Source organism: Ornithorhynchus anatinus, chromosome 11 (assembly GCF_004115215.2).
Source record: "Ornithorhynchus anatinus isolate Pmale09 chromosome 11, mOrnAna1.pri.v4, whole genome shotgun sequence".
Lineage (NCBI taxonomy): Eukaryota > Metazoa > Chordata > Mammalia > Monotremata > Ornithorhynchidae > Ornithorhynchus > Ornithorhynchus anatinus.
The window spans coordinates 54,025,383-54,164,643 of NC_041738.1; the positions used below are offsets into that span (position 1 = coordinate 54,025,383).

At 55.2% G+C, this 139,261-nt stretch overlaps 6 protein-coding genes across 8 annotated transcripts in view; 1 reads left to right on the forward strand and 5 right to left on the reverse strand.

The window, feature by feature from the left end:
- The window catches only part of ARCN1 (archain 1), a 22,655-nt gene extending 12,884 nt beyond the window's left edge, over positions 1–9,771 (reverse strand). The window contains exon 1 of the mRNA XM_029075438.2: positions 9,687–9,771. Coding sequence (XP_028931271.1) covers positions 9,687–9,689 — 3 coding nt within the window. The 5' untranslated portion in view covers positions 9,690–9,771. The remainder of the gene's footprint in view (positions 1–9,686) is intronic.
- An 8,485-nt stretch (positions 9,772–18,256) lies between these two features.
- Positions 18,257–26,273, forward strand: IFT46 (intraflagellar transport 46). Of its 3 annotated transcripts, none has more exons than XM_029074410.2 (13): positions 18,257–18,431; positions 21,066–21,162; positions 21,435–21,514; positions 22,173–22,298; positions 22,573–22,688; positions 23,096–23,170; positions 23,250–23,343; positions 23,469–23,597; positions 23,785–23,906; positions 24,344–24,410; positions 24,623–24,683; positions 25,488–25,573; positions 25,851–26,273. In XM_029074410.2, the coding sequence occupies exons 1-13, from the start codon at positions 18,402–18,404 to the stop codon at positions 25,941–25,943; spliced, it is 1,176 nt and encodes a 391-aa protein (XP_028930243.1). In that variant the 5' UTR covers positions 18,257–18,401; the 3' UTR covers positions 25,944–26,273. The 3 variants fall into 3 exon arrangements, with proteins under 3 accessions (XP_028930243.1, XP_028930244.1, XP_028930245.1); XM_029074411.2 differs by having other exon boundaries at positions 18,258–18,431; positions 23,788–23,906; XM_029074412.1 differs by lacking the exon at positions 18,257–18,431 and adding an exon at positions 21,253–21,338 and having other exon boundaries at positions 21,070–21,162.
- Positions 26,274–27,656: 1,383 nt separating this feature from the next.
- Positions 27,657–32,079, reverse strand: TMEM25 (transmembrane protein 25). The gene is made up of 9 exons (XM_029074492.2): positions 32,018–32,079; positions 31,652–31,757; positions 30,196–30,507; positions 28,974–29,264; positions 28,548–28,679; positions 28,378–28,408; positions 28,106–28,206; positions 27,942–28,028; positions 27,657–27,811 (listed from the first exon to the last, which is right to left on the reverse strand). The coding sequence occupies exons 2-9, from the start codon at positions 31,719–31,721 to the stop codon at positions 27,738–27,740; spliced, it is 1,098 nt and encodes a 365-aa protein (XP_028930325.1). The 5' UTR covers positions 31,722–31,757; positions 32,018–32,079; the 3' UTR covers positions 27,657–27,737.
- A 1,717-nt stretch (positions 32,080–33,796) lies between these two features.
- On the reverse strand, positions 33,797–38,888 carry TTC36 (tetratricopeptide repeat domain 36). Its single transcript, XM_001516195.5, has 3 exons — positions 38,645–38,888; positions 37,834–38,022; positions 33,797–34,135 (listed from the first exon to the last, which is right to left on the reverse strand). Exons 1-3 carry the CDS (start codon positions 38,763–38,765, stop codon positions 33,870–33,872), a joined length of 576 nt encoding a protein of 191 aa, XP_001516245.1. The 5' UTR covers positions 38,766–38,888; the 3' UTR covers positions 33,797–33,869.
- Positions 38,889–42,763: 3,875 nt separating this feature from the next.
- On the reverse strand, positions 42,764–106,370 carry KMT2A (lysine methyltransferase 2A). The gene is given in 36 exon segments (XM_029074572.2): positions 42,764–43,398; positions 43,729–43,858; positions 44,114–44,197; positions 47,439–47,546; positions 47,673–47,847; positions 48,502–48,576; positions 48,972–49,142; positions 49,836–49,900; positions 51,029–54,381; positions 54,383–55,374; positions 55,589–55,771; positions 56,211–56,371; positions 56,569–56,647; positions 56,765–56,882; positions 57,283–57,441; positions 58,183–58,320; positions 58,793–58,908; positions 59,288–59,484; positions 60,103–60,176; positions 60,401–60,511; positions 61,191–61,364; positions 62,091–62,275; positions 63,092–63,205; positions 63,870–63,990; positions 64,230–64,325; positions 65,734–65,880; positions 66,830–66,943; positions 67,432–67,560; positions 68,190–68,263; positions 68,655–69,098; positions 69,457–69,521; positions 71,423–71,657; positions 72,272–72,449; positions 73,579–76,250; positions 80,460–80,529; positions 105,921–106,370. Coding segments are annotated over 36 exon segments (12,030 nt in total). The 5' UTR covers positions 106,368–106,370; the 3' UTR covers positions 42,764–43,122.
- A 23,458-nt stretch (positions 106,371–129,828) lies between these two features.
- The window catches only part of ATP5MG (ATP synthase membrane subunit g), a 9,996-nt gene continuing 563 nt past the window's right edge, over positions 129,829–139,261 (reverse strand). Inside the window, exons 2-3 of the mRNA XM_001513662.4 lie at positions 131,599–131,759; positions 129,829–130,021 (exon numbers count right to left, since the gene is read on the reverse strand). Of these exons, the coding sequence (XP_001513712.1) occupies positions 129,923–130,021; positions 131,599–131,759 (260 nt within the window). The 3' untranslated portion in view covers positions 129,829–129,922. The remainder of the gene's footprint in view (positions 130,022–131,598; positions 131,760–139,261) is intronic.

A 139,261-nucleotide genomic window follows, 5' to 3' on the forward strand; every position in this document is an offset into this window, starting at 1 on the left:
GGGAGAAAATGGGGGACTGCTATCAGAACCACTGCCTGGGTGAGCCGCCAGACAGGTGCTGGAAAACGCAACAAGGCAGCCCCCGGGAGCCCCAGAGCCCAGCTGGATGGCAAGCTTGGGTCCAGGCTACAGAGCGGGCAACCCAGAGGCAACACAAGCCACAGGGAGGAGAGAGTGTGGCTGACCGACTGATCAATGTGTTTTTCAAACCTAACGACCACTCCGAAGAAAAACAGACAGAGTTTTCTGGCAATCCGCTTCAACTCTCCTGGTGGAGGGGATGGAAAAAGACATTTCTGGAGACTCAGCTATCACCCCTCCGAGTCTGAGCTGGGCCGCCCTCCCCTTCTCCTGGCCAGGATTTTTGGAATCAGAAGGGAAGAGGGTCTGCCAGGGCCCAAATTTCTCTTTCTCTTCTATGAAAAATTGAATTCAGCTTCCAAGGACCTGAAATCCAGGCAGGACAAAGCCTCTCAGACCGTGAGCCTCTTGAGGGATGGGGACGGGATCTAATTCCACATGGGAACTCTCTCCCAGTCTTTAGTTCACTGCTCTGTACGCAGTAAGTGCTTAATCAATACTCTAACTCCTACTAGTACATCAAAGCTGGGCCATCCTCTGCCCGATTCTCAGAGGTACTAACCCACCACTTTCTGTTCCCTCTTGACCAAACCCGTCTCCCTGGAGTTAGTAAAGCCCACCCCAACTAGCCACCCAGGCTCCCTGCCAAACGTGATCTGAAGACCCGACGTCTTTGAAAAGAAGGTTTCTAGGGCCTGGCTTCACTAAAGGTAGCACCCTCCTGGAGAGAAGACCTCAAATGCCATTTGCTGGTGTCCAAGAAATGAGAGCTGTGGGGCTGCCACCCTGCCGTTCCCAAGCAGAAGGAATACAGAGGTGTTTCAGTGGTCACAACGGAGTCACCGGAATATCCACCTCTCCTCAACTCCACCTCGGCATCAGAAGTCAAACGATGCTCCCTCGGTCCACCCCAAGTCTGATGCTGATTACTGGAGAAGGTGGAATCACTCTCTTTTTTCTCTCTAAAAATAGGCAGCGGGCTGTTGTGGAGAGAAGGCTCATCCTTCTAATCAAAGCAGGAGGAGGCTGACAATTTATACACAAGAGGGACCAGCCTCATCTGCTCCCATCCCAAATAATTGGCCTCTGAAGAACCGGGATTTGGGTTTTCACCCACTGATTCGCTTTCACAGCCCTGAGGACAGCCTCTCTAGGGCAAAGCCCCTCCAGGGAAACGTTCACTTGCTACTTCACAGCTCCGTCTAGTACATAGAGGCTCTGTAGGTCAGACACCTGAAGGTTTGAGGAAGCAGGCCAGGGGAATGAAACTCAGGTCCTCGCTCCTCTGTCCGCAGAATTCATTCAGTTGTATTTATTCAGTACTTACTGCGTGCAGTGCACTATACTAAGCACTTGGGAAAGTACAACACAATAATAAACAGTGTCTATCCTTCCTCACAACAAGCTCATAGTCTGGCGGGGGGGGGGGGGGGGGGGGGGGGGGAGGGGGAGACAGAAGTTAATACAAATAAACAGACAATACAAATAAATAAAATTACAGATTCTGGTCCTACTGTATGGCCCCGGCCCTTCCCTCGATACAGAGAGTGGTGTCGAATGTCAGCTTGGTAAAAAAGCAACTGACCCTGTAAATTGGACTGGTAGTCCCCGAGACCTGCTCCTACTTCACACCTGACTTACCACCACATGGGCTTGGACAGAGATGGTGAACTAATCACCATCTTGTAGCCTCCAGGCTACCCTGTTGGGGGCAAGGGTGTGGGGGGTATGTGTGTGTGTGTGTGTCATCATGCATCTCGACTGCATGCTCATTACGGGCAGAGGATGTGTCTGCCAACTCTCCTGTATTGTACTCTCCCAAGTCCTTAGCACAGTGCTCTGCACACAGTAAGCGCTCAAGAAATACTACTGATCGGTGGAATAGGGACCAGCAACCTTTTCAAATGTCTCTGGTGGCAAGCCTTAGCTTGCCGAGAGAAAACGGCATGGGCTCGTTGTCCCCAGCCTGAACTGGGGACCCTTCCGACTGCACTATTCGCTCGGGAGCTCCACCCCTCGGCCTCTGACCGCAGGGGTGGGTCTCCCCGAGCCCGGCCACTGAGACGTAGCCACCACCATGACTGAGGCGGAGGCGGGGCAGACACGGTGAAAGGTTGGGGATATGATGGGTCCCCCCACTCAAAGGGAATTTCCTCCTCTGGGCCGCTAAGGAAGTGAGTCTCGGCGCTGCTGGCAGGGCAAGAAAGAGCATATCCGCAGTTGGTCTCTGCGGTAGACGAGGATTTCTTCGCACGGGGGCATTGTTTGCTGGGTCGGGGGCATTGTTTGCAAGTACCGTCTAAGGGAGCGAAGCCCAACCAAGAGGAAGTGGGATTTGGACTGGCTGCTGGCACAAGTGCCAACGAGGAATGGGGGATGGTGCCGTACGTGGGAAGCTTAGCAGGTAGGGCGGTTCTTCCCACACCGGCCATTGGCTTGGGCTTGAAGAATTCTGGGAGCAGAGACTAATGCTGTGTCATTGCTCCAGCTTAATGAACCCCAGCCATAGAGTCAGAAAACATCTTAACCCAAGAGACGTGGAAGAATAAGTGTACGCGTATATAAGCCCCTTTCCACAGTCATCCTGATCCAGACGGGTGGTTTGACACAGGACAATCTGCTCCCACGTCTACCCACGTATTCCTTCTAGGATGTAACATCACTCCGAAGCAACTAGAGCACGTCTTTGAAGTCTTCTAGCAAAGAACATGGATGACTAACCAAATAGCCTGCTCTGCCCCGGTCCTCACAATCAACCTGGGTCCTCCTCATCCCGGCTCCACCACTTGCCTGCTGTGAGACCTTGGGTAAGTCACTTAACTCCGCTCTGCCTCGGTTACTGATCTGTAAAATGGGGATTAAGACTGTGAGTCGCATGTGGGACAGGGACTGTGGACCATCTGATGATTTTGGGTCTACCCCAGCACTTGACACATAGTAAGTGCTTAAATACCATAAAAAAAAAAAATCAACTTAGCAAAATTCACCAGGCCCCAAAGCCAATACAGTTCAATTATCATTGTATGAACTCATCACAACTCCAACCCATTAAGGGTCCATATTTTGAAATCGTTTTCGGATCCACAACACCTCTTGGGTCATGGACAAAACAAACAGTGACCAAAGGACCCAGAATTACTGTGGCCAACCCTCTGCCTTCAGTCTGGATTCTCTACACCTCAGACAACTGGGTCACTCTTTTTCTTATGTTCTTTGGAAAAAGTGAAATTTCTCGGTCCCCTGCTTTTAAAGCTCACCTAGCTCTCTCCCGCTAAAATCCTGATTGACTTCCTCTTTTTCTGTTGTCAGTGACGAGGTAGCAGACTAATCGCTTCCTCAGACAGTCCTTTACATAGGCAAAAGTCTACTCTAACCTTGCCGGCTAGCAAAAATCCCTATTTCCATTGGTGGACAGAGTAACTTCCCCCCAAGTTACGGCTCAGGCCAACTCCAGTTAGGATCGAACGGAACACCTCCCCAATCCAGAACTGACAACACGTCGCCTGAAGGAAGAACCTGAATTCAGCTGTTCCGTGTTCACAACCGCTTATAGAAAATGAACAAAACACTGGAGTGGAGCAATTCCCAGGAAGACTCCTCAAAGACATTTCCCCGATCCAACCCTGGTCCTGATCAGAGGGCTCAACATCTAGCCAGAGACAGTGAATAAATATACACAATTTTCTAGGGAAACCTATTACCCCTTCCTCCCCAATCTTCCCAGGTTGCTTCCGCTGAGTGACCACACTGGAAGTTCAGCTTTCCCAGTATGAACAGGTCATTTTCCCTTCAATCTTCACAAATAAAGTGCCAGGAATTTTAGACATCTTAAGGCTGGTCCCACATCCCGTAGTAAAGCAGCTTTCCAGTCTCACCTGCGCCAAAGTCCCGCTGGGCCGGCTGAGATTACGGAACAAAATCAGTTTGTCTTTCCTGGGATGGGCTCACTCCTGGTTTCACTAGCCACCCTATTTTTCCACTACCTGATTCAAACTTGTTCTGATTATCAGTTGCTCCGTTTCCCTAAACTGAAAGCTCCCGGTGGGCAGGGAACGTGCCTACCACCTATTTCATATTGTACTTTCTCAAGTGCTTACTACAGTGCTCTACACACAGTAAGCACTCAAATATGAGTATTACTGTTTCCTATTTTCCCTGGTGTTCCCCAGTAGTTCTGGCCAGTGGCAATGGTCTGCTGTGGGAAGTTTCCAGGTGTGCCCCAAGTTTCAGGAGCATGAAGGCCCAGTGAATTAAAAGATGGTGGCTCCTGGTCCCAGTCCCCTTCCAACGCAAACAGGCTGGGAAGACCAGCAGAACCTCCCACATGAAGGGGCTGTTTTCTCTCCCACGCTCCAGTGAACCCGAAAGACGGCAGGAGCAAGTTATAATAATGAATTCCTGAACTCACCCAGAATCTCAACCCGATAAGAACAAACAACCGCAATGGGGGGGGGGGGGGTGGTTTAAGACCTCTCCACTTGCTCTGGGCTCCTGGCTGTGGGTAAACAGGCCAAGCCCAGTATGTCTTGAGGAGGGGATTATCTCCCCAGGCAGACACTTCAAGTCCAAAGAAAGGCAAAGTCAAGCGGGACTCTTGCAACACACTTCCTGTTGGGTGTCAGAGCAGGTGGCAAAGCACAGGGAAAGCAAGAAAACATTTTCAGCACATGTTCAAAATGGCAGAGAGGCATCCAGTTGCAATATCTGCTGGACAAGGCGGGAGAGGGAAAGAAGCAAAACATACACCGGACACTCCTATGTCCCCCGAAGGGGCGGGATATGGCTCTGCTGCTCAGCACTGAGAAGCTAAAATAATAATAACAGTGGTATTTGTTAAGCGCTTAATATGTGCCAGGCATTGTACTAAACACATGGGTGGACACAAGCAAATCGGATTGGACACAGTCTCTGTCCCACATGGGGCTAACAGTCTTAATCCCCATTTTACAGATGAGGTAACAGGCACAGAGAAGTGAAGTGACTTTCCCAAGGCCACACAGCAGAGTCACAGAATTTGAAACCATGACCTTCTGACTCCCAGGCCCTTGTTCTATCCCTTAGGTCAAGTTGCTTGCAGAAAGTGACAACACACAGTTATTATTTGCAAACAAAACCTTTCCCCTCATCCCCAAGATCCAAATTTACATTGTTTTTGCACTAAACTAGGCATTTGCACTAAACCCATTCAAGCCACTAAGGAAGAGCGCATCGATCCTGAGGGATTTCCTTTCTGCTGAGCAGAGGCTCTTTGGAGGGGGAAGGTGGGGTCTGAACACTGCTCAGGCACTCTCAGGTAACCCGAAGATGCGAATGAGGAGCTGATTCCTTGACCATGCATTCATTCTCGTTTATTAACTGGCAGAGGACTAGGGAACTGGAAGAGGAGGAGAGACAATGAAAATATCTCATTTCTTGGGCTTCCAGGGAGGCCTCAGGGGTGGAAAACCTACAGCAACTTCAGAGCCCGTTAATTTCCCCATTAAACCTCTGGAGCCCTTTTTACGTTTTGCCTTATCTCCATTAAGTGAAATCTCAGAGTGCGTTTATTTGGTCCGAGTCTACTTCTGGAAGTCTAGTAAAAAACGTTTTCAAGAAATTCAGCTACAGGCTAAATATTAATGTTTATTCCTTTTTACACACAGAGAACACTGCAGATGCGAGGTCCAAGCCAAATCCCCTCACATCACGACTCACTGCATCCTTTGGGGCTCCTGAAGGGAGCCAGAGCACTGGGCTAAATGGACTATGGGTCAGATCAATAATAATCATGGGAGTCAGAGGGCATGGGTTCTAATCCTGGCTCTGCCACATATCTGCTGGGTGACCTTGGGCAGTAACTTCTCTTCTCTGTGCCTCAGTTACCTCATCTGCAAAATGGGGAAGGGGACTGTGCCCAACCTGATTATCTTATATTTACCCCAGCACTCAGGACAGTGTTAGGCACATAGTAAGGGCTTAACAAATACCACAATTATTATTATTATATTTAAGTGCTTACCATATGCCAAGCACTGTGCTAAACGCTGGGATAGCCATAAGGTAATCAGGTTGGACACAGTCCTGGTTCTGCCCGGGGCTCACAGTCTGAGTGGGAGAGGGGAAAGGTACTGAATTCCCATTGTACAGATAAGGTGACTGAGGCACAGAGAAGTCATTGTGTCACAGCAAGGGAAGCAGGATTAAAACTCAAGTCCTCTGACTCCCAGGACTGTGTTTTTTTCGCTAGGCCATGCTGTTCCTGTTCGTAGAAGCAGCATGGTGTTTTGGATAGAGCCTGGGCCTGGGGGTCAGAAGGTGATGGAATCTAATCCCAGATCCACCATTTATCTGCTGTGTGACCTTGGGCAAGTCACTTCCCTTCTCTGTCTCTCAAATACCTCATCAGTAAAATGGGGTTTGAGACTGTGAGCCCCACATGGGACAGGGACTGTGTCCGACCTGATTTGCTTGTATCCACCCTGGCGCTTAGTACAGTGCCTGGCACATAGTAAGTGCTTAACAAAAAAAAAAAAAAAAGAAAATATTATTCTCCCATCTCCAAACAGTGCTGATTTGCTATTTTCCACTTTCAGCAACACAAAACAGTGGGACATCTTGTTTTACAATGTTTTATAATCATCCACATAATTCAGACATTAAAATAAACTACAGATAGGAAGTAAGAAAGTATAAGGAGATATACATATAAGTGCTACAAGATAACACTAGGCCATTAGAAGATGCAAAGGCACTGTGACTTCGGAATATCTGATGACTAAAACTAGGACTAAAATATTTAACTGGAGGGTAGGGGGAGGTTGAAATCCCAACATTCTTTCACCATTTTTCCTTGGAATCTGAAAATCCAAACTCTTGAAGAAGTTTTAGAAAGTCGACAGAGTGCTGTGAGAACCGATGCTGAAGTAATCTGTCAGCTCTTCAAAACTTGCCAGACCTCCCTTCACCTACATGGTTGTCAGTAAAGCGTCACTTTTTTTTTTTTGACAAGCACTAAACTATGTGCTTAGTACAGTGCTGTGCATCCAGTAAGTACTGAATAAATAAGATTGAATGGATTGAATGAAAATGCTGCCCCTTCCCAGGTGTGTAGGGGAAAAATATATCCCTTAAATCTATCGATGAGGTAGCCGACAAACTACACAGAACACTAAGGAGCCGAGTATTTGAAATGACAAAAGACAGACGCTCCAAACGGAGTTTATCATTACCCACCACCATGATCTGAATGGCTACTTTGCCCAGAGAACTGCCCCGATCTCTCCCCAAAGCGGTTATTAAACTGTGGTTAAAAAGTAAAATTAACACTCCTACAGGGAACTATCTGCTTCATGACTGCATCCCCAAATTTACAAGGAAACAAGAAGACGGCAGTTAGGAATCTGGGGTTCAACTTTCGGAGCACTACTCTTGGGTGATTACAAACATGGCATGGATGCCACAAAGGGGTGGCAATGCCACAAAGAAATTTGGGGTGGAGAAAGGGACTCCACTTATTTACTGGGTGGTAGCAAAGCCTCGGTTAAGAAAATCAGAAATGATAAAGATTTAGGCTTTGTGAGGCTCAAGCCAGTGGGAACTACTGTAGAGAACCAACAAGGTGTAGTGGATAGAGCATGGACCTGGGGGTCATGGGTTCTAATCCCCATTCTGCCACTTGCCTGCTGGGCGACCTTGGGGAAATCACATCACTTCTCTGTGCCGCCGTTACCTCGGCTGTAAAACAGGGACTGAGTCTGTGAACCCCACATGGGACACACACTGTGTCCCACCCCATTTGCTTAGAAACCCCCCAGCGCTTCGTTGAGAAGCAGCGTGGCTTAGTGGAAAGAGCCCAGGCTTGGAAGTCAGAGGTCATGGGTTCAAATCCCGGCTCCGCCACTTGTCAGCCGTGTGACTTTGGGCAAGACACAACTTCTCTGTGCCTCCGTTATCTTATCTGTAAAATGGGGATAAAGACTGTGAGCCCCATGTGGGACAACCTAATAACCTTGTATCTACCCCAGGGCTTAGAATAGTGCTTGACACATAGTAAGCGCTTAATAAATAACACAATTGTTATTATTCAGGAAAGGGCAGGTGGGGGGGGTGTCCAGCCCGGACACCTGGGCCCAGGGGGGGGTCTGCAATTTCCAGATGGTCATCCCCGCCCACCTCCGGCTCCCAAACGCCCCGTGCCTCAGTTTCCCCAGAGGGTGCAGGACACTTCTTATGGAAGGGAGTGAGGTTTCCTGGAGCAATCGGTTCTCAACCCCAGGGACACCACTCCTGCCCAGGGTGGGAGGGGGCACCTCGCCACCTGCCCAAGCCGGGGGGAGGAAAGGGGGGCCTGAGGACCTCCATTCATTCATTCATTCAATCGTACTTATTGAGCGCTTGCTTTGTGCACAGCACTGTACTAACCGCTGGGAAAGTACAATCGAGGGTCAAAGAGAGACCAACCCTGCCCACAACAGGCTCAGGGTCTAGGAGTGGGGAGGACACGGGCATTAAAACAAGTAAAGGAGCATCATCCATCCATTCACTCATTCAATCGTATTTACTGAACGCTTACTGTGTGCACAGCACTGTATTAAGCGCTGGGAAAGAACAATTCAGGGGCAAAGAAACCAACCCTGCCCACAATGGGCTCAAAGTCTAGAAGGGGGGAGGAAACAGGCATCAAAACAAGTAAAGGGGCTTCATTCATTCACTCAATCGTATTTATTGAGCGCTTACAGTGTGCAGAGCACTGTACTAAGCGCTGGGAAAGTTCAACTGAGGGGCAAAGAGAGACCCACCCTGCCCACAACGGGCTCACGGCCTAGAAGGGGGGAGGAGACTGGCATTAAAACAAGTAAAGGGGTATCATTCACTCACTCCTATTTATTGAGCACTTACTGTGTGCCGAGCACTGTACTAAGCGCTGGGAAAGTCCAACTGAGGGGCAAAGAAAGACCCACCCTGCCCACAACGGGCTCAGGGGCTAGAAGGGGGGAGGAGACGGGCATTAAAACAAGTAAAGGGGCATCATTCATTCACTCCTATTTATTGAGCGCTGTGTGCAGAGCACTGTACTAAGCGCTGGGAAAGTTCAATTCAGGGGCAAAGAGAGACCCACCCTGCCCACAACGGGCTCAGGGTCTAGGAGGGAGAAGGAGGCGGGCATCAGAAGTAGTAAAAGGGGGGGGGGGGCATCATCCATTCATGCACTCAATCGTATTTATTGAGCGCTTACTGTGTGCAGAGCACTGGACTAAGCGCTGGGAAAGTCCAACTGAGGGGCAAAGGGGGGACCCACCCTGCCCACAACGGGCTCAGGGTCTAGAAGGGGGGAGGAGACGGGCATTAAAACAAGTAAAGGGGCATCATTCACTCACTCCTATTTATTGAGCGCTTACTGTGTGCAGAACACTGGACTAGGCGTTGGGAAAGTCCAGCTGAGGGGCAAAGGGGGGACCCACTCTGCCCACAACGGGCTCAGGGTCTAGGAGGGGGGAGGAGACGGGCAGAAGAAGAAGTAGAGGGGGGCATCGACGGCGGCAATAGGAATAAGGGGAATGATGGGTTTATTTCTATTATTAATGTAGAAGGATGGAAGAGGGGGCGGGGGCGGGCTGAGGCCTTACCATGGTGAGGCGGCTGGTGGCGGTGGGTGGGGGTCACGTCCCCGGTCACCTGCGGGGCCGGCGGGGCGGGGGTGACCTCGGGGGTGACCTGGGGGTCGGCGGGGCGGGGGTGGGCAGGGAGAGGAGGAGGGGCCGCTCCGGGCCGGCGGGCCGCTCGCCCTCAGCTCCCTGACAGGCCCCAAGGCCGCCGCCGCCGCCGCTTCGCCGCTTCGCCGCTCGCCAAGATGGCGGCCGGAGCCACGTCTCCAACCGGAAGTGGCGCGGGTCAAAGGACAGGGGGCGGGGCCTCCTCTCTTCCCCGCCCCCCCCACGCCTTCTCCTCAGCGAGGGCGGCCCTCGCTCCCCTCGGCTCTCGTCCCCTTTTTCTCCTCAGGGCTATCTGTTAAAGCGCTTGCTATTCCTTCCTTCATTCAATCGTATTGATTGAGCGCCTACTGTGTGCAGAGCACTGGACTAAGCGCTTGGAAATTCCAATTCAGGAGCAAAGAGAGACCATCCCTGCCCCACCATGGGCTCTCTCCTCCTCCTCATCTCTCTTTCCCTGTTTTTCTCCTCAGGGCTATCTGTTAAAGCGCTTGCTATTCATTCCTTTATTCAGTCGTATTGATTGAGCGCCTACTGTGTGCAGAGCACTGGACTAAGCGCTTGGAAACTCCAATTCAGGAGCAAAGAGAGACCATCCCTGTCCCACCATGGGCTCTCTCCTCCTCCTCATCGCTCTTTCCCTTTTTTCTCCTCAGGGCTATCTGTTAAAGCGCTTGCTATTCCTTCCTTCATTCAGTGGTATTGATTGAGCGCCTACTGTGTGCAGAGCACTGGACTAAGCTCTTGAAAACTACAATTCAGGAACAAAGAGAGACCATCCCTGCCCCACAATGGGCTCACTCCTCCTTCTCATCTCTCTTTCCCTTTTTTCTCCTCAGGGCTATCTGTTAAAGCACTTGCTATTCCTTCATTCATTCAGTTGTATTTATTAGCGCCTACTGTGTGCAGAGCACTGGACTAAGCACTTGGAATGGACAACTGGGCAACAGAAAGAGACCATCCCTGCCCTACAATGGGCTCTTTCCTCCTTCTCATCTCTCTTCACCTTTTTCCTTTGAGCTGGTATCTGTTAAATGCTTACTATTCATTCATTCATTTATTCATTCAAACATAAGTATTAATAATGTTGGTATTTGTTAAGCGCTTACTATGTACAGAGCACTGTTCTAAGCGCTGGGGGAGATACAGGGTCATCAGGTGGTCCCACGTGAGGCTCACAGTCTTAATCCCCATTTTACAGAGGAGGTAACTGAGGCACAGAGAAGTGAAGTGACTCGCCCACAGTCACACAGCTGACAAGTGGCAGAGCGGGGATTCGAACCCATGACCTCAGACTCCCAAGCCCACGCTCTTTCCACTGAGCTACGCTGCTTCCCATGTATTGAGCACTTACTGTGTGCACAGCACTGGACTAAGTGCTTAGAATGGACAATTTGGCAAGAGAGAGAGACCATCCCTGCCCAACAATGGACTCTCTACTCCTTCTCATCTCTCTTCCCCTTTCTTTTAACTGGTATCTGTTAAGTGCTTTTTTAATGGTATTAGCTAAGCGCTTACTATTCATTCATTCATGCATTCCATCATATTCATTGAGCGCTTACTATGTGCAGAGCACTGGACTAAATGCTTGGAATGGACAATTGGGCAACAGAGAGAGACAATCCCTGTTCGACATTGGGCTCTCTCCTCCTCATCTCTCTTCCCTCTTTTCTTCTCAGTGGTATCTGTTAAGCACTTACTATTCATTCATTCATCCATTCACTGAATCGTACTTACTGAGCGGCTACTGTGTGCAGAGCACTGGACTGAGTGCTTGGAATGGACAATTGGGCAACAGAGAGAGACCATCCCCGCCCAACAACAGGCTCATAGTCTAAAAGGACCAGGCCAAGCTTGGCTTACTATGTGCCAAGCACTGTTTTAAGACCTGTAGATATGTACACAATAAAACAAACAGGAATCAGTATAAATAAATAGAATTCTAGATATATATACAAGAAAAAAATAAATAGGCATCAATATAAATAAATACAACTATAGCTATATACATATACACATAAGTGCTGTGGAGTGGGGGGGAAGAGCAAAGGGAGCGAGTCAAGGTGACGTGGAAGGGAGGGTTCTTAGTACAAGCATTGTACAAAGCACTGGGATAGATACAAGTTCATCCCACTGTCACACATTGGGCTCATGGTCTTAACCCCCATTTGACAGATGAGGGAATTGAGGCACAGAGAAGTGAAGTAACTTGCCCAAGTTCACGCAGAAGACAAGTGGAGGAGCCAGGATTAGAACCTTAGTCCTTCTGACTCCCAAGCTGTGCTCTAACCACTAGGCTCATCATCATCTATGGTATTTATCGATCACTTACTATGTGCAGAGGACTGCACTAAGCGCTTGGGAGAGTATGTACAACAGAGTTTGCTCCTGTACCGTACCATACCTCCCATCTATAGTATATGCATGCTACACACAACACGTTCACCATTCACAATCCCATAAAATGCTGCAAGCCATGTAATAATAATAATGGTACTTGTTAAGCACTTACTATGTGCCAGGCACTGTACTAAGTGCTGGGGTAGTCACAGGTTAATCAGGTCCCATATGGGGCTCACAGTCTAAGTAGCAAGGAGGACGGGGATTCAATCTCCATTTTGCAGATGAGGGAACTGGGACACGGATAAGTAAAGTGATTTGCCCAAGGTCACAGAGCAGGGATGTGGCAGAGCAGGGATTAGAGTCCAAGTCCTCTGACTCCCAGGCCCAGACTCTTTCCACTAGGCCTCCCTCCTTCTCTTGAGATCCTATCACACCTACAATCAATCGACGGATTGTTATGACCCCTACACATACTCTCGTGCTTCCAACTCCCCTAGATCCTATATCACTCTTCCCTGGAATCCCCCTTATCAGACCTCATCTCAGGACGCAACCAACTCAATCAATTAATCAGTCAATCAATCATCATATTTATTGAGCGCCGACTATGCAGAGAACCGTACTAAGCCCTACTGAGAGCTCACCTCCTCTAAGAGGGCTTCCCAGACTGAGCTACCCCTTTTCCCTCTGCTCCCTCGCTGCTCCCCCTCCGCCCTCTGCTCCCTCCCCCTTCCCCCCTTCACCTCCCCTCAGCTTAGCCCCCTTTCCCTCTGCTCCTCCCCCCTTCCTCCCCCTCCCCTCAGAACTGTGCTCTTTTGTATATATTTTTATTACCCTATTTATTTTGTTAATGAGCTGTACATCCCCTTGATTCTATTTATCATGATTATGTTGTCTTGTTTTTGTCCATCTGTCTCCCCCGATTAGACTGTAAGCCCGTTATTGGGCAGGGACTGTCTCTATCTGTTGCCAAATTGTCCATTCCAAGCGCTCAGTACAGTGCTCTGCACATAGTAAGCGCTCAATAAATACTATTGAATGAATGAATGAATGGAAGAGAACAATATAACGGAGTGGGTGGACACACTCCCTGCCCACAAGTTTCTAGTCTAGACGGGGAGACAGGCATTAATAGAAGTACATGAATTATGGAGATAATAATGTTAATAATGTTGGTATTTGTTAAGCGCTTACTATGTGCCGAGCACTGTTCTAAGCGCTGGGGTAGACATAGGGGAATCAGGTTGTCCCACGTGGGGCTCACAGTCTTAATCCCCATTTTACAGATGAGGGAACTGAGGCACAGAGAAGTTAAGTGACTTGCCCACAGTCACACAGCCGACAAGTGGCAGAGCTGGGATTCGAACTCAGATGTAATTAAGTGCTACGGGGCTGAGGGAGGAGTGAATAAAGGGTGCAAATCTAAGTGTAAGGGTGACGCAGAAGGGAATGGGAGAAGAGGAAATGAGGATTTAGTCAGGAAAGGTCTCTTTGAAGGTGGGATATGAGAGCATTCCTGGCCGGAGGTTGGACGTGGGCAACGGGTCGGTGGCGAGATAGATGAAGGTGAGGTACAGTGAGTAGATTGGCATTAGAGGAGTGAGGTTCGTGGGCTGGGTTGCAGTAGGAAGGCCGCGAGGTAAGGTAGGAGGGGGCGAGGTGATTGAGTGCTTTAAAGCCGATGATAAGGAGTGGATGGGCAGAAGGGGATGGGCAACCGTTGGAGCTCCTTGAGAAGTGGGGAGACGTGGACTGAACATTTCTGTAGAAAAATTATCTGGGCAGCAGAGTGAAGTATGGACTGGAGAGGGGAGAGGCAGGGAAGTCGGCAAGGAGGCTAATATAATTAAGGCGGGATAGGATAAGTGCTTGGATTAACGTGGCAGCAGTTTGGATGGAGGGGAAAGGGCAGATTTGGGTGATATTGTGAACGTGGAACAGAGAGGATTTAGTGACAGATTGAATATGCGGGTTGAATGAGAGAAATGAGTTGAGGAAGGATGGTGCTGCTGTTTACAGTGACAGGAAAGTTGGGGGAGCATAGGATTTGGGTGGGAAGATAAGGAGTTCTGTTTGGATGTTTTAAATTTGAGGTGTTTGCTGACTCTCATGCCCTCTGCCCACACCAGTTGTTCTAGGCATTTAACTCCATCCTCAAACCCCTTTTCCCCGCGCCTCCCCCATCTCTTGACCTTAATGACCTAGCGACTTACTCAGTGGTACTTACCGAGTGCTTACCATGTGCAGAGCGCTGTACTGAGCATTTGGGAAAGTACGATAGGATGGAGTTGGTAGTCATGATCTCTGCCCACAAGGAGCTTTTTGTCTAGAGAGGGAGACAGATATTAAAATAAATTACAGGTAGGGGAAATGGTGGAGTTTAGGGGTACATATGAAAGTTCTGTGAGGTTAAAGTTGGGGTAAATATCAAGTGCTTAAGTTATATGGATCCAAGGGCATAGGTGATGCTGAAGGGAAGGCGAATAGGGCCTGGAATGCCCTCCCTCCTCACATCCGCCAAACTAGTTCTCTCCCCCCCTTCAAAGTCCTACTGACAGCTCACCTCCTCCAGGAGGTCTTCCCAGACTGAGCCCCCCCTTTTCCTCTTCTCCTCCTCCCCTCCCTGTCGGCCCGAATCCCTCCCTCTGCTCTACCCCCTTCCCCACCCCACAGCATTTGTATATATTTGTACATATTTATTATTCTATTTATTTTATTAGTGATGTGCGTATATCTCTAATTCTATTTATCTATTTTGAGGCTATTGATGCCTGTCTACTTGTTTCTTTTTGTTGTCAGTCTCCCCCCTTCTAGACTGGGAGCCCATTGTTGGGTAGGGATTGTCTCTATCTGTTGCCGAATTGTACTTTCCAAGCGCTTAGTATAGTGCTCTGCACCCAGTAAGCACTCAATAAATATGATTGAATGAATTAATGAAATGAGGGCTTAGTCATTAAGAGAAGCAGCCTGACTTAGTGGATGGAACACTGGCCTGGGAATCAGAAGGTCATGGGTTCTAATCCCGGCTCCACCACAAGCCTGCTGTGTGACCTTGGGCAAGTGACTTCACTTCTCTGGGCCTCAGATATCTCATCTGTAAAATGGGGATTAAGAGTGTCAGCCCCATGTGGGACAGGGACTGTGTCCAACCTAACTAGCTTGCAACTACCCCAGTGCTTAGAACGGTGCTTGGCACATAGTAAGCACTTGACAAGTGCCATAATTATTATTATTATTATTGTTATTAGTCAGGAAAGGCTCTTGGAGTCTTTCCCCACCCACCTCCCACCTCCCCACTTCACTCTCCCCACTCTCCTCTCAATCATCCTTCTATTACAACACTCCCCAGAACCATCATTATCATAATAATAATAATGTTGGTATTTAAGCGCTTATGTGCCACGCACTGTGCTAAGCGCTGGGGGAGATACAAGGTAATCAGGTTGTCCCACGTAGGGCTCACAGTCTTCATCCCCATTTTACAGATGAGGTAACTGAGGCACAGAGAAGTTAGGTGACTTGCCCAAGGTCACACAGCTGACCTTTGGGTATTTGGTATTCACCCCACCCTTAGCACCACAGCCCTTACATACGTATCTATAAATTATAAATTACTTGTTTATATTTCTATCCGTCTCCCCTTCTATTTTGTAAGCTCACTGAGGGTAGGGAACATATAAACCAACTCTGTTGTTTTGTACTTTCCTTTAGTACAGTGCCCTGCACACAGTAAGCACTCAATAAATGCCATTAATTGATCAGGGCCATTATCGTCATTATTAAGCATATCAATCATATGTATCGAGCTCTTGCTGTGTGCAGAGCATTGTTCTGAGTGCTTGGGAAGTACAATTCAGCAACAAATAGAGACAATCTCTACCCACAATGGACTCACTTATGATAGGCCAGAATTTGATGCTAAGGGCCGGGGTAGGTATAGAGGAATCAGATCGGTCGCATTCCTTGTCCCACAAAGGGCTCACGAGCTAGAGGGAGAGAGAAATAAGATATTCCCTGCACACAAGAATCTTACCACTCTAGTGAAGGACACAGCCATGAGAAGCAGCGTGGCCTAGTGGAAAAAGCCCGGGCCTGGGAGTCAGAGGACCAAGGTTCTAATCCCAGCTCTACCACTTGCCTGCTATGTTTCCTTGGGCAAGTCACAACTTCTCTGTGCCTCAGTTACCTCATCTGTAAAATGGGGACCAAGGCTGTGAGCCTTATATGGGACAGGGATTGTGTCTAATCTGATTATCTTGTCTTTACCCCAGCACCTCATTCAGTGCCTGGCACATAGTAAGTGCTTAACAAATGCCATTAAAAGAATTATAACTAGAGTGGTCAATGTTTACTTGTACAAGTGTAAAGGGTGGGTAGTCATGTTTGAGTTGGCTGAAGGGCTTGTTTTTTCTCTCAGTCCCTCTTCCTGGGCTTTATTGGGTACTTTCCTCTCTGCGGAGCCAGGAGGATTTCTTCCACAGATTAATTTCAGGAACTGGGTTTCCCTCTCCTTTCCTCCCCTTATCACCTCTTTTACAGCTTCCAAAGGTTGGCAGTTCTACAGGCTCATTTGTGCCTCGGACATTGCATTTTTATTGATTGAGCTAGAGCTGGGGGTGGGGGTTGCCCCATCAATGTGTAAATGAAAATCAACCAAACCCCAAATTATTAATAATAATAATTATTATTGTATTTATTAAGTGCTTACTATGTGCCAGGAACTGTACTAAGCGCTCGGTACTCATTCTTTGTATTGTCTGTATTGTCCCAATATATTAGTACAGTGCTCTGACAAGTAAGTGCTCAATAAATAAGAATGCTTGCTTGATTTATTGATTTCAGAGGTCATGGAAGGGAGTCTGTTTATTGTTGTACTGCACTCTCCCAAGCACTTACTACAAGAGAAGGAGCTTGGCTTAGTGGAAGGAGCCTGGGCTTGAAAGTCAGAGGATGTGGGTTCTAATCCTGCCTCCGCCACTTGTCTGCTGTGTGACCTTGGGCAAGTCACTTGACTTCTCTGTGCCTCAGTTACCTTATCTGTAAAACGGGGATTAAAAGTGTGAACCCCATGTGGGACAACCTGATTACGTTGTATCTACCCCAGCACTTAGGACAGTGCTTGGCACATAGTAAGCGCTTAACAAATACCATCATCATCATTATTATTATTAAAGTGTTCTGCACACAGTGAAAGCTCAATGAGTAGAATTGAATTGAATAAATGAATGAATCCCTTTTCTAGATCTGGGGAGGCAGCCGGTCAGGCCAGGACACACGTCCCTAGATCTCCTAACTCTTTTAAGTTCTTTGCCTTTTTGCCTCAAGAACTCGTTTAGTTCTTGAGAAGCAGAGTGGCTCAGTGGAAAGAACACGGGCTTGGGAATCAGAGGTCATGGGTTCCAATCCCGGCTATGCCGCTTGTCAGCTGGGTGACCTTGGATAAGTCACTTAACTTCTCTCTGCCTCAGTTACCTCATCTATAAAATGGGGATCAAGATTGTGAGCCCCATGTGGGACACACTGATCACCTTGTATCCCCCCCAGCGCTTAGAACAGTGCTTTGCACATAGTAAGCGCTTAACAAATAACATCGTCATTATTATTAGAACACTGCTTGACACATAGTAAGTGCTTAAAGACTGTGAGCCCGTTGCCGAATTGTACGTTCCCAACGCTTAGTACAGTGCTCTGCACATAGTAAGCGCTCAATAAATACTATTGAATGAACGAACACATACCAACATTAGTATTAGGACAACCATGTACCTCTCCAGCGCTTAGAATTAGACTGTAATCCTGTCATTGGACAGGGATTGTCTCTGTTGCCAAATTGTACATTCCAAGCGCTTAGTACAGTGCTCTGCACATAGTAAGCAGTCAATAAATACTATCGAATGAATGAGTGAACAGGGCTTTGCACACAGTAGGCCCTTAACAAATGCCATTAATATTATTATTATTGCCATAGGTAGAAGCGGCCAATCTTGCAATGCCTCTATCGATCGCTAGGTGCCGCTCCACGCGCATGCTCCGAAACCACCGATGCGCCGGAGAAAGAGCGTCCTAGAAGGGACAGCAGATGGGGCCGCTCTAGGCCATTCCCTGTTGTCGCTTATCGGTGGTAAAGGGAAGAGAGATAGAAGTCTCGCGAGAACACAGTCCTGGGGCCCGGATGTCTCGCGAGACCTGGGCGGCCTGGAGACGGTTAACAAGAAGGTTGCTCTTAGTGGAGGCCTGAAGGCCTCGGACTTGAGCGGGGCGGAGCCCAGCGCTCCGGGCTTTTTCCCTATGGAGGAAACGGACTCGGAGGGGCTCCAGGTACCCGTCATCCTTCCCAGGTCTCCGCACCGTGGCGGTGTGGAGGCCGCTCTTTAGGGCTGCTCGGGGAGGCCCTACCTGTTCCCTTGACAACAGGAGGCGTCTCCATAGCAACGAGGGGCATCCTGCCTGGGAAATGAGGGCCTGGGGTGGGGGGCGTTCAGCAGAGGTTGAAGCAGCGTGGCTCAGTGGAAAGTGCAGGGGCTGAGGACTCAGAGGTCTTGGGTTCAAATCCCAGCTCCGCCGCTTGTCAGCTGGGTGACTTTGGGCCAGTCACTTCACTGCTCTGGGCCTCAGTTACCCCATCTGTAAAATGGGGATGAAGACCGTGAGCCCCACGGGGCAACCTGATCACCTTGTATCCTCCCCAGCGCTTAGAACAGTGCTTTGCACTAGTAAGCGCTTAACAAATGCCATCATTTATTTTTATTTGTAAGGGTCGGGACCCCCTTCTCTCTATGAGAAGCAGCGTGGCTCAGTGGAAAGAGTACGGGCTTTGGAGTCAGAGGTCATGGGTTCGAATCCCGGCTCTGCCACTTGTCAGCTGTGTGACTGTGGGCGAGTCACTTCACTGGGCCTCAGTTACCTCATCTGTAAAATGGGGATTAAGACTGTGAGCCCCACGTGGGACAACCTGATTCCCTTGTGTCTACCCCAGCGCTTAGAACAGTGCTCGGCACATAGTAAGCACTTAACAAATACCAACATTATTATTATTATTTGGGACTGCTAATGAGGGCGAGAGGAGCGTGAGGGACCCTCCCCAGAGCAGCGCCCAAGACCTCCACCAGTGATTCATTCATTCGATAGTATTTATTGAGCGCTTACTATGTGCAGAGCATTGAACTAAGCGCTTGGAATGGACAGTTCGGCAACAGAGAGAGACCATTCCTGCCCAATGACGGGCTCACAGTCTAATCGGGGGGAGGCAGACGGACACAAACAAGACAATATAATCACGATAAATAGAATCAAGGGGATGTACACCTCATTAAAATAAATAGGGTAATAAAAATATATACAAATGAGCACAGTGCTGAGGGAAGGGAAGGGGGAGGAGCAGAGGGAAAGGGGGCTTAGCAGAGGAGAGGTGAAGCAGGGACGGGGGTGGGAGCAGAGGGCAGAGAGGGAGCAGAGGGAAAAGGGGTATCTCAGTCTGGGAAGGCCTCTTGGAGGAGATGAGTTCGTTATGGGCAGGACACGGGTGTGCTCTACTCCTTCCCCTCAGCACTGTGCTCTTTTGTATGTATTATTTATGACCCTATTTATTTTGTTAGTGAGGTGTACATCCCCTTGATTTTATTTATCTTGATAATATTGTCTTGTTTTTGTTTCATTCTGTTTTGCTCTGCTGTCTGTCTCCCCAGTTAGACTGTGAGCCCCTCATTGGGCAGAGACTGTCCCTATCTGTTGCCGAATTGTCCATTCCAAGCGCTTAGTACAGTGCGCTGCACATAGTAAGCGCTCAATAAATACTATTGAGTGATTGAATAATTCTCCTGTTTTGTACTCTCCCAAGAGCTGAGTACAGTCCTCTGCACATAGTAAGTGCTCAGTCAATGCCATTGATTGATTATTGTCTCCCCGTCCTCTCCTACCTCACTTATCCTTCTCTCACCAGTGGGGAGTGAAGTTCCATCACCCCTGTGTGGGCTACAGAACAAGGATGATCCCTAGAGCAACAACCAGGGTTCAAGTGCACTTGGGGGCTGGGGGAATGTGGTCATCACCAGCGTTGCCTTGGGTAGGGAAGAGAGCAAGACTGATTTAGAATCTCCTCCTACCCATCCCCTCGCCCCCATTTTCCTGGTATTTGTCAAGAGTTTACTATGTGCTAGTCACTGTACTAAGCGCTGGGGTAGATACAAGATAGTACTTTAAAGCAGTCCATCACTTAACTCACCTCGCTTCTCTGCTACAATCCGGCCCGCACACTTTGCTCCTCTAGTGCTCACCTCACTGTGCCTCCATCTCTCCTGTCTCGCTGCCAACCCCTCGCCCATATCCTGCCTCTGGCCTGGAACGCCCTCCCTCCTCAAATCCACCAGACAATGACTCTCCCCGCCTTCAAAGCTTTATTGAAGGCCCATCTCCTCCAAGAGGCCTCCCCAGACTAAACCCCACTTTTCCTCCTCTCCCACTCCCTTCTGCGTCACCCTGACTTGCTCACTTTTCCCCCTCCCAGCCTCACAGCACTTATGTATATATCTGTAATTTTATTTATTTGTATTGATGTCTGTCTCCCCCACTTTTAGACCATAAGCTTGTGGGCAGGGAATGTAACTGTTTATTGTTGTATTGTACTTTCCCAAATGCTTTGTACAGTGCTCAGCACACAGTAAGCGCTCAAAAAATACGATTGTATGAATGAATGAAAGATAGTGGGGTTGGATACAGTCCCTGCCCCAAATGGGGATCCCAATCTTAATTCCCATTTCAGAGATGAGGTAACCGAGGCACAGAGCAGTGAAGTGACTTACCCAAGGTCACACAGCAGGCAAGTGGCAGAGCTGGGATTAGAACCCAGATCATCTGACTCCCAGGCCTGTGCTTTTTCCACCATATCACACTGCTCCTGTGGGGTGGGCCTTCATGGTGAACTCAAAACTGTAACCACTTGCCCTTTGACTTTAGACCAAGGTTGTTGAAAACCAGCCCTACGACGAGAGCCTAGAGATTAATGACTCTGAAGAGGTGGCGAGTATTTATACTCCAACCCCACGACACCAAGGTAAGACCAGGTCTGATTCCCCCTCGGATGCAGAGAGCTGGATGAGATCTTGGGTGTCATTAAGACCCTGGCCTGTGGCTCTCTTTTTAGAATACTCCCTGCCATGTCAAGCTAAAGTCACATCCTTGGCAGTGTCTCTGATGGAGGGTAAAGGCTGAGCCACTTGCCCTAAAGAGGTTGGGAAAGAAAAAGGTTTACTCATTTAGCATTTGTATTGCTGAAATCTCTGTTGGGAATTCCAGAGAGCCATTAAGAATATACCTTCTCCTCAGCTCTTCCTCGGTCTGCCCGCCTCCCGTCCAGTGCCATGGCTGACAACAGCAGCGATGAATTTGAAGAGGAGATTAACAAGGTACTGGGTTGTCTGGGCCTGGAACTGCCGCTGAGCCCTCACTCTGGGCTTTAGGGGTTTGCCTTGGGTGGCTTTAACCAAAGAGCCCCCGTTGGGGATCCTTAGAATTAGGGAAAATTAGAGGCATTGTGCCCGAGGAATGACCTTTTCAGAGGGAGAAGAGAGAGCAGAGGTGCTGGGAGTTTTGGGGTGAAGAATGCCTTATCTGGACAGAGGGAGGGGAGGTCTCATATTCCCGCTATGTGGAGATGAAGTCACATCCTTAGACTGAGAGCCCCGTTTGGAACATAGGCTGCAACCAACCTGATGATCTTGAAGCTCCCCCAGCTCTTAGTTTCAATCAATCAGTCGTATTTATTGAGCGCTTACTGTATGCAGAGCACGGGGGAAGAAAAGGAAACTCTTGGAGGAGACGTGCCTTCAGTAAGGCTTGGAAGGTCGGAAGAGTAATTGTCGGATATGAGGAGGGAGGGTGTTGCAGGTGCGCCTTCTACCGTGGAGCTGACGGGGCAAAGCCAGACGGGAAGCAAAGGGAAGGGGTTTGTAGCCCGGGACGGGGGGCTTCCGCCTGGAGCAGATGCCCACGCTTCAGCTCCGGGAAGCCCCGGGGACCGCCCACCTGCTCCTCCAAGGGGTTAATTGAGCGATCATTCCTCAGGTGCCCAGGGAGGGGGTCCCCCAGCCCCCAGGCCACAGAGGCAAAGACACAGACCCCATCCCTCCCACCCCCTCCCGAGGACCGCAGAGGGTAGGCTGGTACCTGGGGAGCCAGAAGCTGAGAAAGGTAGGCCGGCTGAACGGGGCATGAGCGGGGTCCAGCCTGGTGCCGAGCGTCAGGCAGGGCCTGGGAGTTGGGGTGGGGGGCGTGCTGCTCGCTGCCCTGGGGCACGAGGGAGGGTCCTGGCAGGAGCTGGGGAAAGCGGAGCCGGGCTCCGTGGGATGGGGTGCCCCCGGTTGGGTTGTGGCAGTGAACGGCTCCCGGGGTGGGGAGAAGAGAGGGAAGGGCGGGTGGGGGGTTGAGGGAGCCAAGGACCCCGACCCCCCTCCCCTGCCCCAAGGAGAAGAAGGTGGTGACTCAGCGAGGATTTAGCGAGGACGACGACGAAGAGGAAGACTCGTCAGAGACGGACTCGGACTCGGACGACGACGATGAACACGGGGCCCCGCTGGAGGGGTGAGCGCAGGCTTCCGCCTCCCTCCCCTCTCTTCCTTCCCTTCCTCTCTAGCTTCCCTTCCCTCCTTCCTTCTTTCCCCTTTTGCTGACAGGCAAATCTGAGCTTTGGTCTACAATCCTGGGTTAAACTCCAATGCCAACATCCACCCCAACACACACTCGCACTCGTTCTCTCTGCCCTGGCACCATCTCTTTGAAATCCCAGCTGTCCCCAGGGCCTGGGGCCTCTGCCGTTGGTCGGGCTTGCCACTTTTCCGGCCCTGGCATTACCTGGAAATATTTCTGGCTCGCCCCCGACCCCAAGAGACACGGAGCGGAGCCGGTCCAGGTTGGCCACTTGGGCCCCGGGTGGTGGCGGTCTGCCCTTGTCTTGCTGGCCTGGATGAGACTCGACCCCCTTTCTGCAGGGCCTATGACCCAGCTGACTACGAGCACTTGCCCGTCTCCACCGAGATGAAGGAGCTCTTCCAGTACATCACCCGGTGAGTCATGGGGGACCCTCCCGCCCCCACCGGGCTGCGGGACCCTCTGCCTCCTCACCTTCCGCTGGACTTCTCCCAGGTACACGCCCCAGCTGGTCGACCTGGACCACAAACTGAAACCCTTCATTCCAGACTTCATCCCGGCCGTCGGGGACATTGACGCCTTCCTGAAGGTACGGCCCGGCCCCCGATCCCGGCCTGGTGGTCCCAGTGGCTCCTAGCAGGGGCGGGGACGGGTGCATCCCTTCTCCTCTGGCTCGTTGGGCGACGCCAGGGGCGCCCGCTCCATGCCCTCCAGGTCCCGCGGCCCGACGGGAAGCCGGACAACCTCGGCCTGCTGGTGTTGGACGAGCCATCTACCAAGCAGTCAGATCCCACCGTGCTGTCCCTCTGGCTGACGGAAAACTCGAAGCAGCACACCACCACGGTGAGCCACCGCGGGGGCCCGCCGGAACATATCCCCCCGGGGCTGGGCTCCCTAGAGGGTTCCTCCCATAGCGGCCGGGGCCGAGGACCCTCCCAGCCCCCTCCTCGGCTTCCCGGGGACGTCCCCCCCCCTCCTTGGCGTCGCCCTCTCTGAGCTCAGGCCTCCAGGTTCCCCTTCCACTCCCCAGCAGCAGGTGAAAGTGAAGAGCTTGGAAGACCCGGAGAAGAACCCCAAAGCCATCGACATGTGGATCGAGAGCATCAGCGAGCTGCACCGTTTCAAACCTCCTGCTACGGTGCATTATACCAGGTGTGGGCATCTCCTCTGCCCTCCCACCCCTCAGCCCGGGCACGGGCTGAGCTCCACCCCGGGGAACTGGTCTGCCCATCTCTGCCTCACCCCATGGCCTTGTCACCTTTGTGGAGGGTTTTTCTGTTGATTTTGTTTTTTTTTTAATGGTATCTCTTAAGCGCTATGTGCCAGGCACTGCGCTAAGCGCTGGGGTCGATAGAAGGTAATCAGGTTGGACAGAATCCCTGTCCCACATGGGGCTCGCAGTCTTCATCCCCATCTTACAGATGAGGTAACTCAGACCCAGAGAAGTTGGAGCCGGAATTAGAACCCAGGTCCTTCTGACTGCCAGGCTCGTGCTCTATCCACTAGGCCACGCTGCCCAGGAGGTGGGGCCAGGGCGGGGAGGGGGCCGCCCCGCAGAGCCGCCCCGAGGTCCGTCTTTGCCCCCGCAGGCCCATGCCCGACATCGACACGCTGATGCAGGAGTGGTGCCCGGAATTTGAGGAGCTCCTAGGCAAGGTGGGTGGGGATGGCAGCCCCCGGGGACTGGAGGAGCTGGTGCCAGGCAGGCCCCTCGGGCTGGGCGAGGCCCCTGGGTGCCAGGCCCCTACAAGACACAGGTGCCGTCTGAGCCTCCGGGTTAGCAGGTGGGCAGGAGATTCCCAGGGTGGCTGGACGGGCTGGATGGGTGGGGACTTGGGTCTCGGCCTTGACCCGGGCCTCACGTTCAGGTGAGCCTCCCCACCGCTGAAATGGACTGCAGCCTGGCGGAATACGTCGACATGATCTGTGGTGAGCCTCCCTGCCCTGCCGCACCTCCTGATCACCCCTTACGAGCTCCAAGCTGGGGAACAGTCGTCCCCTGAGCAAACAGTGCCATCGGTCACCCGGTGACGCGGCTCTGCTGGACTCGTCAGCCCCCAAACGGATTATAATAATAATTGTGCTATTTGTTAAATTCTTACTATGTGCCAAGCACTGGACTGAGCCTAATCAGGCCGGACACAGACTGAGCCCTGGGGCTCACAGACTAAAAGGGAAGGAGAACGGGTTCGGAATCCCCAGTTTACAGATGAGGAACCTGAGACCCAGAGAAGTTAAATACGTTGCCTAAAGTCACACAGTGGAGAAGTGAGAAGCAGAGTGGCCCAGTGGAAAGAGCACAGACCCGAGAGTCAGGTATTGGGTTCCAATCCAGGCTCTGCCACTTGTCTGCTGTGTGACCTTGGGCAAGTCACTTCACTTCTCTGGGTCACAGTTTCCTCATCTGGAAAATGGGGATTAAATCCTACTCTCCCTCCTACCTCAACCGAGCCCCAAGTAGGGCAGAAACTGTGTCTGACCTGATTATCTTCTCTCCGGCGTTTAGTACAACTCTTGGCACATAGAAAGCATTTAACAGATACCATTAAAAAAAATGGTGACACAACAGGGATTAGAACCCAGGTCCTCTGCCCCCCCAGGCCCATGCTCTTTCCACAATCCTCGCTGTTCCCCCTAAGGGAAGGGTCCCAGTGCGAATGCCCATTCCTCCCCATCCCCAACCCCTCCAAGCATTCAGTTCCACCCTGCCCAATGGGGTGACCTCCCTTCCAGCCATCCTGGACATCCCCGTCTACAAGAGTCGGATCCAGTCTCTCCACCTGCTTTTCTCCCTCTACTCCGAGTTCAAGAATTCCCAGGTAGGTCTCCGTGGGCCATATGCGGGTCCCTGCCTGCCCGAGTCCGTGCAGAGCCAGGGCAGGGGGGTCTGGCGAGAGGCCAGGGGGAGACGGGGCCAGGACTGCGGGGGGAGAAGGCTCTCGCCCCTGGGGAAACCGAAAGGCCGGTGCTGGCTGAGTGGCGGGGATGGGAGGGGGAGGGGGACACCTGGGAAGGAGCTGGAGGTGTGGGGGTCTGGGGGCGTTTCTGAGAAAGGGCTCCTGTCAGCTCTGAGCATCCATCCCCTCTTCCCCTCAGCACTTCAAAGCCTTGGCCGAAGGGAAGAAAGCCCCCTCCCCTCCGTCCACCACCCCCTCCCAGGCTGGAGAAGAGATGTCGAGCTTCACCTGAGAGCCCCCCGCGTCTCCGCCTGGGACCCCCAGAGCCAATGCCTCCGGCCCCCGCCTGGGGAAGGACCCGTGCCCTTCCCCCCACCTCGTGCCCCCGGCCTCCACATCGGGGTCGGTCTCGGGCCAGGGAGAGCCCCCCCGTCTTCACCCTCTTCCCTCCCAGCCCGCAGCTCTCCTCCTGCCCCGGACTGGGCTTCCCTGGTGTCCGGTACCGAACCCACAGGTGGCGTGGACATCTGGACTGGTCGCCAGGGGCCGGGGAGTCGGGGCCCAGCGCTTCTGCCCAGGCAGCCGGACGAGAATCTAAATAAAACGTTGCACAGGAAAAGCACCACAGTCGCCTGTCTTGAGCTTGGGACAGAGGCAGGGATGGGGGCTGGGAGGCCAAACGACAAGCGGGCCGACGACGATGCCCAGAAACAGCAGGAGATGGGGTGGGAGGGGCCGAGAGCAAGACTCTCTCCGACCTACTGTCCCCTCACCGGGGTGGGGCAGTGCAACCTCCAGGAAAGAAGGACAGGAAGGGCAGGAGAGAAGGAGGGCAAAGCCCGGATGGGAGAAAGGGAGAGAACACCGTGTGCACCTTCCAGGCAAAGAAGGGTGGAAAGAGCCGGGATGCTTCAGCGTGGGGTGATGCAGGCTGAGGGGACGACGGGAATGGGGTTTGCCAGACCACCGTCCAGGGTTGCCCAAGGTTTAGGCAAGGAGGAGCCGGTCCCCCGGGGGATCTGGTGCCCCTGAATCCTGACCGGGTAGATCTGGGGGCTGTTCCAAAGTCCTGGACCGGCCGCATCCCTGCTCGGGACAGAAGCAGACGGCAGAACCGGAGGAGCAAGACAGGTCTGTTTTATTGCTGCCGCGGGTGGGTCCCACACAGGGAGAGCAGGGGCAAACGACAGACACGGTTTCAGCCCGCACTTAGGGGGGTGAACACCGGTACCTCCCCTCCGCCCCCGCCTGCCGGCCCGGCCGGAGGCAAGGGACCTTTTCAAAGTGCTAAATGTGGCTGGCGAAGGATGCCTAGGGTCGTGCCCCTCCGGGCACCGCGTCCTCCTCGCCCCCTTGTGCTGCTGCTCAACACTGGCACTGCCTGCAGGCAGGTTGGCGTGGAAATCTTGAGGGAGCGGGAAATGGACATCTGAGATTGGATTCTGGGGGGCCAGGAGAAAGCAGGGGCAGAGCAGAGGGCGCATCTATGCTTAGCTGAGGCAGGGGTGGGCGCCTTCCCACCTGCTCTCCCTGGCTCACTTGCAGGCCTGGGCATAAAGTGCCAAAGCAGCAGTAGTGGGTCACTAAAAGAGAAGGAGCCCTGTGCTGGCTGCTGGCTACCGGCCCGGAGACAGAGCCTTAACTGTGATGGGAGCTTGGAAACTTAGTCCCTTAGTTGGCATGGGCAATTGCCCTGAGCCTGGGCACCACTGGCCTCTCCAGGCCTGGACCCAATGCTGCCCGGTGCCGCCCAGCCTGACCTCACCTCCCCCACCCCAAAATGGACCTAAACACAATGTGGCCGTTTCACGCGGCATCTCTCCCAACCCACGGGTACCCCGCGGGCATTCCCGACCCCAGGGAGGTTCCCCCGGACTCCACTGGAGATCCAAACGTGGGCCTTTGGTCCTCCTGCCTCAACAGCTGCAGGATCGGCTGTGGATGGGGCTCGGCCCCAAGCAGCGGTGGCGGGCGTGGGGGGGGGGGTGAGGGGACGCGAGTCGAGGGGGGCCGAGCGGAGGGAGGGATGGGGGGAGAGGCGGGGGCACGAGTGGGGCATCCCCCGCCCCGCCCCAGGCGCGTGCAGTCAGAGCCAAATCTCGTCGCTGCTCCCGCTGGACACCCGGTAGATGTAGCCCAGTGTAGGAAGGTGGATGAAGCCTGTGGGAGAAAGGGCCCGGGTTGCCCAGCCCCCAGCCGGCTCCACCCTCCCGCCCGGGGGTAGAGAGGCCCCGGGGGTAGGGAGGTCAGCCACCGAAGGGGAGGGAGAAGGGGCCCGAGCCCCGGCTACCTTGGCCGCCGAGGAGGGTGCCGTCCTCGGGGTCCAGGACGTCCGGCCGGCTGCCGGGCCGGGGCGCCCGTCGGGTGGCCGGTCTGCCTGTTGGGGGAGAGCAGGGCTCAGGGGCGGGACCCGGGGCCTCCGGAGGCCGAGCGCCCGGCAAGGCGGACACGCACCGGGGCGGTGAGGGGTCAGGTCGTTGAGCTGCAGATTGGAGGGCAGAGACATGTTCTCGCGAGGCAGACGCACGTTGTTGAGTTTCAGGTTGTTGGAGTCGCTGAGGGAGAGGGCGGACCCCGGCGCTGGCGCCGGCCGGGACCAGGCCCCGCCGTCTCGTCCCCGCCGCCCTCCCCTCGTCCCCGCTCCCCGCCCGGCCCCCACCCGCCGGACCCTCTGCCGCTTTCCCTCGGGGCGGTCCCGCTGGCAACCCTGCCATCTGCCGGGTTACCTGGACAGCAGAGATGGGCGCCGGGAGGGGGCTGGAGAGAGAGGAGAGGGCATAAAGGAGAAGGCCCTGCTAAGGTGCCCCCAAGTCTTCAGGCTTCACGGTGCTCGCCTGTGTCCCTCCAACCTCCCCTACACCTGGCGGAGGAGGCCGGTCAGCTGAACGCTTCCTACCTGCCGCCTTCCGGTCTCTCCTGCACACCAGGCGGGCCACCAGGACGCCGAGCCCCGCCAGGGGGCCCAGGGCCAGGGCGCCAGCCGCCACGAGGCCCAGCACCGGCACCTCCACCCGCGTGGCCAGGAGTCCTGGGGGACGACCCGGGTTAGGCCCCAGGTCACCCGTGCCCCCCCTCCCCGCTCCCCTCCGAGGACGGGACTGGGCAAGGAGTCCCAGTCAGCCTCGGAACTGCCGTGGGCACCGCCCTCCCCCGGTCACCCCGGGTAAGGTCCCCCTCAAACGTCCCCCCGCCTGGCCTCGGCCTCCCCGCCCCCCAACCCCAGAGACCCTCCTGGATGTCCCGCTGATCCACCCTGGGCAGCCCGGCCCAGTAGCTGGCCGGACCCGTCCACCCCGGCCTCCCGTGCCCTCGCCCGGCTTGCCTGGGGCCGGGAGGGAGGAGCTGGTGACGCCCACGTCGTTGGCGGCGACGACGGAGAGGTTGTGTGCCAGGCTGTGGAGCCGCAGCTGCACCGAGTGGTTGGTCAGCCAGGGGTAGCTCTTGGCGTCCAGCACCAGGAGGTCCGAGGCGTTGACCATCATCGGCCCGTCCTGGTCGATCCACGTGACGTTGGCGGGGGGGTTGGCGCGGACCAGGGCGAAGAGCACGACGAGGAGCCCCGGGCCCTGGGCCGCCTGGGGTCGGGCGCCAACCTGGGCGATCTCTGGTTTGACTGGGGCAAAGGAGAGACCGGCCCTCTGCTGCCGTAACACCCGCTCCCCCGGCGGCTACCGACCCTCTGCTGCCACGGCCCCCCGCTCCTCTGGCGGCTACCGGCCCTCTGCCGTCAGGGCCCCCGTCCCGGGGGCTACCGGCCCTCTGCCGTCAAGACCCTCACCCCGGTGGACCGGATGGGGGCTGGGACCGAACAAGGAGTCGCCCAGGGGCAGAGGACTTGGTCGCTGGAGAGTCTGACGCCCGGGATGTGCTTCTGGGCCGAGACCCTGGGCAGCGTGGCTGGCCCTAGTGGAAAGAGCCCGGGCCTGGAAGTCAAAAGACCCGGATTCTAATTCTGCCTCTGCCGAGTGCCTGCTCTTGGGCAAGTCACTTCACTTCCCAGTTTCCTCATCTGTAAAATGGGGATTCGACACCTGTCCTCCCTCCCCGAGACTACGAGTCCCACCTGGGACAGGGTCAGTCAGACCTGATCATCCCGTACCTACCCCATCTCGTATCATCTTGAGAAGCAGCGTGGCCTAACGGACAGAGCACGGGCCTGGAGTCGGACGGACCTACGTTCTAAATCCGGCTCTGACCCTTGTCTGCTGCGTGACCTTGGGCAAGTCACTTCATTTCTCTGGGACTCAGTTCCCTCATCTGTAAAATGGGGATTCAGACCGTGAGCCCCACGTGGGACGGGGACTGGGTCCAATCTGATTAGCTTGTCTCTGCCCCAGCGCTTAGAACAGTGCTGGACACACAGCGCTTAACACACATCATCCTTATTATTAGTATTATGTACCCCAGTGGTTGGTACATAGTAAACCCTGAAAAAATACAATTATTATTAGGAGGACCTGGGCAAAGTTGGGGCCAGGGCCAGGGAACAGGGCAAGAGGCACCCCCTGGCGGGTCCCGGGACAGCGGTAGCGGCTGGCACTCACATTGCACGTTGAGGACGACGGAGGCGTTGGCCGCCCGGCCGGTGGTCGGGTCGAGCAGAGAGCAGTTGAGCTCATGCTGTGTCCGCTGGGCAGTGACGACGAAGGTGCTGGTGCCCCGCACCACGGCCCCGCTCCCCGCACTCAGCACCCGCGAGCTGTTGCCTTCCTGCAAACGCCCGTCCAGGTACCAGGCCAGCTGGGGAGCCCCGTGCTCGCCCTCGGCCCGGCAGGTGAAGGCATGGCGCTCGTTCTCCCGCAGGGCCCGTTCCGCCCACATCCGCCCGTCAATTTGGGGTGCCGGCTCGCCCCAGCCTGGAACACAGCGGGGAGAGGGGCACGGGCCACAGCATGGGCGTCTGCTTGGGGGTTTACTTGGGCGGGGGCCCCGGGGAGACCCTGGTGCACGAGACCGGACGGCAGTAGACCTGGCTTCTTTCCCGGCCAGCGGTGGCACTTGGGAAGAAGGGTGGATGTGGGGTGGGGCCCAAGGAGGGAACAGCCTTCAAATAAACGCTGTGGCCCTGGAGGGGTGGGCCTGGGCTCTCTTGGGCGCAGGGGGTGGGCTATGGCATTCCTGGGTGTGGGGAGTGGACGAGGGGCCCACGGGAAGTAGCGTGGCCTAGTGGATAGAGCCCGGGCCTGGGAGTCAGAAGGGCCTGGGTTCTAATCCTGACTCCGCCACCTGTCTGCCGTGTAACCTCGGGCTACTCACTTAACTTCTCTGTGCCTCGGTTCCCCCGTCTGTAAAGTGGGGACTAAGATTATGAGCCCCATGTGGGACAGGGACTTTGTCCAACCCGATCCGCTTCTATCCATCCCAGCGTTTGGAACAGTGCCCCTCCCCCGGTAAGCGCTTAACAAATGCCAGCTTGGCTCAGTGGAAAAGAGCATGGGCTTGGGAGTCAGAAGTCATGGGTTCGAATCCCAGCTCTGCCACTTGTCAGCTGTGTGACTGTGGGGAAGTCACTTAGCTTCTCTGTGCCTCAGTTACCTCATCTGGAAAATGGGGACTAAAACTGTGAGTTCCACGTGGGACAACCTGATCACCCTGTATCTACCCCAGCGCTGAGAACAGTGCTCTGCACATAGTAAGCGCTTAACAAATACCAACATTATTATTATTATTATGAAATGCCACAATTATTATGATCAGAACAGTGCCTGGCACACTGTAAGCACTTTAACAGATAGAAGCGGCACGGCTTGGTGGAAAGAGCACGGGATTGGGAGTGGGGGTCGTGGGTTCTAATCCCGGCTCCGCCGCTCGTCAGCTCTGTGACTTGGGTCAAGTCACTTCGCTGGGCCTCAGTGCCCTCATCTGTAAAATGGGGATGAAGACTGTGAACCCCAGGTGGGACAACCTGCTGACCCTGGGTCTACCCCAGCGCTTAGAACGGTGCTCGGCACACGGTAGGCGCTTAACAAATACCATTATTATTAAAGAGGGAGGATGTACCTGGGCCCAAGAAGGCTTGGAGGAGCAGCAGCACGGGGGGAAGCCGTTCTCGGCCCGGGGGGCGTGCCATGGTGAGCCCCAGGCTGGCCGGCCCAGGGCCCCAGAGCTGGAAAAAGATAACAGGGGCGACCCACGTGAGTGCAAACACCCACCTGCAAACACACGTGCGGCTACACACTTAGACACACACCCAGACTCTCTCCGGGGACCTCGGGGGGCTCCAGTCTGCAGGGGCCGCCCCTTCCCCTGTCCATCCCCTGCACCCTCCAGCTCTGAGGTGGGGAATGGGTGTGTGGTGTGGGGGATGTGGGTGGGGGGCATGGGGTGCCTGCCGCCCCCCCGTCCCCAGGGCCGGGCCTCACTCACTGGGTCTCCCTGGCCCGGCCTCTTGGCAGGGCTTGGCTTTGCACCGCACTGCTCTGCTCCTGCTTTGCTCGACGGCAGCAACTGGTCAGGTCTGCTCAGGCTCCGCAGTGCGGGCCGCCGCCACCGACAGACGCAACCAATCGATGCCCAACCCCGTCCGGGCCCCGAACCGGGTGCTAAGCCCTCCGCCCCACCCTCCGCCCCCCTAACCTCTAGGCTGCAAGCTCCTGGTGGGTGGGCAGGCAAGGGGGATGCTTGCTCTTAACGGGGGGGAAGCAGCAGGGCGCGATGGATAGAGCCCCGGCCTGGGATGATCTTCTAGAATAATGATGATGTCTCTTCTATAATAATAATGAGTCTTTTCTATAATAATGATGATTGATGTTCATAATAATGATAATGGCTCCCCCGATTAGTCTGTGAGCCCGTCACTGGGCAGGGATTGTCTTTATCTGTTGCCAAATTATCCATTCCAAGCGCTTAGTACAGTGTTAATGTTAATGTTGGTATTTATTAAGCGCTTACTATGTGCCGAGCACTGTTCTAAGCGCTGGGGTAGACACAGGGGAATCAGGTTGTCCCACGTGGGGCTCACAGTCGTAATCCCCATTTTACAGATGAGGGAACTGAGGCACCGAGAAGTGAAGTGACTTGCCCAAAGTCACACAGCTGACAAGTGGCAGAGTCGGGATTCGAACCCATGACCTCTGACTCCGAAGCCCGTGCTCTTTCCACTGAGCCACGCTGCTTCTGCACATAGTGCTCTGCACATAGTGCTCAAAAAATACTATCGAATGAATGAATTTGTTAATAATAATAATAATAATGGTATTTCTTAAGCACTTACTATGTGCAAAACAGTGTTCTAAGCGCTGGGGAGGGTACAAGGTGATCAGGTTGTCCCACACGGGGCTCACAGTCTTAATCCCCATTTTACAGATGAGGGAACTGAGGCTCAGAGAAGTGAAGTGACTTGCCCAAAGTCATGCAGCTGACAAGTGGCGGAGCGGGAATTAGAACCCATGACCTCTGACTCCCAAGCCCGGGCTCTTCCCATTGAGCCACGCTGCTTCCCCAAGCACTGGGTGGGAGGGAGCCAAACCAGTGGGGTTGGATACAGTCTCTGGCCCACGTGGGGCTCATGGTCTCCAACCCCATTTTCCGCAAGAGGGAACTGAGGCCTCAGAGAAGTGAAGTGACTTGCCTAAGGCCACACGGCAGACTCGCGGCGGAGCCGGGATTAGAAGTCATGACCTTCTGAGTCCCTCCTGCAGCGCTTAGAATGGCACTCAAGACACAGTAGGTTCTTAAAAAATGCCATCGTTATTGTTATTCAAAGCCCACCTCCACAGCTCATCTGCTGGGTGAACTTGGGCAGGTCATTAAACTTCTCTGTGCCTCGGTTACCCCATCTGTAAAATGGGAATTGAGACTGTGAGCCCCACGTGGGACAGGGACTGGGTCCAATCCGATGTGCTTGGATCCTCCCTAGTGCTTGGTACGGAGCCTGGCACATAGTAAGTGCTTAACAAAGACCGTTATTGTTGCACTGTCCTCTCCCAAGTGCTTAGTACCGTGCTCTGCACGCAGTAAGTGCTCAATAAATACGATCCAGTGAATGAATGAATGAATGAGGCCCGAGCCTCAAGTGCTTCCTGGAACCGTGACCCGTCCCGCGCCCACCCGACCTGCTCACGGGAGAGACTCCCCCCCCTTTCCCCTCCGGGCCCACGGCCCCCAACCGGGCCCCGACCCCGGTGCAGTGAGGACGCAGACCCAGATGGGGCAGAGCATCTTTATTGGGAGGGGACGAAGGAGGCCCAGACCCCCCTCCCCGGCCCTCGGGGGGGGCTCAGCGGCCCTGGCCGGCCCGGCCCCGCAGGTGCCCCATCATGTCGGCCAGCATGCGGTTGCAGAGGGCGGCGTAGGGATTGAGCAGGACCAGCTGGCGGCGGGCGAAGGGGCTGCCCAGCCGGGCCGCGCGCTCGAAGTCCTGGCGGGCGTCGTCCTCGCGGCCGTCCAGCCGGGCCAGGAGCCCCCGCTGCACGTAGCCCTGGCAGGCGGCCCGGCCCCGGCCCCGGCTCAGCGTGATGGCGCGGTCCAGGTCCTGCAGGGCCCCTGGGCCAAGGTGGGGCGGGGGAGAGGAGGTGGAGGGCACACAGTAAACGCTCAATAAGTACGACCGATGGATCGATTAATTAATTGACTGACTGAGTGAGCGGGTGAGGCTGGCGGTGGGAGAGGGGATCGGGTAGGTTCTAATCTTCGAACCTGCAGAGTTCTGGAACCTGTGGGAAGCAGCATGGGCCACTGGATAGAGCGCGGGCCTGGAAGTCAGAAGGACCTGGCTTCTAATCCCGGCTTTACCACATGTCTGCTGTGTGACTTTGGGCAAGTCACTTAACTTCTCTGTGCCTCAGCGACCTCATCTGCAAAATGGGGGGGTTAAGACTGTGAGCCCCATGTGGGACAGGGATTGTGTCCGACCTGATTATCTTGTGTCTACCCCAGCGCTTACAACGGTACCCGGCATATAGTAAGTGCTGAACGTATAGTAACTGTGGTATTTGTTAAGCGCTTTCTATATATGCCAGGCACTGTATTAAGCGCTTATTATTATTCTAATCCTGGCTCTTCCAATTGCTTGCTTTGTGACCTTGGGCAAATCACTTCTCTATGCTTCAGTTTCCTCAACCGCAAAATGGGGAGACCCGTCCTCCTTTCTATTTAGACTGTGAACCCCATGCGGGACAGGGCTGCATCCGGCCTATTTCATTCATTCATTCAATAATATTTATTGAGCGCTTACTATGTGCAGAGCACTGTACTAAGCGCTTGGAGTGTACAATTTGGCAACAGAGACCATCCCTGCCCATTGACGGGCTTGGCTCAGTGGAAAGAGCGCGGGCTTGGGAGTCAGAGGTCACGGGTTCTAATTCCCGCTCCGCTGCTAGTCAGCTGTGTGACCTTGGGCAAGTCACGTAACTTCTCTGTGCCTCAGTTACCTCATCTGTCCAATGGGGATTAAAACTGTGAGCCCCACGTGGGACAAACTGATCACCTTGTATCCCCCAGCGCTTAGAACAGTGCTTTGCACATCGTAAGCGCTTAACAAATACCACAATTTATTTTATTTATTTAATCGGGGGAGACAGACGGACAAAAACAAGACAAGTTCATCACGATAAATAGAATCAGGGGGACGTACACCTCATTAACAAAATAAATAGGGTAGTAAAAATATATACAAATGAGCACTGTGCTGAGGGGAGAGGGAGGGAATAGAGAAGCAGCGTGGCTCAGTGGAAAGAGCACGGGCTCTGGAGTCAGAGGTCATGGGTTCAAATCTCGCTCGGCCATAGCTGTGTGACTTTGGGCAAGTCACTTAACTTCTCGGTGCCTCAGTTCCCTCATCTGTAAAATGGGGATGAAGACTGTGAGCCCCACGTGGGACAACCTGATTCCCCTGTGTCTACCCCAGCGCTTAGCACAGTGCTCGGCACATAGTAAGCGCTTAACAAATACCACCATTATTAACAGGGGGAAAGGGGGGCTTAGCTGAGGGGGGGGAAGGGGAGCCTATTTAAGATGTAGTTTCCCTAGGGCTCAGAACAGTGGTAGACACGTAGTAAGCGCTTAATAAATACCATTTTTTGTAAAAAAAACAAAAAAACAAAACAAAACCCCAAAAAAGTCCCGGATTGTCGCGGCGGAGGCGCTGCGCCCTCATGTGGCCGCTCGGCAGAACTGCCCCTCCTGGCCTCTGCCCGCTCCGCCCTTTCCCGGCCCCAGAAGGGATGGGAGGGAAGTTCGGGAAAATCACCCCCTCCTCCGGCCCTGGCCCAGGACGAACTGCGAGAGGTCTTCTCCTCCCTTAGTGTTCATTCATTCATTCATGCATGCATGCATTCATTCATTCGTATTTATTGAGCGCTTACTATGTGCAGAGCACCCTGCCCCTTGTCAGCTGTGTGACTGTGGGCAAGTCACTTCACTTCTCTGGGCCTCAGTTACCTCAGCTGTAAAAATGGGGATTAAGACTGTGAGCCTCATGTGGGACAACCTGATTCCCCTGTATATCCCAGCGCTTAGAACAGTGCTCTGCACATAGTAAGCGCTTAATAAATAATAATAATAATAATAATGTTGGTATTTGTTAAGCGCTTACTATGTGCCGAGCACTGTTCTAAGCGCTGGGGTAGACACAGGGGAATCAGGTTGTCCCACGTGGGGCTCACAGTCTTAATCCCCATTTTACAGATGAGGGAACTGAGGCACAGAGAAGTGAAGTGACTTGCCCACAGTCACACAGCTGACAAGTGGCAGAGCTGGGATTCGAACTCATGAGCCCTGACTCCAAAGCCCATGCTCTTTCCACTGAACCACGCTGCTTCTCAATAAACACCAACATTATTATTACTAAGCGCTTGGAATGGACAATTCGGCAACAGATAGAAACCATTCCTGCCCAATGACGGGCTCACGGACTAAACGGGGGAGACAGGCGGCAGAGCAAAAAAGAACACAATAAAAACAAGAGCACATTATCACGATAAATAGAATCAAGCGGTTGCACATCATCTCATTAGAACAGATAGGGAAATAAATAATATATACCAATGAGGACGGTGCTGAGGGGAGGGGGAAGGGTGGGGAGCAGAGGGAAAGGGGGCTCAGCTGAGGGGAGGTGAAGGGGGAGGAGCAGAGGGTGGAGGGGGAGCAGAGGAAAGGGGGGCTCGTTCTGGGAAGGCCTCCTGGAGGAGGTGAGCTCTCAGTAGGGCTTTGAGGAGCGGGAGAGAGTTAGTTTGGCGGACGTGAGGAGCGAGGGCATTCCAGGATAGGGGTAGGACGTGGGCCAGCTCTGCACACAGTAAGCGCTCAATAAATCCAATTGAATGAATGCATCCCTCCTCTCACCTCCCAGCCCACGCCAAGGCCAGAATAACAATAATAATAATATAATGTTAGTATTTGTTAAGCGCTTGCCATGCGCCAAGCACTGTTCTGAGCCCTGGGGGAGATACAAGGTCGTCAGGTTGTCCCGGGTGGGGCTCACAGTCTGAATCCCCATTTTCCAGGTGAGGTAACTGAGGCACTGAGAAGTTAAGTGACTTGCCCAAAGTCACACACAGCTGACAAGTGGCGGAGCCGGGAGACTCCTCCGTTAAAAACTCCAAAGGACGGAGCCTCCTTCCTAGGATAACGATGGTATTTGTTAAGTGCTTACTAAGTGCCAAGCACTGTTCTACACGCTGGGGTAGATACAAGGTAACGCTATTTGTTAAGCGCTTACTATGTGCCAAGCACTGTTCTACACCTGGGGTAGATACAAGGTAACGGTATTCGTTAAGCGCTTACGATGTGCCAAGCACTGTTCTACGCGCTGGGGTAGATACAAGGTAATCGGGTTGCCCCACGTGGGGCTGTCTTAATACCCATTTTCCAGATGAGGTCACCGAGGCCCAGAGAAGTGAAGGGACTTGTCCAAAGTCACCCAGCTGACAAGGGGCGGAGGCGGGATCAGAACCCACGGCCTCTGACTCCCCAGCCCGGGCCCTTTCCACTAAGGCACGCTGCTTCCCTAGGATGAGCGCGTAGCACCTCCCTCTGATGGAAAGTTAAGACGCTGTCCGCCCTGAATCCCTCCTGCTGCACCTAAAGGCCCTCTCCCTTTGGCTCTGACCTCCCCGTCCCAGCTTTCTCTCCTCTTAGCCCCTTTCTCGTCAACTCTAGCTGTTCCCTGTCCCCTAGGCCTCTCCCTGCCCCCCCCCCACAACCCGGGGATGCCCCCCAACCTCTCCCTGGCCCGCACTGACCGGTGACGTCTGCCCGGAGTCTCCGGGCCTGGGCGCGGTTGTTGTAGGCCGAGGCCCGCTGGGGCAGGAGGGCGATGGCCTGGCCGAAACGGTCCAGCGCCGTGCTCACGTCTCCGGCCTCGGCCGCCCTCACCCCCTGCATCTCCAGCTCCTTCGTTTGGTCCAGCAGCTCCCGGGGGAAAGCGGCGTCTGGATCCAGAGAGCACGGGTGGGTTAATAATAATAATGTTGGTATTTGTTAAGCGCTTACTATGTACAGAGCACTGTTCCAAGCGCTGGGGTAGATACAGGGTCATCAGGTTGTCCCACTTGAGGCTCACAGTTAATCCCCACTTTACAGATGAGGTAACTGAGGCCCAGTGAAGTGATTTGCCCACAGTCACACAGCTGACAAGTGGCAGAGCCGGGATTCGAAGCCACGACCTCTGACTCCGAAGCCCGGGCTCCGCTGAGCCACGCTGCTTCTCTAAGGGTTGTGGGGGGGGACCTGGCACCTCTTCGGGTCTTTGGGGGCAAGGGCCCGTTTCGGGAGGGCACCTGCCCCCATGGGATGCCTAGGTCTGCCCACCTCCCCATCCCTTCAGCACGTTCCCTCGAAGGGCGGCAGGCCTAGTTGCCCCCACCCCTGCCACCCACCATTCCGCAGAGCAACCCCAGAGGGGCGGGGGGGCGGACACAGGGCACAGGGCTGGAAGGAGGGGGCGGGGGGGTGGGTTTTCTCCCTTTTTCTCTCTCCCCGCCCCCGCCTCCCCCGGCCCAGCCCTTTCCCTCGACCTTCTAGTCCCGCTCTCCGCCCCCCCAGCCCCCTCACCTTCATCCTCCTCGTCCCCCCGGACCTCCTCCGGCCCCAGGTCCAGGTCGGGTACGTCTCCGAACGGGGTGTCCGGGCTGAAGATGGCCCGCAAGACGGCCCGGTCATTGGGCGTCCCCATGGCGGCCGGCGGAGGTCCCAAGGGCCTGGCTTGGAGGCCCGATGACCGGTCAGTCCGGCCGGGAGGAAGGACCGGGAGGGCCCCGGCCCGGCAGGAATTCCAAATATTGACTCGGCCTGGAGAGGGGAGGTCCCGGGAGGGCAGCTGGGGCACAGGGCGAGCCCCCCTTTCCCCCACCCGGCCTGAGCACCGCCTCCTCCCCCGCCCTCCGGGAGAGAGGGAGACCACGCAAGTCTGCAGCAATAAACTGGACATGTTTATTAATTAAACTATCACTTAAATAAAAAAAAGTGCATAGAAAATAAACATGTTTAAAAACTCCTTTGTTTTTACAACTATGTACACTTTTTACTTTTACATTCAGTCTTTCGTAGAGAGCTTTCAGCATTATTGTTGTTTTGAACTAGTAAAGTATTCTCCTTCGTCCCTGGGGCAGGGAGTTAACACTGATGGACTTTAGACACGTTTTCCTGTTTCCTCTTTTTTTTTCCCCCCTCTAAACCAGAAGCTTGGAAGAACACAAGGAAATTAAAAAAAAAAAACAAAACAAACGAACGAGATTTGTTATACATGATAAAATTGTCAGGAAATGTCTTATTTCTAGAACAGATGCTTGTCGCCTGTGAGCTCTTGAAACGATTATTCGACTACCTGTATTTCTAGAGACTGTTTAAGTTCAATAAAAAGAAACACCACAAGTATATTTTCTTGATTGAAAGACGGACCTAAGTACCTCAGGACAGGATACCAGAAAAGCACAGAACACAATTGATTTTTTTTTTTTCCCTAAATGCAGGTGGTGACCCCGACACTCATAACCGAAGATAGAGAAACAAGAAGTACAAGGGACCGACTGGTAACATTGACAGGCAGGTAAATCCTCAGCAGAGACGCTCTGGGGGCGGGGGTCCCGTCCACGCACTCCTCCGGGGGCAGGCGGGACCCCCCGGCTTCGGGCTGGCGTTCTCCCACCCCTGCGAGCGACTGTAACACAATCCTTATCTATAGTGTTAAGAGAATTAAAAGCCATGGACTGATACTGAACTAGGCTCTGTTACATGGTGCATTACTATATTAGTTCCTATATATATATCATATTTATATTTATTTGAAGACCAAAAGAAGAGAGAAAAGTTGCAGGTATTCAGAGTGTGAGACCAGCGAGTCGGCCGGACTCGACTGGCGTTCGTGATTCTGCAAAACCATCCGCTCCGGAACCTCGTATATTGCTTGGAAATGAGATCGAATGAACACACCCAGCCCTTTACGATGACCCGCTTTTCCTCGGAGTAAAACAAGGAGGATCGGTTTCTACAAAGAAAATAAGAAGGAAAATAAAAAGACGCCCATCACGGTTTGGATTCGCAGTACTTCCAGGAGGCTGTGGTGGACTGTCAGTCCGTAGAAAAGATACATTCATTGCTCGGCCAGGGGGCTGTGTGGGGCGGTCTGGGGTGAGGGGTGGGGTGGGGGGGGTTCCTCTCCCCCTTCCCCCTTGCCTCGCTCCCCGGTCCGCTGAGGGACACCGGAAGGGGGGCCCGGGCAGCTGCCGGGGGCAGCCTGGTGGTCAGCCCCGCCGGCCCCCGGGAGCGCCGCTCCGGCCCAGAGGAGGCCGAGCCGGAGTACCGTCCGGCCGACGCTTCCCGGAGGAGTTGGGGGACGGCGGGGTCACCGGCTCCGGGGTTCCGTCCTGCCGGGAGAGGGCTTGACCCCCACCCCCCCGTGGGACGCCGCACGGGGGGGCAGGTGGGCCGGGCGGGCCGGCCCCAGGGCCCGGCAGCGGTGCTGAAGTTTGGCAATGAACTCGCAGATGGGTTTGCAGCGTCCCCAGAAACCGTCGGTCAGGACCCCGGGGGACCGGTGGGCCGGGAGGGTCGGCCTGGAGGAGCTGCCCGCCCCCCACGCCCCCCCAAATCCTTATGGAGCAGGGGGAGGGGGAAGGAGAGAGGAGGGGAGAGGAGGGGGGGGCTCAGTCCAGCATTCCTTAGCTGGGCAGCAACTAGGCCGACGGACTGAGATTTAACCCCCCCACCCCCCGACTGGCCTTGTGGGTCTCTCCGTGTAAGAACTGGCGACCCGTCAGTGCATCAATCGTTTCAGTAACAATGCAGCTTAAGATTTCATTTAAAAAAATAAGGGGACAAAAGAAAGACTTCGAACCCCCCTCACACAGTGCAACAAGAAAGGAGAAGCCTGGGCACCACGGGGGCCCTGGGCCGGCGCCCACCGAGCAGGGCGAGAGCCGCCCTCGCGGGCGGGGCGGGCCGCCCTCCCCGGCTCCTCTCCCTATCGCTCCGGTGCCCGCGATCCCGTCCACGGTGCCAGACCGGGGTGGGGGGCGAGGAAGGCGGTGATATACCCGAGGAGCCCGCCCGCCAGGTGAAGCCGGCGGGGCCCGAGGCCGGGACCGAGTTCTATTGCTTCTCAAGGTTTCCACAGGAATGGCGCCGGGGGCACGGCCTGCCCTCCGCCGGGCCCGGGCGGACCGAGCTGCCGTCGGCCGTCGGGACGGAGCCCACGTGCCCCTCCGAGAGGGGAGGTGGGGTCGGGCCGCCCGGCCCTGGGGGGGGAGACGGGGAGGGAAGGGGCAGGCCTCGAAGAACCCGCTTGCCAGGCTGAAGGCCCAGGGACAGAGGGAAGTCAGTTCTGCAGGTGGGCAGGGGGTCGGGGGGTGGAGAGTGGCCAAGCACGGATGGAAAAGCGGCAGGCTTCCACCCGGGGGGGGGGGCAGCTTCCCCGTCCGGCTCTAGAGGCGGCCGGGGAAGAGGAGCAGGCTTCGGAAAAGGAGACTGCCGCCTGCACGGAGCTGGGTGGGAAAGGGAGCAGGGAGGGCCCTTCCTCAAGTGGGTGGCTGCCTTCTGTCCTATTTTTGATCCGGCCCAGCTCTGCCGGGAGCGGGGGGGGGGGGGGGGGTGGGGGGGGGGATGGGGGGGAATCAGCTGCTTAAGTCAACAAGGCATAAACAAGCTTTTACGCCAAACACCAACAAAAAGTTCACCCTGGTGATTGGGGCGGGGAGAGAGGGACGACGGTAGAGGGGGGAGGGTCGGATGGGAAAGTCAGACTTTATGTGAACAGCTGAATAGTTTCTCTAACTTCACCCTATGAAAATAAAAAATTATTAAAAACAGATCTTCTTTTAAATTAGGATAATACCACGGTTTAAAAAATAGCCTCGTCATAAGTGCCTCTCCCTATGAAGTGCTTTTCATAGAAAAATATACAAAATATATTTACATTTATAAAACCTTAAATATTAAACTGTAAACAGAACAGAGTAAAATCCAATGACTTAATTTAAGAGGTTCGGGCCGACCGCCCCGGGGGGGGCGGGGGTGGGGGGAGGGAGAGGGAGGAGGAGGAGGAGGAGGAGGGAAGAAGGCCGGGAGGGCGGAGAGGGGACGCGACCGCCGCCTTCCCTGGGGCCCGACGGGGAGCCCGGCTAGTGGTGTGTCACCGCCTCCGGGGTCCCCTCGCACGGCCGTTCCCTCGCCACGGGCCGACCCGCTCCTCCGGGGCCTGGCGACCCGCTTAGTGTTCTGCTTGGAGCTTCTGCCGGGGACGGGCCTCCGAGGCCCGGGGCTTTCCCAAGAGTGAAAGAAAGCCAAGGGGCCGGGGTCTGGCTGCCGGGCTCAGAGCCTCTTCGGATCCTGGCTCCCTTCCGTCGGGCCAAACCGTGTCTGCTTTCCTAAACTCCCAGGAGAGGGAGCGTTTCCAACTGGGGGGATTCCTCTGAAGCCAGCCTTTTTCAGGGGAGGGGACGTGGAGAGGGCCAAGGTGGGGGGGCGCGTAAGGGTCCCTTCCCAAAACTGAACCTCTTTCTGAGGGTCCAGGGGCCACCTGGGCGGAGCTCCTCCTGTAAGCTGGACACAGCCAACACTCCTGCCCCATCCACTGCCTGCTGGGGCCACCCCCGCCGGCCAGTAACAGGTGGCCTCGGGCCACGACGGATTCAGCCCCCGAGACAACCGCACGTGCCCGGGGGGGGGGGGGGGGGGGGGAGGGAGAACCTGGCGCTGGAGGGTCTCTGCTCATTCTGGATGGCTCTTCCGCCTGCTACAGCAACAGCGCGGGACAAACGGGCCGGCAGAGTGCCACCTCCCCCCAAGGGCGCCGCCCACCCACCCCGCTTCGGCGTTGGCCGGGCCAGGGGGTGAACACCCGGGGGATCTTTTCTGAATCGCCATCCCTCTCTCGGCAGGGGCCGTGCAGGGGGGTGCCGCCCGGACGGGGGTCGGAAGGAGGACCCCGCCGGCAGCGGGCTTCTCAGCGGCAGGCCCCATAGCTCTGCCGGCTCTTGGACCCCTCCCGGCCCCCACGGAGGCGGGGGGTGGGGGGGAGGCTGGGGAGCGGCGGGCTAGTTGAGGAACTTCCGACACTTCTTGGCACCGCAGTTACAGGGCAGCTTGTTGCTGGCGTCCTCGATGGGGAACTTGTAGTCGTACGTGAGCTCCTCGCCGCGGTAGATCTTGCGCATGGCGAAGATGACGATGTGCTTCTGCCCGTCGATGTGGATGACCCGCGAGTAGCAGTTGGGCTCGCACGAGTGGTTGATGAAGCGGGCCGCGTTGCCGTGCACGGTGGCGTCCACCACTTCCGAGTCGTCGATGCGGAACATGTAACAGCCTATGCCCTGGGTGGCCGGAGAGGGGGCAGAGGGGCGTCAGGGTCTGTGGCCAACCGGGCCCCGCCAGAGTGGTCCGGCCGGCGTGGGAGGGTGGGCGGAGTCGATCGACTTGGGCCTGAGCTGGCTCACTTCTACTAGAGAAGCTCTTGGGTGGGCGGGTGGGACGACCAGCAGGGCTGGGGAGGGGGGTGGGACGGGCAGGTGGGAGTCGCCTGAACCCCTAGGGCAGGCACCTGGCTGATGACGATCCCCAACCCCGGGGGCATCTCCCCTTCCCCGGCCGGCGCCTGCCTCCCCAGGACAGCCGGACGGGGCCGGAGAAGACTTGGGCCTCACCTTGCCGTCGTAATACTTCTCCCGCTTGTCCGTCAGGATGGAGCGGATGACGTTCCCGGAATACTCGATGACCATCTCCCCCGCGTCGATGTTCCTCTTGCAGAACAGCCCCCGGCCGTGGATGGCAGACCTAAGGCATCCGCCGGGGGAGAGGCTGGAGCTGCTGGATCCCACCCTCTGGAACTGCCCCGGCACCCAGGGAGGCGCCCTCTGGTCCCTGCCCGGGCCAAGGACCGCGGTGGTCTGGCCCGTCTCTCAGGGATCACCGAGCAGAGCCGGCACAAGAGATGACTCAGAAGCCCCGAGGAGCGTAGGATGCCGCCCCCGTCTCCCGTCTGGGAGGAAACGGTGCCGCCCGTCCACCCAGCCCACGCCCCGGCCGTACCTGTAGACCCCGACGGCCTCCTTGGAAGTCTTCTTCAGATGTCGGAACCGCATGGGCATGGGCAGATCCATGCTGGTGGCCCTCCTGCAAGAGAGGGAGAGAGACACAGCGAGAGATGGAGAGGAGAGTGAGTGAGAGAGGAAAGGGACCGAGAGAGAAGAAGAAAGAGAAACCCACACTGTCAATCATGTCGCATCAGGCAACAGTCTTCTTTGTGTTTAAAAGAGGAGCACAGCAGTCAAACCAACCAAAAAACAGAACGGAACTAGCCCGCCTCCCTCCAAGCCGTGAGCCCACTGTTAGGTAGGGATTATCTCTGTTGCCGAATTGCACTTTCCAAGCACTTAGTACAGTGCTCTGCACACAGTAAGAACTCAATAAATACGACAATGAAATGAATGAATGTACTCTCCCAAGCATGTAGTAGAGTGCTCTGTGCAAAAAGTATGATGGATTGAGCGCCTCCTGCATTCCCTGTGCTACGTGACTGGGAAGCTACAAAATAATTTGGGAACAAGATCCCTGCCCTCAAGGAGTTTACAGTCTACTGTCTGCAGAGCACTGGCCTAGGCCCTTGGATGAATCTAACAGAATTAGTAGACCTGATCCCTGACCTTAATGACCTCACCATCTAGGAGGGGAGACAGACACAAATTCACTAGATAAGAAATAATAAGAGAATAAAGACAAGTATTACATACTAAAAGGAGGAGTGGGTTTGATTATTTGAGTGTTAGGTGATACTAAATTGGTCATTGGAGGGATAGAAAATGGGGAGATTAGAAATTAATTGGAGAAGACCTCCTGGAGACGGGATTTCAGAAGGGCTTTGAAGGTGGGGAGAGCTGTGGTCTGTTGGATATGAAGGAGAAGGATGGTTTGGTTTTAAATGGTATGGGTTAAGTGCTTACTCTGTGCCAGGCACTGTACTAAATTGCTGGGGTAGATAAAAAAATACCAGGTTAGACACATTCCACGTCCCATGGAGTTTTAATCCCCATTTTACAGATGAGGTAAACTGAACCACAGAGAAGTTAAGTCACACAGCACACGAGTGACAGAGCCAGAATTAGAACCCAGGTCTTCTGACTTCCAGGTCCGTGCTCCTCCCTCTATGCCATGCTGCTTCTAAGCAGTTCGGGGCGGGGGGGGGCTCACTCGGCAGTGGGAGAATGGAGAATGAGATATGGTGAGTCTAGCCTGGCTCGGGAGGAGCAAAAGGTGGAGGCTAGGGTTTACCGAGAGAAGAGAGCGGATAACGATCGAGGCACTCGTTCGTAGGAGGGAGAGAAAGGACTTTATAGTAAACGGTCAGGAGTTTGGAGGTTTCTGAGGAGAGACGTGCGCAGAACCATCTTTTAGAAAAATGGTCCAGGCGGTAGGGGGAACTGTGGATGGGATGGGGCGAGGCTGGAGGCAAGGAAGTCAGTGAAAGACTAATGCAGCAGTCAAACCATCACGGGGGTCTCTTGGATTATCATGATTATGTTTCTGTTAAGCGCTTACTACGTGTCAAGCGCCGTACTACACGCTGGGAGAGAGAAAGTCAATCAGGTCGGACCCAGGCCCTGACCCATTTAAGGCTCACAGTCTAAGTGTGTGTGTCGGGGAGAACAGGCACTGAATCCCAATTTTAAAGATGAGGAAAGTGAGGCACAGAGAAGATAAGTGACCTGCCCAAGGTCACACAGTAGGCAACTGGCAGAGCCAGAATTAGAACCCAGGTCCTCTAACTCCCAGGCCCGTTGCTCTTTCCACTAGGAACACTGCTTGGATAAGGAGGAAGGGGTGGAAATACCGGGGAGGAAGAAATGGCAGGCTTTAGCACAGAATGATACTGATGATGACATTTATTAAGCACTTTCTCTGTGCTAAGCACTGCACCAAGCACTACGGGAGATACAAGCTAATCGAGTCATTTAGAACGTAAATGGGAGTTCAAAGAGAGCGATCTGTCAAGGATAACGTCAAGAAGAGGGGCTTGGAGGATGGGGGCGATGACTGGGATGGAAAACTGAGGACGGGGGAGGATCTCGGAGGGAAGATGAGGACATAGTGCGCTCGAAGTGGGACACCCACACGGACATGTCCTGGGGGCAAAAGGAAATGTGAGGTCAGGGTTCGAGGACCAGGTTGGGGAGTCACTTGAAGGTGTGGGAGAGGATGGGCTCCCCAAAGGAGGAAGGGAGTCAAGGGTAATGAGAGGAGGAGATCCAGAAGAGAGCCTTGAGGGGTACTCCCGATTAAGGGGTAGAAGGCAGATGAAGAGATTGAGAAGGGGCGGCAGAAGGGGCCGGTAAAGAGGTGAAGGCCCGGTGAAGGGGGTGATAGAAATAGCATGGTCTAGTGGATAGAGCACGGGCCTGGGAACCAGAAGGACCTGGGTTCCACTTCCGACTCCGCCACTTGTCTATTTTGTCACCTTGGGCAAGTCGCATCACTTCTCTGTGCCTCAGTCACCTCATCCGTAAAACAGGTATTAAGACTGTGGGCCCCTTGTTGGACATGGACTGTGTCCACCCTGATTTACTTTGTATCTACCTGGTGCTTAGAACAGTGCCCGGCACGTAGTAAGAAAGCATTTAAATACCGTTTAGAATAAAAAACGCCCAACAGAGCGTGACGGCGACGAGGCTGCTTCGCTTCCCAGACCCCGCGACCCTGTACTCCTCCCCCATCTCGCCCGACGGCCCAGCTTCAACCCTGTCCCTATGCCGGCTCAGCTCCTCCGGGTCCCGAGTTCTGGCCCGGGCACCCGCCGGGCCTGGCAGACGCTGAGGCGGAGAGATGTTGGGAAGCCACAGAGGTACAGGGAAGCCAGTATCGTAGTTAGTCAAAAGCGCTGGTTGCTTGAGAGCTTTGTGGGAAAAACTCCTAGTGGGAAGATTCCAGGGTGGTCTGTGCTTACTTTCTCTCTTTTTCTCCATGCCTGCCCCCGACCCTCTCCCCCCAACCCCCTGCTGCTTGGAGAAGCAGCATGGATTAGTGGAAAGAGCCCGGGCCGGGGAGTCAGAGGACCTGGGTTCTAATCCCGGTTCCGCCACTTGTCTGCCGGGTGAAGCTGAGCAAGTTACTTCACTTCTTTGCCTAAATTTCCGGATCTACAAAATGGGGATCAGATTCTACTCCCTCCTCCTTGACTGTGAGCCCCATGTGGGATAGGGACTATGTCCAACCTGATTAACTTGCATCCTTCCCGGAGCTTAGTACACTGCTTGGCGCATAGTAAGCGCTTAACAAGTACCATCATCGTCGTCACAGGTTTGGCTCCACCCTCTCGACTTCCTTCTCTCCCCTTCCCAGCAGTACCGTGGCCCTCGCTCACCGAGCCGACTTCAGCTGTACCTCCTCCTCTTCCTCATCGTTGGGGTTGTACTCGGGGGGCTGGCGGTGTTTCGAAGCCAAGAAGTTGAACATGTCAAATGCCGACTTCCTGGAGGCCCGAGAGGAAAGCATCCAGGTCGGCGGGGGCAGGTGCCAGGGCCCAACCCTCAGGCCCCGCCCCCGGCCCTAGAGGTGCCCCCGGCCCCCCCTCCACCGCTCCCCGGGGGGCCCTTGCCTCAGGTGGACCTCGGCCCGAGCCGAGCCGTGAGGGTTCAGCGGGGGCTCGTTGGCCTCCTCCGGCTTGTGGAAGCGGAACTTGTAGTTGCGACAGTGTTTGGCGCCGGACAGCTGCTCGATGAGGAACACCACCGCGTCGTGGAGGATCCCCAGCATCCGCAGGCCGCTCACACCTGCGGGGGGTGAGGGGAGAGGGGCGGCAGATGGCCGGTGACTAGAGGTCCGGGGTGGGCGGAGCCAACCCGCCGAGGGCATCGCGGGACAGGCCTCTATCTGACCCTCGCCGGGACCGCTTAGTTGCCAAGTGTTTCGGAGGAAGGGGACTCTATTTCCCCAGCAGACAGGTGCCCGGACCTCCGGCTCCACGACCTTAGCCCAGATGTTGAGCGAGATCATGTAAATGGAAAAGCCCACAAACCAGAACCGCAGACCTCCTGGGTCCGGGGGCTTCTTCCACTCCCTGGGGGGAGGCAATGGCTCCCGTGACTTTTTGAGCCAGGCTCGTTCATCCCAGGTTTCTGAAGAGACCGGAGCGCTTGACACGGGGCCTGTTCGCTCTCTGAATCCCATTCCCTCCCGGTCCCTCATCCCTGCCCCCTCTTCGCCCCGGTGCTCCTAGTGAAGAGTCGGCCCCTCCGTCCCCACTGGGCTCTTCCTCGTCATGCAACGGGGCGGCCGACCCCGGATCTGGGAGAGCCTATCCCGGAACCAGGGCGAGAGGTGGCTCGTGGTTGGGCCGCCTGCTCGGAGAATCGACTTTGCCTCGGGGCGGACTACCGGGAACAGCACCTCGGCGGCCCTGGGCCGGACCCGGCTGCGGTCCTTACCTGCGAATGAGAGCTGCTTCAGACGGGCGTTGGATCGTGCCTCCTGAACTTTGTCGGTCAGGGACTTCCAGGCATCTGGGCAGAGACAACCGAGAAGGGCACAATGAGCCACCCCCTCTGTCCATTTCTCCCGGGCCAGCGCTGGGCTTCGGCCCTGGGTGTTCTTGGCCGGCTTCTCTCGCCCCTTTATGCCAGGCCTCTAACTGGGCAGCGGGCAGGAAGGGCTGGCGTCCAGCTCCAGGGGAGAACCCCACATGCCCACTACGCCCCGAGGCTCAGCAGTTCCACCTCTCGAAAACAAGGACCAGGCAGCAAGGAGGTGCTGGGGGAGACTGGCTTTAGATCCTCCCCTTCTTCCTTTTTTTTCTCCTCCAACCCCTCGCCTCAGGCACAGGCAGGGTCTCCCGCTAAGTGAGCGCATCTCTCCAAAAGCCCGACTCCTCCAAAGCAGTCCAGAGGCCCCCGCTCACCCTCGATGCTTTCAGCACAGATCTGGAAACCGTCATCACTCGAAATCTCGAAGACCAGCCCTTTCTTGGGCTTCTTTTCGCCGACGCTCTCCTTCCGCCTCTGTTCCTGCTGGAGCCAGAACATCAGCGGGGAGCTGAAGGTGTTCTCCTCTTCCTCGGCGGCTTTCGGCTCTTCGAGGGAGAAAATGAGGCGGGGGGGAGGGAGGGGGCTTAGCACGCTGACCCGAAACACGCTCGCAACCCAACATCCAAACCCCACCCGAGGATCACGAAACCATGGCCTGGGTGGGCCGCTGGGATGAGGGGCTCGTCCTGGCACCTTCCTTGTGAACCCACCCGGATTGTGGCAGCCCAGATCAATCAATCAATGGCATTTACCGAGCGCTGTGTGCAGAGCACTGTATTAAGCGCTTGGATCCAGCAAGGACCTGGGGGACCTGAAGGCGGAATGGGAAAAAAGGGAAGAGGACTTGAGGGAGAACGGAGAGGATGAGGAGGAGGGGTGATGAGAGGAAGGAGTTGGCGGGGGGGTGGGGAGAGGAAAAGGTGATAAGAAAAGGTAAGGAGGAGGAAGGGAAGAGAAGGAAAGGAGGAGAATGGAACTTTCTTCCTAACTCCCCCATGATTCTGAAGGACTTGCGGACGGTGGACAGGGCTGGGGACGTATAGGATGCCACTGGCCCAGAGCGAGAGCGTTGGTCTCTTTCTTTGGTGACCTCCTGGACTTTCAATTTATTCTCCTGGAAGCCAAACTAACCCAGGGCTGCTCCCCAAGAGGTAACAGAACAAGAGAAAGCTGGCCAGACCAGGAGGGAGCGTCCCGAGCCCTGGGCTTCCTCTCCCGGAGGTCGCCGTGCCACGCACCTGCACTCCCTCGCTCGTTTGGGGGACTCGACGCTGTCCGAGACTCAGGGAGAGCCGTTGCTTGCCTGGAGGGGAGAAAAACCCCGCTGTGAGGAACAGGGAGCTGCGGGCGGTCCTCCTCCCTCTCCCAGGGACCCGGTGGACCCCCTCCTGTTAGCTGGGAGTTTTGGTTTTTTTTTTAAAATGGTATCTGTTAAGCTCTTACTATGCATTAGGCCCTGAGCTAAGCGCTGGGGTAGATACACGGTTAGACAGTCCCCGTCCCACATGGGGCTTACATTCTTAAACCGCATTTTCTGAAGAGGTAACTGAGGCAGAGAGATGTGAAGTGACTTGCCAAGGGTCACAAAGCAGACAAGTGGTGGATCTGGGATTAGAACCCAGGTCCTTCTGACCCCCAGGCCCGCGCTCTACCCACTAGACCATGTTGCTTCCAAGAGCTGTGACCGTTGCCTGGATGGAGATTCCTCTGAACCAAAGGCTTTTTCTTCCCTGTCCTCTCCAGAGATCCCTCTCCCGGGGGGGGTCTACCGGCCAACGGCTTCTCCTCGCGGGCCGAGACGCAGGGAGGAGGATTAGCCCGTTCGGCCACCGGCAGAGCTGCTCCTGCCCCACCGACGGCGGGAGCCCCCGTTCCCGGGCCTCTCCTCCTCGAAGCGCCTTGAAGCCGTGAAGCTGGGTAAAGTCCCATTCGGGCGCAAGCGGGGCCAGCGGAGGCTCAACCCCAAGGCCAGGACCCCTTCCCGGCTTACTCCGTGGGCCGCCCGCGCTCCTGGGTGAGGACTGATCTCCGCCGGCCGCATCCTGCCCGTCGGTCTTTGCGGCCGGGGGCCTGGGACAGAATCGCTCCGTCAATGGTATTTACTGAGCTCCGAGGGCAGAGCGCTGGGCTAAGCGCTTGGGAGAGCGTGCTACGACAGAGTTGGTAGACGCTACCGATCCCTGTGATCCCAGCCCTCTAGGGGTTTCCGGCCTTGTGGGGGACAAACAAGCGTTTCGGGCTGTCAGAAGACCCTCGGATGGAACCAAACGTTCCGCCGGGTGTCCCGGACTGCCCTCTCCACCCGCCGAGCACCACGCGGCTCCCTGGAACCTCGGGACGGCGTCCTAGGCCGCCAGCGCCTAGAGGGAAAGGGACGTGGCACCCGGCTCCCTGACGGTCCTGCTCTCCCCCCCGCCCCGGGGTCACTTACCCCACGTCCGGGGATGACGTGTCAGCATCTGGAGCAGGAGCTTCGGGGGAACCGGCCCAACACCCGTGGGAGGCCTTGTGCTTCTTGCCACTGCCCTGGTCCAACGGGGGCGGGATCCGCTTGGCCTTCGTCTTCGGCCTGGCGGGGCCCGGGGGCGCCGGCCGCCCGGGAGACGGGGACCCACCGGGCGAGGCCGAGCCGGCGGGCCCGGCCGACGCTGCCGCTTTGCTCTGCTCGGGCTCGGCGCCGCCGGGCCCATCCACGAGCTGGGGATAGCCGGACGGCTGGGTTCCGGCGGCCGAGGCCTGGTCCGGCTGGGAAGACGACAACCCGGCTTTGCCCCCCAGGAGCTGGGTCACGTGCTGGAGCCCGTAGGGCCCTTCCCGGTCCCCGGCCGACGGCGGGACCGTCGCGCCCAGGGTCTGGGCCGAGGGCAGCGCGCAGACGCCGGAGGCGGTGGTCACGGCTGCGGCGGACGGGGTCTGGGACGCTCCCATCTGGGGGAACACGCCGGAGCCAGGGGGGAGGGCCATGTGCTGCTGCTGCTGCTGCGGCGGCGGCGGCGGCGGCAGAGGCTGCTCCTGAAGGCCCAGGCTCTGCTGGCCGGCTTTGATCAAGAGGTCGCCGATGGAGCCGACGTCCGGGGCCCCGAGCAGCCTGGGGCCGGTCAGGGCCACCGAGCCCTGCTGCCCCAAGCCGTGGCCGGCGACCGACCCTCCCGCGGCGGGAGCCGGGGCGCCCGGCATGGACACGACGTTCAGGACCGACGAACCCGCGGCCGGCCCCCCCGGGAGGCGGCCGGAGTCCGGGCCCACGGGGCCGGGCCCGACCGTCGCGGCCGGCCCCCCGCTCACGCCGGGGGGCAGCAGGGGCGACGGCTCGAAATACATGACCCCGGCCTTGGACCGCTTGATGATGTTCGGGACGGTCCGGTGGGCCGAGCCGCTGCCGAGCGACCCCAAGTCCAGCAGGCCCGTGTGGCCGGACAGCTGGGAGGGGGCGAAGTTGATGAGCGTCATGTTGGAGACCAGGTCGGGCGGGGCCAGGGCGGAAGGGGGCGGGCCGCCGGAAGGAGCCAGCTTCTTGCTCCTGCGGGACTGCAGGCGGGAGATGGGCCGCTTCCTGAGCCCCGAGGGCGGGGCGGCGGCGGCGGGGACGCTGGCCTCCGAGACCAGGAGCTGCGGGTCCGGGGCCGGCTGGACCCCGACCAGCAGGCCCGAGGGGGGGCTGCCCATGTTAGGAGCGAAGCTGCCCTGGGAGGCCGCCGGGAAGCCGTGCAGGTGCTGGTGGTGGGCCATGGGGAGCAGCTCTTTGCCGGCCCGGGGGAAGAGGGGCTGAGCCGTCGGCAGGCCCGGATTCAGGCTCGGGGCCAGGGCCAGCCCGCCGCCGCCCCCTCCCCCGCCGCCCCCGCCGCCCAGGGGGCCCAGCACGGAGGCGCTGGCCTCCATGGGGGCCGAGCCCACCGGCGGGGTCAGCTGGATCTTCTGGGTCACGCCGTTGGGGAGGGTCTGGAGGACGTACAGAGGCTGCAGGTTCTGGTTGACCACGAGGAGCTTCTCGGCGGCCGGTTTCAGGTGGGGCGGGGTGGTCTGGACGGCCGCGTTGGAGATCTGCGAGGGCCCGGGGCTGTTGGCGGGGCCGGGGCCGTACTTGGGGTTCTGCAGCGGCACCGTGGGCGAGACGGGCACCTGGAGGCCGGGCGGCCCGCCGTTCCCGGCCAGCTCCGGGCCGCCGCGCCCGGGCTCCCCGGGGCCGCAGGGAGGGGGGCTGGCGATGTGATCCGCCTCCAGGTGGCCCGGCAGGAAGCGGTCGGGGGTCCCGTGGCCCTCGGCCGCCGGCTCCCCGCCGGGGCTCAGGAGGGCCGGGTCCCCGTCGGCCGAGGCCGCCGCCGCCGCCTTGTCCGGCCCGGCCCCCCTCTTCTCCGCCGACTCGGGGATGCCGGCCAGCCGGGGGGCGGCGTTCTGTCCGGGGACCGTGGGGCTGCGCGTGGTGAGGACCGACAGGTCGGAGGGCAGCTCCAGCGGCAGCTCGTACTGCTCCTCGGCCGAGATGGAGGAGGACACGCTGCTGTCCACCGGCTCGGCCGTGGGCAGCTGCTGGGAGAACACCTCGAAGAGCCCCATGTCCTTGGCGCGGTTGCCGTCCAGGCCCAGCCCTTCCCCGAGGGTCAGCAGCTCCGACGACGAGGACTCGGGGCTCTCGCCCAGCGCCTGCATGGAGGGGGTGTTCTTCAGGACGAAGTCCATGATGTCCGAGGGCAGGATGTTCCCGCAGTCGTCGCTGTTGTTGTTGTCCGAGTCGGACTTGAGGAGCTCGGTGTTGTACGTGTCCAGCAGCGTCTTGTCGGCGGAGGGCGGGCCGGCGTGGACCCTGCGGCCGGACTCCAGCGAGCTGAGCTGGGCCTCCAGCGGGTCCTGGCCCGGCGCCTTCCCCCGGCTCCCTGGGTGGCAGTTGTCAAGCTTCGGGTCGCCGCCACCCTTGGGCCCCGCGCCGCCCTTGGCCGCCTGCTCCTTCTCCCCGGCTTCTTCCGGGCGGTCCGCCTTTAGGCCGTCCGTCCCGTTCTCTTTGCTGTTGCTCTTGGGGACAGGGTGGACCTTCCGGGCCGTGGCCGAGACGCTGGTGTCGCTCTCCGTCCCGTCGTCCACCCCGTCCAGCTGAGAGATCTTGGGGAGGCCGCACTGCTCCTCCTCCCGGAACAGGCCACGGGACCCCAACCGCTCCTCTCCGCCGGAGGCGATGACCGTCCGGGTGAAGTTGTAGTAATACAGGTCGTCTTCGTCCGAGGTGCTCAGGTCGTCGGCCCCATCCACCTGCCCTTCGGCCGCCCTCTTGCCCCGCTTCTTCCCCGACGAGTTGCTGTAGAAGGGGAGGTCCTCCTCGCCGTACGACCGGACGCCGTACAGCGGGGTGAGCCCGAAGAACATGTTGGAGCGGGCTCGGGCGCTGCGGCGGGGGTACCGCCGCTTGTAGGCCCCGTCGTCCTGAGGCTTGGGACCGTCGGAGAGCAGCAGGCTCCGCTCTGGGGCGGGGAGACCCTGGTAGGCAGCCCGCTGGGGCTCCCGGGACGAGGGGTCGTGGGGGCCGGGCCGCCCGGCGGGGCCGTCCCCGGGGCTCTCGGACGACGAGGCAGGCGGCGGCGAGGACGACGACGGCTCGGACAGCCCGGCCGCCTCGGTCCCCGGGGGCGGGGTCTCCAGGCTGCCGTCCTTCGGCGGGTTTCGGGTGGGGCTCTCGCCTTCCATCTTAAGCGGGGTGAGGGTCACTTTGACGGTGCGCTTCCGCGGGGCCGGCGACTCCTTGACGGGGCCCTCCCCTTGCCCGGGCGGACCCTTGGGACCCCCCGGGGGGGGGCGGGGCCCTGTCGCCGCTCTTCTCACCGGAAAAGTTATTACACAGCCTCGGGCCCAGGTGCTCGGGCATCGGGACCTGACCCACAAACTCCAACTTGGGGTTTCCTTCCTGGCTGCCGAGCGACGGGGCAGGGTCCGGGAAGGCCTTCGTGGGGTGTTTCTCGCGGAAAGCCTCCTTAGAGGACTTCCTCCCTTTCTGCCTCCTGTCCCTGGTCCCCACCAGCGGGCCCTCGCTCAAGCCGGGCGCTCTGCCGTTGGCCCCGGAGGGTTTCGGAGTTCCGGCCTCCGGGTCCTCTCCGGGAGGAGGAGGGGGAGGGGCCGGAGGGGGAGGGGGCGGCGGGGGAGGGAGAGGAGGGGAGGCGTGTTCCGGCTGGGCGTGGTCGGCGGGTGGCTCCCGCTCTTTCCTCGGCCCCCTCGGGTGGAGAGGGGGGAAAGAGAGGGCCTCTTTGGAAGGAAACGGCCTCGAAGAGGACTCGGCGAAGGGGCTCGGTTTGCCGCCGGCGTCGGCCGAGCCGTGGGCGGCCGGCGCTCTCCCGTTCCCCGGGTAGGCCGATCCCTCGGGGCCCTTGGAACCGAGAACCCTGGCTCTGTCGCCTTTGGAGGAGAAGCCCTTGCCCGGCAACTCGGCCGCGCCGCCGGGCTTCGATTCTCCCGCCGGAGGCCCATCCGAGTGGCTCCCCTTCGGCCCGCCTGCGGCCGCTGCCCTCTGTGCACCCGGAGGGGCGGGGGCGCCTTGGCCCGCAGGGGCGCCCGGGGCCTGCGACCCTTGGAAGCGGTCGGCGGTCTTAGCCTGCGGCTCGTGGTCGGCGGGCGCCGAGGAGACGCCGTGTCGGGCGGAGGCGTTCCCGGCTCTGAGGGGGGACGTCATTCGGAGTCTGGATTGCTGGGGCGACAGAGAGGAAGTGCTGTGACGCCTGGAGCCGATGCTTCTCAGTCCGGAGGAGAGGAGCGGGTCGCCCACGGTGACAATCTCGTGGGCCGTTGGGGTAGGGCTCCCTGAGGGGGAAATCGGACAGTACGGTCAAAACGGGATCGGGGAGGGGGCTTGAACCGCACCTCCGGCGACGGCCACCCGCGCACACTGGGCTGGGGCTAACTTCTCCGACCGGCAAATCCACGGCCGGCAGGCGGAACCACGAGCCCCTCCTCTGGCAAAGGGGTCCCCCGCTCCGGGGCCAAAGGCGCCAACCCCCCGATCGATGCCCTTTACCTGCAGACGGCAGCGGCCGGGAGCCAGGGGAGCGCTGCGGTGGGGAATAACTGGGAGAGCGGATCCTGCGGCCCTTGGCGATCATGTGATAGCAACAAGAGGTGGAGGTCTGGACGTGGGGGGGCCGGTCTGGGGACGGAGGCTTTCCAAGTTCGGCTGCACTCCGACTCGCTTTCAAAATTTCTGGTGTAGGACAAAGAGAGGTTCTTCGAAGATTCCATTCTGGTTAATAGGCCACACACACCCGGGAGGACTGAAAAGCAGGGCACGTGACTGTCGGATCAACTTCAATCAATCAGTTGTATTTATCGAGCACTTACTATATGCAGAGCACTCTACTAGGTGCTCGGGAGAGTACGGTGTTACAGAATTAGCGGGCACGTTCCCTGCCCATGATGGGCTTCCGGTGTCCGATGGGGAGAGAGACATTAATATGAAGCTGGATGGATCGGCGGCAACAGCAGAGACCCAACCGGGGCCATCCCGATTCTCTGTTCCCACAGGTCAGTCCAGCCCCGGCCGTGGGCCCGCTCGACGGCTATCGTTATTGCCCCGAGGGACTGGGGGCGGGAGAGAGGTCAGGGACCCCGGTGGGTCCAGGGGTCTCGGGGGAGAGACTCACCGGAGGGAGGGGCTGGGCTGTGAGCGATCGTCCGGTTGTCATCGTGCTCGACGGTCCTGTTGATATCCGGCTCTACGACGGGCGGGCGGCATTCCACGATCTTGCACGTGTACACGCAGCGCTTTCGGGCATCTGTGGTGCTCCAGTACACCCTGGAACACCTGCATCAGGTCCACACGTGAGGGCCAAGTGGCTAAGTCCTCACTACCGCCGCTCTCCGGAAGCCAGGGGCCGGGGCCGGCCTTTAAAACTAGAGGGCCAAAGGTCTCTACTCCTCAGCCACGCGCGCCCGGGGCCCCTCGACTGTGCCGACTCGAACCCTTGCCCACCGCCCGACCCCAGGGTGGACCCTACTTACTGATAACCAATGGGAAACAGCTTGTCTTCGCAGTCAGAGAGGTCGTTCAGAATTCCCAGGCAGTCGATCGTCATCGACCCTACCGGAGCAGAGGAGGACTGGTAAGTCGGGGAGGGGAGAGGGGGTGACCCTTCCAGTCCCAAGGGGGTGGGAGCGGACCCCAGAGATCCAGTCCCGTCCCGGCTCCAGGCCTCACCAATCATCATGTGAATGTTCTCCGGTTCCAGGCCACTGAGAAATTTCCTCCTCAAGCTGATCCCTTCAAAGTCCACAAACACTCGTCGAAGAACCTCAAATCCATTCTCAGGAACCACCTTGAACAGAAGGCGGTCGGGGGTGGGAGGGTGGTGTGTTTACGTTCGCGTGACTGCGTCGCCCCGAGGCAGGCTAACCCACTTCCTAAGCTTCCGGTCGACCAGGCCCAACCCTTTCCCAACCCAAGTTCTCCTGCCGGGCAAGGACCAACCTGGCTTCAACGCTGAATCTCCCCCAGTGTTGAGCACAGTGGCTTGTACATAGTAAGGGCTCAACCACCACCACCCTTATTGCCAACACACACTCCCCTCACCCTCACCCCCACCTCTAGCCTTCGTCGATGTCTCTGGAACTCTCCTAAGCTCAGAGCCCGGAGGGAAATGGGGGGCCTCCCACCGGGAGCTGAGCCTCGAGCTGCTTCAAAGAATCCATCCAACCCGGGGCGAGGAGGGGACTCACCTCGCCTTTGATCAGGTCCCGGTGTCGCTGGCAGTACACTTTCTTGTCATCCAGAAAGACACAGTTCTTAGCTCGAGAGCACATGAAGTGATAGTTGCTGGTGCAGGACGTGAGGCAGCAACCCACGGTGGCCCCCGGCTTTTGGCAGAACTCGCACCTCTACAAACCCCGTTCAGACCGTCAGACTCCTCAAGTCGCACCCGGTGCCCCTCGCGGGTGCTCCCCGCCCAGAGCCAGGGTGTTGCTGAGCACAGACCGGGCTTCCCTGGCCTGGTATTTATGGGGCTCAACTCATCCCAAACCACACAGTTGATATAGGAGCTACCCTCCTGGCTGGACACTGGGGATTCCAGGACAGCCAATGGGAAGGGCACAGTATGGACCCGTACAGGGAGAGACCCGTCGGGAGATGGCTCCACCAGTGGGAAGAGGGGAAAATTCTCTTTCTGACCACCTAATGGGCAGCAGGGAGCGCTAAGCGCTTAGTACAGTGCTCTGCACATAGTAGGCGCTCAATAAATACTATTGAATGAATAGTAGCTGCAGCTACTCTCCTGCAGAGTGTACTCTCCTACACTAGCTGCAGAGAGCGGGGGGGGGCGTCATGCGACGAGGGCTGTGCAGTGGACAGAGCACGGGCCTGGGAGTCAAAAGGACTTGGGCTCTAATCCTGGCTCCGCCACATGTCTGCTGTGTGACCCTGGGCAAGTCACTTTACTTCTCTGGGCCTCGGTTCCCTCATCTGGAAAATGGCGATAAGTGTTTGTGACCCCATGAGGGACAGGGACTGTGAGTGATTAACTTGTATCTACCTCAGCGCTTAGAACAGTGCTTGGCACATAGTAAGCGCTTAACAAGTGCCATTATTATTATTACTGTCTTCCGGGCCCAGGCTCTTACCAACTGCTTGCCCCGGATCACAGCCATGTGCACATTCTTCAAGGAGCCGTCATCGTCTTCAAACACTTCCGCCGACCACAGAGCGCAGTTCACGTGGGTCCACTCATTCTGGCCGATGTAAAGCAGCCGGCCGGCATCCTACGAGGCGACAAGTGAAGAAGTCACCTCTCAGCCCCCAAGGATCCACAGCCCTGGAGAGTCCCCTGGGTCCTGACGGTGCCCAGCAGGCCAATCTAGCCCTGCAACTTCAAAGCCCCAGACCCAGAGATCTCCCCCCCCCCCGTGGAGACTTGGATGCCTTTTTAAGCAATTCCACAAACGGTCCAGCAGCTGAAATGGCCGACCCAGAAGGAAGTAACGACTGTTGGGCGTGGGACAGGGATTCCAGGGAGGCCTTGAAGGTGGGGAGGGGGACAGGCAAAGGGGAGAGGCTCCAACTGCAGAAATGACCAGCCAGAGACAACCGGTGGCTGCCCAAAAGTGAGTCTTCCTTTGGATCTAGATCAAAGATGACTCCAGGCGTGGCTTCCAACTGCTGAGGACGTCCAAGATCAAGAGTTGGCCCAGTCCTTTACCATCCCAGCCCTGCCGGTGGGTGGGCTGCACTTACGTTGGCACCGTCGTCCCCATAGGCCAAACACAATGCACACTGCCGATTGTCTTCTACCCCCGGTGGTGGATTCAATTCAGGACTGTCCTCCCGACTCCGGTCAACAACTTCGGCCCCTGGAGAGAGAGATGGGCTCGTTAATCTGGGCAGGGGTTCACCTCGGGGCTCGGGGAGTCACGTCCGTTTACGTCCCAGCTCACGGAATGGCCCGTCAGACCCCTGGGGTGCAGGGGGTTTGTGTGTAGGGAGGAAGGGATGTGTAAAACTACCGGGCAGTCTCTGAGCACCAGAGAACCTAAACTAGGAATATGCCGGCAAAACCTAAGTGGGGAAAAAGTGTCAATTCCGGAGGCCGGTGTGAAATTAAAGGAAATTAAACTTGGCCAACGCCGTCATCTGCCCCGACATGATTTTACCCGGCGCCTCTGGGAAGCGGAGCCCGGGGCCGGACCTGGTGGGGAGTCCAGGGCAGAGGCCGACTCCCATGGTCCTTACTTGAGATGCTGGGCGGTGTCGGCGGGTGTAGGGGAGTCGGGGAGTCTGGCTCTCCTGGACCTTTGGGTTTGGGAGCTGGAATGATCTTCTTCATCAACGGGGGCTGCTCGGTGCGGCTGTTCTCCTCTCGCTCCTGCCACTGGGCGTAGTTGTGGTCGAGGGAAGGCGGCAGCACTGCATTCGGCAACATCCCGCTGCTGGGGAAGGAAACATCCAGGCCCGGATTGGTGCGAGCCCCGCTTCCGGAATGGCTCAGTCCCTGGCCCGGCAAGCAGGGTCCTCTGGATCTGCACGCCCATCCAGATTGTCCCCATCAGACAACTCCGGTTACCCGGATCTTGACTCTTTAACTCCTACTTGTCTCGAGATCAACCACCTGGATCACTAACTGAGGTTCTCAGGCGGGCTTCTGGGATCAAATGATGGCCCGACAGACTCCCTGCTCTTTGGGAAAGAACGGAAGGCTGAACTCGGAAGGACCGAGGACAGGGACAGGAGCGGGGTGCCCTCCCGAAATGAGCCCTGGCATTTTCGGTCCACTGATTTCAGAGCAAGAAACCCGAGGAAAGGGGGAAAAAAATGCCCCATTCCGAAATCGACTCTTTTCTGGGGGAGGGAATGAATGGGATTTCTTGCCCAGGCGTTGTGGTTAGGGAACGTATCTGTTTATTGTAATGTACTCTCCCAAGTGCTTACTACACTGCTCGGCACGCGGTAAGCACTCAAATACGACTGAACGAATGAATTCCTCTAGGCTAGGTGACCCCCCCAAACCTCAGCAGGAGTCCCACCAGTTGGAGACTGAAGTTACTTACTTGCTCGTTACTTTATTTGGCTCCCAAAATCTGGATTTCTTGACACTGAACCATGGAAAAACACGTTCCATTTGCTGATGGAAACAAACAGAGTCGGGAATCTGCCATCAGAAACTGTGCAGGTGCCAACAGTTCCTCCCCAGACTGCCCATCTCCCAGGGCACGATCCACCAACTCTGACGACTTCCCTGGGTTCCTAGACAACCACGTGACGGCTTAAACCCAGGGTATTAAATCCACATGGGGAACTGGTGTGCAACGGGGGTCTTTTCAATGGCAAAACTGAAATCTCACTCACCCGAATGAAGAAGGACTTGACCATGCTGTTGGCTTTTTTAACTTCAGGCTGCCCTCCATCTGAATTAATGGCCGCCTGAATAATCTTCACAATGTCGTCGCTGAATTCCAACTGGGAGGACGATTACAGGGTATTAATCCTACATGTCAGGATGCGTGCTCCAAAACTCCCCAGGTATTCAAACTCTTGCCCTCGTGGGGCGGGATGGTCGAAGAAAAGCCCTCTCTGCCCCATTTTCAGGTGGAATCACCACCTGTGATATCTTGGGGGAATGAGCTACAGAAGGTTTGGGGCTCACTGCAAGAGGGCCCAGGGATGGCCGAAACATACTAAGCAGGGGCTGTTTGGGAGCAAACAAAGTCAGCTCTGTTTCACAAATTCTTCTCGCCGAACGGGTGACCTGCCACCCAAAGCAATGCTCAACCGGAATATCTGGAGTCTTCCAGATGACTCTGCTTTGCTCTGAAATATTTTTTCCTTACAAACTTGAAAAGCCTCTGGGTGAAAAAACAAAAACAACCCAAAACCCCTGGAAGAGATTAGCACATGGCACCTACTGCTCGTATTAGTGGGGCAAACACATTTGGTTCCTATTCCCATTTACCCTCAACATTGGCTCTCGGGAGATGCCGGCGTTTCTTCCTCAATATGAATAATTGGTTTCAGGAGAGCTCAGGTAAAAGTCAAACCAAGATGTGCTGCCAGGCCCCACTAGATCCCCCCACCTAGCTGACCAGGTGGGTACCCAAGGCAACCCTCGATTCTTGGTTCGGGAACGCCAGAAACATACCACAGAAGAATAGTTCCCTTGGTCCATTTTCCTCTTGACTCCTTCCAGGTCCAGGGGCTGCTGTTCCTCCTGTTTGCTGACCTCGGTCAGGACGGGTGGATCGGGCCCTTCTGGGGAGCTCCTGGATGGGATGCTCTCCTCCGTCTCGGGGTTTAGGTCAGGCGGCTTGGTAGACTAGGGTCAGGAGGAAAACCGGGTGGCATTCTTCCTCTTCCTCTCCCTCCCAGCCACTAGCTTCCAGAACAAACTCTCTCCCCACAGCAAGGGATTCCCCTATAACCAGCCTACCAAACTCCCAGAACAGGGAAAGGAAGATTGGGGTTCGGGCTGGAGTCCCTTGGGGAGGCCACTCCCCAAACTGCCAGAGCTCCCCAGGTAGGCCAGGCCCCAACCCCTCTGAAGGTGACCAAATCAACTCGGAGGGTGGATCCTTTCCAGTTGCTCCAGAAGATGGAGTTCCAATAAATGATCAATGGGCAGCCCAGCAGCAAGCCAGACAGTACTGGTGCTGAGAGTCCCCCCCCGCCGCAAAGCACACACCCAAATGCTTACTCATGCTTTCTTCTCTTTCCAGCCTAGGGAACCTGGACCTCTCAGCAGACATATTTGCTGGAGTCTCTGTGGGCCACTCTGAATTTTCTCCAAGTCTTTGAGCAACTCATTTCATTTACCCAAGTAATGCCCCACTACAACTTTCGAGATCTTCTCCATTTCTCCGGGAACAAAGTCCTCTCCACTGCCCTAACCCATTCTCCCCAATTCCCCTCCCTCCACATCCACCGCCCCAGTGTAGATAGCCCAAGTCCTCTGAAGTACAACAGGCTGAGAATTCCACTCTGAGGGGGCACTAGAGGTTAACAACAGTTCTTCAGGCTGCTCAGGGAGAGGGTCAGGGCCCACCTGCCGGTAACGCAGCAAGTGGCTGGTCGTCCTGGAGTTGAGCAGGGCAGTGAGGACCTGATTCAGGGAGATCTGCAGCTCTTTTTCCAGGGCCAGCCTCCACTCTGCTGGGTGCCGCTCCGTACAGTTCACACAGGTGTAGGCCACACTCTCTGGCAGGTTGGAGAGGATCTCGTACATCTCATCTAGGAACACAAAACACCGGCTGGGAGCGATCCCGAACGGCCGTGGGGGAGTGAAGGAGGCGCCCGCCACAGCCCATTCCGGTGCACACTCCACCTTTCCCACATGCCTCTTAGGTGTATCCCGAAGAAAAGCCCTCTGTGCCCCCTTTTCAGGTCAGCAGCCCACGGGAGCAGATTTTCCCCGTGATTTGCCAAAAGGCTGTGATTAACTGACACAGATCTGGGATTCCGAAGGTAAGCTGCACAGCCCACAGAGGAGAGGGAGCTGAAGCCTTTGAAAAACATTTTAAGGAATGCTGCCAAGAAGAAAATCTACACTCTGATCCCTCTCAGGTGGATATCCCGATGCCAAAAGAAGTATAAATAAAGATGTTAAATAATAAGGGCGATGCTAGTAATAACAGACCTTCGGGGTTCCTAGTTTGCCAGCCCAGAAGTAGCAACCAACAGATGGGCCACACTACTTACTAAATACCAATCGGGTCTTGGGGTTCAGAAGTGAGTTACAGAAGAATTTGACCAGGTCCGTTGTCTCCTCTTGAGGAGTGAACAAGCCAATGGGGAAAAGAGGCCAAACGTACGAAGAGAAACCCGAAACCCAAGTTCAGGAAAAAAAAGACCTCCTCCAAATCTCCCAAGTCACCAAACTTATATAAATATGCCTTTTCCAGCCCCTTCCTCGAGGACAAAGAGGCTTACTAGATGACTGGGGGAAAGTTCAGGGAATTGGAGAGGGTGGGGGCGGGGGGAAAGAGGGGAACGGGACGTGTGTGTGTATGCGTGTTGAACCCGAGGAGTCAAAGGTGTTCTCCATACCTGAAAGGTTCTCACACTTGGAGTGGACCCAGCGATCGCATTTCCCACACTGCATCATCTTACTCTCGTAATCGTCGTCATCGTAGCACTTATCACAGAGTGGACAGAAGTTTCCTGAAAGCAAAGCCAGCTCTGAGGCAGCGCCCTGGCACCTGGACCAGAGTCCTGAAACCCTTGGCTTTGTCAGACCCCGCGACTTTGGGAACCACCCCCACAAAAATGGCGACATCCTCCCAGGATCCGTCCCCGGAAAACATGCACACAATGGTTCCGCTACAGGATGCCCCATCACCCCTTCAAATCTCCAATGCTTCAGCTGAGTCGTTACGTCTCCGGCGGATTCACGGCCACCAGGAATCATTTCTACCTATCGCGGGCCTTCCTATTGGACGGGGGAGCCCTTACAGGTGGCTCAGGAAGAGGGAACAGGGGAAGGGAGGACGGAAGCTGAGGATCCCAAAACGTGTCCCCGAGCATCAGACAAGTGAGGTCTTCCTCTGAAAATCTGCGGAAGGGACTCTGGCCCGTGCACCTACCCTCCAGCTCTCAACTGGAAATCCCAACCAGACGGCCTGGTGGTGTTTTGGCCGAGGTCTGGAACGCGAGTTCCCGCTGCCCACCCTACCAAAACCCAACCCAACCTGGGACTGTGTCTCCTCCCTCTTTTGGGCCTGCCGTTCCTTTTAGAGCAAAGACGGCTTCAGGCGGGACCCTGGGGACCTCACTCAGGAGAAACACTGCCCGAGCCCAACCCCGAAAGACTGACGCCCTCCCTTACCTTTAGCAAAAAGTTTGGCACAATCATGACACAGTGAGAAATCGTGAGACCACTGCGCGTCCCACCCTTTGCCTGGAGTTGTGGATCCACAGCTCTTACAGCGAACACATTTGGTGCAGATCTGGAAGAGAAGAGAAGGGCTTTTCCCGCCACCGTTCCAGCTGCCTGCGATCGCTTGCTCTGTGGGTCTGATTTCAGGGGAGCCAAATCCCACCTGCTGGATTCAAAGTGTGCCGGGACATACCAAGCCCTCCCAGAGGGAGCACCTCCCCGTTACGAGAGCAAGATGTTCTATGCCCTGGAGGTGCCCAGCGGGGTGGGGCTAGTCCAACGGGATTGGAGAAGGGGCCCGGAACTCACCCAAACTTTCTTTTTCTTGGTGGGTTTGGTTGGGTAGTTTGGTCCCAGGCACTCAGGGTGATAGCTGTTTCGGCACTTATTACACTCCAGCAGCTGCTGTGGAATCGAAGAATGTGGCCAGCTGTGAGTCGGGCCCCTGCCCTCCCCTTCAGTCAATCAACGTTTTTACTGAGTGTTTACCATGAGGAGAGCACACGGAGTAGGCAGGCACGCTCCCTGCTCACAAGGAACTAGTAATTGAGGTGGTCAGGAGCCTTTACGCTCTGCATTATTCGCTGCCTGTTTTTCAGCCAGGAGAGTTGCCTGTTGGGGGTACCTGCTACAGGGGGGAATCCCGGCACCCTGACCATTTCCTCCTTGTTTATTTCCTCATGCTCAAGCCAACCGGCAAGGGCCGAGACCTCCACCCCTCACCCCAACCGCCCACCACCTGGTTGGACCAGTCACACCAAGGAACCTTGAGCCCAGTCACCACACCTCTTGGAGCTCAGCTTCCTCACCTAGAACGAAAGGGACCTCCAGGACCACGAGAGGGCAAGAAACACCCAACAGTTTGGGGAGGACACTTCCCCAGAACAATAATTCACTACGTAGGGAGCGGGGAGATGCCGGCTAGATATATGTCTGGGGAAGCAAAGGTCTCGCTGAGAGAAATCGGTTGGGAAGCCATTTCAACCACCTGGAAGAATGACCTATTTTCCAGATAATCCCAACTGCCACCGGGAGTGGCCGGAGGCAGGGTTAAGGCTACAGGAAAAGCAAATCGCCCCAGACCCAGAAAGACTTGGCTAGAACAGAGATGAGGCAGGCCGCCTACCCGTCCACTCTAGAGGTGAGTTCACTACAATCAAAAAGAGACCGGGAAAGGGCGGATCGTGAACTCGGGTCACTACGGAAACGGCAGGTCCCAGGCTGGGCTTCCTGTCCCGCTCTGTAGCCCCGGCACTCCCACAATGCGAAGAGTGTCCGAGGGAGGGGCAGACAGGGGCTTTGCAATCTTAGGAGTCTGGGGAAGCTGTGCCAAAGCAGGATGGGAAATTCCCAGTCCACTCTCACCGGTTTTTGCTGGGAGACGGGGCGACCTGCCAGGATTACGGACTTCGGGGGCAAACGCCCCTCCCCGGCCCCACCCCTCCGTGAACACGCCCGTTAACTCAACGGCACGGCCAAAGGGCAGATGCTTTTAAATTACCTACTATCTCCTGTCCAGCGGCAGAGGAGCTGAAAAATCAACTTTCTTCAGCCATCCTCCCGGCACTTAGAACAGTGGGAAAACATCTGAGTTTGGCGGTGGTGGGTGGGGTGGGGGGAAACAGGGGAAGAGGAATTTTACTCTGGCCAACCTCAAACACTAAAACCCTCCAGTGGGAGGCCAGGGGCCGCGGGGAAATTCCTAGGGACCTAAGCCAGCCAGCCACTGGGAAAGAGGGGCTGATGCAGCCGCGTGAAGCCCGGGGGGACGGAGGAGAGATGTCAGGTTTGCCCCCCTCTGCATTCTCAGTACCTTCGTGGCCTGGTGCTGCCTCCCGCACACGTGACAGAACTTGCAACGCCGACAACACCAGTTTTCCAGCTGGTCCTCGAGAGGGCGCTCGCTCTCCTCTAAACAAAACTTGTGGAAGGGCTCACAACAGACTTGGCAATACACAAACTGATGGGAGAGAAGTTGGACGGGGTGGGGGGAAACACAACAGAAGTGCAAGGTCAGGTCACAAGAGGACTAGAATTCTCCACCGTGCCCGGGTGGCTCCTGTCTGCTCAGGCCCCCCGGGGTACGTCCGGAGCAGGACAGGCGAGTTGTTCGGTGTCTGGGGAGGGGACCCCGGACACGCGTGGCCGACTGGACGCTCGGGCCCTTCTCGGGCTCTGGGGGAAAGGTCTCGACCCTGGTCTGCGGAATGCACTCCCTGATGCTCGGGTGAGACCTTTAGGAGAGGAGCCGGGGGACAAAGGGGTGAGGCCCAGCCACTCTGTCTCCATTCAAGGGACCCCCGGGGAGGAATCGGGGTGAACTTCCCTGGGCACACTGCGGGGCCCCGCATCAATCAATCAATCAATCAGTCCACCGGTGGAATTTGTTTGGTGCTTCCTGTGCAGAGCACTGTAGCAAGCGCTTGGGCAAACGCAATACAGAAGAGTCGGTAGTTGTGGTCCCTGACCGCAAGGAGATTTCAGTCTAAAGGACAGTACACCTGGGGAGCTGGTCGTCCTTGGAAACCACAACTCTGGGAGAGCTTGGCGGGGGAGGGAGGATATGGGGGAGAAAGAGAGTACGTTTGCGGAGATGGAATTTGCTAATAAACTTTTCTCGTTCAAACCTTCGTGACTCCATTCTACGGCCAGAAGAGTACTCTCTCAGTCGATCAATGGTATTTGAGGGCTTACTATGTGCAGAGCACGGTACAATAGCACTCGTGCTCCCCCGATACCACAGAATTAGCAGATACATTCCCTGCCCACAAAGAGCTTTACAGTCTAGGGTTTGCAGTCAGTCTCTTCCCCGCTGTTCACTGGACAGATCCAGAAAGACCTAAGACTTTTGAGCCACACCATTAGGAAGCCGGGGCCCTATTAGGCTGCTAACAGGAATCTCGACTTACCTCCACATGCCCACTGCTGGCACAGAGAAAGCAGACCACCCTGGGTGTTATAGGGACCGATGTAAGAATGCCCAAGCCTCCCATTTCCCACACGCTCTCTGCTTCGCAATCCTCCTGCAACAGGGAAAAAGGGAATCAGAACCCACTGCCCTCAGGGGGCCCAGATTTGGGCCAAGCAGAACGACAGTGTGTGCATTTGGGAGCGCAAGGATGAAGGTGGCTGGTTTGGTCAGCTCATTAGGCTCTCATAAGCCATTAAGAAAGGCCCGCTTATCGCCCGCCACGGATGAGGGCCGGAGACACAGCTGGGATGCACCTTCTCTCGGGCCGGGTCGATTCCACTCCTTTCCTGTCGGAAGAGTCTCCCGGGCTCTAGCCCGTTCGGTCTGAATGTCCCGAGATGTAGGAGGGTTTGGAGAGACCGCCCCACCACCATCTGAGCGGCTGGACTCCTCTGACCCCAGAGACGCCGCTTCCCAATTCCGTTTTGGAACGCCACCCAGAATCCGGGAGCACGCAAGAGTGTGTTCCTGAGGGTCCCGGGCTCCAGGTCTCATTCCCCGTCCCCTCAAACCAACACCAAAGCCCCCGAGCCCCTTTACTTTAAAGTCGACACGGATCCTGTGGACTCCATCCGCCTGCGGCTTCTGCTTGGAAGTGCTCCCGTTGGAGAGGGTGGTGAGGGAGTTCAGCAGACTGCTCTCCTGCTTGCTGATCGGAGGTGGTTTTTCCTGAAGCCAGGAGACGGAAACAAAACCACACCACAACCCACGTGCTTTTCTCTTGACGCCACCCAGGGTGAGAAGTGGGTGAGAAGCCTCATTTGGGAGATTCCCAAATTGGGCAATTAGGAAAAAATGCTCCCACCTGAGAATGCTGTCCTCCACAGAGACCCCCCCACCCTTTCTCCCCCGCCCCCAACTCCTTAAGCATTTCTCCTTCTTCTCCTTGGCCCATCAGCCACCACAGGCAGAGGAGGGGACCGAGGGCCATGTAGATGAAAGAAGAGCTGCTGCTATGGGCAAACAATTGGCAACGGGACCAGGTGGGCGGGTGGTGGGAAACCACAGCCTGGGCCAAGCAAGCCGGCTATGGGATCAGCAGCTTCTCAGGCTAAAGGCAAACGGGGCCCCAGAGGGAGACAACGGGGCAACTGAAGGAGAGGTCACGGGGATACAGGCTGCCTGAAGCCCAGGTCCAGGGGTCCTTTCCTGACTCATAGGAGAGAGGCAGCGCTCGCTGGCTGGGCTGACTCTGAGGGGTGGCTGCGCTCAAGGGATTTAAGCGAGGGGAGTGGGCTGCTCTCCTGCAGAACGGCCTGAACCCCTTCGAAGGGTGGAAGGAACTGACGATACCTCACCTTTTCTTTTGGTTTCTGCTTCACGGGTAAACTCGGGCGGGGAGCCGGTTTTTTCTGCTTGCCCTGCTCCGGTCCTGGGGAGCCAAAGAGGGTTTGTGGATTCGGGGTTCACGCTGGGGGGAGGGAAGGGGCACGCCCCACACCGCAGCACTGCCCACCCACAGCACCCCGCCCCAGGGGCGAAGGGGGCACGTGGCTGAGGCCGGGAAGGGGAAAGGTCCCAGAGACCCCACCACAACGAGAACAGATCCCACCCATCCGCCACCCCGGACCCGTCACTAAAGGTCCGGCGTGGCCTGGGCGGAGCCGGTCTCGGGGGGGGGGGAACCCGGGACGTTTCCGCGGGAAGAGGTTTCGGCTTCGGACTGCTGGGGAGGTGAGGCTCGCTGGTCCTTGCCGTGGGGGATCCGGCTGGCCCGGGGCAGGCAGAAGTCCCCCTCTTCCCGTGCGTGACCCGCCCCTCACCTGGATCTGGCTGGGAAGGTGGCGGTGGCGGCGGAGGTGACGGCGGCGGTGGCGGGGGCGGTGACGGCTGTTGCTGCTGCTGCTGCTGCTGTTGCTTCTTCTTGGGCTCACTGGGAGCGGTCTTGGGCGCTTCCTTTTTCAGGGGTCCTGTGCTAGGCGGCGGGGGCGGGGGGGCCTGCGCTGGCTGGGGGGCCACCTGTTTGCCAGCTTTCCTGGCAGCGGGTGCGGTCGGCTGTTTGGAATCGGGGCCGGCGGGAGGCGCGCCCCCATCCTCGCTCTTCTCCTCGGGGCCGGGCTTCCGAGGAGGCGGCTCAGCGCTTTTTTTCGGGGCCTGGTCCTCCCTCGCTGGAGGCGCCAGCTTCTGGCCAGAGTCCACGCTGGTCTTCCCCGAGTGGCTCTCTTTCTTTTCACTGGTCTTGGGCTTCTTCTCCTTCTTCTTTGCCGCTAGGAGGAGGAGGAGGAGGAGGAGGCATAAAGGGGAGATCAGCTGCAGGGCCGAGGAGGACTTTCGGTTAACACTGACTTGGGGAGAAAAGCGAGGCCAACTCATCTCCGCTCCCCCAAGCCGATGCCCACAGCGATCAGGCACAATCGGGGCTCGATGCCAGGAGCCATGCAAATAAGGCTCATCTCCCACCCTGCCCTACCAGCTCCCCGTTTCAAGGGGACGGAAGGAGCGGGAGGCTCCTTTATAAGGGCTCGCCTGCCTTAGCTCCTCGGCTACACGCGACTCGTGCCCGGGAGCCCAGGCCCGGGACCCCGGCGGGGAGGGGGAGGACGTGGCGTTTCCTTGGAGAACTACCTTTTGCTTGCTTCTGAAGGTAGGCTTTGGAAGGCATCCACTGCAGGTTCTGGCATTTCCTCATCCTGGGAAACAAGGGACGAATCAGAAGCGTCAGAGGTCATCCCTCACCCCACGCTCTCTTGGTAGCCACCCAGGTCCGGATCGCCTGGCTCTGGGCCCTCAGTTCTGGGAATCACGCCTTCTGCTGTCCCTGCCGCTTTCCGGGGGAGGGGACTAGGGTTCGGGTCGCTCTCTAAATTTGGAGTAGGTATATTATCAATTCCTTCTTCTTATCAATGCCTGTCCCCCCTACTAGACTGTAAGCTCTTTATGGGCGAGGAACGTGTCAGCTAACTCTGTGGTATTATACTCTCCCAAGCATTTATTACAATGTTCTGCACATAGTTAGTGCTCAATAAATACCACTGATGAATTTACCAGTTGGGAGGCAACAAACAGTTTCTCCACCTGCCATGGCTGGGTCGCACAGCTCTCTATACCTTCGTGCCCTGAAGCAGCGTGGCTCAGTGGCAAGAGTCTGGGCCTGGGAGTCAGAGGTCATGGGTTCTAATCCCGCCTCCACCTCTTATCAGCTATGTGACTTTGGGCAAGTCACTTAACTTCTCTGGGCCTCAGTTACCTTATCTGTAAAGTGGGGATTAAGACTGTAAGCCCCATGTGGGACAACCTGACTACCTTGTACCCCCCCCCCCCCGGCGCTTAGAAAAGTGCCCGGCACATAGTGAGCGCTTAACAAATGCCATCATTATTATTATCTTACTGCACCCCAAAAAAACAGGCTTTGGATTCTTCCGTCACCTCTAAAAGGGTTTCAATATGAGGTTAGTTGCTGACCCACGACTCTCCCACCACTTCTGCTCTGCTTTCTGACCCTCGCCTGGGCCCACAAAGACCTTGGAGAGAGACTTGACTATTTGTAGTTGTTCTCTGGGAGACGGCTTTCCCTGCGGTTGCAGACAACGGAGCCCTTTTCCCAGCCCTGCTTCCTCAGTACCATCTAGATCACAGGTACATACCTAAATACATGTATATTAATATATATATTTATATAGATAAAATTTATTTTATATAAATAGTATTTGTTATGGGCTTACTATGTGTCAGGCATTGCATTAAGCACTGAAGGAGATGCCAAATAATCAGGTTGGACACAGTCCATGTCCCACCTGGGGCTCACAGTCTTAATCCCTATTTTCAGATGAGGTAACTGAGGCCCAGAGAAGTGAAATGACTTGCCCAAGGTCATAGAGCCGACAAGCGACGGAGTCAGGATTAGGACCTAGGTCCTTCTATCTCCCAAGCCCGTGCTCTATTCACTAGGCCGCAGTGCTTCTTATCTTTCCTTAGGCCCCGTCGCTCCCAGCCTATTGAGGAAGCTGGGCCAGAACAGAACTGGATGGCTCAATCTGCAGCCGTCCTCTTTGCTGGAGGGTCTTCTCCAGCCAAAATGCCCTCTCCTGCCACCCTCCCCAGGAGTCCTCTCCACCCCAGCAACCCTGGGAGGAAGCATGCCGCCCCTTCTGACCCCATCAGGTCCAGCTCCGTGGAAACAACCCCCAGTGGCCGGCCCTCTTCAGAGACTGGCGGCAAGTCCCTTCAACGCCTCGGCCAGAGTCCTGTGGCCCAGAGGGCAAGTCCTCTGAGTTAAGGAAACATCACGGCTTAGTAGCGTGGCTTAATGCACAGAGTATGGGCCTGAGTCAGAAAGAACTGGGTTCAAATCCCGACTCTGCCACGTCTGCCGTATGACCTTGGGCAAATCACTTACCTTATCTGTGCCTCAGTTCCCTCATCTGTAAAATGGGGTAAGAGTGTGAGCCCCAAGTAGGACAGAGACTGTGTCCAACCTAACTTTTTTCTATCTCAGTGTACACATCGGTGCTTGGCACATAGTAAGCGTTTGACAGGTACCCATATTTATTATTATTATTATTATTATTATTACTTTTAGACAGCCACTCACTTGCAGCACTGTTTCTTGATGTTGCGGCCACCAAATTTGGGCTTGTCCAGGCAGTTTGTGCAGATGCCACAGTCCTCGGGCACCTGGCAGCCCGGGCACTGCCCACACCGTCTCGATCGCCGCCCTTTCTTCACTGGCGGCTCTTGGGGGGCCTTATTCCGGGTGACGGGCTTAATTGGCTTGATGGGTGGAGCAAGAGGTTCTGCGTCTTCCGAGCCAGCGATCGAAGACTTATCTGTTAGACGAAGCCAGGTCCCCAGCTCTTAGAGGACGCTCCAGCTCAGCCCCCGCCCGCCCGACCAGTGACCACTCCTGCCGCCCCCGCCACCCTCCTTCCCCAATTCAGACTGGTTTCCAAACCACAGGGGAAGGGCCTTTTTCAAGTCTGGAGGTTTGGAACACTGACGCATCTGAGGGTCAAAAATGGTTGTGCAGAAGTTGGGGAACCGATTTTGACCACCGGGTAACGCCCTCAGAACCAAACAAATGAACCAAATGAAGTCAGGGAACCAGCAACGGACACCTCTTGACTGCAAGCTCGTTGTGGACAGGGAATGTGTCTAGTAATTGCTTTACTGTACTCTCCTAAGCGCTTAATACAGTGCTTTGCACACAGTAAGCGCTCATATATAAGATTGACTGAACGAACGAGTGAATAAACAGCTCTTGCGTTCTTGGCACAAACCCCTGCGACAACTGGTGCAGTCCTGTCCCCTGCCCAGAGGCAGAGGACTGGACGAAATCACCTCTTGAGGTCCCTTCCTGCTCCATTTTCTGGGTAACTGCTGCTCCCCCGCCTGGGGGTCGGCAACCCGCACCGGTCTCGAGGCGGACGTCCCCGGAACCTACCGTCGTTCCCCATGGAAGACAAAATCTTTTCTCGTTCTTCCCACGGTAAGGCACTCAGGGTGGGCATGTCATCGGGAAACACCGCTCGCTTGCGGCCCAGGGCGACGGCCGCCCTCCTGCAGACGTGCTTGATCCGGGGCCCTCGCACGGAAGTCTCGGACGAATCGCTCTCTTGACCCTGAATCGGAGACGGGGTGGGGGTTAGCGGGGGGATCAGACGCGTTTCGGAAACGCTGGGCTCCCACATCTGCCTCGGGCATCTCTGAAACCCACGAAGTGACTTCACGGGAAGCCAGAGTGCGGCTGTCCTCTAGGGTCGGGGTGGATGATTTCTGCTGCTGCCGAAATCCGCTGGCGCCGGAGCCCCGGGCCTCTCCGCCCTCGCCTGGTCCGGTAGCTGCCAGGCCAGGGGGAGACAAGGAGGTGCTCTCCCTTCACGGGCTAGTGCTCTCCCTTCACGGGCTAGCGGCTCAGCCGGTCCCCAGACTCGCAGCGGGAATCAATAACTGTCCCCGGATTCTGCTCCTCCCAATTCGAAGGAGAAAATCCAAGCAACGCTCCAATGAGGTGAGGGGCCGCCACATCTGGTTGGGGCTTAAGGGGAGGCGGGTGAGCATCTTTCGGGGCACGGGCCGCTGTCTGAGCCTTCCGGAACGGCGGGGGGTGGAGGGGAGGCCAGGAAAACCGTAACAAAAATCAAAGAAAAAGCCACCAGGGGCAACTCTCTCGGCCCTCGGGGGAAACCCATTCCTCGGTGAGATCCTGCCCATCGCTAGGCCGGCAGCCACGGGAGAGCAGCAGGCCCGGAAGTCGGGGGGGAGAGCTCCATCTGTTCCCAGGCAGGGGGCTGTGGTGTTCGCACTCTCCCACCTGGCAGGCACACCGGGTGCAGACACGGGACCGAGGGATGGAGACAAAGAACCGAGGGGGGACCCCCGGGGGCTCGCTTTCAGAGACCCGGGAAGGGCCGGGGGAACGGCTCGTTCTGCTCGGCCAGAGACGGGCGCAGCCGGCAGCCCACGCTGCTGCGTTTGTGGAAATATGGTCTGTTCCGTCTCGAACCGACTGACTTCTACGGCTTTCTCTCTCCCCCTCAACTTCTGCTCAAGTGCTTCGCATTTCAATGCGGTGACCATCTGTTTTAGCCGCCGCCGCCGCCGCTGTCCTCGTGACTCAGACGGAGAGGACTCCCACCCCTCCTCTTCCCCGTTTTCTCAATGAGCCCGGCCACCGTCACCGCCACCTACCCCCGCGGGATCGAGAGGGCTAGAGAGCAGCGGGGCGACCGGGCCGGGCCGAGGGGGTACCTGTGCTTTGGGCTGGTCGGCCTGCTTGAGCGTCTTGCTCTTCTCGATCTTGTAGAGCTGGGCTTTGGCCTTTTTCAGGAGGCTGGCCACTCTCTTGTCAGTCATTGGAAGTTTGTCCGCCTGAGCCAACATGGAGCTGATGGAAGAAGTGGCGTGTTTAACGGTGCTCGACGAAGGGACGGGAAGGCAGAGGACTCTGTCCTTCTCCAGGGCCTGGGCGCCGGGGCCGAGGTCCAGGCCGGCCCTGTCCGGCCCGCCTCGCCCCTTCTTGACGAGGATTTTGCTTTTGACGGCCACCGGATCCACGAGGGCCCCGGGGGCCAGCTCCACGCCGGGATCGAGGGGGGACGACTTCTTCCGCCCGGCAGCCTTCCGGGCGGAAGACGACGCGGCGAGGTCTTCCGCGACCCCCTTCTCTCTGGACCCCCTCCCGAGGGGAAACAGAGCCGCGCCGCTCTGAACTTCCGCTCCCTTCCTCCGTTTCTCTTTCCTCGACTCGCGCTTGTTCTCCTTCTCCCGCTCCCGGTCTTTCTCCCGGCCCTTGTCCTTCTCCACGCCCTTGTCCGGGTCCCGCTCTTTGGCCAGCTCCTCGGCGGGCCGCTCTCTGTTCCGCCCTCGTTCGGCCTGGGGGCTCTGCGTGAACCAGGGGAACAGGGGGGTCGGGCTGCCGGACGAGAACGGCTCTGCCGGGGCGCTCGCCTGCTTCCTCGCTTTCTGGCTCTTCTCGGCAGGCTCCCCGGACTGGGCCAGGGAATGGGAAGGAAAAGCGAAGGTGGGGTTTAAGGCACTGGCGGCGAGGGGGCTGACGGAGATGCTCAAGGAGGAAGCGACCGAGGATGGCGGGGTGAGGGGCGACAGCTCGGAGGTACTGAGCCTCCCGCTCCTCGTCCTCATGGAGTGCGAAGGGGACCGGGGTTCGGCCCTGATGGGGCTGAAAACCCTTCTCTTCCTCTTCCGCGAAGACCCCCCGGCGGAGGAGCTGCCGGCGGAGGACCGGTTCCCGGGCATCGTGACCACTTCGAAGATCCGGGAGTGGGCCTCGCTCGGGGTGAACCTCGGGGCCCGCAGGAGCGGGCTCCGCTTGTGCACGTCGAACCTCGTGCCGGAGTGCAAGGCCGAAAACATACGGGCCGGAGCGCTGGAGCCGGGGCCCGAGAAACCGGAAGCGAAGCCCACATCCTCGGGGGTCAGCGGCGGGGGCCGGAAGTTATCGAAGATCGGCTTGCGGATGAGCCCTTCTTTGGCATACTTGGCTGAGGAGAAGTACTGGGGCTCTGCCCGAGAATGCTTCAGAGAGGTCCACCGGAACGTCGGCTCCCGCAAGATGGACTTCCGCTTCTCTTGCATGGGGGCCGCGGAGGCGGCCAGGAAGGGGGAGGCCAGTGGGATCGTTGGGGGCATGAGCCACGGCGTGTGGTCCGCGATGCCGGAGGCCGCCTGCAGCGGCGGGGGTGGCGTGAGCAGGGGGGGCGGGGGAGAGGCAGAGGAGGCCGCCTGTGGCGGGGCGCCCTGCAAGCCCGCCAGCTTCTTGGTCGCCCGGGGCCCGAATCCCCTGTCGGTCACGGAAAACCTTCTGCTCCTCCCGCCCCCGCCGCCCCCGCCCCCGTCGTTTTCTGGGGACGGGGGTACGGGCAGGGGGGCCCGACCTTCCGGAGTATCGCTCCGCTCCTCCGAGAGGGCCTGCAGCTCCTCGGAGGCCTGAGAGTCCGTGGACGTGTCCACACTGGGGCTGCTGGAGCGGGAGGAGTCCGAGGACAGCTGCGAGGAGTGCTGCGAGGCCGCGCTCGATTTCTCCGAGGACCCGCAGGACGGGGCGCTGAACCGGCTGTTCGGCGTCGACTCCAGGCGAGCGATTTTAATCGGCGGGTCGTAGTCCTCGTCCTCGATGAACCGCCGGGGGGTCTTGATGATGCGCGAGGAGATGGCACTGACCACGGGCATGATGAACTGCCGGATGTTTTTGACTTGAGTCTTCACCTTCCGCCCCTGCAGCTGAGCCGCCTCTTTCTCGATCTTCTTCTGAGCCCCCTTCTTGGCCCGCTGCAGGAGCTGCTTAGCGATGGTGGCGTCTGTCCTTTTGGTGGAAGGGATGATCCTCACGGGCTTCAGCCTGCGGGGGCTCTGTCTGACGGCCGTCTTCTCCTCCTTGGTGAGCGGCGGGGTGCCGTCTTTCTCCCTGCGGACCCTCTGGGGCTTCTCCAGCTGAGAGCTAATGAGAAGCGGGGAAGGGGCCTTCAGCCGCTCCGAAGACGGGGGCCTTCCTCGTCTCCGGACCATCTGCACCCCCTTCCTGCCGATCTGCAGCTTCCCGCTCTTGAACTTTGACTTGAGCGGGGACAGTTTCCCGGCTCGCAGCTTCTTGATCTTTGCGGCGTGCTGAAACGTGGCGGAAGGGGCGCGCTTCATTTTCTTCAGGCTGTCGTCTCTGCTCCCTTTCGCTACCTCGGCGGCGTCCTTCCCTTGGGAGAGCTTAAACTTCACGGTGCTGAGGGCCGGCGGCCTGCCCCGCCTCTTTTCCCCACCTTTAGCTTCCTTCCTCTTGATCTTCTCCCCAGGTTTGGTCTCTGGTTTGCCCAGCGGGGTGAATACGGACGAAGCGTCCGAGAGGGCGGCCGAGCTCCGGTCGGAGTTGCTCCTGGGTCTCCCGCGGGGCTTCCGAGGACTGGATTTAGCTGGGTAGAAGCGGACAATGAAGAGCACACGTTTAGCTTTTCGGGTGACGGGGAGGTGGACGGCCCTGAACCAGGGGGAGCGTTAACCGGCGGTTTTTTTGGCGGGGGGAGGGGGCGCGAGCTCCAATCCCCGCGAAAGGAACTGGACCCAGGAGGGATTTCACCTCTCTGCTTCGGGTGGACTTTCTTTCCTTCAAAACTGGATGTCATCAAACCGGCTAAAGGAAGCTCTCGCCCGAAAGTCTGATACTTTCACTGGCAGGGAGATCAAAAGAGCAATGTTTTCAGAGGAGTAGTAAGTCCTAAGATGAATAAGAAAAAGAAAGCCCCAAAACTCCCCTCTCCTCTCCACCCTGCTGGCCTTCGAGGAGGAACCCTTGGGGAAAAATGTTGCCCCTCTCTTAATAGTGCCTGTGGCATTTGTTAAGCATTTACTATGTGCCAAGCATTGTACTAAGTGCTAGGGTAGATATTCAGGTCCCACATGAGGCTCCCAATCGAAGTGGGAAGGAGTACAGGAATTGAATCCCCATTCTGCAAACGAGGGAACTGAAGCACACAGAAGTGGCTCACCCAAGGTCACAGAGCAGGTGTATGGAAAAGCCGAAATAAGACCCAGGCCTGTTGACTCTTTCCTTAGGCCACGCTGCTTCCTAAGCCCTCTCTTCAGGACCGATGAACTTGGGGTGAATTTGGCCATTGGGAAACCACCGGCTGAAGTGAGGTGCTTTTCTAAACGCCTACTGCTCAGTTCTCCGGATCCCCCAAATCTGAGTAGAACCTATCGACTCCTCTAAACCCCAAGCTCGCATCTGACCGGCAACGGTCCCTGGATAAACTGGCTTGCCGGACTAGACGGAGCAACTGTTTATTAGGCAGGAAAATTTCACAAGAGGGGCCAAATTAAGACCACTGAACTCACTGACGTGTGAGCTGATTGGGAACTAAAGTAAAAAGGCAAAGCCATTCACTCACTTACTTTACCTTGTTCAAGTCCCTCTCCCCAGGGTTTGGGGTGATCAACTGTCCAGGCACCAAAAAGCTGGGACTGACAGTTTGGTGCCGCGGGTGTGTCCGTAGCTCGCTGGATCAGATCTCATTTAATCAATGTAAGGGAAAACAATTACCAACTGAGATGAACTGTGAATGCCTCCGCATCAGAGGGCTGTGAGAGTACAAGTCTCACTTTCCATTTTCTAAAAATTCTTCTTTTCCGGGGCAATAGTTTAGAAAGCATGTCGGGGCTGCTTGCGTGATCATATTCTCTCTTCCACCTTGACTTTTCGAAGGGAAGCAGTGGGGCCCAGTGGAAAGAGCATGGGCCCGAGAGTCAGAGGACCTGGGTTCTAATCCCAGCTCCGCCATCTGTCTGCTTTGTGACCTCGGGCAAGTCACTTCATTTCTCTGTGCCTGCTACCCCATCTCTAAAATGAGGGTTATATCCTCCACCCTCTTAGATATTGAACCTCATGTGAGACAGAGACTGTGTCCAAACTGATTATCTTTTATCTACCCTAGCACTGTACAGTGCCTGGCACATAGTAAGTGCTTAACAGGAATCATTAAGGGAAAAAAATTAACAAAAATAAAGCCCTGCTTGACAGAGCACACCCCAGAGATAAAAACTCCCACTAACGGGGCTAGAAGAAGCAAGAGATTTATCCCTCTAAGATGAATTTGCAATAGTTCCTGCATCTTTTAAATATAAATGTCTCTCTCGACCATTAACATCCGTTCACTTTTGCTCCCAAGACCTCTCTGCTCCAGGATACAGTGAGAGACCCACAAATCAGCTCTAACCAGCTGCTAATCACAACTGAAGTGATGGATTGGGAGGTGGCAGGGAAGTAGGTTTCAGTTCTTAAATAATGACGCGTGTCCAGATGGCTCCGTTTTTAGAGACAACAAGACTGGCTCGGACTCCAAAGTCTCCCTCCAATCCCCGCAGCAGATTGACAGGCAAGGCAGAACTCGAGGGAAACCATCATGCAACAGACAGTTAGCGGGAATCATCAAAAGAGAGCCTCCTAGCCAGAAAAACCACACGAGGAGATTCTCGATCACTGGGTTGGACTTCAACCTGACCAATTTACCAATGCCAAGTACCATCTTCTGTTCAGTTGGGAAAAAAAAAAAATTCAACCCCCACAAGCAATTCTTCAAATAAAAATGGAATGAAACTGGGGTCCCCAGTCCTTGACTAGATGCTTAATCTGCAGTAATGGGTGGCTAGGTGGAGAAAGCCAGCTGAGTCTCACTTTGATGGGAACACTGCTGTCCTTTTGAAAACGACACAACCCATCCATGTTCTTGGGTCTCGGTGGGGGTGATGGCCGGCTGACTGGAAATACCACAGTGACCGGGTGGGGTGCGGAAAGGATCAGCGTCTGGGGTCCAGATTTCTAACCCAACATCTACCTGAGGGTTTGACTCCAGCAGAACCTCCAGAACTGGTTCTCAGACCTACTGGGGGCTGCCCCTTCCTAGGACAAAGCCCAAATGCCAGCGGACATGGAACGAGCCAAGCAAACGGGGGAGAACAAACGTCCAACAACTGCATGCTTAAGGGGATTTGCTATTCACCCACAGCCAGTTAAAAGCATAGAAACAAAACTAATTATTAGACCGGAGCACAGATGGGAATTTTTTTTTTCCAACGAGCAGCCTGCACCCCTTCACTGGAGAGCAGTAGATGGCCATTCAATACTACTTCCGGAGGAGGCGAGGAGGGAATGGGAAATGGTTCTTTTGGGAAATGAGTCTAATTGCACCGATCCTTTGTCCTGTGCAATTTCATCTCGCCAGTCAGATTCCGGCCACTTCTTCTTGAGAAATGGAAAAACGGCCCCGCCGATACGACGAAACACTTTCAGTCCAACTCCTCCTGTTTTTGTCTGGGTGCCAACCCTGGACATGGGCCAGAGGTCCAAAACCGGTAACGAAGACTACTCCTTACAAACTGCCTTGGGGACTGGGAGACGCGATGGACCGACTCTCCCAGGCGCTTAGTGCAGGGCCTCGCATTTAGTAAATACCACCGAACGATTGAATGACGGGAGATAGGAGAGGGGATCGCTAGCTGCGGTGTAGCTGCTCCGGTTCTCCTCTTTTCCACTAGACCGGGATCAGTACTTCTCAACTGGCGGTACTACTTCTAGAGAAGCAGTGTTGCTCAGTGGAAAGAGCATGGGCTTAGGAGTCAGAGGTCATGGTTTATAATCCCGGCTCCGCCACCTGTCAGCTGTGTGACTTTGGGCAAGTCACTTCACTTCTCGGTGCCTCAGTTAACTCATCTGGAAAATGGAGATTAAGACTGTGAGCCTCACGTGGGACAATCTGATGACCCTGTATCTACCCAGCGCTTAGAACAGTGCTCGGCACATAGTGAGCGCTTAACAAATACCAACATTATTATTATTACCACCCAAAGCAGGAAACAGGTTTTAGATAACCGTTCACCAACAACGGCATCCAGTGAGGGCCCTGTGGTCTGCACAGCACTCTACTGGGGTCCTGGAGGACACAAAGGAGTGGAAGAGAAAAAAATGACAACCCCTCCCCCCGAAAAAACCCAACTCAACAACAACAACAACAAAAAAAGAAAACGCATGATCCCTGCCATCTGGAGATCTGTTGAATCTCTCTTGAAAAAGGACTTGCTCTGCTCTGTCTCTGCAAGTGTTATTTCAGCCCTGCATTGTGGGCCCCCCACACCAAATATCACTCAAGCCGCTCCCCTTCCCGCCAAAAACACTGAAATAAGGGCTGTTTAGATGGCTGACTCCTCGTATAGGCCTTCCATCCAAGTTCCCAAGAAGGCCATTGCTAATTTCATTCTACTTTTAATAGACAAACTATTTGGGGGTGAGGGGAGTTGGGGGTGGGCATTTCCGACTCCTCTTCGACATTTGGATAGGCTCTCCTCCTTCCTTTCGAATCTCCAGCACACTTCCCAACCAGCCAGCAAACACCTCCCGCCTCCTATCCCCACGTCCGTGCTCTCTCCAGCCGGGGAAGGGGCAGTGAGTGGGAGAAGATGGGGCAGGGGGTTGAGGTCAGCGAAGCAGAGCCCTTCAAGAGTTAAGGATCTGAAATCGAGTACTGAGGGAGGGCCAACAGGAGCCATCCCTCTCGGACAGAGGGGCAGGGGAGCCTTAGCCACCTGTGACCTCTCAGAACCCACCCTTCCACCTCCTCAACTGGACTTACCTGAAGGGGACCTTGTGGGACTTCGCACTTTGACTTCTTCATCTGAGCCAAAACCTAAGAACTGCTCATCCTACAACAAAGGAAAACGATTTTAAAATCACAAGTTCAGACCCGCGGCTAAAATCAGCATTCCCACCTCGCGGAACTTCAAGCACTGAGCCCGCGGGTGACCTCAGAGACAAACAGCCGACGCGGCCACCCATCATCACTCCGACTACTCAAGCTGCGGAACCCTCCCTTCTGGGGGAGAAGGCCCCAGGCTTCGGGACGCACGGGTGGTTGGTGTGCTGGATCAGGCCTCGAGATGCCATCTTTGATACTCGTTACCCAGGGAGGAGCTCTGTACTCCAAGCGGCTGACACAGCCCCAGGCTCTTAAAGAACTAGCTTCGTTAGTCCAGGTGAGTACGTGTGTCCAGCGGTGGGAAAACATAACTCCATTCGGACCGCACGATGCCTTTCGACGAGGAGTTGAGGGAGCCTGACCGGAGGCAGGAGTGGAACGAACCCCGTCGGGATCTCTCTCTCTCCCTCTCTCTAGAGAAATGTCGACGGAGGACCAGAGGCGGCCCGTGCGGCCCCAGTTTCTGAATGATGTGATGGGGGGAAGAGGAAGGGGAAACCATATCCTCAAGACCCAGACACCTTAGCCTCGGGCCAACTCTCATTTCCACTCACGGAGCAGCTGAAACATACCCATGACCACATTCCTAGACCCAAATACTTGGCCCTGGCTCTGCCCGTTACTGGCCCGGGGTCAAAAAACCCAGTCTAATTAAAGGAAGCTGAGAGGGAAAAAAAAAGGGTTCAGAGATTCCACCCCTAGCAGTTCTTTCCTACCCAGAAGTGGGACTTTGGAGCCCAGGAACAGAACTGTCATGTCAAATACGAGAGCAAAAGACGGAATGAAGAACAGATTTTTCTCCAACCCCCAATTTACACTCAGTAGGCAGCAGGCTTAGGCACCAGACTGCAGCTATTAAAGCGCCGAGAATTTACTTTCAAGGAGGCAGACCACATGTATGTGTCGATACCAACATCTGTGGGTTTTTTGCTGAAGGACTGTTCACCCGATAGGTTTAAAGCTACACACTCCGGTGCTGATCTGGACAACCGCTTTCCCACCGGAAATATTTTTCAGGATCATTTCAATCCTCCGGCCGACTGCTACCTATAAAATCGATCCATCGATCAGCGCAGACCCCTGTACTAAGCGTTCGGGGGAGTCCGATACGACAGAGTTGGTAAGCCCGATCCGAGCTGTACTTCCACCTCTCCTCTAAAATCAAAACGTTGGCAGAGTAGCCGCATAACCCGGATCAAGGCTTGGAGGTGAGTGGTGTCCCTAACGCAACTCTCTGTGGTCTTCTTGTTCGGGGACGACTCAAACTGAGAACGTTTAACATTGTCTCAAAGAGGCCGCAAAGACGACGGGTTTTGAATAAAAATGAAAGCGACACCGGACCTTGTGTGATCCCAGGACCCTAATAAGAATGCCGAATTTGTGTAATGAATACCAGAAGACTTTCTGGATAGTCCCCACGCTCACCACGAGCTGAATTTTTCAGTAACCATTTCTCACTGTGAACATTATTTGCAATTGGGGGAAAAAAATTCGATCACCGGCTCTCCGTTGCAATTTAGGACACCGCTTCAGGCGGGTGGGGCTTAGAGCGGCAAAAAAATTCTGGAATGGTTTTTAGAGTTTATTCTCTTGGAGTAACTACATTTCAAAAAGATAAACACCCAGCTGGCCCTGAGGGAAAAAAAAATACAAATAGCACCTTAGCAGAGATCAGTTCCCGTAACTCTCGCTGAGTTATATATAGAAAGGGCACACTACAACAACCACCTCAAGACGTGCTAGATTGGATTGTCCCAAACTGACATATGATTTCGTTTCGCCTTCTGCCAAATTCCACAAGGAAAGAAGACTTTACTTGAATATTTTAAAAGACGGGCACCTTCTCTCACAAACGGTGCTTTTTTCTTTTTTTTTTTTTTCCTGAACTCCATCTGTAAAACTACACCTGGGCTCCAGATTATCCAGTTTTGAATCGATACCTCTTCTGCATTTTCCTCCTTGTGGACACTGCTCCTCTGTGCATCTCACAAAGACATCTGGGGATTTCCCACATAGACATATTAGGAACTCAATGCTAAATGCATGAAATTGAATCCCAGCAAGAACGATAATGAAAGGTAACCGTCCAGGTTAGCACCGTCACCAACACTAACGTAAGGAAAGGTCAAGGTTTCTGTGGGTTTTTCTGCTGTTTGTAATGGCCGCAATATATCTGGGGAACCCGCTAAAGTTTCCAATGTCAGAAACGTAAATTCAACCCAATTCCAAATCAAAAAGAACTTTCAAAAACACCAACTGGGCCTCTTAAACAAGCCTCAAATAGATCTCCAGAGACCGGAACTTCATCTTATTTAACTTTTTCTGTTGTTTCCTTGGATTTACTGGTGCTACCCAAGGGATCGAGAACAACTTGGGTTGGAGAAAGGAGGGGGGAATAAAGAATCCATCTATCTTGCTTACTGTGTGCAGAGCACTGTACTGAGCGCTTGGGAGAATATGACAAACAAACCCAGAGTCCAATTTCATTTCCTTTTGCTTGCCCCATCGGCTGCCTTTTGGAAACATAGAGGAATGCCTTGCGGTGGTTTAAAGAATCCAGATGGCTTATTATCTCAAACCATCAGTCCCCCAATAAGGGGTGATCAATTTATTTCTATTTTTATTATTTTATTATATTTTATTTTTTGGGGAGGCCCTCATGGTTGATTTTCCAGCTCAGGAGGGAAATTGAAAGCCCAGCTCTGGAGCCTGGGGAAAAAAGGGGGGTGAAGCACGGCCCGGAACCTGCCTACTGATGCAGAATCAGCTGCTCTGCTCCCCTCCCCCACCCCTCGGACATGTGGGGGTCCCTGCGAGATGTAAACACTGCTACCGGCAAAGGCTTGGAAGGGATTTCTCTGTTCCGAAGTTTTGAAAGGTTAAAAAAAAAAAAGGGTCTAAAAAAAGAACTGCAATTAAAACCAGCAGAGCCTTGTGAAATGTTCCATCTCCCCTCTTTCCCCCCACCCCCAGGGCACCCGGGGGAAGGAGGCATCAGGCTTTATAAATGATCGGGCAAGGGTGGTCTTGGGTCACCAAGAGCTATATTCAATTTTTTGTTATTGTTATAATGGTATTTGTTAAGCGCTTACTATGTGCCGGACACTGTATGAAGTGGGGATAGATACAAGGTAATCACGTTGGACACAGTCTTTGTCCCACATGGGGCTCATGGACTTAATCCCCAATTTACAGATGAGGTAACTGATGCCCAGACGTGAAATGACTTGCCCAAGGTCACATACACACAAGTGGGAGAGCCGGGGTGAGGGCCAACATCTTCCAACTCTTTCCACCAGGCCACAATGCTTCTCATCAAATATTTCCCCCCTCTCCTACAGTACTCAGAAAGTCAGGCAGGAGCCCGCCTCCTCGGCCCCCGCCAAATAAACCCCCAAAGCTTATTTGGGGCCCGAAAAGGCGGTGGTTCCAGGCTCCTGAACGACAGAAATGACACAAAATGAAAATCAACTGGGGGAGCACTGGATCAAGCTGTTGTCTTAAAAATGAATCACTTTGTGTTTCTAGTAAGCAATCTGACTAATTGAGCGACAAAACCACCCACCTGAAATACATCCTTTATCTTTTAACCTATTGGGGGTTGCCGTACTCTCTGGCCACCACAACTTTTTTGTTTCTCAGCTTGACCTCACCTCCCAGTTTTTGTTTCTTTAAAAAAAAAAAAAACACAAAAAAAACCCACCTGATTTTCTGGGAGCAGGGATTTTCTCCCTCAGTGAGAAAACTGTGGAGAAGCTTGGTGTGCATTTCTGATTGATGAAGTAATATTTTTCACAACTAGCAATTCAAATCAGGCTTAAAACATTCTCAGGCTGACGTGCTTGTAAATTCTCGTGATACGGTAGTTAATGTCAGAATCGTGTGGAATTGTCTCTACGGAGATTATGCACTCATGCTTTCTAAGCAGCTTCTTTAACAAGCACTAGCTTCTCAGTGTGCGGATAACTCACATTTTAAAAGTTACTAAATAAGGAATGAGACGAATGTAATAATCTGGAATAAATGATTTACCACCTAGCGCTCAAGTGCACGAAGAGTTCACGCCTCTTAGCTTCTGGTTCAAAAAACTGACATGAGGGTTTGATCGATTCGGGCAGGATTGGGCTAGAGATAGATCAACTCTGTCAACTCCTTGTGGGCAGGGAACGTGACTACCAACACTGTTGTCCTATACTCTCCCAACCGCTTAGACTCTCCGTAAGCGCTCAATAAATACCACTGATTGAAAGCGGGAGACAGTGTTATTCCATTCCATGTGCTGGCTCCCTCCACTTGCTCATGCTGACTACCTGGTGATGCATCCTCAACGAACGCAGCATTCTGAAGGAAATCCCCAAACACCTGTACCATTTGATAAATCAAAACCTTCAGGAGTTCCTGGTCTCTAAGGAATAAGCGTCAAAGGCTTGTGGCTCCACTCTGATTGAGGAAGCTGGCTAAAACTTACACTAGAAAGATTGCTGCCCAGAGCTGATGATGATAATAATAACTGGGGTATCTGTTATGCGCTTTACTACGTGCCAGGCCCTGCACTAAGCGCTGGGGTGCATACAAGCGAATCGGGGTGGATGCAGTCCCTGCCCGATGTGGGGGTCACAGTCTCCATCCCCATTTTACAGGTGAGGTAACTGAGCCACGGAGAAGTGAAGTGACTTGTCCGAGGTCACACGGCAGACAAGCGACGGAGCCGGGATGAGAATCCATAACCTTCCGACTCCCAGGACCACGCAACCGATGACTGCTGGCGCCATCCTTCTCGAAGCTGAGCTAGGAGTGGGGAGACGTTTCAGTTCTCCAACACTCCTGATGCCAGTACCCACTCTTCGGCCCTTTGAACCGGCACCGTAACTGAGCCCCGCGCTTGCCATTTAAGGATCAGCGTGTGCACCGTAACCAGGGGCCGAATCATCTAAAGAGATTAGATGTGACCTTCACTTGCTACCAGGAATAGCAGCACTGGTGAGCTGATAGCATCTCAACTCTAGGACTTTTGCTCCCTGTCAATGAGTACCTGGATCAATCAGTGGTATTTATTGTGTGCTTACTTTGTGCGGAGCGCTGTACTAGGCGCCCGGGAGGGTGCCATACTTGGCAGACACAATCCCCGCTCTCGACCGAGGATCTCTGGTCAAATGGGTGAGGGAGGCATTTATCTTAGGTTTTCCTCCAAAATATTTTCAAACCAAAGAACGTCCGGGCCATATCACTACCTCAGAAGAGCCCTTATACTGCTGCTGTTACCTCAGAGGTGGCTACTTTCTTTTTTTAAAAAAACACAACAGTATTTGATAAGTACTTAGTATGTGTGTTCCCTCTAGACTTTCAGCTCATCGCGGGCAGGGAATGTGCCTGTTATATTGTTGTGTCGTACTCCTCTAACTGCTCAGTACAGTGCTCTGTACACAGTAAGCACTCAATAATGACCGACTGGTTAATTAGATAGGACACAGTCTCTGTTCCACCTGGGGTTCACAGTCTAAGAGGGAGAAAAGGAGCACTGAGGCACAGAGAAGTCAAGTGACCTGGCCAACGTCGCACAGTAAGCATTCGGCAGAGCTGGGAGGAGAATCCAAGTCCTCTGCCTCCCGGGCCCGTGTTCTTTCCACTGGGCCACGCGGCTTCCATCTTGAGTGAAGCGGCGATCTCCGCTCCCGTTTGGAATCACGCTTTGGAATTCTGAGGGGAAGCTGACAAGCTTCCCTACATTGCAGAGAAGATGAATGGAGATGAAACTGTTGCTTTCCCTCAGCCTTTCTTTCATTCCAAAAGAGAGGACTTCGAAGAACGGACCCTTGCCCACTATTGCAGGCTACGGCCGAGTCTCACCCGAATGTTACCGGTCATCCCGGACCAAAACGGAAAAATACACCTGATGGGCTTGAATCCGCCTTTCTCTCGGTGGGTGTTGTGTCTGCGGTATTTTTAATTCCACCTTTTGAGTGTTCCTCGTGGCGGGTGTCCTCTTATATCTTTCAGAACCTGGCAGAGGCCAGGCAGAGAATGCGAGGGGCTACGCAAAAGCTAAGAGACTGAATTAGTAAGAACAACAGTACTTGCAGAAATACCCAGGAGGTATACTGTGCATCTCGGTAGCTACAGTTAAAAAAACAATAACACTCCCCCTTGGGGAATTATACCAAAGTAAGCGCTCACTACTTCTGGCACCTTTCCCCGTTCGTCTATCTAGAAGCATTCAAAGCCCCAGAGCTCTGTGCTTGCTACGCAATAGTTAAGGAACAGTCCCACGTACGCAGGCGACATTTAAGAAAAGCGGGGAGAAAATACTACGGGGAGAAGAAGGGGATGTACAAAGCAGTAGACCGGACATTTCCTTTTGACTTGAAGCTGTCTTTGACTCAGATGACCACACCCCCTCGAGTAGCCTAACCAGTTCTCATCAGTGGCATTTATTCTAATCACCGACAACTTCGGCACCCTTGCTTCAGCCGCAACGCCCGATTAAACGCTCGTCTTTCTCCACCGGGGCGGTCGGAAAGCAAATTTGGAAAGGAGGCGGGAAGGGTCAGCCAGCCGAAGGGGCTCCCAACCTCTCCCCTCCTGCGTCTTCTTTTTGCAGAGCGGCGGTGAGGGTCTGGAAACAGCGAGAGCCGGTGGAGGGTCACGGATCACGGGAGCTCCCCGTCAAAGCGGAGCCCTGCCTCGTGCCGAGTCCCAGGATGGGAGGTTCTAGTAGCACTTGGGTAGATGCAGGGAGATGACGGGGAGGAGGGTCACATATGTGGGGCATCTGTCCCTGTCTCGTTGCCCCCGTGTTAGGGTGGAACTAGCGGTGACCCACCGGAAAGCCTCAGGTAGGCAGATAATAATAATAATGGTGGTATTTGTTAAGCGCTTACTATGTGCAAAGCAGTAAGCGCTGGGGGATACAAGCTGATCAGGTTGCCCCACGTGGGGCTCACACAGTTTTAATCCCCATTTTACAGATGAGGTAACAAGCACAGAGAAGTTAAGTGACTTGCCCAAAGTCACACAGCTGGCAAGCGGCAGAGCCGGGATTCGAACCCATGACCTCTGACTCCCAAGCCCGGGCTCTTGCCACTGAGCCACGCTGCTTCTGTAGATCCTCCACAGCAGCCAGACCTTGGAAGCCCGGAAGAGAGGTGTGGCTTAGTGGCTAGAGCCCGGGCCTGGGAGTCAAAATGACCTGGATTCTAATCCCGGCCTGCCACACATCTGTTGTGTGACCTTGGGCAAGTCACTTCACTCGGCCTCAGTTCCCTCATTTGTAAAATTAAGAGTGTGAGCCCCATATGGGACAGAGACTGTGGCCAACCTGATTAATTTGGATCTCCCTTAGCGCTTGGGACAGTACTTGGCACCGAGTAAGTGCTCAACAAGTACCATAAATATTATTATTAATATTAATGTTATTATGGCCACCCTGGACGAGGGCGATCTCACTCAGCTTAGGTGAAGGCTGATCTCCTGTTCTCCGACAGGATGGATTAATCAGGCTGTGGGCAGGGAATGTGTCTGCTTATTGTTATAGTGTACTCTCCCAAGAGCTTAGTGCATCGCTCTGCACAAGTGCTCAATAAATATGACTGACTGAATGAAGGCCAGCACCTCTGAGGTCATTTCTCCTCCAGACTGTAAGCTTCTTCTCGGCGGGGAATGTGTCTGCTGATGCTGTTGCACTGTACTCTCCCGAGCTCTTAATACAGTGCTCTGCATCTAGTAAGTGCTCAATAAATATCACTAATGATGAGGAGTCTGGCTTCATAACAGATCATGGGGTTACTGCATCCAAGTGGCTGCTGAACGTGGTTTACCTACCGGATAGAGCACGGGCCTGCGAGTCGGAAGGTCCTGCGTTCTAATCCCAGCTCTGCCCCGTGTGTGCTGGGCGACCTTGGGCTAGTCGCTTCACTTCTCTGGGCTTCGGTTACCCCGTATGTAAAATGGGGATTATGAGCGTGAGCCTCATGTAGGACAGGGACTGTGTCCAACCTGATTAACTTGGATCTAATCCAGCATTTAGAATGGTGTTTGGTACCTAGTAAGCGCTTAACAAGTACCATAATAATTATTATTATTAATAAATCCTGGCACATGAGGGTGGAATCCCAAATCGGTTAGGAGAGTTTACCCTGCTCCTGCACCGACACTGCCGTTCTATCCAGAGGAGAGCCGAGAGGCAGGGGTGGCGGGGGGTGGAAGGGGTTCTCCGGTTCTGGGGCCTCCGAGCACTTGTGTGGCTCTCTGAATTGGCTGGCAGATGAGAAGTGGAGCGAAAAGCTACACACTTTTAAAATAAGCTCCCGCCCTTGAGGTTATGTAATGTGATGGGATTCAAAAAAAAAAGTTTGACAATACCCTGCTGTCAATCAATCAGTGGGATTTATTGAGCGCCTTCTGTGTGCAGAGCACTGAACTAGGTGCTCTCGCGTTTGTGATTCCGAGGGGAAAGGGGCGATCGTGCAGTTGCGGCTACCGGCACAGGTGACATCTTTAAATGAAGTTTGGGTCACCATCGTCACTTGGATAATAATAACGATGATGATAATAATGATAAACAATTACAGTGTTTAAGCACCTACTATGTGCCAGGCACTGTACTAAGCCCTGGGGTGGATACAAGCTAATCAGGTTGGACACAGTCCCTGTGCCACATGGGGCTCACAGTCTCAATCCCCATGTTACCAATGAGGTAAATGAGGCACAGACAGGTGGTGGAGCTGGATTAGAACCCAGGATCTTCTGACTCCCAGACCCATGCTCTATCCACTACACGACGCACCAAGCACCGTACTAAGCGTTGGGGCAGATAAGATAATCAGGTCCCATATGGGGTTCACAGTCTAAATACAAGGAAGAACAGGTATTGAATCCCCGTTTTACAGATGAGATAACTGAGGCCAAGAGAAGTTAAGTGACTTTCGCTAGGTCATACAGCAGACAAGTGGTGGAGCCAGGATCAGAACGCAGGCCCTCTGACTCCCAGGTCTTATGGTGGTATTTGTTAAGCGCTTACTACGTGCAAAGCACTGTTCTAAGCGCTGGGGGATACAAGGTAATCAGGTTGTCCCACGTGGGGCTCACGGTTTTAATCCCCATTTTACAGATGAGGTAACTGAGGCACAGAGAAGTTAAGTGTCTTGCCCAAAGTCACACAGCTGGCAAGTGGCAGAGCCGGGATTCGAACCCATGAACTCTGACTCCCAAGCCCGCGCTCTTTCCACTGTACCACGCTGCTTCTCTAGAGGTCTGTGCTCTATCCACCAGGCCACGGTGTGTCTACACTGTCCCACGCTGAGGGGCAACGTGGAAGTCTTCCTCCGGAGGAGAAGGTCGCTCCTGAAACTGGAGGGCCGGTCAGAGCGTTCAAAAGCTGAGCAGGTGAACTCCACTCCGGGCCAGAGGAAGAAGCATCCGCCACCTGTCTGCTGCGTGACCTTGGACAAGTCACTTCTCTGGGCCTCGGTTCCCTCATCTAAAATGGGGATTAAGACCGTGAGCCCCATATGGAACAAGAACCGTGTCCAACCTGATTGGCTTGTACCTACCCCAGTGCCTAGTACAGCGTCTGGCACACAGTAAGTGCTAAAATGAAAAAGCATCCAGCCCCGCTGGGAAGGACTGTTCAAGGAGCTGGGTGGAGTGCCCCCGGGACGACCCTATCTGTACTCTTTCACACGCGGTCTAGCTGGGTGACTTCTTGGAACATTCTTTTGGCAGGGCCTTCCGAAAGACCAAAATCAGAAAAGATGGGGCTTCCAGCCTCTCTTCTCTTCCAAGTCTAAACTGGTTTATCTGGCCTGCTGGAGTGAAAGAAATAGGCCCGCTTAACTGGTACGCTGTAGAAAATTAAGTTAATTATCCCAATCACAGGGCTTGCTTCTCTGTCTAGCAGGAGAGCAACACAAAATATCGAGCCACTTGAGCGGGCTGGACACACATAAAAGAGCCCAGACAATGCTGGTCCTTTCCAGGAGACTAAGAAACAGGCATACAGTTGTGTGTTTTGCAGGGTGTGGGGGGAGCGGATCCTTGGTTCCCAGGATCTTGGTTTCAGCAGCTCATCCCCTTCTTAAATACAATCTTACCATTTTGTCATTTCGCTAAACTGACGTATTTGCATTGGAGAAAAAAAGGCAGCTTCTTTATCCGACACCTTCGGAGCCTTACTGAAGTCACATCTCCTCCAAGAGGCCTTCCCTGACTAAGCCCTCATTTCTCTTTTCCCACTCCCTTTTTCACTGCCCTGACTTGCTCCTTTTATTCACCACTTCCTCCCCTCCACCCCCCAGCATTTATGTCCAAATCTCTAATTTCTTTATTTTTATAATAATGACTGTCTCCACCTCTTGACCGTAAGCTCACTGAGAGCAGGGAATGTGTCTCTTATATTGTTGTGCTGTACTCTCCTAAGTGCTCAGTAGAGCGCCCTGCACACAGAAAGAACTCAATAAATACAACTGTTTCTTTCTTCCAAGTGATTTGTATCTGCGTCTCCCTCCCCCACCAGACAATTTTTATCAAAGCAGTTTAGGTCCATCTGGAAAGACAAGGCAGCAGCCTCTTCCCTCAGAATCTAATCCAATCCATCAGTCCCTGGAATAAGGAATCCACGCTTTGCTCCTCTGCTCAGAGCGGGGAACGTCCGACTGCAAATCAACCAGCTCCCCTGGTGTCGCCGGGCAAAAAGCCGATGCCCAATCCCGGACAACTAGCCAGCTGATCAAAGCCCAAGGGCTCTCACACCCACAGATAATTCCCCGAACTGGGCCCTCAAACTAATTACATCCGTATGGGTTGCCGGCTCCTTGTTTTCTCCTCCGCAAAACTCGGGACGAACCGGTCACTGCTTCAAGATATCTGGGAGCCTGGCCTCCGACTGTGAGACCGGAGGCTTCTCCTCAGGTGGCTTTTCATTAAGAAACAGATGAGATGCGCCTGTTGACTGACTGACTGACAGGCCCCACGACCAAAGGCCCCAAAGCAGGAACCGGACCTACAAGAGGTAAGTCTGACTTCGCATCTCCCGCTTTCCAAACTTTCAACTACACCTTGGTGAAGCGGTACGGCTTAGTGGATGGGGCCCGGACCTGGGAGACAGAAGGAACTCTATTCTAATCCCGGCTCTGCCACGTGTCTGCTGGGTGATCTTGGGCAAGTCAGTTCACTTCTCGGGGCTTCAGTCTCCTCATCTGAAAAATGGGGATTAAGAGTGTGAACCCCGTGTGGGACGGGGACTGTCCCCCACCTGATTCCCTTGTATCTAACCCAGCTCTTACCACAGTGTTTGGCACATAATAAGCACTTAACAAGCACCACCATTATTATTACTAGTATTATTATTATTAACTGCTAGCAACTGGGAGTCACAGGAAGACTGGCCCGGACGCAATTAAGATTTCCAATTCCCAGAGTTCCTCAAATGATATCTAATTTTAGAATCAGGGAATCAAACTGACCTTCACTCTGCCACTGTGCCGGAAAGATTCCTGCCAACAGGCTGCTCCATAAGCTCCAGGCAAAGTAAGACCAGGCTCTTTGTGGGGAGGTGGGGCTGGGCTCACCATACGGAGTGGCGGAAACTTTGAAGAGGGTTTCAGAAATGAACCGGAGCCAAAAAAAAAAAAAAAGGATACCTTTTCCTCAAAGTCTGTTTCACTCTCAACCCCGGTCCCAAATGCCACCTCTTCAGGCGGCTAGGCCTCTTCGGAGGTGGGGGCTGGTAGGCAAATGATCTAGTGTTGTTATACCGGCCTTGCCCATGCTTGCTTTCGTTGGTCTGTATGAATAATCCCGGTGCACATTTTTCAGTCTGACTACACAGGAAATGCTCTCTGCAATCTGACACATCTAAGAAGGTTTCACTCTGACTGTACCAGCTTCCCACCCAAATTCAGGCACCCGGGGGTCAGCGGCTCTTGTGAACGTCCACCCGCAACATTCACCAGGTCGGGAAGGGTTTTGCCCTCATGCGCACTGAGCTATCCTCCGGGGGGGGGGGGGGGCTTTTCTGAAACCGAACGGGAAAATGGAGAACGGGAAGTGGAGGTACCCAGTCTTCCCGGGGTCCTTGCCTTTGATTTTTCAATTGCACACCACACCTTACTTCCTTCCTCTGGTTTCTCTTGATGTTCTCTCTGTTCCACTTACTGAGTTGACACGTTCTCCACTAATGCCCAACGTTACAGGAATCATACCACCCCTTCTCGGGAACTGATTCTCAAAGATGACTCTCCGGGAGACTATCCGAGCTCACCCCCCTTCTGGTTTGTCCTGAGCTTCCCAGAGACACAGCTGTATTCTCCCTGGACTGGAATGGACCTCCCAAAGAACTACCTGGAGCTTTTCTCTGGCTTTCAGCTGCATCCCACCTAAACCACCCAAACCGGTATGAAATCTTCCCATTCTGCATTTGGACATCCGCAGTGGAGGAGATTCCACAGCTCTCTTGCCGGTCCTTTCTGACATTGACCCGTTGCCCCCGTCGGGCAAATTCATCCTTACTTCTAACCAAATCCCTCTTGCTCTGCCTCCTGTCCATTTCCACATGCTTTGGCTTTAACCGGAATTAAGCAGTGTCGTTGTGGGAAGCGGCACGGCGCAGCGGATAGAGCCCGGGCCTGGGAGTCAGAAGGTCGTGGGTCGTAATCCCAGCTCCGCCACTTGTCTGCTGTGTGACTCTGAAGCAAGTCACTTCACTTCTCTGAGTCTCAGTCTCCTCATCTGTAAAATAAGGATTAAGACCGAGTCCCTTGTGGGACAGGAACTGTATCCAACCTGAATTGCTTGTATCCACCCCAGCGCTTAGTACAGTGCCTGGCACACAGTAAACACTTAACAGATACTACAATTATTATTATTATTAAGTGACAGCTGGTTACCATTCTCCCCGAGGGCCAGGGACTGTGTTCACTTCCCATATAAGGGGTTCTTTCCCAGTGCTTGGCACAACGCTCTGCAAACGGTAAGCGCTTAATAAGGCCTCCCACTTCTACTCCCACTCGATTCAACAAGTCTTCACGGACCCGGTGACTGATTTAAGTCCCACACCCCCGTCTCCCCCATCCAACGTCTCTCCACCAAGCAAAAATAATTCCTCCCGGTTCTCTCCTCCACCCCATTCGTCATCCTCGTAGCACTTCTCTGAACACTTTCCAAGGTCTTCACACCCGGCACTAGACACGATGCTGGAGTGAGAGCCCGACCGGGGCTGGGGCGGTCGGTTTCTTGCCGAGTCCTACTCGTCCGCACCCCGCGACGGGGCGCTTGCTTTGCAAGACAACACAAGGCGGCAACGTTACAATGCTGACTCAGGTTCAGCATGCGGGCCGCAGGACTTTCGAGCTTTCTTCATCTGTACTCACGTTTGGCAAATCGCTCCCTGTCTCGAAGCCACTTTTCTCCGCTCAGTTGGAACAGCCTCCGCGTCCGTCCTGCCCTTTTCTATTGCTGAGCCCCTCTCCACTTGAGCAGATCTTTCGCCACTCTCAGCCTCACTTCCTAAAAGCTGAGTCTCTTGTGTTGCCTAACTGGAGATCATTCTCTATGGCCCGTCACCTGGGTCGCTGATGGAAAACACCATACGTCCCTCAGTTCGAGGCCAAACCCCGCAGAACACCACCAAACCCCGCAGAGGGCCACTTGGCTACCAAAAGAACACGTCGATCAACTGTTAACAGCTTAATAATAATAATGATTACGGTCCTTCGGCGCTTACTTTGTGCCAAGTACTCTTCTAAGCACTGGGGTAGATACAAGTTAATCAGGATGGACACAGTCCCCGTCCCGCAAGGGGCTCACACTCTCAATCCCCATTTTACAGACGACATAACACACGTACAGAGACGTGAAGTGACTTGCCCCAAGTCACACAGCAGACAGGTGGCGGAGCCGGGATTAGAACCCAGGTCCTTCTGACTCCCAGGCCCGGGCTCTATCCACTAAGCCACGCTGCTTCCTCCTGGGCACCTGACAGTCTTGCCGTCTTAGAGCAGGGGCTTCCAGCTTATTGACGAGTCTGTCACACACGGGGAAAAGAATCAAAAGCCTCACTGAAGTGGCGCTCCGATTTCTCGGTCCTTTCCCACCAACATCGATCGATCAATCAGTGGTATTTACTGAGCACCGTGGGCACCGCACTGTACTAAGTGACAGGGAAAAAATGGTACGACGGAGCTCGTGGAGCCTACGTTTATTTATACCGATGTCCATCTCCCTCTCTAGACTGTAAGTCCGTTGTGGGCAGAGAATTTGTCAGTTATATTGCTATATTATACTCTTCCACAGTACACTGCTCTGCACACGGCAGGCGCTCAGTAAATAATACGACTGGCTGACTGAGAGGGGTCTCGCTCCTTAACAGACCGTGCCGGTTATTACCTAGAAGCCTCTTCTCTCCTGGGTGCGTCCAAGAGGATTTTGTGTCTTCTCTCCATGCTCTTCCCCACTTTGCAGAGCAATCCGGGGGATGCTGCTAAAGAAAGGGATCCAATGCTATCTTGTAGTTCCTCTAAACAGGTTCCTTCAAGATTTGGGTTTTTTCCCGCTTCCAAGCGGCTCCCAGCTCACCCTAACCTACTACCGTTTGGGTGGGACTGGATTTCAAGGGAGGCATCGGGTTGGCGACAGAAGCGCCCGCAATCTGCGGCGGAGGATGAAGACCCGAAGACCGCCACACAGAATGACTCAAATTAGCCACTCTCGGCTCCGGTAAAGTGACGGCCCTGAGCGAGGATCTCGGTCCCTGCCCCACCCACGGACGCTTCACAGAGGAGTTCTGTAGTAAAACCCGACCGAAGACATCTGGGGAAATCCCTCTGGCCAACTTGTCAAACAGAAAGACAACTACTCATTTCTACGGGGAGGGAATTTTCAACCACTGCCATGCTAGCTGCCTCCTGACTGTTAATAATGAAGCATGACACAGTGGGGGCTCCCAGGCTGTATCGGAGCAATGCCCCATACACACCTGCAGGAGATGCCAATCTCAGTCCTCCAATCCATCAATCGGTGGAATTTACTGAGCGCTTATTGAGCGCGCAGACCACTGTACTGAGTGCTTGGCGCGAGCTGAAGGCCACCGAGTTGGTCATTCATCTGATCCCCTGGATTGTACCACGATGTCCGGAACTTTCTTCCTCGAGGCAAATCTTCCTCACCTATTATTTTTTTTTTTAACGGGTTTTGTTAAGCGCTTGTTATGCGCCAGGCACCGTATTAAGTGCCGGGCTGGATACAAGCTAATCAGATTGGACACAGACCACGTCCCGCCTGGGGCACAGAGTCTTAATTCCCATTTTACAGACGAGGGAACTGCTGAGGCACAGAGACGTTAAGTGACTTGTCCGAGGTCTACAGCAGACGTGTGGCGGAACTGGAACTGGAACCCGGGTCCCTTTCCAGACCCCGAAGGCAGAGCCGAATCCAGTCGCCGCCATGTTTCTTGAGGTATTGGACCCTCGGGCCCCCCAGAGCCCCAAGAAATCCTGCAGCCGACGCCTACTTCTAGATACCTAGCTTGAAAACCCAACGCTGGGTTGCAAGCCGCATCTCCTCCCGGTCACCGCCTTCTCCCCGCAGGTGAAACCTGACTAGGTACCAAAGCGTTCTGAAATATTTAACAGGAGAGGTATGGATTTCTTAGGGTGGGTCAGAGAGAACAGCTCCCTCGCCATCCAAACCTAAAAAGGGTTATTTTGCGGGTTGCCATTCCACCCAAATGTCTGGCTACTTCCTAGGGTCTGTTGGAAAGACCCCAGGGACCTCACGTCCCCAAGGGGGGGAACGGACATGAGGGGCAAGAAAGGAAGGCTTCCCCTCCACCCCCATCCCCAGACTCTCCACTCTGTAAAGGGGCCGGGAAGCCCAAGCAGCAACATCACCACCTCTGTTCCAAACGCAGGCAATTACTGAATCGGGCTATAAAACCACCCACTCGGGTACCGGAGCTCCGTCCTCTAGCTTCAAACGCATGCAGTTAAAAAGAAATAAATAAAAATCCCCCACTTCCTTCTCCACAACGGTGAAAACAGGAGGAAAAAAGAAATCCATTGTGCTCCTGCCTCATATTAACATGTGATCAGTGAAATTAAAGAGATACGGGTGAAGGACTTAAGATCGCCTCTTTCTTCGTCGGGAAGGCTAGCGCTTCTTCCTGCCAGGTGGCAGGTGGACTGAAGAAGAATAATTATTATGGTACTTGTTAAGCGCTTACTAGGGACCAAGCACTGTTCTAAGCACTGGGGTAGATAGAAGTTAATTAGGTTGGCGCCACCTGAGGCTCACACACTTATCCCCGTTTTCCAGATGAGGCACAGAGGCACAGAGAAGTTAGGTTTCTTGCCAAGGCCACCACACAGCAGACATGTGGCAGAGCCAGAATTAGAACCCAGGTCCTCCCGACTCCCAGGCCCACGCTCTAGCCACTAAGATACCGGCTGGGGCTTCTGGGGCCGGGCCGGGCAGGGGGAAGGGTGCCCGGAGCGGCCCCCAAGAGCTAACCAGAAGTAGGATGGAACTATTTATTTCTCTGGCCTAGAAAGGTGTCCCTGAATTCCGATACGGGACGGGGACCCACGGTCCACCGATAAACTCGATGTGGGCAGGGAATGTGTCTGTTTATTGTTATATTGTACTCTCCCAGGTACTTGGTACAGTGTTCTGCACACAATAACCGCTCAATAAATACAACTGAATGAACGAGTGAATTCTGAAACCTGGGGCAGCCCAAGCCCCCAGTCCCTCTTCCCTTCCAAAGAGACCCCGAAATTGGGTCAAGATTGAGAGCGGCCAGCCCGGTGGGTTGGGTTTCTCTAAGACCCACAACGATTGGTTCGATCTGCTCCCGGCCAAATACCCGACAACCCAGCTCTCTCTAGACCAGAGAAGACAGACAGACCAGAGAAGACACAGACCTAGCAACTAGACTCTGTGAAGAATCCATTGACTGTACCTACTGAGCGCGGCCTCGGCGCAGAGCACTGTGCTACGCTCTTGGGAGAGTACCACCGAATCGGCTCGGAGCCATCCCCGTGCCAGAGTCCGCTGGGGGACCCAGAGTTAAAGCGCCGGGGAAAACACTACCCGCCGTGCCAGGCTCATTAGTAATTTAACCTTTCCTAATCTCCTAAAATGGACACATACAAACCCAGGAAGGGCCCGGTGATCCTGGCCTGAACTCCCCAGGCGCCCGCATGCGGGCCGCACGCCTCCCCCGTTCCTTGAGCTCGATCCCATTGGGAACTCCCCGCCGTCAGAGGGAGGAGATGGCAAGGGACCAGATGGGCACATAGGGCCATGGCTGGGGGCACTCAGTCAAGGCCTAGAAAGAAACCAGCTCAACTCGTGTGCCAGCGCTAGTGGAATGTGGGCAGGCACAAAGAGAACTTAATTATAGGACTTACAATTAATATGCCGCAGGCCACTGAAAGGGAGAGAGATCTCATGCCTTGAAGCAAGGGACTGACCATGGGGCGAGGAATGTAGCCGGGAGGGGGGACGAGGCGGGCGCGCACAGCTGCTTTTGGTGGGCGGGGGGACGACAGAGGACGGGCGACGCTAGGCCGGCCCGCCGCCTTGCACTAGGCCTCGGCAGCCGAGACTTCCCAATAATAATAATAATAAATAGTTATGATTGTGGTATTTAAGCGCTTAACTTGTGTCAGGCACCCGTATTCAGCGCAGGGGTGGATACAAGCAGATCGGACTGGACGCGGTCCCTGTCCCCCGGCCCCCGTTTGACCGATGAGGTAAATGAGGCCCAGAGAAGCGAAGTGACTTGCCCAAGGGCACACAGGAGGCAAGTGGCGGAGCCGGGATTAGAACTCTTGACCTTCTGACCCCCAGGCCCGTGCTCTAGCCACTGAGCCTCACCGCTTCCCAAGGCCGGAGGTGGAGCCCGGCCCGAGGGAGAGCCCCCTTCCGCCCGCCCCGTTGAGCCACTCTCCCTGGGCAAAATCGGAACGGTGGGTCCGGAGGGGGCCGGGGTGGAGAGATGCAGCTGCCCGTTGGCTTTCTCTTTCCTAAAAAGCCCACGCCGCCCCCATCCCCACCCCCGAAAGAACATTCCACCCAGAGCAAAACAACTTCCTGGTTGGGCAGAGGAATCCCCGGCGTGGAAAACGCATAAACAAACCGTAGCCAAATGAGAGGGCCCCTGAACGCCGAGAAAGCCAGGAAGCCGACTGGCTCCTAAGGCTGTGGTTTGTAACTTGATTTCCGTGTTTCTTCCCAGAGGAATTAGTCAAATTTACGGAGCGAATGTCTGAAAGGAAGGAGATTTAGGAAATAAAAGGAGGCGGGTGGGGGGGAAACGCATGCCTCACGTCTCTGCTCCTACAGAGTCTCCTACTACGCGGCAGCCGCTTGGAAAGATCCTTCCTTCGGAGAGCAGAGACGGGGTTCGCCCAAATTGCCGGGGCCGGGATTGAACGTACAACGCCACTCCGAGGCACGCTGCCGCTGCCCTTGAGGAAAGGCTGGAAGCCACCAAGGCGGGTCGCAAACGTTGAGGACGAAAATGCCGGGGCTGTGCTGCCGCTCGGCCAAGGCGGGAAGAGCGGCACGGGAAGCCACTCCCCCTCACTAGCGCACATGTGCCCGGTGAGCCTTCCCCAAACGAGCCGCTCAGCGGGAGCGACCTTTCTGGGGCGGGCTGAAGAGCGCGTGATCCAACCCCCCAAAAGCCCAAGTTCCCCACTCCAGCCCCTCTACCTAAACTGCCACTTCTGAGGGGAAAAACCCATAATAGTAATAATAGGAATAATAATGATGGCATTTGTTAAGCGCTTACTATAATAATGCTGGTATTTGTTAAGCGCTTACTATGTGCAGAGCACTGTTCTAAGCGCTGGGGTAGATACAGGGTCATCAGGTTGTCCCACGTGAGGCTCACAGTCTTCATCCCCATTTTACAGATGAGGTAACTGAGGCACGGAGAAGTGAAGTGACTCGCCCACAGTCACCCAGCTGACGAGTGGCAGAGCCGGGATTCGAACCCATGACCCCTGACTCCCGAGCCCGGGCTCTTTCCACTGAGCCACGCTGCTTCCCATGTGCAGTGCACTGTTCTAAGCACTGGCTCACGGTCTTCATCCCCATTTTACAGATGAGGGAACTGAGACACGGAGAAGTGAAGCGACTCCCCCAGTCACGCAGCTGACGAGCAGTGGAGCCGGGATTTGAACCCGTGTCCCTGACTCCCCAGCCCAAGCTCTTTCCACTGAGCCATGCTGCTTCCCAAGCCCCCCGCCCGCCCACCCAGCCCTGGGTGGGGCCCAGAGGGCAGCTTTAATGCAATGTTGCTTTACATCCAGCTACACCTGGGCACCCGAGCAGCATTTTTACCTCTCTGACAATTTAATTCGGCAGAACGAAGATGGGACGCCGGGAAAAAGGGAAGGTTGATGAAACTTGTTAGAGAACAACCTAAGAGTCACTGGAGCACAGACAACACCTCTTCGTGTTCGTACCAGTCAGAAGCAATTCCCCCGACGGGAAGGAGGTTCCGTTGAGTGCTTTGAGCTCACTGGGGAAGACGCACCATATCACTCCGAGGCAACGGAATTACCGGGGACCTTCTCACTGGCAAGGCCGAAGGGCCCATCCCGACTGGGCCGACCAAGATTTCTGGCCCGCCTGGATGACCGATTCGGAAGACGGATCCAGCATCCAATTTTTTTTTCTTTTTACCAGCCCAGCCTTCCCCCAGGTAACCTAAACTATCCTGTAAACTCAGTGAGCTCAAGCAGAATCAGTATTCTGTTCCCCCGGTCCACTCCCGTCTTCCCCCGTTTAGACCTCGAGCCCGTCGTTGGGCAGGGACTGTCGCTATCTGTCGCCGCATTGTACATTCCAAGCGCTTAGTCCAGTGCTCTGCACGTCGTCGGCGCTCAGTAAATACTATCGAATGAATGAATGAATGTGAACTAACTCGCTGTGAGCCAGGTGGCGGAAACAGGTATAACTGCGAGGCTCAATCCGTCAGTCGGTTATCAGAATCCTGATAATCCTGCCCGGGAAAAGCCTGATATGACTGCTTCAGAGCTGGGAGATGGCAGCTCCATAAAGGTGACTGGAGAATCAAAGTGATGATAATAATAACAACAACAACAACTGTGGTATCCGTTAAGCGCTTACTGGGCGCCAGACACCGTACTCGGCTAATTAGCAAACTAAGATATAAGCAAATCGGGTTGGACACGGTCCCTGTCCCACATGGGGCTCCCTAAGGATTTAATCCCCATTTTATCAACGAGGTTCCTGAGGCCCACAGAAGTGAAGGGACTTGCCCAAGGTCACCCAGCAGACAAGCGTCGGAGCCTGGATTAGAATGATCCATCCTGTGGATGGGAAGACCTTTTAATGTTCGCTTCCCTCTTCCAAGGGGGGTGTGTGTGTGTGTCTGAAGGAAACGGGGAGAGATCTTGGGAATAAAGTTGCCCACACTGGGCAAAGAGTAAGACTGCCTCCCTGCTGACCCCCCGCCCCCGGGAAGATGGGGGTCATTTATCCGGATGGCCAGATAGGAGGCCCTTCCTTCCGATGAGATTCCCCGACCCGGCAAGGAAGGCCGAGGGCTCTGATTCCAATATCCTCACTTTGGCTGTATAAAGCACGACTCTCATTTCAACTTTCTAAGGCTTAGAGAGATAAGGCCGGGTGACGGAATCAAGGTCTCCGACTCAAAAACTCCTCAGAAAGCGAGCAGTTGCCACATTTTGATGACTGGGGGTTCCCGCATGTTTGCGGGAGCCGCCACCCAGATTTTATCAATCCGGGTTGGGGGGCGGGGTTGGCGGGGGGGCACGGAGGAAGAGAGAGATGCAAAAGACCCTTCTTGAGAGTAGGCTCTAAGGAGGCTCTGGTTAGACTCCTCCAGCTCTGCTGCCTGTTTATTGAGTTTTCGATCTGGGACCCAGAGTGATGATTCGCTTAAAGCTAAACGGAAGCCGAGCTCAGAATTCAGTTAGATCAAATCGATCGATCGATCACTGACCCCCATCTCGAGTTTTGGAGACCGGACTCAGCTTGATTCAGGCCACCATTTCCGCGGGAATCTGGACAGGAGAGAACACGGCACCTGCCTGGACCTCCTGAGGGGTGCAAGCAGGGGGAAGCTTAAATTTCTCTGCTGGCAGAAGGATCGTGCTTCCCTACAGATCTAGAAGAGATGCACCTCAAATACCTGGATTCTGGACTGAGAATCGACCAGCCAAGAGGGCAGAAAAAAGCACCTGTCAACTGATGCTAGGGAGCCGGGAGGGGGGAGGGGGGTGGCACTCTACTAGGTTCTTCCTACAGTTCACGCACAGTGTGGGTGGAGAGAAAAAAAAAAAATTTTTTTGTATTATTCAGTAATTGCTCATTGGGTCTAATCTGAACTACAGATGCACTCTGTTGGGAGGGTTCGGCCTTTAAAATGTTGACCGGTGGGGGGAAAAAAGTGCAGAAAAACAACACGTTCCCCATCCTCTTCAAGTTCTAGTGGGCGGGAATTTTTCAGCACTTAAGTTGGATTTTAAAGATCGTTTGTCCAAAACCCCCAGGTAAAACTGTCTGGTGCCCAGGCATAAAGGCACTAGACTCCCGGGTTCAAGCGTGTCTTCTGGACCAGTGATTTGCAGAGCTGTGATTGAAGTTATTATTGCGGTCCAGCTATTCCAAACCAATGCTTTCATATTGACAATAACCAATGCGAACATTCAGTCCATGCACTTATACCTCGAATGCAAAATATAAAGCATGCTACACGAAAAGAAAACGCTTCTTAACACCCTCTTCAAATAAACTAAGGAGCTGCCTGAACCGCAGACCTGAATTCCGCTGAAATAAACACCGACTAAACTTCTAGCTATTACCAGGCGGTTCTCAATTCTGAAAATAAGCAGGTAAACAGAAAGTCAGTAAGTCTATTTTTTTTTTTTTTTTGCTGCTGAATCTTTTTTTAAAAAAGCAAAATCAACTCACATTTAAGCACCAACTCCATGCAAGTAACCTGAACGGTGCAGCCTTTTTGTCATGTATGAGGCCTTTGGTTCTCCAACTACATGGGATCTGTGTTGTTAGCTTAAAAAATACAGAATTGGCCTTTCAAAAAAAAATATATAGATAGATATGTAATAATCTACAGCAACCGGTAAATAGTTTCCAACAACCCTGCTGACTGCAGTTGCCTTCTGAAGGCTGGGAAAAGGGGGTGGAGATAGAGCGGAGAGAGGCAGGGAAAAAGGGGACGCTGCAGCTCCGGTAAGGAACACGCCCCCATCATGTCCTCCTAGCTCTGTCAAGAGGCGGGTTGTTGTCAGTCTCCTGACCAGGCTGCCTTAGAAATGCTCAGAGAGAAAGACAGAGAGGGAGAGAGAAAGAGAGAGAGAGAGGCAGGAAGACAAACAACTGAAAAAACACCAGCTCCTTCTCCAAAAGGGGCCGGGGCCTCTAACGTCCCCCATCCCCTTCTTCCCGGGGCTCCGGGTGTGCGACTACGGGAAGGGGCGGGGAGGGCGATGATGGGGGGAGCGGGGGGCTCTTGCCCAGGATATCCAGCGTGCGCACCAACGGTAGAGCACGCAGGAAACGGCCGGTTGTTATCTTTCCCTTTCTGTTTCAATCGAGCGGTGCGCTCCTGAGCGGCAGCCCCCCACCCGCCCGCCCATCCAGCCACCCCGGCCCCCGGCAGCTGCCCTTCCTCTTCCCGGCATCCCTACCTCCCGACTCCCTTCCCCGGCCGTTCCCGCTCTCCTTCGGCATCCGACGGGAAAACCACGGCGGCGACGCCGCTGACCGGCCCTAGGCTCAACTGCTCTGCCCGGGGCAACTTTCCTTCCCTCCGAAGGGGGTGGGATGCCCGGCTGGTCCGCTGCGGCCCATCCCGCTGCCGGGAGGCGGGGGCCGGGAAGCAGCGGGGCGTGGGAGGGATGGGGATACTAGGGGAGGACCTCTGCCTCTACCTCCCCCAGCACCGTCCGCCTCTCCCCCGCCGGGAGGGAGCCCGGTCCTCTCCTCTTCCTGCCACGGGGACAACGGCCCTCATCCCCGCCTCTTCTCCCCTCCCCAGGCACGAGACCACCCAGCTGGCGCTAGGGGAGGCGGATTTCTCCCTTTCCATCCCATCTCTCCCCTCCACCCCCCGGGGGCTGATGCTAGGAAGAGGTGGATCAATAATCAAATGATGGAGGAGGAGAGGAGCAGTGGGCGGGTGAGAACCGGTGCCGGAGGCTGCTGCGTGATCCCAGGCTCGGTGGGTGGGGTGGGAAGAGGAGGAGGAGGAGGAGAAGGAGGAGGATGCTTCCCCTGGGGCCCCCCGTTCCCTGGAGCTGGAGGGAAAGCTGGCTGGCTCCCTAACAGAGGGGTGGAGGGAGGCTTTCTGCTCTCTCTCTCTCTCTCAAGCCTGGGGAGGGGGTGGCAGGGGGAGGGCTCTCTCAATTATCCTTCCCACTACAAGAGGGAAAGGATGGAGCTGGGGGGGGGGGGGTGTGGGGGGGGGTGGGGGGGGAACAACAACAAACAAAAAACCGTTTTCTCCCGAAAGGGGAAATGGGATGAAGGGGAGAAGCGGAGGGAGGATAAGCGGATGAGAAGGAGCTGGGGATCCGAGCTCACTGGGAAGGTGGAGGAGAAAGAAGAAGGGGAATGGGGAAGGAAGGAAAAGGGGAGGGAGGAAAATCAGAAGGAGGGGAAGGGGGAGAAGAGGGGAGGGAGGAAAACCAGAAGGAGAGGAAGGGGGAGAAGAGGGGAGGGAGGAAAAGCAGAAGGAGGGGAAGGGGGAGAAGAAGGGAGGGAAGAAAACCAAAAGGAAGGGAAGGGGGAGAAGAGGGGAGGGAGGGAAAGCAGAAGGAGGGGAAGGAAGGAAAAGGGGAGGTAGGAAAACCAGAAGGAGGGGAAAGGGGAGGAGAAGAAGGAAGGAAGGAAGGAAGGAAGGAAGGAAGGAAGGAAGGAAGGAAGGAAGGAAGGAAGGAAGGAAGGAAGGAAGGAAGGAAGGAAGGAAGGAAGGAAGGAAGGAAGAAAACCAGAAAGAAGGGAAGGGGGAGAAGAGGGAAGGAAGGAAAAGGGGAGGGAGGAAAACCAGAAGGAGGAGAAGGGGGAGAAGAGGGGAGGGAGGAAAACCAGAAGGAAGGGAAGAACAGGGGAGGGAGGGAAAGCAGAAGGAGAGGAAGGGGGAGAAGAGAGAAGGAAGGAAGGAAGGAAAAAGGGAGGGAGGAAAACCAGAAGAAGGGGGAGAAGAGGGGATGCAGGAAAAGCAGGAGGGAAAGGGGGAGAAGTGGGAAGGAAGGAAAACCAGAAGGAGGGAAAGGGGGAGAAGAGGGAAAGAAGGAAAACCAGAAGGGGGGGAAGGAGGAGAAGAAGGAAAGAAGAAAAACCAGAAAGGGAAAGGAGGAGAAGAGGGAAAGAAGGAAAACCAGAAGGAGGGGAAGGTAGAGAAGAGGGAAGGGAGGGAAACCAGAAGGGGGAAAAGGGGAGAAGAGAGAAGGAAGGAAAACCAGGAGGAAAAAGGGGAGAAGAGAGAAGGAAGGAAAACCAGAAGGAGGGGAAGGTAGAGAAGAGGGAAAGGAGGAAAACCAGAAGGCGGGGAAGGAGAAGAAGAGGAAAAGAAGGAAAACCAGAAGGAGGAGGAGAAGAAGAAGAGGGAAAGAAGGAAAACCAGAAGGAGGGGGAGGTAGAGAAGAGGAAAAGAAGGAAAACCAGAAGGAGGAGGAGGAGAAGAAGAGGGAAAGAAGGAAAACCAGAAGGAGGAGGAGGTAGAGAAGAGGAAAGGGAGGGAAACCAGAAAGAGGAAAAAGGGGAGAAGAGGAATGGATTAAGAGAGGGAGGAAAACCAGGAGGGAGGGCGTCTTCCTTCAGCGGGGATGTGTGGGAGCAGGGAGGGGAGGAGGGGAGTGGCCGGGAATCCGGGGGGCCGCTGGTGTCCGGAGGGATGGGGACTCTCGGGGGTGGCGGGGAAGGGAGGGAGAGGCGGGGCCCCCGGGGCAGGGGACAAGGGCCAGGGGCCAGGGGCCAGGGGCCAGGGGACGGGGCAGGAGGGCGGAAACCTGCACCGGGGCGCAGGGGGATGCCCGGGGGCGCCGAGCGGGGAGCAGGCCCGGCCGGACAGGGGGCTGCCCAGGCTGGGGGACATCTGCCCCGGGGCGGGAGGAGGAGGAGGAGGAGGAGGAGGAGGAGGAGGGGGAGGAGGAGGAGAAATGACGCCCGGGAATGAGGTAATGGCGGGATGGAGCGGCCGGGAGGAGCCGGGGCACGGGCCGGGCAGGACCCCCCAAAAGGGCAGGAGGGCGGGCACCCCGGGGCCGGTCCCGCCGCCGCCGCCGCCTCCTCCTCCTCCTCCGGGCGGGCGTCCGGGCTTACCTCTCCGCTGCCGCCTCCCCCTCCGCTGTCCCCGAAGACGGCCCGGAACCGCCGCAGGTTGGTGCCGATGGCGGCCGAGACCTGCAGCGCCGCGTCGAAGCCGGGGCCCACCCGCAGCAGCGGCCCGGGGCCCGACGACGACGACGAGGACGACGACGACGACGACGAGGACGACGACGACGACGAGGACGACGAGGAGGGGGCGGCGGGCACCGTGGAGGTTCCCGCCGCCGGGGGGGAGGAGGAGGAGGAGGAGGAGGAGGGCGGCCCGGCGGCGGCGGCGGCGGCGGCGGCGGCGATCCCGGCGGCCGTCCCGGGGGCGGCGGGCAGCAGCAGGGCCGGGACGCGTTGGCGCGGGGCGCCCCCCAGGCTCCGCCGCCCCCCGCCGCCGCCGCCCCCGGTGGCCCCGGGCCGCGCGGGGAAGCGCCACCGGCAGCTGTGCGCCATCTTCGCCCCGGGAAGGGCAGCAGCGAGGGCGGGGAGGCCCACCGGGCCCAGGGCGGCAGCGAGGCCGGGAGGGAGGGAGGGAGGGAGGGAGGGAGGGACGGAGGAGGGACGGAGGGAGGGAGGGACGGAGGGAGGGAGGGAGGGAGGGACGGAGCCAGACACGGCAGGGAGGGAGCGAGCGAGAGAGCCACGGGCGGCGGGGGAGGGGCGCGCCCGCCCCGGAACCTGCATAACCCTCCTCCCCCCGCCCGCCCGCCAGCGCCCCGACGCCCGCTATGCAGAGCGCCGGGCCCGCGCGCCGGCCCCGCAACCTGCATAACCCCCCGCCCCGCCCCGCCCGCCGCCCGCGCCCTTCTGCCGCATCCAGGGGCCGGGGCGGCCCCCGCTCCGGACGCCCCGCGCCCTGGATGGCGGCGCGCCCGGACGCCGCTCCCCCTCCCCGCGCCGGGGGCGGCGCCGGGGGAGGCGGGGGCGGGGAGGGACGGAGCGGCGCGCCCAGGACGGCGGCGGGGCGGGAGGGGGGGGAGGGGGCGGAGGGGGCGGCGCCGCGGCCCGGGGGTCGGGGCTGCGCTATCCAGGTTCCGGGGCCGGCCCCGGAGAGCCGCCCCCCGGTTATAACGCGGGGGGCGGGGGGCGGCTCCGCTCCACCGTGCGTGCAAAACGGGGGGAGGGGAGCAGAGGGGGTCCCCTCCCCCGCCGAATGCACGCCCGCCACCTCCCCCCGCACCCTCCCCGCTCTAACGCCATCAGAAACGGGAGCCCCTCCTATTGGAGCTCTTCCCCGAGCCCGCCCGCGCCCGGCGTTGCATCCTCCCCTCCTCCAACCCCCTCCGTGCGTTCGTTCGGTAGTATTTCTGGAGCGCTCACTGTGCGCGGAGCGCTGCGCTCGGAACGTGCGCGGAGGGACCATCCCCGCCCGGGGCCGGGCTCACGGTCTTAAGGACCCTCGAATCCTTCTCGGGGTTCGCCTGCTTCGGAAAAGAGGGGAGGGGGTCCGGGAGGGCGGGCAGCGGGATGCTCCGCAGAGGAGGAGGGGGTTAGAACGGAGCTGGGAGGGAAGAGGAGGGCAAAAATGCTGCTGCTGCTGCTGCTGCAGCCGCTGAGCTCCCCGCTTGCTGGTGCACGCGAAGGAGCCCCTAAGATGTGCAGGACGGGGTGGAGGGGGTCGTGCATCCATCTCCCCCCCCGCGAGGGCTGGAAGGTCGGGCCGCCCTCCGTTGGGCGGGGGGCGTCCATCCGATAGCCGGGGAGGGGGGGGGGCTCCCCCACCGCCCCCGGAGGAGGTCCACGGCTCCCTGGTGCTGAAACCGTCCGGCTCCAGCCCCTCTCCGACCCCCCGCGGCCTCCCCCTTTCAGCGGGCCACGATGGAGCCCAGGTGGCCCACGCGCGTACACGCCGTGCACGCGGCAGCACACGCCCCCGGGGTTGGGGGGGGGGGACGGGGCGGACCCCCCCCCCCCCCATCCCCGCCCCCCGCCGCTCTGCGAAGGGTGGGAGGCCTTGGCCATTTTGCAACACGCCTAACGTCGGCTGATGGGAGCTCCGCTTCCATGGAGCTGCCCTCATCGGTTACAGATTAGGGACCACGTGGATGCCCTCAAACATCCTGATTTGTTCGTGGAGCTGGGTTTTTTTTTGGGGGGGGGGTTGTTTGGCTCTGCGTGTGTGTGTGGGAGGGGGGGTGTGGGGTGTGTGTGTGTGTGTGTGTCCTTTTTAATATGCATAACGGTTTGCAGAGGTAACAGCCCGACTGCTTTATATAAGAGTCTAACCACCATCCTCCAAAAAAGGCAAAGCCATCTTCCTCTGAACTCCTTCCCCCTTTGAGCGTCCCTCATTCCTTCCCCCTCCCCACCCCCAGAAAACCCAAAACAAAACACAATATGGCCTGGAAGGAGACGGGGCAGTTTTGGTGTTTGCTATTTTCCGTCACCGTTCCCCGATCTGTTTTTCTACAGGGCCGTCCGGGCCGTGTCCTCCCGCTCCTCGAGAGACTCCAGCGGTTGACCGTCCGCCTCCGCTTCGAACAGAGACTCCTCGCCGTTGGCTTCGAAGTACGGCTCGATCACCTCGCCCCCTCCTACCTCGCCTCGCTACTCTCCTACTACAACCCGGCCCGCACGCTTCGCTCCTCTGGCGCCGCTCACCTTCTCACTGGGCCTCCGTCTCGTCTGTCTCCCCGCCGACCCCCGGCCCGAGTCCGGCCTCTGGCCCGGACGCCCTTCCTCCTCGGATCCGCCGGACGATCGCTCTCCCCCGCCTCAGAGCCTTACTGAAGTCGCGTCTCCTCCAAAAGGCCTTCCCTGACCAAGCCCTCGTTCGTTCATTCCTTCAAACCTATATATTGAACGTTTACAGTGTGCAGAGCACGGTACTGAGCGTGTGGAAGGTACGGTTCGGCAACAGAGAGAGACGATCCCTGCCCACGTCGGGCTCCCAGTCTAGAAGGGGGGAGGCAGACATCAAAACAAGTAAACAGGCATCAGTCGCACCGATATCAATAAATAGAATTCTAGATATGTACACATATACACAAGTGCTGTGGGGCGGGGTAGAGCAGAGGGAGCGAGTCCGGGCGATGGGGAGGGGGAGCTGAGGAAAAGGAGGGCTTAGTCTGAGAAGGCCTCCCGGAGGAGGTGAGCCTTCGGGAGGGCTTCGAAGTGGGAAGCGTGATAGGCGGATTTGAGGAAGGAGGGGATTCCGGGCCAGAGGTAGGACGTGGGCCGGGGGTCGACGGCGAGAACGAGGCCCTGTGAGGAGGCGAGCGGTAGAGGAGCAGAGCGTGCGGACTGGGTTGGAGAAGGAGGGAAGGGAGGTGAGGTAGGAGGGGGACAGGAGATGGACAGCTCTGAAGCCAATAGTGAGGAGTTTTTGCTTCATACGGAGGTTGATAGGCGATTGCTGGAGACTTTTGAGGAGGGGGGTGACATGCCCAGAACGTTTCTGGTAGAAAGATAATCCCTTCCTCTTCTTTCCCTCCTTTCCTCTTCTCCCACTCCCTTCTGCGTTGCCCTGACTTGCTCCCTTTATTCACCACCCCCCCCCGGCCCTCAGCCCCACAGCACTTAGGTACATCTCTGTAATTTATATTAATGTCTGTGTCCCCCCCGAACCCCAGAACTGAAAGCTCATCGAGGGCAGGGAATGTGTCCGCTCATTGTTATAGTGTACTCTCCCAGGTGCTTAGTACGGTGCTCTGCACCCAGTGAGTGCTCAATAAATCCGATTGAATGGATTTCCTCCTCTACAACTGATTACTTCAGGTCCCTTGGGTTGTAAGAGACCTTAAGGGTCATCTCATCTTCCTCCTCCGGCCACACACGCATCTCTCTGCCATCCTCCCTCTTTTTATAGACTCCCTTCAACCCCCACCCGTCCCCTCCTTCAGTCGATCGATCGATCGTATCTCTTGAGCACCTACCGTGTGTAGAGAACAGTACTAAGAGCTTGGGGGAGTACGATATAGCAGGGGTGTTAGATCCGTTCCCTGCCCGCAAGGAGCTTCCAGCCCAGAGGGCGAGGTAGGCATTAAAATAAATTACCGATGTGGACATAAATGCCGTGGGGATGGGGGTGAAGAAAAGATACAAATCTAAGTAAAAGGGTGGTGCGGAAGGGAGAGGGAGTAGAGGAGATAAGGACCTATTCAGGGAAGGCCTCTTGGCGGAGATGTGATTTTAATTAGGCTTTGAAGGTGGGGAGAGGGATGATCTGTCTGCTCTGAAGGGGGAGGGAGTTCCAGGCCAGAGGGAGGACGTGGGCGAGGGGTCGACGGCGAGACGGTACCGTGAGTAGGTTGGTGTTAGAGGAGCGAAGTGAGACCGCCGAGTCGGAGTAGGAACTCAGCCGAGGTCACAGAGGAGGGACAAGGAGATTGAGTGCTTTGAAGTCGATGGTCAGGAGCTTGTGTTTAAGTGCGGAAGTGGACGGGCAACCCCTGGAGGTTCTTGAGGAGCGGGGAGACGTCGACTGAACCGAAGAAGATTTAATCTGCGATTCGGTGGCGTCCTTAGAGGGGACATCTCCCCCGATTAGACTGTGAGTCCGTCAAAGGGCAGGGACTGTCTCTATCTGTTACCGATTTGTACATTCCAAGCGCTTAGTACAGTGCTCTGCACATACTATTGAATGAATGAATTTCTCCCGATACTAATCGCCCTGCTGATCGGAGGAGCCGAGCCTCTTCCAGGACTTTTGCACTCCAGGGAGAAGGAGCTGCAGATCCAAATCTATCAATGTATTTGTTGAGCGCTGGCTATGTGCAGAGGACCGCACCGAGCACCTGGGAGAAAACAGTACAGCGGATTAGCAGTCCCGTTCCCTGGCCGTAGACCCTCGCCAGACACGTGGTCCGGGCCCTCGGAAAGGGCCTTCGGGAATCAGTCCATCAGTCGATACTATTGATTGGTTGATTCTCTTGTCGACTAAACAGGTGTTAGAAGGCCCAAGAAGTGTTAGGATAGATCGAGGATGAAGGGCCCGTGATATTCACTAGGAGGACCCTGAGGAGTATTACATGGCCCAGCCCTAACCATGAGGATGATAATCACTGTGGCACTGGTTAAGCGCTTACCGTGTGCCAAGCACTATACTGAGTGCCGGGGTAGATAGAAGATGATCAGAGCAGACACGGTCTGCGGACACAGGGACGCAATCCCTGTGTCCGCAGACGAATGATGATAATACCAATATCTTTTATTGAGCACTTACTAGGCGACCGGCACGGCTCTAAGCACTGAGGCAGCCAGACATTAATCAGGTTGGACTCAGTTCCTCTACCAAAAGGTGTTCACCGTCCAAGTAGGAGGGAGAACAGGTATCCGATCGCCGTTTTGCCAGTGAGGCAGCGGAGGCGCGGAGAAGTGAAGCGACTTGCCCGAGGTCACACAACAGACAAGTGACGGAGCTGGGATTAGAACCCAGGTCCTCTGGCTCTCAGGCACGTGGTTTTTCCACTAGTAGCTCCGCCGGCTGCTCACTCTTCAGGAGCGAAAGCATTACGCGGTTTCGACCAGTCGTATTTATTGGGTGCTTACTGCGTGCAGAGCCCCGTACTGAGCGTTGGGGAGAGTGCAGGACGACAGAGTTGGTCTGCCCATTCTCTGCCCACAGTGAACTCACAGTCTAGACGGGGGCTGTTAGGCTTCCTCCGAGTTTCTTGACGCTGCCGTCGGAGACGGAGCGCTGGGCCGGGTAGGCAGGGGTAGCGTTCCAGGCTGGCATGGCGTTTCTCGTGATTCTGTTGTCTTGTTTTTGTCCGTCCGTCTCCCCCGATTAGACTGTGAGCCCGTCGTTGGGCAGGGATGGTCTCTATCTGTTGCCAATTATCCATTCCAAGCGCTTATAGGTACAGTGCCCTGCGCATAGTAAGCGCTCAATAAATGCTATTGAATGAAATGAATGAATGGTGTGCTACGTAACTAGTTCCTTTCCAACCCCCCGGGCCAATCTTGAAGTCTCCGTTTCCGGAAACCATCTTTCCTAGATGATCCCTCCTGCCTCGGTTTAGAGGCCGGGCTCTTCTTTTCCCCTCTCCCCAATTCCTGGATTCCCAACGGCACAGAACTCCCAGCACCTGGTCTGAGGGAAGAAGGGGAAGGAGGCCGGCTCGTCCGAGTTTTCCCAGAGAAGCGTTAGGTCCAGGAGGTCTAGACTCAGTGGAAGAAGTTGGCCAGGGAAATTTTCTTTATCCCTTCCTTCTTCCCTCCCGCCACCCACATTGACTAGGGTGCTTCAGCAGGGATCCTCAACTAGCAGTCACGGCATTTATTCAATGTCCGCTGGGTCCAAAACATTGTACTAAACACTGGGAAATAATGTGTAGATGAGAAGCGGCATGTCCCGGTGGGAAAAAAAGAGCCTGGGGCTGGGAGTCAGAAGGGCCTGGGTTCTAATTCCGGCTCTGCAAATTGCTGGCGGTGAGACCCTGGGCAAGTCACTTCACTTCTCTTTGCCTCAGTTTACTCAACTGTAAAATGGGGGTCAATACCTGTTCTCCCTCCCACTTAGACTGTGTGCCCCGTGCCTGTCGGGGACTGTGTCCGACCTAATAAACGTGTACCTACCCCAGATCTCAGAACGGTGGTTGACACATAGTAAGCGTTCGGTAAATATTATGAAACTAATAATAGTGAGGGCTTAATAAATGTCCTGAAACAAACAGTCTAATAATAATAATGGTGCCTGTTAAGCACCTACTATGTGCCATGCCCTCTTCAAAGCACTTGGAGTCAATCAGGTTGGCTGCAGTCCCTATCCCACAGAGGGCTCACGCTCTCAATCCCCATTTTTACAGAGGAGGTAACCGAGGCCCCAAGACGTGAAGTGCCTTGCCCAGAATCACAGGCCAGACCTGAGGCGGGGTCAGAATTAGAACCCGGATCCTGCTGACTCTCAGGCCCCGTGCTCCATCCGCTAAACCGTGCTGTTTCTCTAAAAGCGGAGCCTCCGGGTTTCCGGCCGCTCCCCGGTGTTGAGATGATAATGTTGGTATTTGTTAAAACACTTACTATGTGCAGAGCACTGTTCTAAGTGCTGGGGGAGATACAGGGTAATCAGGTTGTCCCACGTGAGGCTCACGGTCTTCATCCCCATTTTACAGATGAGGTAACTGAGGCCCAGAGAAGAGAAGTGACTTGCCCACGAAATCCCTCCCAGGCTGAGGCAGGGGCCGGGGGTGTCCCGAGGGTCTAGAGGGCAGCTTCTCTCCCTCCTCGCTGCCCCGATTCCACAAGTTGCTGCCCCTAAACCCGGGAAGCTTAGGCATTTTGGCCTCAGTTTAGGCTGCCTGGAGGCAGGGGGATGGATTAAATAAATGACTTCTAAACTGCGAGCCCGTGGTCGGGTAGGGATCGTCCCTCTTTGTGGCCGAATTGTACTTTCCAAGCGCCTAGTCCAGTGCTCTGCACACAGTAAGCGCTCAATAAATACGAGTGAATGAATGAGTGAATGACAGCCAGAGGCCTCTTCCAGACCATCTTTTAGATCGCTGTTATTTACATTATTTCTATTAATGTCTGTCTCCCCCTCTAGATTGTAAGCTCTGTTGCGGGCAGGGAATATGGTCGGTTTATTGTTCTGTCGTACTCTCCCAAGCACAGTAAGCACTCGATATTCATTTATTCGTTCATTCAGTCGTATTTAGTGAGCGCTTACTGTGTGCAGAGCGCTGGACTAAGCCCTTGGGAGAGTTCAGTACGACAATAATAATAATAATAAAGAAATACCACTGACTGACTGACCGGGGCCACACCCAGAGCCCAGGCGAGCTTATCGACGCTAGTAATAATAAGACTAAAAATATTAACGACGGTATTTCGTACGCGCTTCCTCAGTGCCAAGCACCGTACTGGGCACTGAGCAGATCTCTATAAGTAGATCAGATGCAGTCCCCGTCGCACTTCAAGCTTATAGCCTAAGAAGGAGGTATAAAAGGGAATGTTCATTCATTCAGTAGTATTTATTGAGCGCTTACTATGTGCAGAGCACTGTACTAAGCGCTTGGAATGGACAAATCGGCAACAGATAGAGACAGTCCCCGCCCACTGACGGGCTTACAGTCTAATCGGGGGAGACGGACAGACGAGAACAATAGCAATAAATAGAATCAAGGGCTCAATAAATATCACTGACTGATTGACTGATTGATAAAAGGTATCTTATCCCCATTTTTACAGAAGAGGAAACTGAGGCACAGGAAAGTTAAATGACTTCCCCGAGGCAGTACGGCCAGGATTAGAACCCAGGTCTCCTGAATTCCAGAACCGTTCTCTTTCCACTAGGCCAGGCTACTTCCCCAAGCAGTAGAATTAACGATTTGGATGAGTGAGCTGCTGTTTTGCAATATGATTAAAGCAATTTTAATAATCTAATCATGACAATTATTATCACTATTATTAATACTACTACTACTAATAATACCAATGACTGTGGTACTTGTTAAGTGCTTACTATGTGCCTAGCGCTGTACTGAGTGCTGAAGTAGAAACAAGAGAGTCAGATCAGACACAATCCCCGACCCCCACGGAGCTTACGGTCTAAAAGAGAGGGAGAACAGGGACCGAATCCTTAGTTCACAGATGAGGAAACTGAGGCCCAGAGTTTAGGTTAAGTGACTTGCCCACTGTCACTCAGCAGGCAAGGGGCAGAGCCGGGAATAGAACCCAGGTCTCTTGAGTCCCAGGCCTGGGCTTTTTCCACCTGGCCTCGCCGCTTCGCTAAGCAATAGAATTTATGATTTGGATGAGCCAGCTTGGTATTATAATTAAAATGATTTTAATTACTCATCTACATTAGGACTATTGCTAATGACCAAAGGCCATCTTTTATAAAAGTGGTAAAGAGGGTAATCATAATTAATATTATTTCCACGACGATAATAATAGGTTCTCACCTTGCGAAGAGATTGAAGAGAAAGCTCACCAAAAATGCAGCAGTCTAAGAGTTTCTTCCTCTAGGACTCATAGACGCGCTGCGGTCACCAAGTCGAGAATCGTGCTTCGGGGATAACCCGGGGAGAGCCCCGGCGTGCGACGAGCAGAAGAGGCTGCGACGACGCGAGGAGGAGAAGGGTGAAGGGAGAAAGATGATCACCTACCCACCTGTAGCCACCCCAGCAAAGAGTCCATTTCGTTTTAATTGTAATTATAATCATCCTCAATTAACTTTCATTAAGAACCCACATTCCCAAAGGGGGGCGGGGGCGGTCCCAGAATGGCAGAAAGACATCATTCCTGATCCAAGGAGCTCAGCCCCGGTTGTCTTTGTGAGTTGGCTTCCGCCCCCTGGCCTCTAAGCTCCGCACCTAGACCGTAAGCTCCTCGTGGGCAGGGAACGGGGCGACCCAGTCCGTTGTATCGTGCTCTCCCAGATGATTACTCCACTGATCCCCGTCCAGTAAGCACTCGATACATTCCGCTGATCGATTATGGAAGAATCCCATTGGAGCGGTGGTCCTACGATCATTCATTTCGGGGTTCTGCCTGTGTCCTGACTTTTTTCTCCTGGGCCCATTGCCTTCCTACCCTGGGGCTGCCCACCCACAGTACCCTCCTGCAATCAATCAATCAATCAATCCATTTTTTCCCCCAGGTCCATTATAGCCTTCCTTCCCACTCCCCGTAATGGATATTATGGGGCTCGCCCACTCCCCTAGTGGATATTCAGCCAATCCCTTCCTTTACCTCGCCTCAAGGAGGGCGAGAGTGACCTTGGGCAGGTCGGTTCGCTCCTCTGGGCCTCGGTTACCTCATCTGTAAAATGGGGATTAAGACTGTGAGCCCCACATAGGACACGGATCGTGTCCAACCTCATTACAAGAACGGAAGGAGCCCGGGCTTGGGAGTCCGAGGTCATGGGTTTGAATCCCGGCTCCGCCGCTTGTCAGCTGTGTGACTTTGGGCGAGTCACTTCACTTCTCTGGGCCTCAGTTACCGCATCTGTCAAATGGGAATTAAGACCGTGAGCCCCACGTGGGACAACCTGATCACCTTGTATCCCCCCCAGCGCTTGGAACAGTACTTTGCACACAGTAAGCGCTTAACGAATACCATCATCATTATCATTACCTTGAATCTCCTCCAGAGCTTAGAACGGTGCTTGCTACGTTGTAAGCACTTAACAAATACCCTATAAAAAAGGAAAACAAAAAGGAGGTTGGGTACCCTAATGGAAACAATAATAATAATGTTGGTATTTGTTCAACGCTAACTATGTGCAGAGCACTGTTCTAAGCGCTGGGGTAGATGAGGGTAGTCAGGTTGTCCCACATGAGGCTCACAGTCTTCATCCCCGTTTTACAGATGAGGTAACTGAGGTAACTAAACTGAAGTTTAGTGACTCGCCCACAGTCACACAGCTGACAAGCGGCAGGGGCTGGATTCGAACCCACGACTTCTGACTCCCAAGCCCGGGCTCTGTGCGTCCGAGGCTGGGGATGGGAGGTGGGAAGACATCATGTGAGCTTTAACTGATCCCTTGCCTTCTCTGGGCACTTTGCCCAGCTGTAAAATGGAGGCTAGGGATTCCTGCCTCTCCTCATTTCTCCCTGGGATGGTGGGAGAAACAGAGGGAATCGCTTCGGGGCAGGGCTTTGAGTCCCTCCCAACTTTACACATAAAACCCCCAAGCAAATCCATGGTCCACCCAATCCAGAATTCCATCTCTGACAGGGCTCCAAAGGACACTCAGAGAACTCATGGGGTGGTCATCCTCCTGATCTCCATCTTCAGGTACTGGGACCCGTTAAAACCCTCCATTACGAGCTTCTCTGTATCGTTTCTCAACTCCGATGCCAATCGGCTCCCCCTTTTAAAAGAAAAAGATGGTATTTGTTAAGCGCTTACTGTGTGTCAGGCACTGCGCTAAGCGCTCGGGGACGTACGAGCTGATCAGGTTGGACTCGGTCCTTGTCCCACATGGGGATCACGGTATTACTCCCCTTTTCACCTATGAGGTAACGGAGGCCCAGAGAAATGAAGCGACTGGACGCACGGCAGACAAGTGGCAGAGCCGGGACTAGGACTCAGGTCCTTCTGACTTCCAGGCCGGCGCTCTATCCACTAGGCCACACTGCGTTTGTGTGGCTAGACTTCCTTTGGAGTGGAGCCATTTCATTCCCGCTGACATTCGTGATACTTGCTCAACCACAGATTCTACTGGAGGGAACCGGAGGGGGTGAGTTAATAATAATGATGGTATCTGTTAAGCGCTTACTATGTGCCAAGCACTGCTCTCCCACTGAGAAGGTATCAGACAGCCCACGCACTGTCTCGGTCAATCAGTCATATTTAATGAGCACTTACTGTGTGCAGAGCACCAGAGTAAGTGCTTGGGAGAGGACAATAATAAATAATACTAATGATAATGAAAGTATCTGTTAAGTGCTGACTACGTGCCAGGCACTGTACTGAGCGCTGGGGTGGATGCAAGCAAATCGGGTTGGACGCAGTCCCTGCCCCACCTGGGGCTCACAGTCTCGATGCCCATTTTATAGATGAGGTAACTGAGTCGCGGAGAAGTGACTTGCCCGAGGACACACAGCCGACAAGCGGTGGAGCTAGGATTAGAACCCGTGACCTTCTGGACTCCCGGGCCCGTGTACTAGCCACTGCGCCATGCCGCTTCTCGGCGTAAGGAGGCTGCTGAGGGCTGGAAACGGATTCGATATTCTGTATCCAACACTGTCGATCCGCCTTCTCCTACGCTCGCCCTAGATGGAACGTCTGATGGTCTGATGTGGAATCATTTCTTATCCCAAGATAGGGTGGAAAATCTAGGTGAGGATGAAGGTCGTGGCCAGTCAAGGATGGGAGGAAGAGGGAATCTGAGTTAATTATAGCCAAGGCCTTTCCCGGTTTAATCTCAGGAAGCGGTTCTTTCCGAGCCAGCCAACTACCCGGTCGGAGACCCGGAGCGGCTTCCAGGCGGCCCCGAAGGCGACACTGCTCCATCGTGAATCATTCAGTCATTCGCTCGGTTGTATTTATTGAGCACTTACTGTGTGCAGAGCGCCGTACTGAGCGCTTGGGAGAGTACGACGCTACTACAGACAGACGCGTTCCCTGCCCGCAAGGAGTTTCCAGTCTCAAGGGGGAGACAGGCATTTATATCAATAAATAAATTACAGATATTCATTCATTTATTCGATCGTATTTATTGAGCGCTTACTGTGTGCAGAGCGCCGTACTGAGCGCTTGGAACGGGCAATTCGGCAACAGATAGAGACAATAGGTACCTAAGTGGTGTGGGGCCGGGCGGGAGGGATGAATTAAGGGGCCAGATCAAGGTGACGTAGAAGAGGGTGGGAGAAGAGGAAAGGAGGGCTGTGTCAGGGAGGGTCTCTAGGAGGAGATGGGCTTTTAATAAGGCTTTGAAGGGGGAGAGAGTCACCGTCCGGCAGATCAGATTAGAAGCAGGGCGGCTGGGTGGAAAGAGCCCGGGCTTGGGAGTCAGAGGTCATGGGTTCGAATCCCGGCTCCGCCACTTGTCAGCTGTGTGACTGTGGGCGAGTCACTTCACTTCTCGGTGCCTCAGTGACCTCATCTGTAAAATGGGGATTAAAACGGTGAGCCCCACGTGGGACAACCTGATCGCCCCGTACCTACCCCAGCGCTCACAACAGTGCTCTGCACAGAGTAAGCCAAATACCAACATTATTAGCCGAGGAGGGAGGGCGTTCAAGGCTAGAGGCGGGACGTGGGCGACGCGGATGGCAGTGTGCCCCGTCCTCGGTCACTCCGGCCGGACCCGAAGCTGATGGGAGTAGAAGGGGAAGGAATCCTCGGCGGGGTTTTCGCTCGGAGGGTCGGTCTTCGCGCGGCCCCGAAGTCCCTTCCGGTGGCGTTGGGAGGCCCGGTCCGGGCCTCTCCTCGACCGGCCCCGGCGGCCTTTCTGGTCGGTGACACCCCGACTGCCGTCAGTCAGGTGAGCTTTTGTTTTGACACCACCTTCTCTCAGTGTACATTGGCACAGCGTGAGAGCTGCACTGTGCTCCGACTCGGGGCTTTGGTTGTTTATTTTTAGACTTATGAAAATGCACTCGCCCTCCACAGGTGCATGCTCGAAATAAAAAGAAAATGACAAGTTGACCAGAGAGGACTGATGCAAATAACTCTTACTCCTTTTTTTTTTTTTTAAATGGTATTTGTTAAGGGCTCACTGTGTACCAGGCACCGTTCTAACTGCTGGGGCAGCTACCAAATAACCAGGTTGGACACGGTCCCTGTCCCCAGTGGGGCTCCCAGTCTTCATCCCCATTTTCCAGATGAGGTAACTGAGGCACAGAGAAGTTGAGCGGCTTGTCCGAGATCCCACAGCGGGCAAGTGGCAGAGCCGGGATTGGAACCCGGGTCCTTCCGCCTCCCTATCCACTAGACCACACTGCTACTCCTTCCGACCTACCCGAGCTCACAGAAACGCCAGTCGTCTGCTCTGCCTTCCGGTCCAGTCTATCGGTTACCGGTATTTAGACTGTAACCTCCCTCTAGAGTCTAAGCTCCTTGTGGGCGGGGAACGTGCCCACCAACGCTGTTGTACTCTCCCGAGCGCTCAGTACGACGCCCTGCGCGCAGAAAGCACTCACTAAATATAACCCATCGACTGACTGAGCGCTCACGGTGTGCCGAGCATTGTCAAAGCCCTACTGAGAGCTCGCCTCCTCCAGGAGGCCTTCCCAGACTAAGCCCCCCCCCCTTTTCCTCAGTTCCCTCTCCCCTCCCCATCACCCCGACTCGCTCCCTTCCCTCTACCACCCTCCCCGCCCCACAACACTTGTGCATCTACGTACATGTTTATAATTATAATTTGACTTATTTTTATTAAGGATTCATTCATTCAATAGTATTTATCGAGCGCTTACTATGTGCAGAGCACTGTACTAAGCGCTTGGAATGGACAATTCGGCAACAGACGTGCGTATATCTACAATTCTACTTATTTATGATGAGGCAACTGATGCCTGTTTACTTGTTTCGATGCCTGTCTTCTCCCTTCAGGACTGTGAGCCCGCCACTGGGCAGGGATCGTCTCTATCTGTTGCCCAGTTGTCCATTCCAAGCGCTTAGTCCAGTGCTCTGCGCACAGTAAGCGCTCAATAAATGTTATCGAATGAATGGTGTCTATTCGGAGAAGCAGTACGGCTTAGCGGAAAGAGCACCTTTCCAAGTGCTCCGTACAGTGCTCTGCGCAGAGTAAGCACACCATTCTTGTCGGCTGTAGACTGAAAGCTCCTCCTGTAGGCTATAAGGTCCCCATGGGCAGGGATCATCTACCGACTCGGTTTTATTGTACTTTCCCAAGTGCTCAGTGCAGTGCTCTGCGCCCAGTAAGCACTCAATAAATAGCACGGATTGATTGATCAATAAATACCACTGATGGTTTGCAATCTTTTGGAGGAGGTGGGTTTTCAGGAGAGGTGTGGCCTGGATAAGATCTGGTTAGGGAGGGGATTCCAGGAGGCAAGAAGGGGCCAAATGATGGTGATGACGGTATTTGTTAAGCGCTTACTATGCGCGAAGCACTGTTCTGAGCGCCGGATCAAGGGGGTCAGAGGCAGGAGAGTCAAGAAAGAGATGCAGTGAAGTGACTCGAGGAGGAACGGATAGAGGGAGCTGGGGAATAGTGAGAAGAGAGAGCTGATGGGCTTCATTAACCCCAGGGGGTAAGCGGAAATGTAGAGAAAGGAAACAGAAAACCGTGTCGTGTCATCATTTTTCTCAATAATAAAAATAAACAATACCTTGAATTTGTATACCGCTTTCGTATCCCAGAGTGTTTTCACATCATCTCATTTCGTCCTCACCACATAACCCTCCGAGGCAGGGAGAGACAGGTATTATTAGCTCCATTATGCAGATGAGGAAGCGAGGCGCCGCGAAGCAGTAGCCTAGTGGAAAGAGCACGGCCTGGGAGTCAGAGGGCCCGGGTTCCAATCCTGACTTCACCACCTGTCTCCTGCGTGACCTTGGGCAAGTCACTTCCCTTTTCTGTGGCTCAATTTCCTCATCTGCAAAATGGGGATTCAATACTCGCGCTTCCCTCCTCTTTAGACCGGGAGCCCCATGTGGGACCTGGTGATCGAATCCCGGCCCTGCCACTTGTCAGCTGGGTGACCGTGGGCGAGTCACTTCACTTCTCTGTGCCTCAGTGACCTCATCCGTAAAATGGGGATGAAGACCGTGAGCCTCACGTGGGACAGCCCGATGACCCCGTATCTACCCCGGCGCTTAGAACAGTGCTCTGCACATAGTAAGCGCTTAACAAATGCCAACATTATCATTATTATTATTATCTTGCATCTAGCCCGTGATTTAGGGGAGCGCTCGGCGCTTAGCATTAAACCAATACCACAAAAATAAATAAGGCCCAGAGGGGTTAATTGACTTGCCCAGGGTCACACGGCAAGTCACGGACCGTGCCTGGACTGGATCCCGGACCTCTCGCCTCCCTGGGCCCAGGCCCTTCCCACTTCAGCGTGCTGACACATCAGGTGCTCTCTCCTTCGGTCTCTTCTCTAGTCCCTCTTCTCTGCTCCATGTGCACGGAGCTGGCTCCGAGACAAATTAGGTGCTATGAATCATCAATTGTTTCTGATGGAGGCGAAATGGAGCGTCTTACACGTGTGGGTTAGAGCTCAGATGTACATTTTTGATTAAAAAAAAAAAAAAAAGACAGCGCGGTAACAGAGCTGGATCTCGGAGAGCAGAAAGGAAGTGGTTTGAGCAAGAACCCTGGAGCCAGAAGTCCTGCATTCCAGCCTCACTCTGCTACTGACTCACTGCGGGACCTCGGCTAAGTAGCTTCACTTGGTTGAGTTTGGCATCTGAAAAAGGAGAACAACATTTGGATTTAAGTCCATCTGGCACGGGCTTCCTGGCAAACGGGCAGACCGGGGGAGGAGAGAGAGGGCACCAGGTAAAGCCGTTCTGCTCGCCAAAGCAGCGACGCAGGAAGAGGAACCCTGCGATAATCATGACCGGGGTATTTACGCGCTCACCGTGTGCCAAGCGCTGCCCTAGGGGAGATGCGTGGTAACGGGATCGGGCACGGTTCCTGTCCCGTGGGGCCGGCGGTCTAAGCGGGGAGGGAGAACAGGTGTCGGATCCCTATTTTACGGATGAGGAAACCGAAGCACCGAGAAGTCAAATGACTGGCTCGAGGTCACAGAGCAGGCGAGTGGCAGGGAGGGGATTAGAACCCGGGTCTCCCGACCCCCGGGCCCCCGGTCTTTCCGCTGGGCCCCGCTGCTTCCTTCGGTCTGGGAAGGGAGTAAAGGGGCCCCAGTTCAGAGAAGGCGGGAGATGAAGCGGGGCGGCCTGGTGGATACAGCCCGGGCCGGGGCCCGTCGGAAGGACCTGGGTGCTCATCTCAGCTCCGCCGCTCGTCTGCTGCGTGTGACCTCGGGCAAGTCACGTCACTTCTCTGTGCTTCGGGTACCTCCTCTGTAAAATAGGGATTAAGACTATGTCCCGCCTGATCATCTTTGGGATTAAGACCAGGTACCGCCTGATCGATCTCCGGGATCGATCTTGTGCCGATCCCAGAGTTTAGCCCACAGTGAGTACTTAACCAGTACCACTTTAAAAAATGGCTTCTTAGTCCCATCCCACTTGAGTTCGTACCCATAATTTATTTATTTATATTAATAATCCATATAAATTATATTAATACATTTATATTAATGTCTGTCTCCCCCAGTAGACCGTGAGCTCACTGTGCGCAGGGAACATGTCTATCACCAGTTACATTGTCCCAGTGTCCCAAGAGCTTAGTAATTATAATAATGATGGTGTTTGTTAAGCGCTCACTATGTGCCAAGCACTGTTCTGAGCACTGGGTTAGATAGAAGGTAATCAGGTTGTCCCACCTGGGACTCACAGCGTGGCTCAGTGGAAAGAGCGCCGTCTTGGGAGTCAGAGATCGTGGGTTCGAATCCTAGCTCCACTGCCTGTCAGCTGTGTGACTGTGGGCAAGTCACTTCACTTCTCTGTGCCTCAGTTACCTCATCTGGAAAATGGGGATGAAGACTGTGAGCCTCACGTGGGACAACCAGATTACCCTGTATCTACCCCAGCGCTTAGAACAGTGCTCTGCACATAATAAGTGCTTAACAAATACCAACAACTCACAGTCTTAGTCCCCACTTTACAGATGAGCTACCTGAGGCCCAGAGAAGTGAAGTGACTTGCCCACGGTCACACAGCTGACGAGCGGCGGAGCCGGGATTCGAACCCATGACCCCCGACTCCCAAGCCCGGGGTCTTTCCACTGAGCCACGCTGCTTCTCCAGTACAGTGCTCTGCACACCGCAAGTGCTCAGTCAATACAATGGGTTGATTGGTAGTTGGGTCTCATTGATGCAGCGTGGCGTAGTAGATAGAGTAGGGGCCCGGGAGTCAGGAGGTCATGGGTTCTAATCCCCGCTCTACCACTTGTCTGCTGGGTGACCTTGGGCAAGTCACTTCACCTCTCTGGGCCTCAGTTACCTCATCTGGAAAATGGGGATCGAGACTGGGAGCCCAACCTGGGACAGGGACTCTGTCCAACCCGATTTGCTTGTATCCACCCCGGCGCTTAGTGTAGTAAACGTTTAACAAATACCATTATTATTAGAGAAGCAGCGTGGCTCGGTGGAGAGATCCCGAACTTAGGAGTCAAAGGTCACGGGTTCTAATCCCGGCTCCGCCACCTGTCAGCTGTGTGACTTTGGGCAAGTCACTTAATGATAATGTTAATAATGTTGGGATTTGTTGAGCGCTTACTATGTGCGGAGCACTGTTCTAAGCGCTGGGGGAGACACAGGGGAATCAGGTTGTCCCACGTGGGGCTCACAGTCTTAATCCCCCTTTTACAGATGAGGGAACTGAGGCCCGGAGAAGTGAAGTGACTTGCCCACAGTCACGCAGCCGACAAGTGGCAGAGCGGGGATTCGAACCCATGACCTCTGACTCCCAAGCCCGTGCTCTTCCCACTGAGCCACGCTGCTTCACTTCGCGGTGCCTCAGTTACCTCATCTGTCAAATGGGGATTACGACTATGAGTCTCACGTGGGACAGCCCGATTACCCCGTATCTCCCCCAGCGCCTAGAACAGTGCTCGGCACACAGTAAAGCGCTTAAATACCAATGTTATTATTATTATCTGAACGGGGAGGGAGTCGACCCTCTGTCTGGAGTGACAGGGAGTTACTTGGCTTCCACTTTGGATGAAGCCCCCCTCCTCTGGTCCTAGGAAGGGGCTCCCATCCAGGGACGGTAGAATTTGGCCCTCGGAGGAAGGCAAAAAAGGGAATTATTTCCCTCTAGTGGTAACTCGGGGGTCAAAGGAACGGCTTCACCCCACGAATCCGAACGGCATCGGCGCCGGGAATGCCGTATCCAGGAATGCTCTCCCCCGCTAACAATGCGAGCCCCTCATTGGGCACGGATGGTCTCTATCCCTTGCCGAATTGTCCATTCCAAGCGCTCCGTACAGTGCTCTGCACACAGTAAGCTCTCAATAAATACCATCGGATAAATGAAAAAACCAGGAAGACAGGGATCGGGCCCGCATCAGGACGAAGCGCTCCATCATTCCTTCACTTGATCGTCTCTCCTGAGCAATTGCTCTGTGCAGGGCACTGTACTAAGCACTGGGAGAGTACGATATAACAATACAACAGTCATCGCCCAATCACAGTAGTAACCTTCGGTCGGGAAGAAATAGCCGACTTTTTCTCAGCCTGTTTTGGAATCGTTTTTTTAATCACGTCTTCGCCACTCAGACTCGGAGCACCTGGATTTTCTTTTTTTTTTTTGTATGGTAAATTGCTAAGCGCTTACTATATGCCAGGCGCTGTACTGAGCAGCGGAGTAGCTCTGACTCTCTGAATCTGAGACTTTGGGCAAATCCTTTCTCTCTTACGGGGGGATGAAACGAGCACTCTTTGAAGTGCTTACCACGAGCCCCGCTCTGTACTAAATACTGGGATAGATAGGAGATATTCAGGTTAGACACAGTCCCTGTCCCACGGAGACGGTCTAAATCCTCATTTTACTTATGAGGTAACTGAGGCACAGAGAAGGTAAGTGACCTGCCCCAAAATCACACAGCAGACAAGCGGTAGAGCCGGGGATTAGAACCCAGGTAATAATAATAATAATAATAATAAAAATAATAACCGTGGTATTTGTTAAGCGCTTGCCACGTGCCGGGCGCTGAACTAAGCACCGGAGTAGATAGTAGGTGACAGTCCCTGTCCCACACAGGGCTCAGAGTCTTAATCCCCGTTTTACAGATGAGGTGACCGAGGCACAGAGAAGTGAAGTGACTTGTCCGAGATCACACAGCAGGCAGGTGGCAGAGCCGGGATCGGAACCCAGGTCCTTGCGACTTCCAGGCCCGTGCTCTTTCCACTTAGGCCATGCGGCTTCTCGGTCTCTCCGTCTCACCCAGGGGTGTTTCCGCCAGCTCCGCCGCAAAATTCCCTTCCGGCTAGGGAGCGGGAGTGGGTGCGGGGAACCGACCGATTAAACCAAGAGGAAAACGCAGGTCGTCCTTGGGTGGGGGTGGGCGGAGGGGAGAAGGAAAACTACTGTAACGCGCGGCCTCCAGTTCAAAGGTGCTTTAACGATGCTGGATCGAGGGCACTGGAATCCACTGAAGCCAGGAGTGCACGGCTTGAAGTCTTGTTTACTTGTGAGCCAGGGCTCCCGGGCTCCGATTCTTTAAAAAAAAAACACAAGAAAAATCCACCCACAAGGTTGCAGGAGAAAATCCTGCAAAGAAAACAGTGGGTTGCTGCCATCCGGCAGCCTGCCTCCCTCCTCCGGGTTTTTAACGGCAGCCGCAGACTTTGCCCGGAGGAAGGGACTCGGAATTCCAGGGCCCGAGGGATTCCTGGGGTTTTCGGCTCTAAGCTTGCGGCTTCGAGCGAGGCCGGACGGCTTGTCTTCTCTCGTCCCTGTGGCACGGCCTTCTTCTCTCCCTCCTGCGAGTCGCCTAGGCAGCCCCGTGTGGCCTAGAAGGGAGGGAGGGAGGGAGATGCTCGGAAATCTCAGTCGCTGCCCCTGAGAGTCAGCAGTGAGAGATGTCGGGAGGGTGACTCAGCTGACATCGGCTCTGCGGCATTGTTAGCCTCCAGGAAACGAGCCCCGGGCCCCTTGGCGGCCACCGTTGCCCTGGGTGGCGGCCAGCCTGCCGCACAACTCGGCTCGGAGCACCTCCGCCGGGGCCCGCCGCCTCCCCGGCCTTCCTTAACCAAACTCGCTGGGAGGGCTGGGGGGCAGCAGGTACCCGCCGCTCACCCGCCTTAAGCGTTCAGGGAACGGCTGGCTCTTGCCCTAACTTGCCCGCTGCCTGGACCCGTCCTTATTCCCAAGCTCGGGACCAAGCCAGGAGAGTCCAGTTGGGATAGGTGGCGGGTCAAAGGTCGTAAGGTCTCAGTCACGTTTGTTTTCACTCATTCGATCCTATTTATCGGGCGCTCACTGTGTGCCGAGCACCGTCCCGAGCGCTTGGGAGAGTACGCCGACACAAAGACACGTTCCCCGTCCACGAGCTGACGGTCCGGAGGCCGCTCGACCCTTGGCTTCAAAGGAGACCATGAGACCCCCGCTTAGCGCTTAAAGGCCTGGTGATGAGAGAGCAGTGTCAGACCAGAGGGATCAGCAGACGATGATGGGAGGCAGGATCCAGAACAGTTGGGACCGTCCTCGGTACCTTATTATTCCACCCTAGCACAGTCTTGGATTTCAGAGCGAAGCAGAAGATCACGGGAGGTCGGGGCCGACTCGGGAAGGACGGACCCGGGATCCTTAGTGGGCTAAAATCAGGGATGTTGGAAGACTCAAGGCCTTAGATTGACGCCTGAGTCCGTGACCGAGTCTCCCTTTCTAGTTGGCCATCCTTGCTCCTCCAAGGATCTTTTAGTATAAACGTTGGTGACAGAACGGTAGGCTGATTCAATCAGGGGTCGGGCCCGGACTTCACGGGTCAGAGTTTCGTATGCAGGAGGGACGATGACCGGCAGAACCCGGACCGCATAAGGCGATAGAATCGGTAAACGAGATCCCTGCCCACAGGGATCTTACAGCCTGTACGGGAGACCGACACTAAAATAGAGCAGGGATAGGGAGACATAAGACTATTCACGCATTCGCTCAGACTTACTGAGCGCTGTGCTGAACGCTTGGGAGAGTACAACTTAATTAACACAGTCCCTGCCCACGGTAAGCTTACAGTCTAGAGGGGGGAGGGGGGACTTAATATTAAATAAATTAGATATGAACCTAAAAGCCGTGGGGCCGGGATGAATAAAGGGAGCGAGTCAGGGTGATGCAGAAGAGGAAAGGAGGGCTCAGTCAGGGGAGGCCTCTGGAGATAAGGCTTTGAATGGAGGGAGAGTCACTGTCTGTCAGACAGTGCTCTGCACATAGTAAGCGCTCAGTAAATACTATCGAATGAATATGAAGAGGGAGGCTATTCCAGGCCAAGTGCTTAAGGGGGACACGGCCAAGTTCAGACTTGACGCAGATGGGGCGTCAAGGAAGTGGGAAGAGGCAGACTGGAGGGTGTGGTTTTCTGACCGGGAGGGAAAAAGCTCATTATTTCAGGAGATGTACGGTGACCACCTTCCTTTGAACTGGGCTAATTCTGTCTTATACTCGCTCAGGCAGTACAGTTTAGCACTCAGTAAATACCATCGATGGACTGATTGAACCAGTTGAATCAGAGACTAGCAGAGGGTCTGGTTGTCTGTTAAATAATAATGACGACGGGATTTGTCAAGCGCTTACTAGGTGCCAGGCGCCGCACTAAGCGCCGGGGAGGATACGAGCAAATCGCATCGGACACAGTCCCTGCCCTACGTGGGGCTCGCAGTCTTGATCCCCATTTTACAGATGAGGTACCTGAGGCACAGAGAAGTCTCCCAAGGTCACACGGGAGACCCTTCTGACCCGCAGGCCCGCGCTCTATCCGCTACACCGAGCTGCTTCTCTAAAGGCATTTAGCTCCAAGCTGCGGGGAGGTCAGCACGACTGCCTTCTCTTTAGGGGGGCTTTGCAGGTGGAAACCCAGACCCAGATGGATGGGCGAGCAGCCGGTGGGGACGACGACTCACCCCCTTCCGGAGAAACCCACCTGTTCCACACTTTCAGCCGTGAGACCCCGAAGGTAACGGACCCTCTTTCGCTAGACCCACGGCACCGCTCCCTCGGCGAGCTAGAAAGAGTGTACTCGGGGTCAGCGGCGCTTAGAGGAACAGGCCCTGAACACGGATGAGGGTTACAGTGGGTGGCCACTTCAAGCAGCCCACCACCATAGGAAACTATTCACAAGCCACAGGACGGATCAAACATTCGGTGTGTGGCAGGGGAGGAGGAAGTAGCAGTGAGGTAAGTGTGTTTATTTTGAGGACTTTCTGGTGTGTCTGTGTGGTAAAAAAAAAAAAAAAAAAAAAAAAAAATATCGCTCTGGCTAAATTAAGCACCCGAGTCAGCCGCCTGGGCTGCACGAGCAGCGCCCAGCCTGTTGTTCTCCGCCTGAGCCCGCTTCCTCGGCCGGAAGACCGACCTCCTCGGGGTCTCGCCGCCGAAGGCCGAAGCCGATGCAACTCCGGAAGGGCGGCCGGGCTCTCCCCCGGGTCCCACCCGCCGGCGGCCGCTACCCCGGCCAACGGTGGATCGCGGAGCGGCGGGTTCGGCGGTCCGTGTACGCCCGCGATGCCGGCGCAGGATCCGCAGGACGGGGGGCATCCTGCGAGGCGGAGGGGATACTGTCGGGGCGGAGGGAAAAGCATCACGCTATTATCTCGGTGTTATCGGTGTGGGTTGCGGGATGCTCGTCCCGGGGCCTCACACCAGGGAGCAGAGAGACACCGGGGCGCCGAAGCTAAAGCTCCCTAAGGCCTCTGGAAAAGCCACAGGAGAGGGCGGCAATTACCTACAACTCCCTCAAGCAGACCGACGGGCGCCAACCCGACTCACCTGCTACGGGACACGCAACGCCCGGGTCAGGGCGGCGATGACAGGGATGGAGAGCCACCGGGAATTAAAAATAAATAAATAAAAAATAAATACAAAAGAAGTGTCTTCCTTGCTGGAGAAGTAACCGTGGGGCTTACACTTCCCCGTCGCTTCCCCGCACTGCTTTTGACTCGTCAATTCGGCTGAACCGGTGCAGTCACGGAACTCCTTAAGGGGTAAGCCAACACTCACCGCCGTTGAGGCGGGATCCCTACACGAAGCCGCCTCGGAGCCTCCAAGCAGGAGCGGTAGTAGACTTGTAAAAAAAAAAAAAAAAAGAATTCCAGGCCGAACAGTCGGCTTTGGTGGGGTGAGGAGACCAGCGCTAGCATGAGATGAAGTGATCAGAAGTAGGTCACGGCCTTCGTTCATTTGGCACTAGTGTAATAGAGGCTGACGAGATCACGCTCACCACAATGCCCCGTTACTCTCCCGCTGCGGGAGGGCGCGGGCGACGGGGAAGGTGTCTGTAGCTGCCAAGGAAAGGGGATTCGGCGCCGTTTCTTTCAGCTACCGTCCCTGCCTGCATTCTTCCTCGGCATTAGAAAGTGAAAAATAGCTTCAGTAGTTCTTCTAATACAGTAATGATCTGAGTATTCTTCAGCAATGAATGACTTTTTTCTGCAGTGAGTCCTGCTGAATTACAAGACCTCTTTTCATCGAGGTCCTCTGAAAAATTTCAATATAAATAGAACAGATTAACAGTACAGGGCGAGGAGCGTTTAAGAGGCCAGGGACCTCATTCCTGACCCCGGCTCAGTGTCTTTATTCTCGATCCCGTCCTCAGACACACGTTTTCTCCCCGTTCTGAGGGAGTAAAACAAGTTGGGTCGATATTTTGTCTCAGGCCAAAGGGACCCCAATCTGACCCAGGGAGAAACGATGTTAACAGGAGGGCAGGGAAAAAAACCAACCCACCACACCCTTCCACCCTGCCGGTGACCGAAAAGAGACAATCTCACGTCAGCCTCGCTTTATTGGGATTAAGGCTTGACCGACCGGGTATACGTACAAAGCAATAAAGGAGGAAGTCAAGAGCTAAGCAGAGGTCTTCAGACATCGTATCCGACAATGCCCCGTTTGCCTATGATCTCGCCGACATAAAACCACATCAAGACTTCAGTGGCCACCAAGCCATTCAGCACGGCTTCCTGCAAGAGAGAAACAGCCACAGTTGAAGGCCCGGTCTCTCCTTGCCTCTCATCCCTCTGAAGCGAGGGGCTCTCGGTCAGCCGGAGTCGAGAAACATCATCGCTGGCCGGAGCGGAGGTTGGCTCCTCTGCTGCGAGCGCTGGAGATGTCAGGTCTTTCAGGCAAGTAGCCCAGCGTTCCCAGAGTCTTCCGAACAAACAACAGCACTCCAGATTCCATCAGTGGGAGAAGTGCAAAGCTGTTTTTGCGGCTCGGATTGCCACCCATTTTTTTTTTTTTAACGGTCTCTCTTATGCGCTTACTATGTGCCAAGCTCTGTACTGAGTGCTGGGATAGACCCAAGCTGATCAGATTGGACAGAGTCCATATCCCAGGTGGGGCTCACGGCCTTAATTCCCATTTTACGAACGAGGTGATGGAGGCAGAGAGACGTGACCGCCCCAAGATCAAACGGCAGACAAGCGGCAGGGTCGGGAACTAGAACCCAGGACCTTCTGACACCCGGGTCCGCGCTCTATCCACGAAAAGCAGCGTGGCGTAGTGGATAGAGCTGACCCTGGGAGTCAGAGGCTCATGAATTCTACTCCTGTCTCTGCCACGTGACCTGGGGCAAGTCACTTCACTTCCCTGGACCTCCCTTCCCTCATCTGTAAACTGGGGTTTGAGACTATGAGTCCGATGTGGGACAGGGGCCGGGTCCAACTCGATTTCCTTGTACCCACCCCAGCGCTGAGTGCAGAGCCTGGCACAAAGTAATAATAATAATGTTGGTATTTGTTAAGCGCTTACTATGTGCAGAGCACTGTTCTAAGCACTGGGGTAGATACAGGGTAAGCAGGTGGCCCCACGTGAGGCTCGCAGTCTTAATCCCCATTTTACAGATGAGGGAACTGAGGCCCAGAGAAGTGAAGTGACTTGCCCACAGTCACACAGCTGACAAGCGGCAGAGCCGGGATTCAAACCCATGACCTCTGACAGCTTCCACTGAGCCAGGCTGAAGCGTTCAACAAATATCGCAATTAGTATTAATAATAATAATGTTGGTATCTGTTAAGCGCTTACTGTATGCGGAGCACTGTTCTATGTGCTGGAGAGGATACAAGGTGATCAGGTTGTCCCACGTGGGGCTCACAGTCTTCATCCCCATTTTACAGATGAGGGAACTGAGGCCCAGAGAAGTTAAGTGACCTGCCCACAGTCACACAGCTGACAAGTGCGATCCCAACGCTTAGTATATAGTAAGCGCCTAACAAAGACCACATTTACGGTAATGACGATGAGACCCACCCCCTGCAAAAAGGGAGAGGCAGCAGCACTCTGCTCGGACAGAATGTCTGGGTCTCTATAGCGGAGGCAGAAGGTCCGCAGAGGGCATTATTTGCAAATGCAGGCGGGGGGCCGATCCCCCACCCAAACGGACAAATGAATGAGTGCGGCGGACCCTTCCCGAGGCCGCCAGGAGGGAGACCTCGCTCCTCCTTCCGCTGGACGCGGCCCCGCCGCCGGGAGAAAACACAAGCGCGAATCCCCAGGACGGGGAATTAAGCCCCCAAGGGAGACGTTTCCCGCGCGGTACCTTGACTGTGAGCTGGGAGAGGCGGCCGGAGCGAGCGCTGGAGACGAGGTGCTTCAGGCCTTGGATGGCTTTGGGGATCTCGGCGGGGGTTGGGGGAACCAGCTCGACCTTGGCGTAGTGCCAGAACGTGGCCAGACGCGGCTTCGAGTAAGTCACGGCAGCTGGGGGGGGGGGGGAGGAGGGAGGAGGGAGGGGGAGACACACAAAACAAAACAAAAAAACGGGATGAACTCACTGGAGACCGAAAGAAGCAGATGTGTGGGCCGGACACAAATATTTATTCATGCATCCCATTCATTCACCGCTCGAACCGAACGCGCGCCCTGAATGAAAACGCGGGGCCGCTCCCTGGTAACCGGTGGCTATTAGAGCTACGGAACACCTGTGTCACGGGGGAAGTGCAATCAGACAGGAAGCCTCGAAGCACAACATTATCGAGCGGGGACCACACCGCTCAGCGACTGTGGCAGTTGGTGGGTTGGGGGATGGCAGAGCTGCAAAGTCACCTACTAATAATAACCGCGGTGTCCGTTACGCACTTATCACGTGCCCGGCCCTCTCCTAAGCGCCGAAGTAGATCCGAGATCATCAGGCGGACACGGTCCCCGTCCCGCCCGGGGCTCCCCGTCTTAACCCGCATTTTCCAGAGGAGGGAACTGAGGCGCGGGGAAGCCAAGCGACTTGCCAGGGTCACGGGGCAGATCAGCGGTGGAGCCGGGATTAGAATCCAGGTCCCTCTGACTCCCAGGCCCGCGCTCTATCCTCTGGGCCGGCAGCTTCTCTTGCAGACCTCACACTGGTCTACGAGGAAGAAGACGTGTGTGGCGTTTCCACCCGCCTCAGACCTTCCTGTTAATATCTGCTTTCGCTCCCGGACCTCGGGGGGAGGAGTTTAGACAAAAGGCATAGTTGTGTGACTGGTACACTGTACTCTCTCCCACGTGCTTAGTGCAGTCTCTGAGCACAGCAAGCGCTCAATCAACAATAATAACAATAATAATGACGGTGGCATTTGTTAAGCACTTACTATGTGCAGAGCACTCTTCTAAGCGCTGGGTTCACAGTCTTAATCCCCATTTTACAGACGAGGGAACCGAGGCACAGAGAAGTTAAGCGACTGACCCCCCACGGGATGCCTTTTTCCGGGGCGGTCGGAGGATCCCGGGCTACCGACCCCATCCGTTTACCTGCCGGGGGACCTTGGGCAAGTCGCTTCTCCGTGCCTCGCTTTCCTCCTCTGTAAAATGGGGATTCAACACCCATTCTCCCTCCTAGAGTGAGAGCCCAGGTGGGCTAGGGATTGCGCCTGTCCTGATTATCCCGTATCTACCCCGGTGTTTGGCACAAAGTATGCACTTAATAATATGGGGGGGAAAAAAAAGAAAAAAAAAGAATGTAGCATCTACCAACACAACAGTTCACGATGTTTACACAAACGTTTTGGCAAACACTTTCCCTAGTAATTTGACTACGTCCTAGTAGGGTCACACCTGAACGGTCTGAGCAAATCTGAAAAAAGTCGTTGCAAGATTAGACAGTACCTCTCCCACGAGGGGCTCACGGTCTAACAGGGAGGGAGGAAAGATAGTCATTTTAAAGATCACTTCCCTCATTTTAAAGATGAGGAGACTGAGGTTCCGAGGAGTGAAACGACCAGCCCCGGGACCCCTAGCCCGCAAGCGGCAGAGCCGGGATTAGAACCCAGGTCCGTTCTCTCTCCACTAGCTGCATCGCTTCTAGTCGTCTCCATTACAGATGTCTACGGTCAATCAATCAATGATATTTGTTGAGCACTTACTACGTGTACAGCACTGAACTAAGTATTTGGGAGAGTACATTGCAACAGAATTGGCAGACACGTTGCCCGCCTTTAACGAGTTTACGGTCTACAGGGGGAGACAGCCTTTCATCTGAATAACGTATAATCTATATTTTCAAGATATGTACAGAATGTAATCTAATACCAGGATTGGCCTCTGACCAAAGATACGGTCACTGTCCAGAGTTCATTCTCTCCTGCACTAGCCAGGAGAGGGAAGAGGGGCAATTGGAAAATAATAATAATGATGGCATTTGTTATGCACTTACTATATGCCAGGTGCTTAATTAAATGCTGGGGAAGATACAAGCTAATCAGGTTGGACACAGCCCCTGTCCCGCATGGGGGTTCACGGTCTCAATCCCCATTTTACAGATGAGGTAACTGAGGCACAGAGCAGTGAAGTGACTTGCCCAAGGTCACAAAGCAGACAAGGGGCAGAGCTGGGACTAGAACCTAGGTCCTTCTGACTCCCAGGCTCATCCTCTATCCGCCAGGCCACGCTGGCAAAAACAAACAGAAAAGACCCCACGCAACTGATCGACCCCACTAGTTTCGGGAGGTGATGTTTCTAGCTAAATTGGGTCAGGGAGAATATTTATGAATTTCCGTTATTCATCCTACTCCTGCCTTCCCCTGTAAAAGCATTAGAAATGAATTACATAGCGGTTAATCCAAGCCTTTACTAGTGGAGACAGTTTGGAGAGTTTCAAGTGAAAAACGTGGACAGCCACTTGGATAAAATGTAATTGTCAGAAAAGAACCGGTATTATATTGGCAAAAAGGATGAACAAGCAGCAGGGTTACCTTTGAAATAAAAACCGATATTCATATAAGAAAACTCGGTGTTTTGTTCAACCGTTTCGTTTCACCCAACAGGTCATTTCTAATCCAACTAGATTCCACGCCTGGCACCAAAGACTTTCCGCCGATTTGATCTTTTCAAACACCTCAACGATGAAGCCAAAGTGGAGAAATATGACGACGTTTTCATAGGCTGGCACAACATAAACCCAGTGACTTCCCCAAATTAATAATGGCATTTGCTCAGCGCTTACTATATGCCAAGCACTGTGCTAAGCGTGGGACAGACAGAAAATCACAGCAGACCCAATCCTTGTCCCACAGGAGGCTCCCAGACTAAGAGGGAAGGGGAAGGAGGTATTTAATCCCTGCCCTCAGCACCCCCCTCCCCCCCCCCGGCATTTTACAGATGAGGAAACTGAGGCAGATAAAATCAAGTGACTTGCCCAAGATAATAATAATAATAATGTTGGTATTTGTTAAGCGCTTACTATGTGCCAAGCACTGTTCTAAGCGCTGGGGTAGACACAGGGGAATCAGGTTGTCCCACGTGGGGCTCACAGTCTTAATCCCCATTTTACAGATGAGGGAACTGAGGCACAGAGAAGTTAAGTGACTTGCCCACAGTCACACAGCCGACAAGTGGCAGAGCTGGGATTCGAACTCATGAGCCCTGACTCCATAGCCCACGCTCTTTCCACTGAGCCACGCTGCTTCGCTGCAAGATCACATAGCAGGCAAGGGACAAAGTTGAGATTAGAACATATGTCTCCTGGACCCCAGTCCAGAGCTGCTATGACAAGGTCACATTCCTAGGATGCTGTCAGAAATAATTCCCTAATTATTCCCAGAGCACATAATAATAATAATGTTGGTATTTAAGCGCTTACTATGTGCAGAGCACCGTTCTAAGCGCTGGGGGAGATACAGAGTAATCAGGCTGTCCCACGTGAGGCTCACAGTCTTCATCCCCATTTTACAGATGAGGTAACTGAAGCACAGATAAGTTAAGTGCCTTGCCCACAGTCACACCGCTGACCAGTGGGGGAGCAGAGATTCGAACCCATGACCTCTGACTCTCAAGCCCGGGCTCTTTCCACTGAGCCACGCTGCTTCTCATACATGGTGATCTACTTTGAAGTGCCAATCCTCTTTTCTCAGCTCCCCTAGTTTTGCATCAACTGGATCTGAATGCTTCAACTTGAGATTTCTAGCATTTTCCAAGTTTTCTAATTAATAATCAGTTAATTGCTTTGAGGCTTCTCTCCCTTTCCCTTCTTTGGATTAAGATGGAATGTTTGTTAGCTCTCCCGACATCCTGGTGGCCTCGGGGCAAAGGTTAAAAACAGGGTGATTTCCTAACTGTCCCTGCTGCTCCTTCTGGGCCACCCTGATTCAATTAACTTGCCAAATGGCTTCAGATGAGAGGAAGAAGTGGCCCAGGTAAAAACAGCCAACTTCAATATCCTCTAGAAGCTTATTTTTTTGACAGCGTGGCCTAGTGGAAAGAGCAGAAGCCTGGGAGTCAGAGGGTCTGGGTTCTAATTCCGGCTCCACCGCTTGGCTGAGTGCGACCTTGGGTAAAACACAACTTCTCTGTGTCTCAATTTCCTCTTTGGTAAAGTGGAAATTGAATACTTATTCTTCCTCTCCCTTGGACTGGGAGTCTCCCGTAAGACTGGAACTTGGGTCCACGCTGATGATCATTTTTGTGTGGGGGTATCTGATAATTGCTCACTGTGGGGCGGGCACTGTACTAAACCATGGGGTACATAGAGAGAAGCAGAGTGGCTTAATGGAAAGAGCCCAGGCTTGGGAGTCAGAGGTCATGGGTTCTAATCCCGGCCCCGTCGCTTGTCAGCTGTGTGACTTTGGGCAAGTCGCTTCACTTCTCTGGGCCTCAGTTCCCTCATCTGTAAAATGGGGATGAAAAATGTGAGCCCCACGTGCCACAACCCGATCACCTTGTATCCCCCCAGCGCTTCGAACAGTGCTTTGCACATAGTAAGCGCTTAACACGATCATCATTATTATTGTAAGATAATTAGGTTGGACATAGATCCTGTCCCACGTTAAGTGACTTGCCCAAAGCCACACAGCAGACACGTGGTGGAATCGGGATTAGAACCCGCATCCTCTGACTCCCAAGCCTGTATTCTTGCCACTAGGCCATGCTCCTTCGTGCGAGATACTGTATTAAGCGCTGGGGGTGGATACAAGCAAATTGGGTTGGACAGAGTCCGTCCCACATGGGGTTCAGAGTCTCAATCCCAACTTTCCAGATGAGGGAAACCGCAACACAGAGAAGTGAAGTGCCTTGCCCAAGGTCACACAGCAGACTTGTGCTGGAGCCTGGATTAAAAATAATAATTATGGTATTCAAGTGCTTACTATGTGCAGGGCACTGTACTAAGCGCTGAGGTGGATACAAGCAAATCAGGTTGGACACAATCCCAGTCCCACATCATAATGTTGGTATTTGTTAAGCACTTACTATGTGCCGAGCACTGTTCTAGGCGGCGGGGTAGACACAGGGTAATCGGGTTGTCCCACGTGAGGCTCACAGTTAATCCCCATTTTACAGATGAGGCAACTGAGGCCCAGAGAAGTTAAGTGACTTGCCCACAGTCACCCAGCTGACAGGTGGCAGAGCCGGGATTCGAACTCATGACCTCTGACTCCCAAGCCCGGGCTCTTTCCACTGAGCCACGCGCTCATCCTCTCAATCCCCCTTTTACAAATGAGGTAACTGAGGTCCAGATAGTAAAGAGATTTGCCCAAGGTCACACCACAGATTAAGTGGTAGAAGCGGCATTAGAACTCATGACCTTCTGGCTCCCAAGCCCGTACGCTATCCACCATACCACCTGTCTGCTGGGTGACCTTGGGCAAGTAACTTCATTCATTCGTTCAACAGTATTTATCGAGCGCTTGCTGTGTGCAGAGCACTGTACTAAGCGCCTGGAATGGACAAGTCGGCAACAGATAGAGACGGTCCCTGCCCACTGACGGACTCCCAGTCTAATAAAACTGAAGATGAGGAGACAGAGAAATGAAGCGCCTTGCCCAAGGTCACAGAGCAGGCAAATGTCAGAGCCAGGATTAGAACCCAAGTCTCCTGATTCCCAGGCCTGAGCTCTTGCCACCTTGCCACTTCAAGGCTACTTGCCACTTGGGACTTCACTTCTCTGGGCCTCAGTTCCCTCACCTGTAAAATGGGGATGAAGGTTGTGAGCCCCACGTGGGACAACCTGATGACCTTGGATCGACCCCAGCGCTCAGACCAGGGCTTGGCAGCTAGTCAGCGCTTAACAGATACCATCATCATCATCATTATTATACCGCGCTGCTTCCCTGCTCTTTCCCGCGGGTCCTGGGGTTGGGCTCGGGATCAAGGTAGGGAAGCAGAGTGGCCTAGTGGCAGGAGCGCAAGAGTGGGATCAGGAGACCTGAGTTCTAATCCCGGCCCCTCCACTTCATTCTTTAGACCGTGAGCCCGTTGTTGGGCAGGGATCGTCTCTACCTGTTGCCGAACTGGACATTCCAAAGCGCTTGGTCCAGTGCTCTGCACACAGTAAGCGCTCAATAAATACGACTGAATGAATGATTTCACCCAATCGTATTTACTGCCCTTTCACTGTGTGCACAGCACCGTATTAAGCGCTTAGAAAATGCAATTCGGCAACCGAGAGAGACAATACCTAACAACGGGCTCACAGTCTGGCAGTCCACTGTCCACTTGCCTCGTGGGTGACCCTGGGCAAGTCGCGCATGACCTCTCTGGGCCTCAGTTTCGTCATCTGAAAAAGGGGGACTAAATACCTCTTCTCCCTCGCCTCCTCGGGCTGTAAACTGGGCGCGGGACAGAGATCGGGTCTGCTCTGGGTTTTGGATGGCATTTAAGCGCTTACTAGGTGCCAAGCACTGTTCTAAGCGCTGGGGAGGACACAAGGTGATCAGGCTGTCCCACGTGGGGCTCCCAGTCTTCCTCCCCGTCCGTTTTCCAGACGAGGCCCAGAGAGGTGAAGTGACTTGCCCAAAGTCACCCAGCTGACAAGTGGCAGAGAGGGATTCGAACCCATGAGCGCTGACTCCCCAGCCCGGCCTCTTCCCACTGAGCCACGCTGCTTCTCTGATGGTCCCGTGCCTAGCTCCAGCGCTTAGCGAAGGAAGCAGCGTGACTCAGTGGAAAGAGCCCGGGCTGGGGAGTCAGAGGTCATGGGTTCTAATCCCGAGTCCGCCTGTTGTCTGCTGCGTGACCTTGGGCAAGACACTTCACTTCTCTGGGCCTCAGTGACCTCATCTGCAAAATGGGGATGAAGACAGGGAGCCCCTCGGGGGACAACCTGATGACCTTGCATCCCTTCCAGCGCTTAGAACAGTGCTTTGCACAGAGGAAGGGTTTAACAAATGCCATTATTACGATTGTATCCCTCCCAGCGCTCAGAAGAGTGCGTGGCTCAGTGGAAAAAGCACGGGCTTTGGAGTCAGAGGTCATGAGTTCAAATCCCAGCTCTGCCACTTGTCAGCTGTGTGACTGTGCGCAAGTCACTTCACTTCTCTGTGCCTCAGTTACCTCATCCGTAAAATGGGGAATAAGACTGTGAGACCCACGTGGGACAACCTGAATCCCCTGTGTCTACCCCAGCGCTTAGAACAGTGCTCTGCACATAGTAAGCGCTTAGCAAATACCAACATTATTATTATTATTATTAAGCGCTTCACAAGTGCCATTATTATTATTGTAAACCTCTCGGCGCTCAGAAGAGTGCTCGGCACATAGTAAGCGCTTAACAAATGCTATTATTATGATTGCCTCCCCCCCCGCGCTTAGAACAATTCTTGGCACATAGTAAGCGCTGAACCAACACCATCATCGTCACTCTTATTATTAGCGCAGTGCTTAGCGCAGAGTGAGGGTTTAAATGATTACAATTATTAGTTTGCGACGGTGGGGGAGGGGGGAAGGGACCTCTGGGCCTAAAAGCAGCAGCGTGGCTCAGTGGCTAGAGCCCGGGCCTGGGAGTCACAAGGTCATGG

Excerpts from the sequence above, each read along its gene's own strand:
- TTC36 (XM_001516195.5), bottom strand. The coding sequence starts at position 38,765 with ATGGGGACGCCCAATGACCGGGCCGTCTTGCGGGCCATCTTCAGCCCG. Across the intron at positions 38,023-38,644 it reads GGGGGACGAGGAGGATGAAG|ACGCCGCTTTCCCCCGGGAG; the intron begins GTGAGGGGGCTG and ends CTCTGGATCCAG. Across the intron at positions 34,136-37,833 it reads ACTCCGGGCAGACGTCACCG|GGGCCCTGCAGGACCTGGAC; the intron begins GTCAGTGCGGGC and ends ACCTTGGCCCAG.
- IFT46 (XM_029074410.2), top strand. The coding sequence starts at position 18,402 with ATGGAGGAAACGGACTCGGAGGGGCTCCAG. Across the intron at positions 23,171-23,249 it reads CTCTTCCAGTACATCACCCG|GTACACGCCCCAGCTGGTCG; the intron begins GTGAGTCATGGG and ends GACTTCTCCCAG. Across the intron at positions 23,907-24,343 it reads GCTACGGTGCATTATACCAG|GCCCATGCCCGACATCGACA; the intron begins GTGTGGGCATCT and ends TTGCCCCCGCAG.
- TMEM25 (XM_029074492.2), bottom strand. The coding sequence starts at position 31,721 with ATGGCACGCCCCCCGGGCCGAGAACGGCTTCCCCCCGTGCTGCTGCTC. Across the intron at positions 28,680-28,973 it reads CTCCTCCCTCCCGGCCCCAG|GACTCCTGGCCACGCGGGTG; the intron begins GCAAGCCGGGCG and ends GTCGTCCCCCAG. Across the intron at positions 28,207-28,377 it reads CGCCCATCTCTGCTGTCCAG|CGACTCCAACAACCTGAAAC; the intron begins GTAACCCGGCAG and ends CCTCTCCCTCAG.